General features: G+C 48.6%; 2 protein-coding genes across 4 annotated transcripts in view; both read right to left on the reverse strand.

Moving 5' to 3' along the window:
- Positions 1 to 5, reverse strand: part of LOC137519505 (piggyBac transposable element-derived protein 4-like) — a 1,713-nt gene extending 1,708 nt beyond the window's left edge. Inside the window, exon 1 of the mRNA XM_068238461.1 lies at positions 1 to 5. This exon is cut by the window's left edge and continues 1,708 nt beyond it. Within this exon, the coding sequence (XP_068094562.1) occupies positions 1 to 5 (5 nt within the window).
- Positions 6 to 11,237: 11,232 nt separating this feature from the next.
- LOC137519290 (phospholipase A2 inhibitor NAI-like) lies at positions 11,238 to 108,889 on the reverse strand. Of its 3 annotated transcripts, XM_068238233.1 has the most exons (6): positions 108,737 to 108,889; positions 102,865 to 102,984; positions 63,441 to 63,470; positions 44,384 to 44,524; positions 14,221 to 14,367; positions 11,238 to 11,500 (listed from the first exon to the last, which is right to left on the reverse strand). In XM_068238233.1, the coding sequence occupies exons 1-6, from the start codon at positions 108,798 to 108,800 to the stop codon at positions 11,331 to 11,333; spliced, it is 672 nt and encodes a 223-aa protein (XP_068094334.1). In that variant the 5' UTR covers positions 108,801 to 108,889; the 3' UTR covers positions 11,238 to 11,330. The 3 variants fall into 3 exon arrangements, with proteins under 3 accessions (XP_068094334.1, XP_068094335.1, XP_068094336.1); XM_068238234.1 differs by lacking the exon at positions 14,221 to 14,367; XM_068238235.1 differs by lacking the exons at positions 102,865 to 102,984; positions 108,737 to 108,889 and adding an exon at positions 63,571 to 63,641.
- Positions 108,890 to 144,179: the final 35,290 nt, after the last annotated feature.

Here is a 144,179-nt window from a genome sequence, read left to right on the forward strand (position 1 = left end):
GCCATGGACGCAGATCAATGAAGCAGAGAGAATCAAATCAAATCTCTGAAATCTCTCTGAGGTAAGTTTGTAACAAGTGTAGCTTGTATGTAACTTTATTTATGTGTACATTGTTTTTTTTTGTGTGTGTGTGGTCATTTTTTTTTTTTTTTGTATTGAAAGTATGTAGCTTTATTTGTGTGTGTGTGTGTGTGTGTGTGTGTGTGTTACTTTATTTTATATATGTGTGTGTATGTGGGTGGGGGGTGGGGTGGGGGGGGTGTTTATTTTATTTACATTTACATTTTATTTTATTTACATTTACATTTTTTCATATAACTTTTTTTTTTTCTTTATTGATTTTTTTTTTGTTTGTTACAAGTGCCGATCAGGCACTGATGACGTCATCACGCCGATGACGTCAATGCGCGGCGGGGCAGGGGCACACGATCGGAGGGAGGAGCGGAAATCAGACCGGGGGAGACCGGCCAGCAGATGGGGAGAGGAGGGGAAGCAGCCGCTGATGTCTCCTGCGGGAGAGGGGAGCGCCGATCGCCGATCACTGCCAGCCAGGGAGGTGAGCGCATTGCTACCCCAGCCAGGGAGGTGAGCGCATTGCTACCCCATGCAGGGGGGGCCCAGAAAACGGGGACATAACGGGGAGAGGACGGACGGGAAGCTGCCAGAGCTGCAGCTGATGTCTCCTGCGGGAGATTGAGCCAGCGGGGGGAGCGCCGATCACTGCTGGGCAGAGAGAGGTGAGCCACATGGCTACCCCGTGCTACACACGGGGTTACCATTATTTGCTGTGGCTTTCCACCCCGTCTCTGAGACGGGGTTACCGCCAGGGGGGTTAAACAAATGAATATGATTTTGTACTTTATTATATCTGATTCTCCGTTGCCAAACCTTGCTTGCCTTAGGATTCCGTATCAGTCTCTTGTCTCTGTATCTGATCTGTCTGTCTGTTGCCGACCTGGCTTGTACGACCTTGTGCGACCTCGAGACTACTCAAACAAAGTGAGTCTGAATCTCCAGTCCAAGAACATGAGGGAGGTCTGGAAAAGCCTCAGGGCAGTCACCAGTTTCAAGCCCCCTCCTCAATACACGGTTCCTAACATCGCACTAGCAGAAGAACTCAACAAATTCTATTGCTGGTTTGAGCACCAATCCACCCACTCCGCAGACCTCACCCAGGGAGCTTCTCCCCACACCGTCTCCCCACGCTGTCACTGCCCCTCTAGTACGGGAAGCTGACATACTACGGCACCTCCGGAAAACTCAACACCAGGAAGGCTCCAGGCCCAGATGGCATATCCCCATCCTGCCTAAAGATCTGTGCTAGCCAGCTAGCCCCCATCCTCACCTCCATCTTCAGCGAATCCCTGATACTGGGCAAAGTTCCCTCATGCTTCAAAAAAGCCAACATCATCCCAGTCCCCAAGAAGCCAGGAGTCACAGACCTAAACAACTACAGACCTGTTGCCTTAACCCCAATCATCATGAAAACGTTCGAAAAACTGGTTCTCTCCTATCTGAAGGGTCACACCACCACTTCAATGGATCCCCTGCAATTTGCGTACAGGGCCAACCGGTCCGTAGAGGACGCTATTAATATCAGCCTAGCGCATATCGCAGAACATCTGGATAAACCCAACACCTACACAAGGATCCTCCTCCTGGACTTCAGTTCTGCCTTCAACACCATCTGCCTGACCATCCTGCATGACAACCTGGTACGACTCGGTGTTGACCTCACTCTGTGCAACTGGATCAAGGACTTCTTAACCAACAGATCTCAGCGAGTGAGGATGGGCGGATGCTCCTCCAGTAGTAGAATCACCAACACAGGTGCCCCACAAGGGTGTGTGCTCTCACCAATCCTATTTTCCCTGTACACGAACAGCTGTACCTCAACTGCCAACTCTGTCAAAGTCATCAAGTTTGCGGATGACACCACCATACTAGGGCTCATTGACGAAAAAGGGGAGAATGAATACCGTAAGGAAATTGAGCAGATCCACAGGTGGTGCAAGGAAAACAAACTCGTACTAAATACGGCAAAAACTGTGGAACTGATTGTGTACTTTAGAAGGAATGCTCAGCCTCACAGACCGGTCTTCATTGATGGCACTGAGGTCTCCAGGGTACACAGCGCTCGGTTCCTAGGTACCACCATCACTGACAACTTGAAGTGGGATGTGAACACCTCCGTAACACAAAAGAAAGCCCAGCAGAGACTGTTCTTCCTGAGGCAGCTGAGGAAGTTTGGAATGCCGCGGGAACTAATGACTAACTTCTACACTGCCATCATTGAGTCTGTCCTCTGCTCCTCCATCATCGTCTGGTACTCCGGGGCAAATGCAAAAGACAAGCACAAACTCCAGAGAGTAATCAGTGCAGCCGAGAGGATCATCGGGTCTCCCCTGCCCCCCTGGACCTCCTCCATACATCTAGAATCACCTCCAGGGCAAACAGGATTATGCGAGACCCCTCCCACCCTGGCAGTCGTTTCTTCGACCCCCTTCCCTTAGGCCGCCGCTTCAGGTCCATTATCACCAAAACAACCAGGCATAGAAACACGTTCTTCCCCCAAGCAGTCCTCCTACTCAACTCAAGCTCTCTCTAAACTGACACCTGCAAATTTCCCTAAGCCGCCTCTGCGGACGAGAGTACGCAGCCCCCGGGATGTCCGCGGTTGGTTGCACTGCTCCACATGCTACCGTACCATGTCTGGCTTGATAAATTGTCTTGCCTAAACTCACCAAGAGTGTTATTTGTTGCATTACTGCTATTATTGTTTTTCATGTTTGTCATTATTGCACCATTGTAAATTGCCATTGCCATGTGTCCACAAATAATTCCGGGTGCGGCGCCTGCCGTACTTGGCGAATAAAGTTGATTCTGATTCTGATTCGAGAACTATCTCCTCTGTTTAGAGATAGTTCACAGATCTGTCAGTGACACTCCACCATTGGTGTCACTCACACTCTGGTCCTTCCCACTCTCAGCCTGACTCCTCCTCTTGGGGAACCTCAGGCCATTGGAGGGAGCCTGTTCTTTGGGCATAAGAGGTGGGGATATATCCAAGAACCTTCTCAAGTGAGAGGCTAGATGGATATATCAACTTAATACCATGTCCCCATTTGGTATAAACGAGGAAATTGATTGGTCAGGATTCTTGGGCTAATAACAATATGTTGAATAGACCTGTGATGAGTACTGTACTAGTGGTTCCTTGGTAAGGGTCATGATAGGCTGTATTATTCATGAATATGTTCCTTACTTATACTATATTTCTTTTTCTCTTTATATGTAGAGGTTATTGTTTGGGGAAAAACACCTTGATGGATTTGGTTTACACCGAGAAATATAACGTGGAGCAATGTGCAGTATCCCTGATGGACTCTGCCCCATGTAAAAATGACCATGGACCTTATTCTGAACTCTTGGATGGAGTTTCAGACCATGGACTTTGCATATATTCATGGACTTGGACATTCTTAAGGATTGGGGCAATTCTTGGAGTGGACTCCTTTGCCTGGCTATATATATGTAATGATCTGCTCTGCTGTCTGCACAGGCAGACAGCTTTTTGACCATTTTTTAGGTCTGAGTGCTGCAGGTCCCTGGAAAAGAGACCTGTCTTCACTCTGCAACTTACAGAGTTGCTGTTCTGGTGAGGAATTTGCATCCACTTGGCATGCAAATTGCTTAGCTTCTTCCTTGATGGCTTGCAGTATAAATACCATTTTCTCCCAGAATTCCCTGCTGGTCATGATGTTCCTGCTAACTTACCTGGAGTCTCAGCCCTTTGCAAATTGTTTGCTAATATTATCTGTATTGCCTAGTTCTGTCCATCTGTCTGTCTGTTTGGATCGCATTCGCCCTAGCGGTAGAGGTGGTGGTTCCTTCTGTATTCTGCCTTAGGAGTGTAGCCAGAGCAGTGGTTGCTACTGGCTGCTCCATCTGTCTGTCTGTCTGGAACAAACGCTTGCTGTCGTCTCGGTGAGGTAACCGTTTAGCAAGCATTCGCGTTCTCTTTTGTTTTCATTCTTCTTTGGTTAGTCAGGGTTGGTACGCTTTGTCGCTATTGTGCTTCTCGTGTGGCGACCGTGCCGTGCACGCGCTTTGTTGCTATTGCGCCTAATGTGTGGTGACCGCGTGTAGTTAGTCCTCTCTGCTCCTGTGTGTTGGATTACAGTTTGTTATCAGTTCTGTCTTTATTCTGTTCCTTTGCTCTGTCTTACTCAGTCTGGTGTCGCTATTAGGAATCGCCATTCTTGCGATTACGTTCCCACTTGGTTTTCGCTGTTGTGTGTTCACCGTCGCTGGGTGGCGACTAGATTGGGGGACACACATACATTCTGTCCCTGTGCTCACTCTCTCTCTCCAAGGGCTATCTTGCCCTGTATTGCTTCACCTCGTACAATTCCCATCTGGCATCTGTGGCAATGCAGAGGGTTTATTCCTCTGCACTCCACAGCTCCATCTGCCGGTGGGAATTCCCCTCTACAGGTGCATTGCACCTAAGCTGGGTTCTGTTATTTTATACGCTTGTGGAGGATTTCCGCAGTGTCAGCGCACATCTTGTGCGCTGACCACAGAAATAATTCCTCAATCGTTACAATATATAAAATAAGTTCTCTCTCCCTAATAAGGGAACCAGGCAGTTCTGCACATGCTCCAATAATGACTCGGGACTTTTTCATTTCAAGCTGGTGTTCCCCTTTAAGAGATGTTGCAATGTATTGTATGCGTATAATGCAAGGTTATGAATTTAATGAATGTACATATTTGATGCTGGTACTGCCTATTAGGACAGCATTGTGGGTGGTATACCATGTAGATATTTGATATTTGATTTCTTTTATCTGTCCTGTGTTCTTTCCTTTCTAGTAGCAATATATATTTACCTTCCGTGCGTTGCAGAGAAGCACTGAGTTCAGGCAGACTAGCACTTCCTTCTCCCTGTCCGTGACATCACTTCCGGTGATGTCACGGGTTACGTGCACACCTTCCGTGTCTCATTTAAACGCCGGCTTGCGGCGAAATAACACGGTTCCTCCTCTCCTTGACAAAGCGGGGTTGCGCCCGCGTAACTAGTGGGGTAGCTAGAGGGGATCTTCCGTCTCTCCTGCTGTACGCTTGCCTATCTACTCATCACCCGGCTAAGTATTAATACTATATACACCTTCCTATGCTTTTTATCTGTGGGCTGCTGCACTGTCGTGACTTTACCAGAGAGCATTTGTTGCACATGATGTTTACTTATGTTTGTTCCAGGAATGTTTTGCACTACTTAGCACTTTGTCCACAATAGTGACCATTATGGTTTGTTGGTATCAATATTGATTATTATATTGTATTTAGTAGGAGTTCTCAGTTTGTCAATTTTTTACTTTTTCTTAAAGCTATAGCACTGCACTTATATACTGAACCCGGGTTCAAACAGGCGGCAGGTTCTATTGAGAACCTGCAGCACTGCATATATACTGTGTTTATATACAGTGGAGGAAATTATTATTTGACCCCTCACTGATTTTGTAAGTTTGTCCAATGACAAAGAAATGAAAAGTCTCAGAACAGTATCAATTCAATGGTAGGTTTATTTTAACAGTGGCAGATAGCACATCAAAAGGAAAATCGAAAAAATAACCTTAAATAAAAGATAGCAACTGATTTGCATTTCATTGAGTGAAATAAGCATTTGAACCCTCTAACAATAAAAGACTTAATACTTAGTGGAAAAACCCTTGTTTGCAAGCACAGAGGTCAAACGTTTCTTGTAATTGATGACCAAGTTTGCACACATTTTAGGAGGAATGTTGGTCCACTCCTCTTTGCAGATCATCTCTAAATCCCTAAGGTTTCAGGGCTGTCTCTGTGCAACTCTGAGCTTGAGCTCCCTCCAGATTATGCGAGACCCCTCCCACCCTGGCAGTCGTTTCTTCGACCCCCTTCCCTTAGGCCGCCGCTTCAGGTCCATTATCACCAAAACAACCAGGCATAGAAACACGTTCTTCCCCCAAGCAGTCCTCCTACTCAACTCAAGCTCTCTCTAAACTGACACCTGCAAATTTCCCTAAGCCGCCTCTGCGGACGAGAGTACGCAGCCCCCGGGATGTCCGCGGTTGGTTGCACTGCTCCACATGCTACCGTACCATGTCTGGCTTGATAAATTGTCTTGCCTAAACTCACCAAGAGTGTTATTTGTTGCATTACTGCTATTATTGTTTTTCATGTTTGTCATTATTGCACCATTGTAAATTGCCATTGCCATGTGTCCACAAATAATTCCGGGTGCGGCGCCTGCCGTACTTGGCGAATAAAGTTGATTCTGATTCTGATTCGAGAACTATCTCCTCTGTTTAGAGATAGTTCACAGATCTGTCAGTGACACTCCACCATTGGTGTCACTCACACTCTGGTCCTTCCCACTCTCAGCCTGACTCCTCCTCTTGGGGAACCTCAGGCCATTGGAGGGAGCCTGTTCTTTGGGCATAAGAGGTGGGGATATATCCAAGAACCTTCTCAAGTGAGAGGCTAGATGGATATATCAACTTAATACCATGTCCCCATTTGGTATAAACGAGGAAATTGATTGGTCAGGATTCTTGGGCTAATAACAATATGTTGAATAGACCTGTGATGAGTACTGTACTAGTGGTTCCTTGGTAAGGGTCATGATAGGCTGTATTATTCATGAATATGTTCCTTACTTATACTATATTTCTTTTTCTCTTTATATGTAGAGGTTATTGTTTGGGGAAAAACACCTTGATGGATTTGGTTTACACCGAGAAATATAACGTGGAGCAATGTGCAGTATCCCTGATGGACTCTGCCCCATGTAAAAATGACCATGGACCTTATTCTGAACTCTTGGATGGAGTTTCAGACCATGGACTTTGCATATATTCATGGACTTGGACATTCTTAAGGATTGGGGCAATTCTTGGAGTGGACTCCTTTGCCTGGCTATATATATGTAATGATCTGCTCTGCTGTCTGCACAGGCAGACAGCTTTTTGACCATTTTTTAGGTCTGAGTGCTGCAGGTCCCTGGAAAAGAGACCTGTCTTCACTCTGCAACTTACAGAGTTGCTGTTCTGGTGAGGAATTTGCATCCACTTGGCATGCAAATTGCTTAGCTTCTTCCTTGATGGCTTGCAGTATAAATACCATTTTCTCCCAGAATTCCCTGCTGGTCATGATGTTCCTGCTAACTTACCTGGAGTCTCAGCCCTTTGCAAATTGTTTGCTAATATTATCTGTATTGCCTAGTTCTGTCCATCTGTCTGTCTGTTTGGATCGCATTCGCCCTAGCGGTAGAGGTGGTGGTTCCTTCTGTATTCTGCCTTAGGAGTGTAGCCAGAGCAGTGGTTGCTACTGGCTGCTCCATCTGTCTGTCTGTCTGGAACAAACGCTTGCTGTCGTCTCGGTGAGGTAACCGTTTAGCAAGCATTCGCGTTCTCTTTTGTTTTCATTCTTCTTTGGTTAGTCAGGGTTGGTACGCTTTGTCGCTATTGTGCTTCTCGTGTGGCGACCGTGCCGTGCACGCGCTTTGTTGCTATTGCGCCTAATGTGTGGTGACCGCGTGTAGTTAGTCCTCTCTGCTCCTGTGTGTTGGATTACAGTTTGTTATCAGTTCTGTCTTTATTCTGTTCCTTTGCTCTGTCTTACTCAGTCTGGTGTCGCTATTAGGAATCGCCATTCTTGCGATTACGTTCCCACTTGGTTTTCGCTGTTGTGTGTTCACCGTCGCTGGGTGGCGACTAGATTGGGGGACACACATACATTCTGTCCCTGTGCTCACTCTCTCTCTCCAAGGGCTATCTTGCCCTGTATTGCTTCACCTCGTACAATTCCCATCTGGCATCTGTGGCAATGCAGAGGGTTTATTCCTCTGCACTCCACAGCTCCATCTGCCGGTGGGAATTCCCCTCTACAGGTGCATTGCACCTAAGCTGGGTTCTGTTATTTTATACGCTTGTGGAGGATTTCCGCAGTGTCAGCGCACATCTTGTGCGCTGACCACAGAAATAATTCCTCAATCGTTACAATATATAAAATAAGTTCTCTCTCCCTAATAAGGGAACCAGGCAGTTCTGCACATGCTCCAATAATGACTCGGGACTTTTTCATTTCAAGCTGGTGTTCCCCTTTAAGAGATGTTGCAATGTATTGTATGCGTATAATGCAAGGTTATGAATTTAATGAATGTACATATTTGATGCTGGTACTGCCTATTAGGACAGCATTGTGGGTGGTATACCATGTAGATATTTGATATTTGATTTCTTTTATCTGTCCTGTGTTCTTTCCTTTCTAGTAGCAATATATATTTACCTTCCGTGCGTTGCAGAGAAGCACTGAGTTCAGGCAGACTAGCACTTCCTTCTCCCTGTCCGTGACATCACTTCCGGTGATGTCACGGGTTACGTGCACACCTTCCGTGTCTCATTTAAACGCCGGCTTGCGGCGAAATAACACGGTTCCTCCTCTCCTTGACAAAGCGGGGTTGCGCCCGCGTAACTAGTGGGGTAGCTAGAGGGGATCTTCCGTCTCTCCTGCTGTACGCTTGCCTATCTACTCATCACCCGGCTAAGTATTAATACTATATACACCTTCCTATGCTTTTTATCTGTGGGCTGCTGCACTGTCGTGACTTTACCAGAGAGCATTTGTTGCACATGATGTTTACTTATGTTTGTTCCAGGAATGTTTTGCACTACTTAGCACTTTGTCCACAATAGTGACCATTATGGTTTGTTGGTATCAATATTGATTATTATATTGTATTTAGTAGGAGTTCTCAGTTTGTCAATTTTTTACTTTTTCTTAAAGCTATAGCACTGCACTTATATACTGAACCCGGGTTCAAACAGGCGGCAGGTTCTATTGAGAACCTGCAGCACTGCATATATACTGTGTTTATATACAGTGGAGGAAATTATTATTTGACCCCTCACTGATTTTGTAAGTTTGTCCAATGACAAAGAAATGAAAAGTCTCAGAACAGTATCAATTCAATGGTAGGTTTATTTTAACAGTGGCAGATAGCACATCAAAAGGAAAATCGAAAAAATAACCTTAAATAAAAGATAGCAACTGATTTGCATTTCATTGAGTGAAATAAGCATTTGAACCCTCTAACAATAAAAGACTTAATACTTAGTGGAAAAACCCTTGTTTGCAAGCACAGAGGTCAAACGTTTCTTGTAATTGATGACCAAGTTTGCACACATTTTAGGAGGAATGTTGGTCCACTCCTCTTTGCAGATCATCTCTAAATCCCTAAGGTTTCAGGGCTGTCTCTGTGCAACTCTGAGCTTGAGCTCCCTCCATAGGTTTTCTATTGGATTAAGGTCCAGAGACTGACTAGGCCACTCTATGACCTTAATGTGCTTCTTCTTGAGCCACTCCTTTGTTGCCTTTGCTGTATGTTTTGGGTCATTGTCGTGCTGGAACACCCATCCACGACCCATTTTCAGTTTCCTGGCAGTGGGAAGGAGGTTGTCGTTCAGGATTTCACGATACATGGCTCCGTCCATTTTCCCGTTATTGCGATTAAGTTGTCCTGTGCCCTTAGCAGAAAAACACCCCCAAAGCAAAATGTTTCCACCCCCATGCTTGACGGTGGGGACGGTGTTTTGGGGGTCATAGGCAGCATTTTTCTTCCTCCAAACACAGCGAGTTGAGTTAATGCCAAAGAGCTCTATTTTGGTCTCATCAGACCCCACAGCACCTTCTCCCAGTCACTCACAGAATCATTCAGGTGTTCATTAGCAAACTTCAGACGGGCCTGCACATGTGCCTTCTTGAGCAGGGGGACCTTGCGAGCCCTGCAGGATTTTAATCCATTGCGGTGTAATGTGTTTCCAATGGTTTTCTTGGTGACTGTGGTCCCTGCTAATTTGAGGTCATTCCCTAACTTCTCCCGTGTAGTTCTAGGATGCTTTTTCACCTTTCTCAGAACCATTGACACCCCACGAGGTGAGATCTTGCGTGGAGCCCCAGAGTGAGGTCGATTGATGGTCATTTTGTGCTCCTTCCATTTACGAACAATCGCACCAACAGTTGTCACCTTCTCTCCCAGCTTCTTGCTAATGGTTTTGTAGCCCATTCCAGCCTTGTGCAGGTCTACAATTTTGTCTCTGACATCCTTGGGCAGCTCTTTGGTCTTTCCCATGTTGGAGAGTTTGGAGTCTGCTTGATTGATTGATTCTGTGGACAGGTGTCTTTTATACAGGTGACTAGTTAAGACAGGTGTCCTTAATGAGGGTGACTAATTGAGTAGAAGTGTCTAACCACTCTGTGGGAGCCAGAACTCTTAATAGTTGGTAGGGGTTCAAAAACTTATTTCACTCAATGAAATGCAAATCAGTTGCTATCTTTTATTCAAGGTTATTTTTTCGATTTTCTTTTTGATGTGCTATCTGCCACTGTTAAAATAAACCTACCATTGAAATGATACTGTTCTGAGACTTTTCATTTCTTTGTCATTGGACAAACTTACAAAATCAGTGAGGGGTCAAATAATTATTTCCTCCACTGTATATATATATATACTAGGTGGCCTAATCCCGTTTAAAAATGGGCTCTAGGTCTGTGTGGAATCCCCCTCCCCTCCCACCTCCCCTCCCCTTTCCTCTCCTCCCCTCCCCTTTCCTCTCCTCCCCTTTCCTCTCCTCCCCTTCCACCTCCTCTCCTGCAACCTCCCACCTCTCCTCCACTCCCCTTCCACTCTCCGCCGCAGTATCACAGCGGGCGCATGCGCCCACCCGACGCCCGCCCGCTGCGCGCAAAGCCCGCCGCGCGCACATCACCCGCCCGCCGCAGACCCGCCGCACACTCGTCTCCCTGGTCCCACGCTATCCCTGTGTAGCGTTGTCCGTGCGGTGCACATGCGCACATCGGTTCAGCGCGGACAACGCTACACAGGGACAGCGCACGGACACTTAGGTTTTATTATAGAGGATTTGAGCAAGAATCATTTTTCAGCATGGAGATGTTTTATGGGATGTTTTAATCATGTTTTTATATCATTTGTTGGGAGTGAATCCCTGCTGTATATTTTGCCATTAGATAGATCGTGTGTAATAAAGATATTTTGTAGTTTGTTTAATGGTGGTGTTGAGTGGTGCTTGTTCTGGGGTTTCTTTTTCTTGGTGCATACAGATAAGCAGGCAGCAGGTTGGTCCATGTGTACAAGGCTTTAGAATGACATCAGACCAGTCTTTTTAGGTGTCCAACAAATGCTTTGATATGTTTAATGGTTTAGAGTAGACATTTAATCTTACATTTCCTACCACTTTAATATTGAGTCAGCTAATACGCTGGGACATTCAGAGACTGATACTGAGGAGGGCAGCTATGACAAGCAAGACTGGAAGAACCGGAAGGACAGAACTTGAATTTGGTGGACTTTCTCCATAACATTCGGTCTTTGCGTTGTCACTTCCGAGGTACAGATTGCAGGCAGATCTTGTAGCACATCCGGCCATGGTCACTGAACCTGAGGAGATAAATAAAGGCAAATCATATTATCCAGTTGCTAGAATCACCAACAAGGGGGCAAAACAGCTCTTTTTCTATCGCTCTAGTGTCAGATAAAATGCGTGCACTGCAGAATCAGTTGTACGGCTGTAATGATGTTCCATCGCTGGGCAAATGTCCACCATGGCAGTCAGCTGTGTGTCCAGTCATTTATTTATTATTTATTTATTGTATTTATAAAGCGCCAACATATTACGCATGATGTAGGTTGGGACTCAACAAGGAACCATGTCTGGGGCTTCTTAAAGGGGACTTTAAGAGGTACTAAGAGAGAGTCTGAAACCATAATAAAAATGGCTTTTTACCTTATATTCAGCGGGGGCATGTTTGCCCTGCTAAAACGCTGCTGTCCTGCGGCATAACGAGGGTCCTTTACCCCTCAAATCCCCCCTGCAAAATCCATGACTTTCTTGGTCGTGGATTTTGCTGCCCCTGTGCCCCTGTGCGCTTCCGTGTGAGGCGGGGCTATGAGCTGCAGCCCTGCCTCTCAGCGCGTCTATCAGCGGCAGATCTCAGAGAAGGAAAACTGAGAGGGGCGGGGCAGAGGCGGAGATCCGCCTCTGATAGACACGTGTGAGGCAGGGCTGCAGCTCATAGCCCTGCCTCTCAGCGCGTCTATCAGCGGCAGATCTCCGCCTCTCCCCCGCCCTTCTCAGAGAAGGAAGACCGAGAGGGGCGGGGCAGAGGCGGAGATCCGCCTCTGATAGACACGTATGAGGCAGGGCTGCAGCTCATAGCCCTGCCTCACACGGAAGCGCTCCCCGGAGGTAGCAGGGGGGATTTGAGGGGTAAAGACCCTCGTTATGCCGCGGGATAGCGGCGTTTAGCAGGGGCAATCATGCAATATCGCTAATGCAGATGGGAACGTGAAGAAGGAGACGCATGGCCAGGCCTGCGCAGCCGTAGTGAGCCTGTCGGCCAAAAACAAAACTAGCTGGCGGCGGAGGACAGGAGGATCTGATGGTGACTGCGAGGGGACGGACTGCTGCAGGGGCCTGGTACAAGTCCCAGGTGACTAAAACTGATGTTTGTTGTTAGGCTTAAAGAGACACTGAAGCGAAAAAATATATATGATATAGTGAATTGGTTGTGTACTATGAATAATTACTAGAAGATTAGCAGCAAAGAAAATATTCTCATACTTTTATTTTCAGGTATATAGTGTTTTTTCTAACATTGCATCATTCTATAATATGTGCAGATTACACAACACTCTGCATTCAAAATGATTCTTTCAGAGCAGTCTGTGAAGTAATGACCTCTCCTCTGGCAGAGAAAAAGTAAATAGTTCAATAACAGTTGAGATAATAAAAGTCAGAAAACAGCCCTCTCCACGACTTTGAAAGTCGTAGAGATAATGGCTTTTTTGTATAGAGATAACAACTGGAGTTTCTTAACTCTTCCTGTACTGGAAACAATTAGACTGATGTATCTGATCTTAAAGCGGAATATAACCCTGCATTTCAACTTTGCTCTAAAACATTATTTACAGTATATTATATGCAACCAGCATTTTTTTTACTAGACCAGCATTGGAAGGGTTACACAGAGCTTTAAAGTTCCTGGAGATTTCTGCAGACGCATCCGAAGCTGAAATAGATACATTTATGTAAACAAAATGTATCTAAGTGTTGAATGTTACACACTTTGGCTGTCCTCCAGCTCAGTCAGAGAGAGTGAGTCACATTCAACACTTAGATACATTTATGTAAACAAAATGTATCTATTTCAGCTTCGGATGCGTCTGCAGAAATCTCCAGGAACTTTAAAACTCTGTGTAACCCTTCCAATGCTGGTCTAGTAAAAAAAAAATGCTGGTTGCATATAATATACTGTAAATAATGTTTTAGAGCAAAGTTGAAATGCAGGGTTTTATTCCGCTTTAATTAATGTTTTATTTCTTAGCTGTACTACACATACAAATCATAATATCATAGTTTTTTTTTCGCTTCAGTGTCTCTTTAAGGATCCCTTTAAAGGGGACTCCCAGATGCCATCATGAAAGGGCGTCGTCAGCCCCCACCTCTTCCTGGGGCGCCGAAAGTGGGGAAGAGCCCATTGTCCATGGGTTGGACAAGATATCTGGGGGAGAGGGGGAGGATTGGCCACCCCTCTTTCCCCGAGCCCCCCTTACCATGGACCATACGGGCTGGTATAGCTCAGGGTGCGAAGCCCCACGTACCCAGGGATCCCCATTCTGACTATCCCAGCCTGCATGGGGGACAAGGGGTTACAGAGGCTCGGGAGGGGGGACCCCACAGCATTTTTTAAAATAAATTTATATATATATATGTTTTTTTTAAATATTTCCCAAATTCTGAACATATATAAATAAAAAATAAAAATAAATACATTTATATACATGTTAATATATTATCTGTCATTTTACCTCTAAATTTAACATTTCGATTTTCCCTTCCCGAACACACTCAGCCCTTCCCCCAAAACTCCCCCCTCCCCCCAACACTCACCCCTCCCCCCCAACACACTCAGTCCTTCCCCCAACACTCACCTATTCCCCCAACACTCACCCCTCCCCCAACACTCCCCCCAACACTCCCCCCTCCCCCCAACACTCACCCCTCCCACCAACACTCACCTCTCCCCCCCAACACACTCAGCCCTTCCCCCAACACTCCCCCCTCCCCTCAACACACTCCCCCCTCCCCCAACACTCACCTCGCTCATCCAGCTGAGGGCTGTAGTAGGTGAAGCACTGGTTCTCACTGCCGCGGCACTGCACATTCCTGTACTCCTTACATGTCACATTAAGACATCCCTGACAGACAAGTCCATTAGGAGAAGCTCCACCCACCACTGACCAATCTGCACAGAGAGAAGGAGAGCAAATTCAGGACAGCGATCTCAGTGCCAGACACCTCACAGGGCCCACAATCCCAGCAGCAGACACCTCACAGGGGCCACAATCCCAGCAGCAGACACCTCACAGGGGCCACAATCCCAGCAGCAGACACCTCACAGGGGCCACAATCTCAGCAGCAGACACCTCACAGGGGCCACAATCCCAGCAGCAGACACCTCACAGGGGCCACAATCTCAGCAGCAGACACCTCACAGGGACCACAATCTCAGCAGCAGACACCTCACAGGGGCCACAATCCCAGCAGCAAACATCTCACAGGGGCCAAAATCCCAGCAGCAGAAACCTCACAGGGGCCACAATCCAAGCAGCAGACACCTCACAGTGGCCACAATCCCAGCAGCAGACACCTCACAGGGGCCACAATCTCAGCAGCAGACACCTCACAGGGGCCACAATCCCAGCAGCAGATACCTCACAGGGGCCATAATCCCAGCAGCAGACACCTCACAGGGGCCACAATCCCAGCAACAGACACCTCACAGGGGCCACAATCCCAGTTGCAGACACCTCACAGGGGCCACAATCTCAGCAGCAGACACCTAACAGGGGCCATAATCTCAGCAGCAGACACCTCCCAGGGGCCACAATCCCAGCAGCAGAGACCTCACAGGGGCCACAATCCCAGCAGCAGACACCTCACAGGGGCCACAATCTCATCAGCAGACACCTCACAGGGGGCACAATCTCAGCAGAAGACACCTCACAGGGACCACAATCTCAGCAGCAGACACCTCACAGGGGCCACAATCTCAGCAGCAGTGACCTCACAGGGGCCACAATCCCAGCAGCAAACACCTCACAGGGGTCACAATCCCAGCAGCAGAAACCTCACAGGGGCCACAATCTCAGCAGCACACACCTCACAGGGGCCACAATCTCAGCAGCACATACCTCACAGGGGCCACAATCTCAGCAGAACACACCTCACAGGGGTCACAATCTCAGCAACAAACATCTCACAGGGGTCACAATCCCAGCAGCAAAAACCTCACAGGGGCCACAATCTCAGCAGCAGACACCTCACAGGGACCACAATCTCAGCAGCAAACACCTCACAGGGGTCACAATCCCAGCAGCAAAAACCTCACAGGGGCCACAATCTAAGCAGCAGACACCTCACAGGGACCACAATCTCAGCAGCAAACACCTCACAGGGGTCACAATCCCAGCAGCAGAAACATCACAGGGGCCACAATCTCAGCAGCAGAAACCTCACAGGGACCACAATCCCAGCAGCAAACACTTCACAGGGGTCACAATCCCAGCAGCAGAAACATCACAGGGGCCACAATCTCAGCAGCAGAAACCTCACAGAGTCCACAATCCCAGCAGCAGAAACCTCACAGGGGTCACAATTTCAGCAGCAGACAACTCACAGGGGCCACAATCCCAGCAGCAGACAACTCACAGGGGCCACAATCTCAGCAGCAGATACCTCACGGGGCCACAATCTTACCACCAGACAGCTCACAGGGGTCACAATCTTAGCAGCAGACAACTCACAGGGGCCACAATCTCAGCAGCAGACACCTCACAGGGACCACAATCCCAGCAGCAGACACCTCACAGGGACCACAGCCTCAGCAGCAGACACCTCACAGGGGCCACAATCTCAGCAGCAGACAGCTCACAGGGGCCACAATCCCAGCAGCAGACACCTCACAGGGGTCACAATCCCAGCAGCAGAAACCTCACAGGGGTCACAATCTCAGCAGCAGAAACCTCACAGGGACCACAATCCCAGCAGCAAACACTTCACAGGGGTCACAATCCCAGCAGCAGAAACCTCACAGGGTCCACAATCCCAGCAGCAGAAACCTCACAGGGGTCACAATTTCAGCAGCAGACAACTCACAGGGGCCACAATCCCAGCAGCAGACAACTCACGGGCCACAATCTCAGCAGCAGATACCTCACGGGGCCACAATCTTACCACCAGACAACTCACAGGGGCCACAATCCCAGCAGCAGACACCTCACAGGGACCACAATCCCAGCAGCAGACACCTCACAGGGACCACAATCTCAGCAGCAGACACCTCACAGGGGCCACAATCTCAGCAGCAGACAGCTCACAGGGGCCACAATCCCAGCAGCAGACACCTCACAGGGACCACAATCTCAGCAGCAGACACCTCACAGGGGCCACAATCTCAGCAGCAGACAGCTCACAGGGGCCACAATCCCAGCAGCAGACACCTCACAGGGGCCAAAATCTCAGCAGCAGACACCTCACAGGGGCCACAATCTCAGCAGCAGACACCTCACAGGGGCCACAATCTCAGCAGCAGACACCTCACAGGGGCCACAATCTCAGCAGCAGACACCTCACAGGGGCCACAATCTCAGCAGCAGACACCTCACAGGGACCATAATCTCAGCAGCAGACACCTCACAGAGGCCACAATCTCAGCAGCAGACACCTCACAGGGACCACAATCCCAGCAGCAGAAACCTCACAGGGGCCACAATCCCAGCAGCAGACACCTCACAGGGGCCACAATCTCAGCAGCTGACACCTCACAGGGACCACAATCTCAGCAGCAGACACCTCACAGGGACCATAATCTCAGCAGCAGACACCTCACAGGGGCCACAATCTCAGCAGCAGACACCTCACAGAGGCCACAATCTCAGCAGCAGACACCTCACAGGGACCATAATCTCAGCAGCAGACACCTCACAGGGGCCACAATCTCAGCAGCAGACACCTCACAGAGGCCACAATCTCAGCAGCAGACACCTCACAGGGACCATAATCTCAGCAGCAGACACCTCACAGAGGCCACAATCTCAGCAGCAGACACCTCACAGGGACCATAATCTCAGCAGCAGACACCTCACAGGGGCCACAATCTCAGCAGCAGACACCTCACAGAGGCCACAATCTCAGCAGCAGACACCTCACAGAGGCCACAATCTCAGCAGCAGACACCTCACAGGGGCCACAATCTCAGCAGCAGTGACCTCACAGGGGCCACAATCCCAGCAGCAGTGACCTCACAGGGGCCACAATCCCAGCAGCAGTGACCTCACAGAGGCCACAATCTCAGCAACAGACACCTCACAGGGGCCACAATCCCAGCAGCAGAAACCTCACAGAGGCCACAATCTCAGCAGCAGACACCTCACAGGGGCCACAATCTCAGCAGCAGACACCTCACAGGGGCCACAATCTCAGCAGCAGACACCTCAATCTCAGCAGCAGATACCTCACAGAGGCCACAATCTCAGCAGCAGACACCTCACAGGGGCCACAATCTCAGCAGCAGACACCTCACAGGGGTCACAATCTCAGCAACAGACACCTCACAGGGGCCACAATCCCAGCAGCAGACACCTCACAGGGGCCACAATCTCAGCAGCAGATACCTCACAGGGGCCACAATCTCAGCAGCAGACACCTCACAGGGGCCACAATCTCAGCAGCAGACACCTCACAGAGGCCACAATCTCAGCAGCAGACACCTCACAGGGGTCACAATCTCAGCAACAGACACCTCACAGGGGCCACAATCCCAGCAGCAGACACCTCACAGGGGCCACAATCTCAGCAGCAGATACCTCACAGGGGCCACAATCTCAGCAACAGACACCTCACAGGGGCCACAATCCCAGCAGCAGACACCTCACAGGGACCACAATCTCAGCAGCAGACACCTCACAGGGACCACAATCTCAGCAGCAGACACCTCACAGGGACCACAATCCCAGCAGCAGACACCTCACAGGGGCCACAAGCAGCAGATACCTCACAGGGGCCACAATCTCAGCAGCAGAGACCTCACAGGGGTCACAATCTCAGCAAAAGACACCTCACAGGGGCCACAATCCCAGCAGCAGACACCTCACAGGGGCCACAATCTCAGCAGCAGACACCTCACAGGGGCCACAATCCCAGTAGCAGACACCTCACAGGGGTCACAATCCCAGCAGCAGACACCTCACAGGGGCCACAATCCCAGCAGCAGACACCTCACAGGGGCCACAATCTCAGCAGCAGACACCTCACAGGGGCCACAATCCCAGCAGCAGAAACCTCACAGGGACCATAATCCCAGCAGCAGACACCTCACAGGGACCACAATCTCAGCAGCAGACACCTCACAGGGGCCACAATCTGAGCAGCAGACACCTCACAGGGGCCACAATCTCAGCAGCAGACACCTCACAAAGGCCACAATCTCAGCAGCAGACACCTCACAGGGGCCACAATCTCAGCAGCAGACACCTCAAAGGGGCCACAATCCCAGCAGCAGACACCTCACAGGGGCCACAATCTCAGCAGCAGACACCTCACAGGGACCACAAGCTCAGCAGCAGACACCTCACAGGGGTCACAATCCCAGCAGCAGACACCTCACAGGGGCCACAATCCCAGCAGAAGACACCTCACAGGGGCCACAATCCCAGCAGCAGTAACCTCACAGGGACCACAATCTCAGCAGCAGTGACCTCACAGGGGCCACAATCCCAGCAGCAGATACCTCACAGGGGTCACAATCTCAGCAGCAGATACCTCACAGGGGTCACAATCTCAGCAGCAGACACCTCACAGGGGCCACAATCCCAGCAGCAGACACCTCACAGGGGCCACAATCCCAGCAAACACCTCACAGGGGCCACAATCTCAGCAGCAGACACCTCACAGGGACCACAATCTCAGCAGCAGAAACCTCACAGGGACCACAATCTCAGCAGCAGACACCTCACAGAGGCCACAATCTCAGCAGCAGACACCTCACAGGGGCCACAATCCCAGCAGCAGACACCTCACAGGGGCCACAATCCCAGCAGCAGACACCTCACAGGGGGCACAATCCCAGCAGCAGACACCTCACAGGGGCCACAATCCCAGCAGAAGACACCTCACAGGGGCCACAATCCCAGCAGCAGTAACCTCACAGGGGTCACAATCTCAGCAGCAGACACCTCACAGGGGCCACAATCCCAGCAGCAGACAACTCACAGGGGCCACAATCTCAGCAGCAGATACCTCACGGGGCCACAATCTTACCACCAGACAGCTCACAGGGGTCACAATCTTAGCAGCAGACAACTCACAGGGGCCACAATCTCAGCAGCAGACACCTCACAGGGACCACAATCCCAGCAGCAGACACCTCACAGGGACCACAGCCTCAGCAGCAGACACCTCACAGGGGCCACAATCTCAGCAGCAGACAGCTCACAGGGGCCACAATCCCAGCAGCAGACACCTCACAGGGGTCACAATCCCAGCAGCAGAAACCTCACAGGGGTCACAATCTCAGCAGCAGAAACCTCACAGGGACCACAATCCCAGCAGCAAACACTTCACAGGGGTCACAATCCCAGCAGCAGAAACCTCACAGGGTCCACAATCCCAGCAGCAGAAACCTCACAGGGGTCACAATTTCAGCAGCAGACAACTCACAGGGGCCACAATCCCAGCAGCAGACAACTCACGGGCCACAATCTCAGCAGCAGATACCTCACGGGGCCACAATCTTACCACCAGACAACTCACAGGGGCCACAATCCCAGCAGCAGACACCTCACAGGGACCACAATCCCAGCAGCAGACACCTCACAGGGACCACAATCTCAGCAGCAGACACCTCACAGGGGCCACAATCTCAGCAGCAGACAGCTCACAGGGGCCACAATCCCAGCAGCAGACACCTCACAGGGACCACAATCTCAGCAGCAGACACCTCACAGGGGCCACAATCTCAGCAGCAGACAGCTCACAGGGGCCACAATCCCAGCAGCAGACACCTCACAGGGGCCAAAATCTCAGCAGCAGACACCTCACAGGGGCCACAATCTCAGCAGCAGACACCTCACAGGGGCCACAATCTCAGCAGCAGACACCTCACAGGGGCCACAATCTCAGCAGCAGACACCTCACAGGGGCCACAATCTCAGCAGCAGACACCTCACAGGGACCATAATCTCAGCAGCAGACACCTCACAGAGGCCACAATCTCAGCAGCAGACACCTCACAGGGACCACAATCCCAGCAGCAGAAACCTCACAGGGGCCACAATCCCAGCAGCAGACACCTCACAGGGGCCACAATCTCAGCAGCTGACACCTCACAGGGACCACAATCTCAGCAGCAGACACCTCACAGGGACCATAATCTCAGCAGCAGACACCTCACAGGGGCCACAATCTCAGCAGCAGACACCTCACAGAGGCCACAATCTCAGCAGCAGACACCTCACAGGGACCATAATCTCAGCAGCAGACACCTCACAGGGGCCACAATCTCAGCAGCAGACACCTCACAGAGGCCACAATCTCAGCAGCAGACACCTCACAGGGACCATAATCTCAGCAGCAGACACCTCACAGAGGCCACAATCTCAGCAGCAGACACCTCACAGGGACCATAATCTCAGCAGCAGACACCTCACAGGGGCCACAATCTCAGCAGCAGACACCTCACAGAGGCCACAATCTCAGCAGCAGACACCTCACAGAGGCCACAATCTCAGCAGCAGACACCTCACAGGGGCCACAATCTCAGCAGCAGTGACCTCACAGGGGCCACAATCCCAGCAGCAGTGACCTCACAGGGGCCACAATCCCAGCAGCAGTGACCTCACAGAGGCCACAATCTCAGCAACAGACACCTCACAGGGGCCACAATCCCAGCAGCAGAAACCTCACAGAGGCCACAATCTCAGCAGCAGACACCTCACAGGGGCCACAATCTCAGCAGCAGACACCTCACAGGGGCCACAATCTCAGCAGCAGACACCTCAATCTCAGCAGCAGATACCTCACAGAGGCCACAATCTCAGCAGCAGACACCTCACAGGGGCCACAATCTCAGCAGCAGACACCTCACAGGGGTCACAATCTCAGCAACAGACACCTCACAGGGGCCACAATCCCAGCAGCAGACACCTCACAGGGGCCACAATCTCAGCAGCAGATACCTCACAGGGGCCACAATCTCAGCAGCAGACACCTCACAGGGGCCACAATCTCAGCAGCAGACACCTCACAGAGGCCACAATCTCAGCAGCAGACACCTCACAGGGGTCACAATCTCAGCAACAGACACCTCACAGGGGCCACAATCCCAGCAGCAGACACCTCACAGGGGCCACAATCTCAGCAGCAGATACCTCACAGGGGCCACAATCTCAGCAACAGACACCTCACAGGGGCCACAATCCCAGCAGCAGACACCTCACAGGGACCACAATCTCAGCAGCAGACACCTCACAGGGACCACAATCTCAGCAGCAGACACCTCACAGGGACCACAATCCCAGCAGCAGACACCTCACAGGGGCCACAAGCAGCAGATACCTCACAGGGGCCACAATCTCAGCAGCAGAGACCTCACAGGGGTCACAATCTCAGCAAAAGACACCTCACAGGGGCCACAATCCCAGCAGCAGACACCTCACAGGGGCCACAATCTCAGCAGCAGACACCTCACAGGGGCCACAATCCCAGTAGCAGACACCTCACAGGGGTCACAATCCCAGCAGCAGACACCTCACAGGGGCCACAATCCCAGCAGCAGACACCTCACAGGGGCCACAATCTCAGCAGCAGACACCTCACAGGGGCCACAATCCCAGCAGCAGAAACCTCACAGGGACCATAATCCCAGCAGCAGACACCTCACAGGGACCACAATCTCAGCAGCAGACACCTCACAGGGGCCACAATCTGAGCAGCAGACACCTCACAGGGGCCACAATCTCAGCAGCAGACACCTCACAAAGGCCACAATCTCAGCAGCAGACACCTCACAGGGGCCACAATCTCAGCAGCAGACACCTCAAAGGGGCCACAATCCCAGCAGCAGACACCTCACAGGGGCCACAATCTCAGCAGCAGACACCTCACAGGGACCACAAGCTCAGCAGCAGACACCTCACAGGGGTCACAATCCCAGCAGCAGACACCTCACAGGGGCCACAATCCCAGCAGAAGACACCTCACAGGGGCCACAATCCCAGCAGCAGTAACCTCACAGGGACCACAATCTCAGCAGCAGTGACCTCACAGGGGCCACAATCCCAGCAGCAGATACCTCACAGGGGTCACAATCTCAGCAGCAGATACCTCACAGGGGTCACAATCTCAGCAGCAGACACCTCACAGGGGCCACAATCCCAGCAGCAGACACCTCACAGGGGCCACAATCCCAGCAAACACCTCACAGGGGCCACAATCTCAGCAGCAGACACCTCACAGGGACCACAATCTCAGCAGCAGAAACCTCACAGGGACCACAATCTCAGCAGCAGACACCTCACAGAGGCCACAATCTCAGCAGCAGACACCTCACAGGGGCCACAATCCCAGCAGCAGACACCTCACAGGGGCCACAATCCCAGCAGCAGACACCTCACAGGGGGCACAATCCCAGCAGCAGACACCTCACAGGGGCCACAATCCCAGCAGAAGACACCTCACAGGGGCCACAATCCCAGCAGCAGTAACCTCACAGGGGTCACAATCTCAGCAGCAGACACCTCACAGGGGCCACAATCCCAGCAGCAGACACCTCACAGGGGCCACAATCCCAGTAGCAGACACCTCACAGGGGTCACAATCCCAGCAGCAGACACCTCACAGGGGCCACAATCCCAGCAGAAGACAACTCACAGGGGCCACAATCTCAGCAGCAGGCAGATCACAGGGGCCACAATCCCATCAGTAGACAGCTCACAGGTCCACAATCTCAGCAACACACACCTCACAGGGGCCACAATCCCAGCAGCAGACACCTCACAGGGGCCACAATCCCAGCAGCAGACACCTCACAGGGGCCACAATCTCAGCAGCAGACACCTCACAGGGGCCACAATCCCAGCAGCAGAAACCTCACAGGGGCCACAATCTGAGCAGCAGACACCTCACAGGGGCCACAATCCCAGCAGCAGACACCTCACAGGGGCCACAATCTCAGCAGCAGACACCTCACAGGGACCACAATCTCAGCAGCAGACACCTCACAGGGGCCACAATCTGAGCAGCAGACACCTCACAGGGGCCACAATCTCAGCAGCAGACACCTCACAGAGGCCACAATCTCAGCAGCAGACACCTCACAGGGGCCACAATCTCAGCAGCAGACACCTCACAGGGGCCACAATCCCAGCAGCAGACACCTCACAGGGGCCACAATCTCAGCAGCAGACACCTCACAGGGACCACAAGCTCAGCAGCAGACACCTCACAGGGGTCACAATCCCAGCAGCAGACACCTCACAGGGGCCACAATCCCAGCAGAAGACACCTCACAGGGGCCACAATCCCAGCAGCAGTAACCTCACAGGGACCACAATCTCAGCAGCAGACACCTCACAGGGGCCACAATCTCAGCAGCAGACACCTCACAGGGGCCACAATCCCAGCAGCAAACACCTCACAGGGGCCACAATCTCAGCAGCAGACACCTCACAGGGACCACAATCTCACCACCAGACAGCTCACAGTGGCCACAATCTCACCACCAGACAGCTCACAGGGGCCACAATCCCAGCAGCAGACACCTCACAGGGGCCACAATCTCAGTAGCAGACACCTCACAGGGGCCACAATCCCAGCAGCAGACACCTCACAGGGGCCACAATCTGAGCAGCAGACACCTCACAGGGGCCACAATCTCAGCAGCAGACACCTCACAGGGGGCACAATCCCAGCAGCAGACACCTCACAGGGGCCACAATCTGAGCAGCAGACACCTCACAGGGGCCACAATCTCAGCAGCAGACACCTCACAGGGGCCACAATCCCAGCAGAAGACACCTCACAGGGGCCACAATCCCAGCAGCAGTAACCTCACAGGGGTCACAATCTCAGCAGCAGACACCTCACAGGGGCCACAATCCCAGCAGCAGACACCTCACAGGGGCCACAATCCCAGTAGCAGACACCTCACAGGGATCACAATCCCAGCAGCAGACACCTCACAGGGGCCACAATCCCAGCAGAAGACAACTCACAGGGGCCACAATCTCAGCAGCAGGCAGATCACAGTGGCCACAATCCCAGCAGCAGACAGCTCACAGGGGCCACAATCCCAGCAGCAGACACCTCACAGGGGCCACAATCTCAGCAGCAGACACCTCACAGGGGCCACAATCTCAGCAGCAGACACCTCACAGGGGCTACAATCTCAGCAGCAGACACCTCACAGGGGCCACAATCTCAGCAGCAGACAACTGTGTAATACATAATACTAGCGGACCCGCGGTGTAGCATACGCCACATAAGAGGGTAGCGGGAAGGAAGGGGGTATTGGGCACAGCGCCGTGGAAAGGGGGGTCAGACCCCTCCTCCCTCACCTGGGTCCCCCATCTGCGCTCCCCCTCCAGCTTAAGCTCACCAGCAGCAGCCGCCACTATTAGTAAGAGGCAGTGGGCGGGGATGACTCACTTCCACTGTCGTCACTTTCTGCAATGCCGCCCGCTATATTGTAAGTGGACGGCATTGCAGGAAGTGACGACAGTGGAACGCACGCTGGAACGTGGAAGAGGTGAGTTATCCCCGCCCGCTGCCTCTTACTAATAGCGGCTGCTGCTGCTGAACTTAAGCTAGAGGGGGAGCGCAGATGGGTGACCCAGGTGAGGAAGGGGGGGTCCGACCCCCCTCCCTGCTGCTGTGCCCAATACCCCCTTCCTGCCCGTTACCCCATCCAGCTCGGCGGCAAGTGTAGGACCGCCCCTGAGGGCACTACTTCTTCTTGCTTGGACCCAGTGGCAGACCTAGGGCATCTGACACCCGGTGCTGGGTATTATAAGACCCCCCCCCCCCCAAAAAAAATAGGAAAGGAGCGAGTGTGGCATACTAAGCGTGCCACGGCAGGTAATGTATAGGTAATATAGTTGCCCCAGTATACATAATAAAGTTGCCCCCAGTATAGGTAGTATAGCTGCTGCCCCAGTGTGGGTGGTATAGCTTCTGCCCCCAGTATAGTGGCCCCCAGTATAGCTGCCCCCAGTGCAGGTAATATAGTGGCCCCCAGTATAGCTAGTACAATGGCCCCCTGTATAGCTAGTATAGTGGCCCCAGTGTAAGTAATATAGTGGCCCCCAGGAGGAGGGCTACTGGGCTAGGAGGAGATTAACTCTCCTCACTTCCTCATTCCAGCCGTTGGAACGCTGCATCGCCGCCATGTGCCACCTCTCAGCCTTTAATGCCGGTCACTGTGCTTCCGCTCATAAGGAATAATGCTTCCGGCCATAAGGAATAATGCTTCCGGCCATAAGGAATAATGCTTCCGGCCATAAGGAATAATGCTTCCCCTCATAAGGAATAATGCTTCCGCTCATAAGGAATAATGCTTCCCCTCATAAGGAATAATGCTTCCGCTCATAAGGAATAATGCTTCCCCTCATAAGGAATAATGCTTCCGCTCATAAGGAATAATGCTTCCGCTCATAAGGAATAATGCTTCCGGCCATAAGGAATAATGCTTCCGGCCATAAGGAATAATGCTTCCGCCCATAAGGAATAATGCTTCCCCTCATAAGGAATAATGCTTCCCCTCATAAGGAATAATGCTTCCGCTCATAAGGAATAATGCTTCCGCTCATAAGGAATAATGCTTCCGCTCATAAGGAATAATGCTTCCGGCCATAAGGAATAATGCTTCCCCTCATAAGGAATAATGCTTCCCCTCATAAGGAATAATGCTTCCGCTCATAAGGAATAATGCTTCCGCTCATAAGGAATAATGCTTCCGCTCATAAGGAATAATGCTTCCGGCCATAAGGAATAATGCTTCCCCTCATAAGGAATAATGCTTCCCCTCATAAGGAATAATGCTTCCGCTCATAAGGAATAATGCTTCCCCTCATAAGGAATAATGCTTCCGCTCATAAGGAATAATGCTTCCGCTCATAAGGAATAATGCTTCCGCTCATAAGGAGTAATGCTTCCGCTCATAAGGAATAATGCTTCCGGCCATAAGGAATAATGCTTCCGCTCATAAGGAATAATGCTTCCGCTCATAAGGAATAATGCTTCCCCTCATAAGGAGTAATGCTTCCGCTCATAAGGAATAATGCTTTCGGCCATAAGGAATAATGCTTCCGCTCATAAGGAATAATGCTTCCGCTCATAAGGAATAATGCTTCCGCTCATAAGGAATAATGCTTCCGCTCATAAGGAATAATGCTTCCGCTCATAAGGAATAATGCTTCCGCTCATAAGGAATAATGCTTCCCCTCATAAGGAATAATGCTTCCGCTCATAAGAAATAATGCTTCCCCTCATAAGGAATAATGCTTCCGCTCATAAGGAATAATGCTTCCGCTCATAAGGAATAATGCTTCCGCTCATAAGGAATAATGCTTCCCCTCATAAGGAATAATGCTTCCGCTCATAAGGAATAATGCTTCCCCTCATAAGGAATAATGCTTCCCCTCATAAGGAATAATGCTTCCGCTCATAAGGAATAATGCTTCCGCTCATAAGGAATAATGCTTCCGCTCATAAGGAATAATGCTTCCGCTCATAAGGAATAATGCTTCCCCTCATAAGGAATAATGCTTCCCCTCATAAGGAATAATGCTTCCCCTCATAAGGAATAATGCTTCCGCTCATAAGGAATAATGCTTCCCCTCATAAGGAATAATGCTTCCCCTCATAAGGAATAATGCTTCCGCTCATAAGGAATAATGCTTCCGCTCATAAGGAATAATGCTTCCGCTCATAAGGAATAATGCTTCCGCTCATAAGGAATAATGCTTCCGCTCATAAGGAATAATGCTTCCCCTCATAAGGAATAATGCTTCCGCTCATAAGGAATAATGCTTCCGCTCATAAGGAATAATGCTTCCGCTCATAAGGAATAATGCTTTCCCTCATAAGGAATAATGCTTTCCCTCATAAGGAATAATGCTTCCGCTCATAAGGAATAATGCTTCCCCTCATAAGGAATAATGCTTCCGCTCATAAGGAATAATGCTTCCCCTCATAAGGAATAATGCTTTCCCTCATAAGGAATAATGCTTCCCCTCATAAGGAATAATGCTTCCCCTCATAAGGAATAATGCTTTCCCTCATAAGGAATAATGCTTCCCCTCATAAGGAATAATGCTTTCCCTCATAAGGAATAATGCTTCCCCTCATAAGGAATAATGCTTCCCCTCATAAGGAATAATGCTTCCGCTCATAAGGAATAATGCTTCCGCTCATAAGGAATAATGCTTCCCCTCATAAGGAATAATGCTTCCCCTCATAAGGAATAATGCTTCCGCTCATAAGGAATAATGCTTCCCCTCATAAGGAATAATGCTTCCGCTCATAAGGAATAATGCTTCCCCTCATAAGGAATAATGCTTCCGCCCATAAGGAATAATGCTTCCGCTCATAAGGAATAATGCTTCCGCTCATAAGGAATAATGCTTCCCCTCATAAGGAATAATGCTTCCCCTCATAAGGAATAATGCTTCCGCTCATAAGGAATAATGCTTCCCCTCATAAGGAATAATGCTTCCGCTCATAAGGAATAATGCTTCCCCTCATAAGGAATAATGCTTCCGCGCATAAGGAATAATGCTTCCGCTCATAAGGAATAATGCTTCCGCTCATAAGGAATAATGCTTCCGCTTATAAGGAATAATGCTTCCGCCCATAAGGAATAATGCTTCCCCTCATAAGGAATAATGCTTCCGCTCATAAGGAATAATGCTTCCGCTCATAAGGAATAATGCTTCCCCTCATAAGGAATAATGCTTCCCCTCATAAGGAATAATGCTTCCGCTCATAAGGAATAATGCTTCCCCTCATAAGGAATAATGCTTCCGCTCATAAGGAATAATGCTTCCGCTCATAAGGAATAATGCTTCCCCTCATAAGGAATAATGCTTCCGCTCATAAGGAATAATGCTTCCGCTCATAAGGAATAATGCTTCCGCTCATAAGGAATAATGCTTCCCCTCATAAGGAATAATGCTTCCGCTCATAAGGAATAATGCTTCCGCTCATAAGGAATAATGCTTCCGCTCATATGGAATAATGCTTCCGCTCATAAGGAATAATGCTTCCGCTCATAAGGAATAATGCTTCCGCTCATAAGGAATAATGCTTTCCCTCATAAGGAATAATGCTTCCGCTCATAAGGAATAATGCTTCCGCTCATAAGGAATAATGCTTCCGCTCATAAGGAATAATGCTTCCGGCCATAAGGAATAATGCTTCCCCTCATAAGGAATAATGCTTCCCCTCATAAGGAATAATGCTTCCGCTCATAAGGAATAATGCTTCCGCTCATAAGGAATAATGCTTCCGCTCATAAGGAATAATGCTTCCGCTCATAAGGAATAATGCTTCCGCTCATAAGGAATAATGCTTCCGCTCATAAGGAATAATGCTTCCGCTCATAAGGAATAATGCTTCCCCTCATAAGGAATAATGCTTCCGCTCATAAGGAATAATGCTTCCCCTCATAAGGAATAATGCTTCCCCTCATAAGGAATAATGCTTCCCCTCATAAGGAATAATGCTTCCCCTCATAAGGAATAATGCTTCCCCTCATAAGGAATAATGCTTCCGCTCATAAGGAATAATGCTTCCCCTCATAAGGAATAATGCTTCCGCTCATAAGGAATAATGCTTCCCCTCATAAGGAATAATGCTTCCCCTCATAAGGAATAATGCTTCCGCTCATAAGGAATAATGCTTCCCCTCATAAGGAATAATGCTTCCGCTCATAAGGAATAATGCTTCCGCTCATAAGGAATAATGCTTCCGCTCATAAGGAATAATGCTTCCCCTCATAAGGAATAATGCTTCCGCTCATAAGGAATAATGCTTCCGCTCATAAGGAATAATGCTTCCGCTCATATGGAATAATGCTTCCGCTCATAAGGAATAATGCTTCCGCTCATAAGGAATAATGCTTCCGCTCATAAGGAATAATGCTTTCCCTCATAAGGAATAATGCTTCCGCTCATAAGGAATAATGCTTCCGCTCATAAGGAATAATGCTTCCGCTCATAAGGAATAATGCTTCCGGCCATAAGGAATAATGCTTCCCCTCATAAGGAATAATGCTTCCCCTCATAAGGAATAATGCTTCCGCTCATAAGGAATAATGCTTCCCCTCATAAGGAATAATGCTTCCGCTCATAAGGAATAATGCTTCCCCTCATAAGGAATAATGCTTCCCCTCATAAGGAATAATGCTTCCGCTCATAAGGAATAATGCTTTCCCTCATAAGGAATAATGCTTCCGCTCATAAGGAATAATGCTTCCCCTCATAAGGAATAATGCTTCCCCTCATAAGGAATAATGCTTCCCCTCATAAGGAATAATGCTTCCGCTCATAAGGAATAATGCTTCCCCTCATAAGGAATAATGCTTCCGCTCATAAGGAATAATGCTTCCCCTCATAAGGAATAATGCTTCCCCTCATAAGGAATAATGCTTCCGCTCATAAGGAATAATGCTTCCCCTCATAAGGAATAATGCTTCCGCTCATAAGGAATAATGCTTCCGCTCATAAGGAATAATGCTTCCGCTCATAAGGAATAATGCTTCCCCTCATAAGGAATAATGCTTCCGCTCATAAGGAATAATGCTTCCGCTCATAAGGAATAATGCTTCCGCTCATATGGAATAATGCTTCCGCTCATAAGGAATAATGCTTCCGCTCATAAGGAATAATGCTTCCGCTCATAAGGAATAATGCTTTCCCTCATAAGGAATAATGCTTCCGCTCATAAGGAATAATGCTTCCGCTCATAAGGAATAATGCTTCCGCTCATAAGGAATAATGCTTCCCCTCATAAGGAATAATGCTTCCGCTCATAAGGAATAATGCTTCCCCTCATAAGGAATAATGCTTCCGCTCATAAGGAATAATGCTTCCCCTCATAAGGAATAATGCTTCCCCTCATAAGGAATAATGCTTCCGCTCATAAGGAATAATGCTTCCCCTCATAAGGAATAATGCTTCCCCTCATAAGGAATAATGCTTCCCCTCATAAGGAATAATGCTTCCGCTCATAAGGAATAATGCTTCCGCTCATAAGGAATAATGCTTCCCCTCATAAGGAATAATGCTTCCGCTCATAAGGAATAATGCTTCCCCTCATAAGGAATAATGCTTCCGCTCATAAGGAATAATGCTTCCCCTCATAAGGAATAATGCTTCCCCTCATAAGGAATAATGCTTCCGCTCATAAGGAATAATGCTTCCCCTCATAAGGAATAATGCTTCCCCTCATAAGGAATAATGCTTCCCCTCATAAGGAATAATGCTTCCCCTCATAAGCAATAATGCTTCCGCTCATAAGGAATAATGCTTCCGCTCATAAGGAATAATGCTTCCGCTCATAAGGAATAATGCTTCCGCTCATAAGGAATAATGCTTCCGCTCATAAGGAATAATGCTTCCGCTCATAAGGAATAATGCTTCCGCTCATAAGGAATAATGCTTCCGCTCATAAGGAAGGAAGCACAGTGACCGGCATTGAAGATGTAGAAGTAGCACGTGACGGTGACGCAGCGTTCCAATGGCTGTAACGCGGAAGTGAGGTGAGTTATTCTCCTCCTAGCCCTGCCTGCCCTGCCTGCCTGTGTGCCGCATTTTGGAGGTAGAGAGCGCTGAAGGAGAGGACCCAGGTGAGGAGGGGGGGGTATTTTTCCCCCCTCCCCGCCACTGCCCCCGCTGCCCCTCCTTATAGCGCTACTTTACCTCCTGCTCTGCCTACCACGGGGGTCGTGGCGACTACCCCCTGGCTGTCCATCACCCGGTGCGCCACGCCCCCCTGCACCCAATGGTGGGAACGCCACTGCTTGGACCAGCCCTGGGGGCAGAGCGCTACTTCTTCTTCTTGCTTGAAGGTTGAGGCATGTAGCCTATTATATATATAGATATAACCCAGTGGTGTTACCACCCATGACAATCAACCAATCCCACCATTATAACAAGCCCTGAAAAAATCATTAACCAGTGATGAACCTGCAATCTAATATCATTTCATTCTATATAAGGACCAGATGCATCTTTTAGTGCAGCCTTGTCAGCCAACAACCCTCCTGTGTCAACCTCCATGTGCCAGCGGCACGCTCTGGTCATGCCACCCATCACTGTCAAGCCCGCACTTGCCGGTTGCCAGCGTGAGGTAGGGGGCGGAGCCATATTCCCCCTTTCAAACTGATTGGGGAACGGTTCTCGCCAACTCTTCCGTGGCCGTTAGATGCACTCCTCAGGGCTAGTTGAGGGCGGGCACGTCCGTGGCCATTAGATCCACTCCTCGGAGCTGGTTAAGGGCGGGGCGCTCCTCTCACGATGTCTGTAAGAACTATACATTGGTTGCTTTTGGCAACAACACTACACCTTCCTTCAGCACCATATCACAGGATGTGTGATAACTTGACTCTCATCACAGCAAACAGCATAGGAGATAGGACTTCATAGATGTCGTCAAAGTTCAAGAGTTTATTTGTAAAACAAATTGTAATAGATAGCGGAGATACCACCGCAGAGACAAGCGGCATGTGGCTATCTCCGCGTATCAGCCAGCGGCCTCTGCTGTGCGGTTACATGCTGAGACTTTGCCTGGTCCTTCTATTGCTCACAGGTTATGGGCTAGGCGCGCTAGGTGACAGGACCTTTATGCATCTAGGAGGGGAGTCAGTTGACGCGCGGTCAGCTGATTCCAGCTAGCGTCCGGATTGGCTGAGTGACTGGGGCGGCACTGTGGAGCATGGTTGGGTATATATAGGACAGGCCTGTCAGTAGCTCCGCGTCTGCTGTTGCAAATGCTAACGTGTTAGTGCTCAGAACCTAGTCAGATCCCAAAGTGTGCTAGAACTGGCCGGAGCCGGGGATCCACACTTAGCCAGATTCTATTGATAGCTTAAAGTACTAATTGCATTGTTTATTTGTTATGACTTTCTGCTTCCTCTGACTATCCTCCTGTTTGTCGATTCTGTACCTCAACCATCTGATTCACGTTGCCGACCCTGCTTGTTATTGACGCTGAATCAGTCTTCTGCTTCTGTACTGTACCTGTCCTCTCGTTGCCTACTCTGCCTGTCTGACCTCGCTACCCTCACCAGTGGGCCTAGCCACTGGTGAGGGAAGTTACTGTCTGTATCATCTACTCCTAGGCTGCAGTACTGTCTGTATCACCTACTCCTGTCTGTATTGCCAACACTACTAGGCTTCTGTACTACCTGAATCACCTGCTCCACAGGTGATCAGTTGTTCAGCTCTGGTTGTATTATCTTCTACTTGCGTTTGTGCTTCCAACACTCTCGGCTGCAGCACGGTCTGACTCACCTGCCCAATAGTGAACACTGGCTGCAGTACTGTCTGGGTCACCCACTCCTCGGGTGAACCCGCTCATCCTTATTACTGTTACACCAAACACTATACTACATTAGCTACCTTGTGCTTTGCTATACTTGTATTATTGGTGATTCTGCAGATCACCATATAATCAGGTATAGTATCTGTATTATTGGTGATACTGCAGATCACCAATAATCAGAAAATCTGTTCAGCTGACACCTATCGTTACACAAATATACAGATGTGTTCAGTAGCAATATCTAACCCCGGCAAAGCAAACCGTCTGTAGAATCTTTGCGTTCCTTGCATACTTGATCTATCCCTAATAGCTAGATCAGGCCTATCTTAGTTACATTTATGCATCTATGCTAGGCATATATACAGCATACAAATCATGTACAATGAAAGCAGGAAAAAGAGTGAATAAAGTTCTCAGAAGTCAGAAGTAGCCCCCTCGGAAGCCCATGTTGACTCTTATACTGATATCTAAAGAGTTAAATGTGACATCATCTGAGCAGGGACGGATCAATAACTCATCGCCTGCTATTGGCTGATAAGAACCTGTGATATCCTGACAAGCACAGTCTTTACTGCGCATGCACTGGAAAATTCCATTTTCCAATGACCTGTCCCCATGTTCTGAGGAGAACATTGTTTAATGTACTTGTGAGAATATTTTCATAACAATGGCTCATGTTTATGTTGTTTGTTGCCAATAAGTTGTCAGGATCCGCACCGTCTAAAATCTTCTTTTATTTAAGCTTTTTAAAATTCCATAGTAGGCATAAAATATGTGTAACACACCGTCATGACGCACAGCGTTTCAGAATAGCTCTTTCTTCAGATAGCTTCAGACACACACTCAATGAACAGACAAAAAAGCCTCTCTTATATAGTCCCAAGGTGGACCTGATGGAAGACTTCTCATTAGCATAAATGCAAATTCACTCTTTCACCCAACCAATAGGAATACTTCCCATACACCTCCATAGAGACTGCTAGATATAGTTTTAAGATTTAACTATTTTCTGTTTGGTGACACATTCTACATGCAGCGTAGGGGTACGGCGATGGGCTCGAACGTGGCCCCGTCCTATGCAAATTTATTTTTAGGCCTCTATGAGGATGCTTTTGTTTATTCTAATTTTCATTTTTGTAAACATGTTTTGCTTTGGCGTCGATATATTGACGATATTTTCTGTTTGTGGGCGAGGCCACGTTCGAGCCTAGAGCAATTTGTGGAACAGCTGCATGTGGCGTGTCCTGCCATCAGGTTAACACTTACAAGTAGTGTGGATAGGGGGAGTTTCTTGGACACATGGGTCATTAAGCAGAATGGAAAGTTAATTACAGATTTAATAGACATACAATTTATATGGCGCTGGTAAGTAACGCTACACAAGCTGCATGTTGCAGAGGGATACCTTCAACCCTCTCTCAATGTAATACCACAAAATATAATGTAATCACAACTCGCGCTAATTCTGTATTCTATAGAATAAATTTTATTAAAATATAATGTATAAAATTCCGAAATTCCACAATCCACACTCCACACTCATACACACCACAACCACTCAATATTGTTATAGGGCCCTTTAAATCAGCAGTGCTCTAATTGCCAACTAACTATAATAAGTTCGATAGGAATCACTTATCAATGCACAGAAGGGATCCAATTTGTGCTTAAACTTGTGAATAACCTTATAAGGTTAATTTGATTTACTATTAAGATCAGTTAAGGGCAAGGATCTGGCTGACCTACAGCGTGCAGCAGCCGTTCTGAATAACAAAGATCCAATACCCTGCAGTGGTGATGTCACCTAACTAGCGCACACCGGTACCAGCTGGGCGAAAGTAGTACAGCGAGGGGACTCTGTGGACTCTGTGGACAACCAGAGCGGCCCCGCCTGAACACCGCCGACAGTGGAAGGCAGCGCGGAGATCGTAGAGGATAAGCACTTGCATCAGAGCGGTTTTCAGAAAAGAATCCGTGGTGAGTGCAGCTGGCTATGAGAGACTGACATATAAGAATTAAACATACAAGGAATCGTTGTACTGGATACTAAGTGATTAATTACAGATTTGTTTATAAAACCAACAGATAGAAACTCCATTTTGCATTTTGATAGTTTTCATGTTCCCCGTGTCAAAAGTAACATACCCAAAGGGCAGTACAAAAGATTAGAGCGGATAGTGAATAATCCAGAGGTGGGAAAAATTAGGTTAGAAGAGATGAAATATAAATTCCTGGCTAGAAATTATCCCTTAAGATGTTTGGATTATGACGGCAAGGTGAGGAGAAGTATAGGTGGGAGGAAAGAGAGAGTGGGAAGGAAAGGACAGAAGGGCAGTTTGAACTACAGAATCCTATGTGTCACCACGTACAATGTGTTATCTGAGAAAATTGAAGGAGTTACTAATACATTTTGGCCCATGCTAGGGTTACCATATGTGCGTGAATTCCATGAATTTCCTTTGATGTCTTACAAAAGGGCACCATCTCTAAGAGACATAATTGTCAAGGGAGATGTGGGTTCAGAGAAAAAGAATCTTATAACACGGAATGGAACTTATCCTTGTTTACAGTGTCATTTATGTAGTTACATTGTAAAGGGTGACACATTTACCCACCCCCTGCAGGGGCACAAAGTTCAAGATTAGGGGTCACTTTAGTTGTGACTCTAGATTTGTTATTTACATGTTGAAGTTCCCCTGCGGAATTGGGTATGTGGGAAAAACAACTCAAGCTTTAGAGATAGGATCTCATCTCATAAATCAAATATTAGAAATAAAAATTTGGAATTGTCAGTTTCACAGCATTTTACCGAATGTAATCACAGATTATCGCAGTTAAGGGTGCAGGTGTTGGAAGGGGTCCCGATCCCGAGAAGGGGGGGGGGGGGTGATAGACACATGTAACTAGCTAAGAGAGAACATTTTTGGATTAAGAAACTGGATACCTTAGAACCCAAAGGGGTAAATGGAGCTTATGATATAGCTAGCATTTTGTTCTAATGGGCCTTATGTGGGTTTTAATGATGTTGTTGATTTTTAATGTTAATATACAATAGGACTATTGAGATATCTGCATGGCTGGGGCTGATATTGTTGCCCACCTAGTTGAGTATTTGTGGATTTTTGCTGAAAGACTGCAAATCTATGTGTTCATGCGTACGTTCCGCATGGAATGTACGCATTGAAGTCTTTGAGCGGACGTTGTTGCCGCGTAGAAGATTGGATATTGATGCATATTGGCCGCATTAGATATAATGAAGTCTTTAGGCGGACGTTGTCGCTTTTGAAGCTGATTGGTCGCTAATGCGTACTGGTCGCATTAGATATACGCAACGAAGTCTTTAGGCGGACGTTGTCGCTTTTGAAGCTGATGGTCGCTAATGCGTACCGGTCGCATCAAAAGATATGCATGCAGTCTTGAGGCGGACGCTGTCAGGAACCGGCCCGCGGCACGCCTGCGTATACGGTTCCCGACTGCGGGTTTGACCAGATCAAGCGGGGAACAGCCTTATTTAAGCTACAAACAAGGCTGTGACCCCCCAGAACACTTCTCACTGCCACCACTAGCGGTTCGCTAGACACTTCCACTCTGCTGTCGAGTCCTCAGCGCGCAATCGGCATTTTCGTATTCGGGTCTGCTTTGCGCTTAGGCCGAATACGGGAACGCCACCCACACACATGCACAGTTGCAATCTTACACTGTAGTGAAGCAAAACCACTAACAGTCGTTCCGAATGATACTGTTAGCCACTCTGCTGTTGAGCTACTCGCACCGGCGTTTTCGTACGTTGGGTCAGCTGCGCGCTTTAGGCCAACGTATGACAAACGCCCCACACACAATGCAATTACAATTTCATACGGTAGTGTTGCTCAAGCATACGATTAGGCATGGATTTATGCACAGTTGCATTTCAATCTCTTCTAGGCTATGAGTGTTAGTTTAGTATAGCAGAAGTCAAGCTTATTAAATAATAATTTAATATTCCAGGGAAAAAAGTGGAACAATGCAGAACAGAATATATACAAAAGATTACAAAAACAAAGTAAAAAGTTACAAAGATAAAAGTTACAAAAATACACACACGGATATTTGCGTAAAAATAAACGGGGGAAAAAGAACGTTACCAGCTTAGGTTAGAAGGTTGTTTGACGGGAGGACGCTGTTTCGACCAGGAGTCGTGATCATCCCTAGCTAAAGCGCTACCTCCAAGAGAAGATTCTTTCTAGGCATCTGGCTCTGCTTTTTATACTGTGAGATACACCTGGAGGCTGCAACTTCCTTGGGGAGGGGAGGAACTATTTTTAATTAAATCTCAGACATAATTCCATTTCCAGGTAAAAGTCTATACATCAAAGATTGTGAAGTGAGGCTTTCCAATTCCAGGTGAAAACTTGATTAAGGCTTTTTCCTGTCTCCGTTTTTAAAGTCTGCAGAGATTTCCAGAGATCTAACATCCACAGGTGAAAAGTGTACTATAGCACACACACAACAAAAGACTTCCCTAGTCCAAGTTACAGGTAAAAGTCTATACATCAAAAGATTGTGAAGTGAGACTTTTCAACTCCATTGTTGACCGTATTTCCTAGCTGATCAAAGATAAGGATATAGTATCACACCTCCACCAATAATTTAATTTATTCACAACGAAATAGGGTTTAACACACAGGAGGCTCTTCCTGGCTAGTCCAGAGTTCTTGACAATGCTTTAGCAGCCTTCCTCAACAGAAGTGTAAACGTTTCAAGTGTCAATGACTTCAACACTTTACTTCTGCCATTGTCTGATTACCCCAGCTCTATTCACTGAAGTCCTCTTTATATGCAAATGTAGTACAGCCAGATGACTATCGCTTCAAAGCAGAATACACATGTGAGATATAGCAGACAGAAAAATGACAGAAATATGTTCCTGTATTCCCTAATATCATCAGTACCTCAATATATCACCACAGACGCTGTCGGCGTTTTTAGAGACACGCTTTATAATACGCAATACAGCTTGATCCGTACGCATATGATTGGTGGGCTGCGATGTCAGTCTTAGAATTTAAGCTGCAGCCTTGCAGACGATTGGCTTGAGACATCTTTATGCTAATATGGATGTGATCAGCTATTATAAGCTTAGCTGACCCCATAATGCTGAGGAATGGTTACAGTGAATGACACTGGCTCTGCACATCGGAGTGTGGTATTTGTGTCTGAGTAACTAATAAAGATTCCTGTGAAGCTTTAGCTATTTTGTGTCTCTAGCCTGACAACATATTAACCTCTATGGAGGTGTATGGAAAGTATTGCTATTGGTTGGGTGAAGGAGTGAATTTGCATTTATGCTAATGAGAAGTCTTCCATCAGGTCCACCTTGGGACTATATAAGAGAGGCTTTTTTGTCTGTTAATTGAGTGTGTGTCTGACGCTATCTGAAGAAAGAGCTATTCTGAAACGCTGTGCGTCATGACGGTGTGTTACACATATTTTATGCCTACTATGGAATTTTAAAAAGCTTAAATAAAAGAAGATTTTAGACGGTGCGGATCCTGACAACTTATTTGCTTGGACATCCTGTTCACTGCAGGGGCGATTACTGCACGTCGACATTATCCATTGGTGCTGATCCACCTTATACATTCATTATGTTGTTTGTTGCCAGCTGGTCTGGCCTTTGCACTGGATACCTCTGATACAGCCTTGGGAGTCCCATGTAATGATTGTGGAATCGTCTCCGTGGTCTCCAGACGTGCGCTGACGCGGCGGATTTCCTCCACAAGCGTATAATTGAGGACACCCAGGCTAGCTGCTATGCACCCGCAGAGGGCAATTCCCACCGGCAGATGGCGCTGTGGAGTGCAGGCGAACACAGCCGCTGCACAGCCACAGATGCCAAATGGGAATTGTACAGATCCAGGACAAGGTACAATCAGGCAGGGCTGGATAGCCCACATGGAACAGAGCAAAGGGACAGAACCAATGTGTGCGCACCAAACCAGTCGCCACCCAGCGACGGCGAACACACAACGGCGGAAACGAAGTAGGAAACGCAATCGCAAGAATGGCGATTGCCAATAGCGACACAAGACTGAGCAGGACAGAGCACCAGGGTAGCAAAGACACAGTAAATCATACAAAGAGAAAGATAACGAAAATAACAAATGCTAGCTGAACGCGAACACCGCACTCATTCGCAACAGTGCATGCGTTCGTGCGCGGTCTCCGCGTGTTACGCACAACAGAGACAAGCACGCCTAACTAACCAAAGACAGACAAACACGAAACAGAGAACGCGAGCACTTGCTTAACGGTTACCTCACCGAGCCTACAGCAAGCGTTCGTATCAGACAAGACAGACAAACGTGAAACAGGAACTAGGCAGAAAGGATCCACCGCTCTTCCGTCAGAGCAAGTGTGATCCAAGCAGAAACACAGATCAGAAAGATCCACAGCCGCTACCGCTAGCGGTTAGTGCGATACAGGAAGACAGATCAGAAGGATCCACAGCACTAGCGCAAGGCGAGTGCGATCCAGGTAGACAGAACAGAAGGATCCACAGCACTGGCGCAAGGCGAGTGCGATCCAGGAGACAGAACAGAGTAGCAGAACAGAAGGATCCACAGCACTAGCGGAAGGTGGCTAGCGCGATCCAAGGAGACAGAACAGAAGGATCCACAGCACTAGCGCAAGATGCCAGCGCGATCCAAGTGAGACAGATCAGAAGAGATAGCTGGTAGCAACCGCTGCACCAGCTATACTCCAAGAACAGAGATCAGAACCATTGCCTGTCGACCACCGCTGGGACAGGACAATAGCAACAGAACAAACAAACAGATAAGCAATCCTAACTGCACTAAGGAAACCTGCCTAGTGCAGTTTTCCAGGAATTACTCTAAGATAACTTCAACAAGAAGTAGCATGGCTGACACTCACTAGGAGTGTTTACTACAAACCCTGAAGGAATGACCAGCAAAGGACTGTGGGTAATCCCAACCTTTATACTGCCAGTCATCACAGGAGGCAGGTAGGGGATTTGCATAATGAATGTATGCAAATTCCTCAGCAGCAAGCTGCAATACTGACAGAAAGTCTCTCTTAAAGAGACCTGCAGAATGCAGACCTGAACAGTGGTCAAAAAGCTGCCTGTCTGCACAGGCAGCTGAGCAGATTCTCACATTCCAGTACAATGTTCTACTGAAAATCAGAACTGTCTTTATCTCTAAGAGAAATTCTCCTTAATCAGAACCAATTTATTTATTTTCGCCAAGTAAGTTTGCACCTATAATTTTGTCTTGGCAGTTGCTTAACAAACACAAACAAAAACAATACAAGGACAGACAGTGTGAATATTACAAGTTAAGGACATTATAAGTATAGTGGCAGTAAGCAATGTGAGAATTGTTCATTTACAGTTCTGTGCTGATTACTATCAAGTCCTAGCAGCTCTAACGTGGTTCAGCATTTAGTATGGCTACCGCTTGAGGAAAAAAGCTTTTCCTGTGTCTGGAGGTTTTGGTAGCGATTGACCGGAATCTTACTCCTGAAGGCATGCGCTGGAAGATGGAGTGAGCAGGGTGGGAGGGGTCAGAGGCAGTCTTGGGAAGATGGAGTGAGCTGGGTGGGAGGGGTCAGAGGCAATCTTGGGAAGAGGGAGTGAGCAGGGTGGGAGGGGTCAGAGGCAATCTTGGGAAGATGGAGTGAGCAGGGTGGGAGGGGTCAGAGGCAGTCTTGGGAAGATGGGGTGAGCTGGGTGGGAGGGGTCAGAGGCAGTCTTGGGAAGATGGAGTGAGCAGGGTGGGAGGGGTCAGAGGCAATCTTGGGAAGATGGGGTGAGCAGGGTGGGAGGGGTCAGAGGCAGTCTTGGGAAGATGGGGTGAGCAGGGTGAGAGGGGTCAGAGGCAATCTTGGGAAGATGGAGTGAACTGGGTGAGAGGGGTCAGAGGCAATCTTGGGAAGATGGAGTGAGCTGGGTGAGAGGGGTCAGAGGCAGTCTTGGGAAGATGGAGTGAGCTGGGTGGGAGGGGTCAGAGGCAGTCTTGGGAAGATGGAGTGAGCAGGGGGAGGGGTCAGAGGCAGTCTTGGGAAGATGGGGTGAGCAGGGTTAGAGGGGTCAGAGGCAATCTTGGGAAGATGGAGTGAGCAGGGGAGGGGTCAGAGGCAGTCTTGGGAAGATGGAGTGAGCAGGGGAGGGGTCAGAGGCAGTCTTGGGAAGATGGAGTGAGCTGGGTGGGAGGGGTCAGAGGCAATCTTGGGAAGATGGAGTGAGTGGGGTGGGAGGGGTCAGAGGCAATCTGGGGAAGATGGAGTGAGCTGGGTGGGAGGGGTCAGAGGCAGTCTTGGGAAGATGGGGTGAGCAGGGTGGGAGGGGTCAGAGGCAGTCTTGGGAAGATGGAGTGAGCTGGGTGGGAGGGGTCAGAGGCAGTCTTGGCAAGATGGAGTGAGCTGGGTGAGAGGGGTCAGAGGCAGTCTTGGGAAGATGGAGAGAGCAGGGGGAGGGGTCAGAGGCAATTTTGGTTGCTCTCTTTCTGCACCTGCTAGTGTAAAGATCCTGCAGGGAAGGTAAGCTACAGCCAATTATCCTTTCCGCTGATCGGATGATGCGCTGCAGCCTCCCCTTTTCTAATGCTGAGCAGGAGCTGAACCATACAGTCATAGATGATGTTATGGTGGATTTGATGATTGCAGTGTAGAACTGCACCATTAGATTTTGAGGTAGGCCAAACTTTTTCAGCTGCCGTAGATGGTACAGCCTCTGCTCCGCTTTCTTGACAATAGTGGCAGTGTTGTTGTCCCATTTTAGGTTGTGTGAGATTGTGGAACCAAGAAACTTGAATGACTCTACTTGGGTTATTGTGGATCCATTTATGGTTAAGGGGAGGTGCTGGGGGGGGGGGGGGGAGATCTCCTAAAGTCTATTATCATCTCCATAGTTTTGAGAGCATTTAGTTCCAAGTTGTTGCTGCTGCACCAGGAGGAAAGCTGTCCCACCACATGCCTGTATGCAGACTCATCCCCGTTTTCTATGAGACCAACAACTGTTGTGTCGTCTGCAAACTTCAGAACCTTAACAGATGGATCTGTGGAGATGCAGTCATTGGTGTACAGTGAGTAGAGCAGTGGGGAAAGCACACAGCCCTGGGGTGCACCAGTACTGACTGTCAGAGAGCTTGATGTGTGTTTCCCAAGTCTAACATGCTGTCTCCTGTCGGTTAGGAAATCGGTTATCCATTTGCAGATGGATTCAGGTATGTGTAGCTGGGAGAGCTTGCTGTGTAGCAGAGATGGCATTATGGTAATATTGCAGAGCTGAAATCTATAAATAAAATCCTGGTGTAGGTTCCTGGGTTATCTAAATGCTGTAGTACATAATGCATACACATGTTCACGGCATCATCTGCGGATCTATTAGGCCTGTAGGCAAATTGCAGAGAGTCCAGCAGGGGATCTGTGATGGATTTCAGATAAGTCATTATCAGTTTTTCTAATGCTTTCATGACCAGTGATGTCAGGGCAACAGGCCTGTAATCATTTAAACATGTAGGTTTTAAATTTTTGGAATTGGTACAATAGTTGAGCTTTTAAAATAGGCCGGAACAATTGAGAGTTAGAGAGAGGCTTTGAATATGTCTGTGAATACAGGCCCTAATGGATTGGCACAGAGATTCAAGCATTTCGCAGAGACAGCGTCTGGCCCCATTGCTTTCCTAGTGTTTTGTCTTTTGAAGAGTTTATTTACATCTGATTGGCATATTGTTAGAGCATGCACATCTGGGGACAGGTTAGCAGATTGTGTCTGGTCTGCTGTGTTGTGTAGTTGCTGAGGCACCGCAGGGGGTGGAAACGTTGGCTGGCAGGAGGAATGTTCAGTTTGCCTGCTGCAGAGATGGAAATTATGCGAATTGACTTGGTGTGTTTGACTATTGTTGCTAGTGTCAAACCTGCAATAAAAAGTATTCAGTTCATTTGCAAGCTGCAGGTTGTGTAGTGAGGGCGGAGTTTTTTTGCTGTGAGGCTCTGCAAATCAAGTCCTTTGACTAAACTCAGTTAAAGTAACTGAGGCCTACGAATTCAAGCATATAATAGTTACATTCTAACAATGTCATCCGACGTCACTTTCGGTACACTTTAAATATAGACTTTTTTCTTGTAAATTTGACATGGATTTTCTCAACAACTAAAAGGTCTTTTTGAAAAAAAAAATCTCTCTTGTTCCCACTGTCAGGGCAGTTTCTTGGGCGTGGGCAGGAAGATCACCAGAGCGATCACCTTCCTTGACTCCTCCTGGGCTGCCTGCATCAGACATCAAGTCATCATCCCGTCACCACCGCGTGATGACACCTGATGTCCTGTAGCGGTACTGCAGGCTGTCACCACCGCGTGATGACACCTGATGTCCTGTAGCGGTACTGCAGGCTGTCACCACCGCGTGATGACACCTGATGTCCTGTAGCGGTACTGCAGGCTGTCACCACCGCGTGATGACACCTGGTGTCCTGTAGCGGTACTGCAGGCTGTCACCACCGCGTGATGACACCTGGTGTCCTGTAGTGGTACTGCAGGCTGTCACCACCGCGTGATGACACCTGATGTCCTGTAGTGGTACTGCAGGCTGTCACCACCGCGTGATGACCCCTGATGTCCTGTAGTGGTACTGCAGGCTGTCACCACCGCGTGATGACCCCTGATGTCCTGTAGTGGTACTGCAGGCTGTCACCACCGTGTGATGACACCTGATGTCCTGTAGCATTACTGCAGGCTGTCACCTCCGCGTGATGACGCCTGATGTCCTGTAGCAGTACTGCAGTCTGTCACCTCCGTGTGATGACGCCTGATGTCCTGTAGCGGTACTGCAGGCTGTCACCTCAGCGTGATGACACCTGATGTGCTGTAGCGGTATTGCAGGCTGTCACCGCCGTGTGATGACACCTGATGTCCTGTAGCGGTACTGCAGGCTGTCACCACCGCATGATGACACCTGGTGTCCTGTAGCGGTACTGTAGGCTGTCAGTGGGCGGCGCTCATGGGAAGAGGTGGCTTTCTGGACTCTCTTCACCTGTGTGATTACCTGGTCTCTGCTTCCTCCTGGATGAGCGGCTGGTCACTAGTAAGTAGGCAGATCTACTTGTGACCTGTGGCTGTGTGACTGTCCCTAAAGAGTAATGGTTCTCGGGGGTGGGGGGGAAGGGGGTGAAATTTATACACCCTCACCCTGGTTGCAATTTAGCCTAGAAACTTCCATTCCCACTGTCCTCCTGAACATACACTGCAAATTTGGTGTTTCTGCGCATACATGCTGTTAACTGCTGAAGTTGGTGGCCATTAAAATTTAAAAAGAACTATAAAAAAGCGTTTGCACAAACATGTATTTTTGGCGACTATTTTGCCCCCTCCGCCATGCCACTGTCTTGGTTTTGGTCCAATTTTTACACCATTTAAAAAAAAAATGTGGCTGCAGAAATGCCCTGAAAGTTTGCTGCATATGAAAGTCTACAGAGCCCACCGCGAACGGTCGCTTTGCGAATGCTTGCTGAAAATTCGCAAATGTGTTTGCGAATGCAGAAATTTGATGTCTGTCCATCACTAATGTTGTGACATTTAGTTGTGTGTTTAGTGAGAGTATTAGCTGAACTCCTGTGACAGGGAGAGAATTATGCACAGTGAGCATTACCCATCCTCACCTGTAGGGGGCTGCGGTGAGCAATTGCCACCTGAGCAGCACTTGTTGCTGGTCACCATTCTGATGTACGGAGTCCTCAGCACTGTGAGATCGGAACATTGCTCGGAATTCCCGCAGCTCCTCATAAATACCCGAGTCGGGACTGCAAAACACAAAGAAACGTGAAGAGCCAGAGGATACACATGACAGAGGAAAGCAAATACAAAGGCTAAGCACCTCCCACACATGCCAACAGCAGCGCACAGCCTCCTGATCCAGCCAGAGGATACACATGACAGAGGAAAGCAAATACAAAGGCTAAGCACCTCCCACACATGCCAACAGCAGCGCACAGCCTCCTGATCAAGCCAGAGGATACACATGACTGAAGAAATCAAATACAAAGGCTAAGCACCTCCCACACATGCCAACAGCAGCACACAGCCTCCTGATCCAGCCAGAGGATACACATGACTGAAGAAAGCAAATACAAAGGCTAAGCACCTCCCACACATGCCAACAGCAGCGCACAGCCTCCTGATCAAGCCAGAGGATACACATGACAGAGGAAAGCAAATACCAAAGCTAAGCACCTCCCACACATGCCAACAGCAGCACACAGCCTCCTGATCCAGCCAGAGGATACACATGACTGAAGAAAGCAAATACAAAGGCTAAGCACCTCCCACACATGCCAACAGCATCGTACAGCCTCCTGGTCCAGCCAGAGGATACACATGACTGAAGAAAGCAAATACAAAGGCTAAGCACCTCCCACACATGCCAACAGCAGCGCACAGCCTCCTGATCCAGCCAGAGGATACACATGACTGAAGAAAGCAAATACAAAGGCTAAGCACCTCCCACACATGCCAACAGCAGCGCACAGCCTCCTGATCAAGCCAGAGGATACACATGACAGAGGAAAGCAAATACCAAAGCTAAGCACCTCCCACACATGCCAACAGCAGCACACAGCCTCCTGATCCAGCCAGAGGATACACATGACTGAAGAAAGCAAATACAAAGGCTAAGCACCTCCCACACATGCCAACAGCATCGTACAGCCTCCTGGTCCAGCCAGAGGATACACATGACTGAAGAAAGCAAATACAAAGGCTAAGCACCTCCCACACATGCCAACAGCAGCGCACAGCCTCCTGATCCAGCCAGAGGATACACATGACTGAGGAAAGCAAATACCAAGGCTAAGCACCTCCCACACATGCCAACAGCAGCGCACAGCCTCCTGATCAAGCCAGAGGATACACATGACAGAGGAAAGCAAATACCAAAGCTAAGCACCTCCCACACATGCCAACAGCAGCACACAGCCTCCTGATCCAGCCAGAGGATACACATGACTGAAGAAAGCAAATACAAAGGCTAAGCACCTCCCACACATGCCAACAGCATCGTACAGCCTCCTGGTCCAGCCAGAGGATACACATGACAGAGGAAAGCAAATACAAAGGCTAAGCACCTCCCACACATGCCAACAGCTGCGCACAGCCTCCTGATCAAGCCAGAGGATACACATGACAGAGGAAAGCAAATACCAAGGCTAAGCACCTCCCACACATGCCAACAGCAGCGCACAGCCTCCTGATCCAGCCAGAGGATACACATGACAGAGGAAAGCAAATACAAAGGCTAAGCACCTCCCACACATGCCAACAGCAGCGCACAGCCTCCTGATCAAGCCAGAGGATACACATGACAGAGGAAAGCAAATACAAAGGCTAAGCACCTCCCACACATGCCAACAGCAGCGCACAGCCTCCTGATCAAGCCAGAGGATACACATGACAGAAGAACGCAAATACAAAGGCTAAGCACCTCCCACACATGCCAACAGCAGCGCACAGCCTCCTGATCAAGCCAGAGGATACACATGACAGAAGAACGCAAATACAAAGGCTAAGCACCTCCCACACATGCCAACAGCAGCGCACAGCCTCCTGATCAAGCCAGAGGATACACATGACAGAGGAAAGCAAATACAAAGGCTAAGCACCTCCCACACATACCAACAGCAGCACACTGCCTCCTGATCCAGCCAGAGGATACACATGACAGAGGAAAGCAAATACAAAGGCTAAGCACCTCCCACACATGCCAACAGCAGCGCACAGCCTCCTGATCAAGCCAGAGGATACACATGACAGAGGAAAGCAAATACAAAGGCTATGCACCTCCCACACATGTCAACAGCAGCGCACAGCCTCCTGATCCAGCCAGAGGATACACATGACTGAAGAAAGCAAATACAAAGGCAAAGCACCTCCCACACATGCCAACAGCAGCGCACAGCCTCCTGATCCAGCCAGAGGATACACATGACTGAAGAAAGCAAATACAAAGGCTAAGCACCTCCCACACATGCCAACAGCAGCGCACAGCCTCCTGATCCAGCCAGAGGATACACATGACTGAGGAAAGCAAATACAAAGGCTAAGCACCTCCCACACATGCCAACAGCAGCGCACTGCCTCCTGATCCAGCCAGAGGATACACATGACAGAGAAAAAGCAAATACAAAGGCTAAGCACCTCCCACACATGCCAACAGCAGCGCACAGCCTCCTGATCAAGCCAGAGGATACACATGACAGAGGAAAGCAAATACAAATGCTAAGCACCTCCCACACATGCCAACAGCAGCGCACAGCCTCCTGGTCCAGCCAGAGGATACACATGACAGAGGAAAGCAAATACAAAAACACTAAGCACCTCCCAGACATGTATCCCACTTTTCCTGTTCTGGAATGGGTGCACCAGTACAGGTAGCCAGATATGTCCCCAGTATAGGTAGCCAGGTATAGGTGCCCCCAGTATAGGTGCAGCCAGTATAGGTAGCCATGTATAGGTGCCCCCAGTATAGGTAGCCAGATATAGGTGCCCCCAGTATAGGTAGCCAGATATAGGTGCCCCCAGTATAGGTAGCCAGGTATAGGTGCCCCCAGTATAGGTGCAGCCAGTATAGGTAGCCATGTATAGGTGCCCCCAGTATAGGTAGCCAGATATAGGTGCCCCCAGTATAGGTAGCCAGATATAGGTGCCCCCAGTATAGGTAGCCAGGTATAGGTGCCCCCAGTATAGGTAGCCAGATATAGGTGCCCCCAGTATAGGTAGCCATGTATAGGTGCCCCCAGTATAGGTAGCCAGATATAGGGGCCCCCAGTATAGGTAGCCATGTATAGGTGCCCCCAGTATAGGTAGCCAGGTATAGGTGCAGCCAGTATAGGTAGCCAGATATAGGTGCCCCCAGTATAGGTAGCCAGATATAGGTGCCCCCAGTATAGGTAGCCAGGTATAGGTGCCCCCAGTATAGGTAGCCAGATATAGGTGCCCCCAGTATAGGTAGCCAGATATAGGTGCCCCCAGCATAGGTAGCCAGGTATAGGTGCAGCCAGTATAGGTATCCCAGAGCTCCCAACTGTCCCTCTTTCCTCCTCATTTGTCCCTCTTTCAGGACTTTGTCCCTCTTTCTATGTAAATATATATATTTCTCTACTAAAAATGTGTGTATTTGACTCTACACTTTATTCCCATCCTGTAAATTGATATATTACTGATTGTAAAATGTTACTATGAAGGAAAATGAACCAGGACAGAAAGGACCAGTGTGGATTGAATTATAAAACAACAAATTTTTCATATGAAATCTTTATGGTATGCATGACTAGGGGTGTGACGGGGCGTGGTCAGGGGTGTGGCAGGGGCGTGGCTTAAGTGTCCCTCTTTCTCATCTCAAAAAGTTGGGAGCTTTGTAGGTATCCAGATATAGGTGCAGCCAGTTCATGTAACCAGATATAGATGCCCCAAATATAGGTAGCCAGATATAGGTGCCCCCAGTATAGACAAATATAGATGCCCCCAGTACAGGTAGCCAGATATAGATGCCCCCAGTATAGGTAGACAAATATAGATGCCCCCAGTACAGGTAGCCAGATATAGATGCCCCCAGTATAGGTAGACAAATATAGATGCCCCCAGTACAGGTTGCCAGATATAGATGCCCCCAGTACAGGTAGCCAGATATAGGTGCCCCCAGTATAGGGAGTCAGGTATAGGTGCCCCAGTAAAGGTAGCCAGGTATAGGTGCCCCCCAGTATAGGGAGCCAGGTATAGGTGCCCCCAGTATAGGTAGCCAGATATAGGTGCCCCCAGTATAGGTAGCCAGGTATAGGTGCCCCCAGTATAGGTAGCCAGATATAGATGCCCCCAGTACAGGTAGCCAGATATAGATGCCCCCAGTACAGGTAGCAAGGTATAGGGGCCCCCAGTATAGGTAGACAAATATAGATGCCCCCAGTACAGGTAACCAGATATAGACGCCCCCAGTATAGGTAGACAAATATAGATGCCCCCAGTACAGGTAGCCAGATATAGATGCCCCCAGTATAGGTAGACAAATATAGATGCCCCCAGTACAGGTAGCAAGGTATAGGGGCCCCCAGTATAGGTAGCCAGATATAGATGCCCCCAGTATAGGTAGCCAGATATAGGTGCCCCCAGTATAGGTAGACAAATATAGATGCCCCCAGTACAGGTAGCCAGATATAGATGCCCCCAGTATAGGTAGCCTGGAATAGGTGCAGCCAGTATAGGTAGCCTGGAATAGGTGCACCAGTAGAGGTAACCAGTTATAGGTGCAGCCAGCACAGGTAGCCATGTATAGGTGCAGCCAGTATAGGTGCCGCCAGCACAGGTAGCCAGATATAGGTGCAGCCAGTATAGGTAGCCAGGTATAGCTGCAGCCAGTATAGGTAGCCAGATATAGGTGCAGCCAGTATAGGTAGCCAGATATAGGTGCAGCCAGATATAGGTGCAGCCAGTATAGGTAGCCTGGAATAGGGGCAGCCAGTACAGGTAGCCTGGAATAAGTGCACCAATACAGATAGCCAGATATAGGTGCAGCCAGTATAGGTAGCCAGATATAGGTGCAGCCAGTATAGGTGCAGGCAGTATAGGTGCAGCCAGTATAGGTAGCCTGGAATAGGTGCAGCCAGTACAGGTAGCCTGGAATAAGTGCACCAATACAGGTAGCCAGATATAGGTGCAGCCAGTATAGGTAGCCAGATATAGGTGCAGACAGGATAGGTAGCCAGATATAGGTGCAGCCAGTATAGGTAGCCAGGTATAGCTGCAGCCAGTATAGGTAGCCAGATATAGGTGCAGCCAGTATAGGTAGCCAGGTATAGCTACAGTCAGTATAGGTAGCCAGATATAGGTGCAGCCAGTATAGGTAGCCAGATATAGGTGCAGCCAGTATAGGTGCAGCCAGTATAGGTAGCCAGATATAGGTGCAGCCAGTATAGGTGCAGCCAGTATAGGTAGCCTGGAATCGGGGCAGCAGTAGAGGTAGCCAGGTATAGCTGCAGCCAGTATAGGTAGCCAGATATAGGTGCAGCCAGTATAGGTGCAGCCAGTATAGGTAGCCAGATATAGGTGCAGCCAGTATAGGTAGCCTGGAATCGGGGCAGCAGTAGAGGTAGCCAGGTATAGCTGCAGCCAGTATAGGTAGCCATATATAGGTGCAGCCAGTATAGGTAGCCAGGTATAGCTGCAGAAAGTATAGGTAGCCAGATATAGGTGCAGCCAGTATAGGTAGCCTGGAATTGGGGCAGCAGTAGAGGTAGCCAGGTATAGCTGCAGCCCGTATAGGTAGCCATATATAGGTGCAGCCAGTATAGGTAGCCAGGTATAGCTGCAGCCAGTATAGGTAGCCAGATATAGGTGCAGCCAGTATAGGTAGCCAGATATAGGTGAAGCCAGTATAGGTGCAGCCAGTATAGGTAGCCAGATATAGGTGCAGCCAGTATAGGTAGCCTGGAATCGGGGCAGCAGTAGAGGTAGCCAGGTATAGCCGCAGCCAGTATAGGTAGCCATATATAGGTGCAGCCAGTATATGTAGCCAGGTATAGCTGCAGCCAGTATAGGTAGCGAGATATAGGTGCAGCCAGTATAGGTAGCCAGTTATAGGTGAAGCCAGTATAAGTAGCCAGATATAGGTGCAGCCAGTATAGGTGCAGCCAGTACAGGTAGCCTGGAATAGGTGCAGCCAGTATAGGTAGCCTGGAATAGGGGCAGCTGTAGAGGTAGCCAGATATAGGTGCAGCCAGTATAGGTGCAGCCAGTATAGGTAGCCTGGAATAGGGGCGGCAGTAGAGGTAGCCTGGAATAAGTGCACCAATACAGGTAGCCAGATATAGGTGCAGCCAGTACAGGTAGCCAGATATAGGTGCAGCCAGTATAGGTAGCCAGATATAGCTGCAGCAGTATAGGTAGCCAGATATAGGTGCAGCCAGTATAGGTAGCCTGGAATAGGGGCAGCCAGTATAGGTAGCCAGGTTTAGCTGCAGCCAGTATAGGTAGCCAGATATAGGTGCAGCCAGTATAGGTAGCCTGGAATCGGGGCAGCCAGTATAGGTAGCCTGGAATCGGGGCAGCAGTAGAGGTAGCCAGGTATAGCTGCAGCCAGTATAGGTAGCCAGGTATAGCTGCAGCCAGTATAGGTAGCCAGATATAGGTGCAGCCAGTATAGGTAGCCTGGTATAGGTGCAGCCAGTATAGGTAGCTTGGAATCGGGGCAGCAGTAGAGGTAGCCAGGTATAGCTGCAGCCAGTATAGGTAGCCATATATAGGTGCAGCCAGTATAGGTAGTCAGGTATAGCTGCAGCCAGTATAGGTAGACAGATATAGGTGCAGCCAGTATAGGTAGCCAGATATAGGTGCAGCCAGTATAGGTAGCCAGGAATAGGTGCAGCCAGTATAGGTAGCCTGGAATCGGGGCAGCAGTAGAGGTAGCCAGGTATAGCTGCAGCCAGTATAGGTAGCCATATATAGGTGCAGCCAGTATAGGTAGCCAGATATAGGTGCAGCCAGTATAGGTAGCCTGGAATCGGGGCAGCAGTAGAGGTAGCCAGGTATAGCTGCAGCCAGTATAGGTAGCCATATATAGGTGCCCCCAGTATAGGTGCAGCCAGTATAGGTAGCCAGGAATAGGTGCCCCAAGTACAGGTAGCCAGGTATAGGTGCAGCCAGTATAGGTAGCCTGGTATAGGTGCAGCCAGTATAGGTAGCCATATATAGGTGCAGCCAGTATAGGTAGCCAGATATAGGTGCAGCCAGTATAGGTAGCCAGATATAGGTGCAGCCAGTATAGGTAGCCATATATTGGTGCAGCCAGTATAGGTAGCCAGGTATAGCTGCAGCCAGTATAGGTAGCCAGATATAGGTGCAGCCAGTATAGGTAGCCAGATATAGGTGCAGCCAGTATAGGTAGCCAAATATAGGTGCAGCCAGTACAGGTAGCCTGGAATAAGTGCACCAATACAGGTAGCCAGATATAGGTGCAGCCAGTATAGGTAGCCAGATATAGGTGCAGACAGGATAGGTAGCCAGATATAGGTGCAGCCAGTATAGGTAGCCAGGTATAGCTGCAGCCAGTATAGGTAGCCAGATATAGGTGCAGCCAGTATAGGTAGCCAGGTATAGCTGCAGTCAGTATAGGTAGCCAGATATAGGTGCAGCCAGTATAGGTAGCCAGATATAGGTGCAGCCAGTATAGGTGCAGCCAGTATAGGTAGCCAGATATAGGTGCAGCCAGTATAGGTAGCCTGGAATCGGGGCAGCAGTAGAGGTAGCCAGGTATAGCTGCAGCCAGTATAGGTAGCCAGATATAGGTGCAGCCAGTATAGGTGCAGCCAGTATAGGTAGCCAGATATAGGTGCAGCCAGTATAGGTAGCCTGGAATCGGGGCAGCAGTAGAGGTAGCCAGGTATAGCTGCAGCCAGTATAGGTAGCCATATATAGGTGCAGCCAGTATAGGTAGCCAGGTATAGCTGCAGCCAGTATAGGTAGCCAGATATAGGTGCAGCCAGTATAGGTAGCCTGGAATTGGGGCAGCAGTAGAGGTAGCCAGGTATAGCTGCAGCCCGTATAGGTAGCCATATATAGGTGCAGCCAGTATAGGTAGCCAGGTATAGCTGCAGCCAGTATAGGTAGCCAGATATAGGTGCAGCCAGTATAGGTAGCCAGATATAGGTGAAGCCAGTATAGGTGCAGCCAGTATAGGTAGCCAGATATAGGTGCAGCCAGTATAGGTAGCCTGGAATCGGGGCAGCAGTAGAGGTAGCCAGGTATAGCCGCAGCCAGTATAGGTAGCCATATATAGGTGCAGCCAGTATATGTAGCCAGGTATAGCTGCAGCCAGTATAGGTAGCGAGATATAGGTGCATCCAGTATAGGTAGCCAGTTATAGGTGAAGCCAGTATAAGTAGCCAGATATAGGTGCAGCCAGTATAGGTGCAGCCAGTACAGGTAGCCTGGAATAGGTGCAGCCAGTATAGGTAGCCTGGAATAGGGGCAGCTGTAGAGGTAGCCAGATATAGGTGCAGCCAGTATAGGTGCAGCCAGTATAGGTAGCCTGGAATAGGGGCGGCAGTAGAGGTAGCCTGGAATAAGTGCACCAATACAGGTAGCCAGATATAGGTGCAGCCAGTACAGGTAGCCAGATATAGGTGCAGCCAGTATAGGTAGCCAGATATAGCTGCAGCAGTATAGGTAGCCAGATATAGGTGCAGCCAGTATAGGTAGCCTGGAATAGGGGCAGCCAGTATAGGTAGCCAGGTTTAGCTGCAGCCAGTATAGGTAGCCAGATATAGGTGCAGCCAGTATAGGTAGCCTGGAATCGGGGCAGCAGTAGAGGTAGCCAGGTATAGCTGCAGCCAGTATAGGTAGCCATATATAGGTGCAGCCAGTATAGGTAGTCAGGTATAGCTGCAGCCAGTATAGGTAGCCAGATATAGGTGCAGCCAGTATAGGTAGCCAGATATAGGGGCAGCCAGTATAGGTAGCCAGGAATAGGTGCAGCCAGTATAGGTAGCCTGGAATCGGGGCAGCAGTAGAGGTAGCCAGGTATAGCTGCAGCCAGTATAGGTAGCCAGGTATAGCTGCAGCCAGTATAGGTAGCCAGATATAGGTGCAGCCAGTATAGGTAGCCTGGTATAGGTGCAGCCAGTATAGGTAGCTTGGAATCGGGGCAGCAGTAGAGGTAGCCAGGTATAGCTGCAGCCAGTATAGGTAGCCATATATAGGTGCAGCCAGTATAGGTAGTCAGGTATAGCTGCAGCCAGTATAGGTAGACAGATATAGGTGCAGCCAGTATAGGTAGCCAGATATAGGTGCAGCCAGTATAGGTAGCCAGGAATAGGTGCAGCCAGTATAGGTAGCCTGGAATCGGGGCAGCAGTAGAGGTAGCCAGGTATAGCTGCAGCCAGTATAGGTAGCCATATATAGGTGCAGCCAGTATAGGTAGCCAGATATAGGTGCAGCCAGTATAGGTAGCCTGGAATCGGGGCAGCAGTAGAGGTAGCCAGGTATAGCTGCAGCCAGTATAGGTAGCCATATATAGGTGCCCCCAGTATAGGTGCAGCCAGTATAGGTAGCCAGGAATAGGTGCCCCAAGTACAGGTAGCCAGGTATAGGTGCAGCCAGTATAGGTAGCCTGGTATAGGTGCAGCCAGTATAGGTAGCCATATATAGGTGCAGCCAGTATAGGTAGCCAGATATAGGTGCAGCCAGTATAGGTAGCCAGATATAGCTGCAGCCAGTATAGGTAGCCATATATAGGTGCAGCCAGTATAGGTAGTCAGGTATAGCTGCAGCCAGTATAGGTAGACAGATATAGGTGCAGCCAGTATAGGTAGCCAGATATAGGTGCAGCCAGTATAGGTAGCCAGGAATAGGTGCAGCCAGTATAGGTAGCCTGGAATCGGGGCAGCAGTAGAGGTAGCCAGGTATAGCTGCAGCCAGTATAGGTAGCCATATATAGGTGCAGCCAGTATAGGTAGCCAGATATAGGTGCAGCCAGTATAGGTAGCCTGGAATCGGGGCAGCAGTAGAGGTAGCCAGGTATAGCTGCAGCCAGTATAGGTAGCCATATATAGGTGCCCCCAGTATAGGTGCAGCCAGTATAGGTAGCCAGGAATAGGTGCCCCAAGTACAGGTAGCCAGGTATAGGTGCAGCCAGTATAGGTAGCCTGGTATAGGTGCAGCCAGTATAGGTAGCCATATATAGGTGCAGCCAGTATAGGTAGCCAGATATAGGTGCAGCCAGTATAGGTAGCCAGATATAGGTGCAGCCAGTATAGGTAGCCATATATTGGTGCAGCCAGTATAGGTAGCCAGGTATAGCTGCAGCCAGTATAGGTAGCCAGATATAGGTGCAGCCAGTATAGGTAGCCAGATATAGGTGCAGCCAGTATAGGTGCAGCCAGTATAGGTAGCCTGGAATAGGGGCGGCAGTAGAGGTAGCCAGATATAGGTGCAGCCAGTATAGGTAGCCAGATATAGGTGCAGCCAGTATAGGTAGCCTGGAATAGGGGGGCAGTAGAGGTAGCCAGATATAGGTGCAGCCAGTATAGGTAGCCTGGAATAGGGGCGGCAGTAGAGGTAGCCAGATATAGGTGCAGCCAGTATAGGTAGCCAGATATAGGTGCAGCCAGTATAGGTAGCCTGGAATAGGGGTGGCAGTAGAGGTAGCCAGATATAGGTGCAGCCAGTATAGGTAGCCTGGAATAGGGGCGGCAGTAGAGGTAGCCAGATATAGGTGCAGCCAGTATAGGTAGCCAGGAATAGGTGCAGCCAGTATAGGTAGCCAGATATAGGTGCAGCCAGTATAGGTAGCCTGGAATAGGGGCGGCAGCCGGCAGTAGAGGTAGCCAGATATAGCTGCAGCCAGTATAGGTAGCCTGGTATAGCTGCAGCAGTATAGGTAGCCTGGTATAGCTGCAGCAGTATAGGTAGCCAGATATTTCCTTTAATCTTTTGTGGAAATGGGTAAGGGGTACTTTGTAGTACCCCTATACTCATTTCTCCTGGGAGGGGGCGGGCATTAGAGATAGCCCGAACCACCGATTTTCGGTTCGCGAACCCCGTTCGCGAACTTTCGCGGAAGGTCCGGATTGCGCGAACTTTCGCGAATCGCAATAAACTTCAATGGGGAGGCGAAATTAAAGATTTAGAAAAATATCTGCTCACTGGAAAAATGATAGAAAAGATGTTTCAAAGGGTCTAATACCTGGAGGAAGACATGGTTGAATGAAATACACATCAAAAGTCTCAGAAAAAAATCTGCATTTGACACAAAGCAGTGTTTTAAGGTCAGAAATCTCATTGAATGTTCAATTGCAGGCCTACACTGCTTTACAACATCAGACAGTGTATCTCTACCTCAATCCCTCTGCCCGGAGGTAGGAGGGTCTTCTCTTCCAGGAAATTGTAGGATTTCAAAAGCCAGCTTACATACCTTGGCCAGGAATTGAACCCAGGTCTGAGTGTGTGGTAGGTAGCTCACTTTACCACTATACCACCACCAACACTGCATGCTGAAGCCAGTCTAGCATGTACCATTATGATATATCCAAGAGAAAAATGAGCTTGCTTAAGGATTTGTAGTATGCCAAAAGCGAACTCACATTGGCCGGGAATAGAACCCAGGCCTACCGCTCTGTAGGCTGCTATCTGTAACGATTGTGGAATTCTCTCCGTGATCAGCGAACAGGACGTGCGCTGACACTGCGGAAATCCTCCACAAGCGTATAATTTGAGGGAACCCAGCGAATATTCCTGTCGGCAGGTGGAGCTGTGGAGTGCAGAGGAACAGCTCCTCTGCCCTGCCACACACACCAGACAGGAATTGTTCGAAGGGAAGAAATGCAGGGCAAGATAGCCCTGAGAGAGAGAGATCAAAGCGACAGAGGGTATGTGTGTCCACCAATCTAGTCGCCACCCTGCGATGATGAACACACAACCATGAAGATCAGGTGAGAAGGCAATCGCCAGAGATGGTGATTGCTAACAGCGACACAAGACCGAATAAGCACAGATGAGGAATGTATGTATGTCCACCAATCTAGCCACCAACCTGCGACGGCGGACACACAACAAAGGAAACCAAGTGAGAGCGCAATCGCAAAAGAAGCGATTGCGAAAGAGAATGAGCACAGAGACAGAATGTATGTATGTGCCCCAATCTAGTCGCCAACCCGCGACGGTGCATACACAACAGAAGAAACGACGTAGGAACGCAATCGCGAGAGAGGCGATTGCCAGAGGTGACACAAGGCTTAAGCAAGACAGGGCATGAGAGTAGCAAAGGCACAGCAAATCATACAATGAGGAGATAAGGAAAATAACAAACGCTAACTAAACGCGAACACCGCACTCATTCGCAACAGCGAACGCGTTTCCTGCGCGGTCTCCGCGTGTTAAGCACAACAGAGACAAGCACGCCTAACTAACCACCGACAGACAAACATGAAACGGAGGACGCGAGCGCTTGCTTAACGGTTACCTCACCGAGCCTCCAGCAAGCGTTCGTAGCAGACAAGACAGATAAACGAAAACAGGAATAAGTGAGAGATACGATCCACCGCTCTTCCGCCAGAGCGAGTGCGATCTAAATAGGAAAATGGAGTTAGCAGGATCCACTGCTCTTTCCGCCAGAGCGAGTGTGATCCAAGTATAGAACCAGAGCGAGCTGGATCCACTGCTCTTTCCGCCAGAGCAGGTGCGATCCAAGTACAGCAAGAGAGTTGCAGACCAGAAGGATCCACAGCCGCTACTGCTAGAGGCTAGTGTGATCGAAGCACGACAGACAGACAGAACAGGCAATACAAATAATACAATCCTGACTGCTCTAGCAAGGATGCCTAATGCAGTCCCAGGAATTACTCTAAGCTAATCTTCAAACGATAAGCATGGCTGACACTCCAGGAGTGTTTCACAGGACAAACCCTTATGACCAGCGAAGGTCTGTGATATCACATGGTATTTATCCACTTCACCTCCCTTGCTACGCTTATCTACTCCCCACAAAACTTTACTTGAAGCTCAGGGGAGTAGATAGGCGTACTTGTGGTAAACAGTGTGCTGTATGCCCAATAAGCTATCTGATTATGTATATAGGGTATCATTTTAACCGTGACAAGTGAGAGAATAGATTTTGTGTTGTTTGACAACTGAGGGATAAGTCATGTGATTTTTTTTACCGGAAAACTGAATGAAAAGCAATAAAACTGTTATTTTCATGTACTCTATACCCCTAAATAAATACTTGTAAAAAAAAAACAAAAGTGACAGCATTGAAAAGAGAATACATAGTTACCCTAGGGACTTAGCTTTTAAAATATGTATGCCATGAGAGTGTATTACTGTTAATCATGAAGATAAGGGCTTTTAATTACTGATAGAGTACAATGAGAAAACAAAAACACAAACCAGAAACTAATATATTATCGCCATACATTGTACTAGGAACATTATTTAAATGTTGAGATAACCAGGACAAATTAGCAAATACAATGTGTGGGTTTTACCTATGGTAACATTGTTTATTTGAAAACTATAGTGCATGGAAATGGATAAATAGTGTATTTTTTCTTTTTTTTTTTCTCATTTTTCCCTTTAAAATGCACAGATAATAGCATAATTACTAAAAGCAAATATCACCCTCACAAAGCATAATTTGTGGCAAAAAAAACAAGATATAGATCATTTACATCTGATGAGTAGCAATAAAGTTATTGGTGAATGAATGGGAGGAGCGCTGAAATGTGAAAATTGCTCTGGTTTTTAAGCAAAAAACCCTGTGGTGCTGAAGTGGTTAAAGTACAAGCCTCCAGAGGATGTGGCTAGGAGATTTGCATGACAAACGTATGCAAATTCCCCAGCAGCAGCAAGCTGCAAAACTGACAAAAGGTCTCTTTTCCAGAGACCTGCAGAATGCAGACCTGAACAGTGGTCAAAAAGCTGCCTGCCTGCACAGGCAGCTGAGCGGATCATTACAGTATCCTAACCATTACACCACCAATACAACACACTACAATGCTACATGCTGAAGCCAGCCTAGCAAGTACCATTGTGATATATCCAAGAGAAAAATGAGATTGCTTAAAGGGAAGGTTCAGGGAGGGTGGGTAAAAAATAAAAATCAATTTCCACTTACCTGGGGCTTCCTCCAGCCCGTGGCAGGCAGGAGGTGCCCTCGCCGCCGCTCCGCAGGCTCCCGGTGGTCTCCGGTGGCCGACCCGACCTGGCCAGGCCGGCTGCCAGGTCGGGCTCTTCTGCGCTCCAAGGCCCGGAACTTCTGCGTCCCACGCCGGCGCGCTGACGTCATCGGACGTCCTCCGGGCTCTACTGCGCATGCGCAGAACTCCTGCCTGCCACGGGCTGGAGGAAGCCCCAGGTAAGTGGAAATTGATTTTTATTTTTTACCCACCCTCCCTGAACCTTCCCTTTAAGGATTTGTAGGATTTCAAAAGCCAACTCACATACATTGGCCATGAATCAAACCCAGGCCTACCGCTCTGTAGGCTGCTATCCTAACCATTATACCACCAACACTACATGCTGAAACTTCTTGGAGCAGACTTACTTCCTCCCTCCAAAAGACACACATACATCCCCATAAAATCATTCAACAGTTTTTGTGGTACACAGTCTCTGTGGCACAATCGGTTAGCGTGTTTGGCTGTTAAAGAGAGTCTGAAGCGAGAATAGATCTCGCTTCAGACCTCATAGCTAGCAGGGGCATGCGTGCCCCTGCTAAAACGCCGCTATAGCGCGGCTTAACGGGGGTCCCTGTCCCCCCAAACCCCCTCCGAGCAGCGGGGGAGCGCTTCCTGGTTGGGGCAGGGCTAACCGCCGCAGCCCTGCCCCATGCGCGTCTGTCAGACGCGTACCTCCGCCTCTCCCCCGCCCCTCTCAGTCTTCCTTCACTGAGAGGGGCGGGGGAGAGGCGGCGATGCGCGTCTGATAGACGCGACTGGAGGCAGGGCTGCAGCCGTTAGCCCTGCCTCCAGGAAGATCAGCTCCAGCGACCTTTTTCCGACCCAGGTTTGCGGGGGGTGGGTTGGGGGTGAAGGGACCCCCGTTAAGCCGCGGGATAGCGGCGTTTTAGCAGGGGCACACGTGCCCCTGCTATATATAAGACCTGAAGCGAGATTTAGTCTCGCTTCAGTGTCTCTTTAACTGCAAGGTTGGTGGTTCAAGCCCACCCAGGCATGGCCTTGCCTTTTGTGTTCAACAGTTGTCCAAAGAGAACCCCAGATAGCCAGGTAGATTCATCTCTCTCTCTCTCTCTCTCTCCCTCTCTAGTAGGGATGGTCACCGCTTTCCGCGGAATTGTATTTTCCACAATTTTGAGCAGAAATTGGTCATTCCGTTCCATTTGGTCAGAATGGAATTGCTTTTTCAATCCGGCGGAATTTCGAAATTGCCTGTGAAATTCTGCTGGTATCCGTAGATGGTTTTCAGCTGAAAATTCAGTTCAATGGCATCAACTCCTAGAGAGAGAGAGAGATAATTTTTCTCTTGGGTATATTACAATGGTACATGCTAGGCTGGCTTCAGCATAGAGCATTGTAGTGTGTTGTGTTGGTGGTATAATGGTTAGGATAGCAGCCTACCAAGCGGTAGACCTGGGTTCTATTCCTGGCCAATGTGAGTTGGCTTTTGGCATCCTACAAATCCTTAAGCAAGCTAATTTTTCTCTTGGATATATCATAATGGTACATGCTAGGCTGGCTTCAGCATGTAGTGTTGGTGGTGGTATAATGGTTAGGATAGCAGCCTACCAAGCACTCAGACCTGGGTTCAATTCCCGGCCAAGCTGTGTAAGCCGGCTTTTGAAATCCTACAATTCCCTGGAAGACAAGACACTCTGGGAGGAGGGAGAGAGGGAGTGATATAAGGAATAACAATCAGCTAGGAACAAGCTAACAAGCCTACAAGAGCCTAACTAAGCTCTCCCTAGCAGAGTCTGTCAGCAGCTGTCCCTTAACTAATTACTGTAGGCAGACGAGTGAGTAAAACGACAGGAGAACCTTGCCTTTTATAAGGGGGGGTGGGGCTCCAGGAGTGAGTGTAGTTAGATTGGCGACAATGTGCCTGCTCACTGTGATGTGGAGGGTCAAAGTTGTGCTCAATGGAGCATTATGGAGGCAAATCGAACTTCCGCAAAAGTTTGCCTTCACCGGTGAACGCGAACCACCCAAAGTTCGCCTGGAACCGTTCGCAGGTGAACCGTTCGGGCCATCTCTAGTGGGCATCTGGGTTCCCCTTCTTAAAGGGGACTCCAAGATGCCACCATGAACCCCCCCAGGGAGTCATTGCCCCACCTCCTCCTGGGGCTTGACTGCCCCTCCCCCCCAGAGCCCCCCCATACCATGGACCATGCAGCCTGGTATAGCTCGGGGTACGAAGCCCCAGTCAGCTGGGGTTCACATTCTGGCTATCCCAGCCTGCATGGGGGACAAGGGGTTACAGAGGCTCGGGTGGGGGGGAAGGGGAAGGCTTGGCTGCCCCTCCCCCCCAGAGCCCCCCCATACCATGGACCATGCAGCCTGGTATAGCTCGGGGTACGAAGCCCCAGTCAGCTGGGGCTCCGCATTCTGGCTATCCCAGCCTGCATGGGGGACAAGGGGTTACAGAGGCTCGGGAGGGGGAACCCCACATTCTGGTTATCCCAGCCTGCACGGGGGACAAGGGGTTACAGAGGCTCGGGAGGGGGGAAGGGTAAGGCTTGGCTGCCCCTCCCCCCCAGAGCCCCCCATACCATGGACCATGCGGGCTGGTATAGCTCAGGGTACGAAGCCCCAGTGGGCCGGGGCTCCACATTCTGGCTATCCCAGCCTGCATGGGGGACAAGGGGTTACAGAGGCTCAGGAGGGGGGACCCCACATTCTGGCTATCCCAGCCTGCATGGGGGACAAGGGGTTACACAGGCTCGGGAGGGGGGACCCCACATCATTTTTTTTTATATATATATTTCCCACAATCTGAACATAAAAAAGTAAAAACAAAAAATAGGTAAAGTTGCCAGGGATCTTTATCCAGCCATAGTGCGACTGTACAGCGATCCCTGGCCAAAGCATTGCGGCTCTGGAGGGGTTTCCAGGGGGGCGGTACGCACTGCATACGGACCCCCTGGAAACCCCATCAGGAAATTCATTGCTTTTTCTTTTGATGTATGTAAATGTACACTGCCGCTAGTTTTGCTACATTATCTGTCATTTACCGCATTTAAATGTATTCCTTTTTCCTTTGAAACTTTAAAATCTATTTTCTCAAAAAATTCTGTAGTCACTGACACTGTCCCTCTCCACATACCCTGCAAATGTTGTGTTTCTGGCACGTAAGAGGGCTCAGCTATTAGCCACTAAAGTCGGTGGCCATTCGCCTGCCATTAAAGTCTATGGCGGTTCGCCGGTCCACGGACTTTTGTGGAAGTTCGCGTCCACGGTCCCAAAATAAAAATGAGGTTTGAGCCATCTCTACAGGTAAGTAGATTTTTTTTTATTCCTCGGATGTGTCCTTTAAAGAGACTTAACACTGTAAAGTAAACATTCCATGCATCCTCATTTCAGATGAAGTTATAATCACCAGCCAGGTCTGTGTCCTCCTACACTTTCCTCCTCCCCCTCTCTAGTGGGTAGCCCCGCCCCTTTGCAGCAACACCATGGCATTGTCTCTAATCAAAATACAGAAAGCATCATCACATTTCTCTGCAAAGGGGCGTGGCTAGACACTGTATGCGGTTGGACACGAGACTCGGGGAGGGTGTCAGAGGAAGGAGACCCAGTAAGGGATTAAAATCTGAGAAAAAGATCCATAGAATAAATATTTTACACTAATAATATATTTTACACTTTTATTTTACTCTATTCAAATTCATCTTCTAATTATGCCCCTTATGATATTCTTCATAGTTCTAGGGTGACTGTTTTATTACAAAGGCAATTTCCATCTTCTCTCATTAGAAAGTTTGATTACACGATCTATTGTTAGGAATTCAAATAGGTTTAAAGGGAAGGTTCAGGGAGGGAGGTAAAAAAATAAAAATCAATATCCACTTACCTGGGGCTTCCTCCAGCCCGTGGCAGGCAGGAGGTGCCCTCGCCGCCGCTCCGCAGGCTCCCGGTGGTCTCCGGTGGCCGACCCGACCTGGCCAGGCCCGGCTGCCAGGTCAGGCTCTGCTGCACTCCAAGGCCTGGCACTTCTGCGTCCCACGCGGGCGCGCTGATGTCATCGGACGTCCGCCGGGCTGTACTGCGCCACGAGGGCACCTCCTGCCTGCCACGGGCTGGAGGAAGCCCCAGGTAAGTGGATATTGATTTTTATTTTTTTACCTCCCTCCCTAAACCTTCCCTTTAACCTCCTTGGCGGTTAATTGTTTCTGCAAAAATTGCAGAAATCCAATTTTAAAAAAAAAAAAAAATTATGTTTCATGTAAAGCTACCAGAGTGGGAGCTACATGAAACTCCGCTAGAGGGCGCATGTGTCCCTCTAGTGCGATTGTCGCCGGCACTTATAGCAAACAGGGGAGCGCGAATATAACGCGTTCCCCTGTTTGGCTTCTCCTGTCGCCATGGCGACGTTCGGGATGACGTCATGGACGTCAGCCGACGTCCTGACGTCAGGCACACCCGATCCAGCCCATAGCGCTGCCCGGAACTCATTGGTCCGGGCAGCGCAGGGTTCTGGCGGGGGCCCTCTTGCGCCGCTGCGTGCGGGCGATCGCCGCAGAGCGGCGGCGATCAAGCTGTACGCGCGGCTAGCAAAGTGCTAGCTGCGCGTACAGCACTTTACAGTATCAAAATTGCCCCACCAGGGGCTGAGATCTCCCCCTGCGCGGCATAGCCTGAGCTCAGCTCGGGCTTACCGCCAGGGAGGTTAAAGCTTTTATCTGTAACCACTTCAGCCTTCAGCGTTTTTTCACCTTATGCATCAGAGAAACTCTCACCGCCCATTCATTCTCCAATAACTTTATCACTGCTTATCACAATGAATTGATCTATATCTTGTTTTTTATGACACTATTTAGGTTTTCTTTTTTTCAGGCATCCTGTAAGCGTACGATGAGGGAATCCATTGTTATTCCTCGTTCCTGTGCTCTGTTTCTCATTAAATGTATTTATGATGTATTGTAAATTAACCGTAACTTCAGGATATTTCCTTGTACCTTCAATGTTGCATAATATAATACTGAGGAGCATCTGTGGTACTTACAGTTACTGACGCCTCCTGGATATGATGAGTCTGTTAAAGGGAAAGACATTCATGAGGCAAAATTTCACAGCAAATGATTTTTCCATAATGCAAATATCCAAAATCCAGAACATGACCCAGCAGGGCTAACCTCTGGGAACTCCGGCCTCCTCCCACATCCCAAAACCATACAGATACGTTCATTTTCTTCCTCAATTGGCCCTAAAATACAGTAGGATTAGATTGTGAGCTCCTCTGAGGACAGTCAGTGACATGACTATGTACTCTGTAAAGTGCTGCAGGAGATGTCAGTGCTATATAAATACATAATAATAACATGGTAGGACATTAGACTATGACTATGGTAGGATTAGAGTGTGAGCTCCTCTGAGGACAGTCATTGACATGACTATGTACTCTGTAATGTGCTGCAGAAGATGTCAGCGCTATATAAATACATAATAATAATATGGTAGGACATTAGACTATGACTATGGTAGGATTAGAGTGTGAGCTCCTCTGAGGACAGTCAGTGACATGACTATGTACTCTGTAATGTGCTGAAGAAGATGTCAGTGCTATATAAATACAAAATAATAATAATATGTGAGGACATTAGACTATGACTATGGTAGGATTAGATTGTGAGCTCCTCTGAGGACAGTCAGTGACATGACTATGTACTCTGTAATGTGCTGCAGAAGATGTCAGTGCTATATAAATACATAATATTAATACGGTAGGACATCAGACTATGACTATGGTAGGATTAGATTGTGAGCTCCTCTGAGGACAGTTAGTGACATGACTATGTACTCTGTAATGTGCTGCAGAAGATGTCAGTGCTATATAAATACATAATAATAATATGGTAGGACATCAGACTATGAATATGGTAGGATTAGATTGTGAACTCCTCTGAGGACAGTCAGTGACATGACTATGTACTCTGTAATGTGCTGCAGAAGATGTCAGTGCTATAGAAATACATAATAATAATATGGTAGGACATTACACTAGGGCTATGGTAGGATTAGAGTGTGAGCTCCTCTGAGGACAGTCAGTGACATGACTATGTACTCTGTAATGTGCTGAAGAAGATGTCAGTGCTATATAAATACATAATAATAATATGGTAGGACATCAGACTATGACTATGGTAGGGATTAGATTGTGAGCTCCTCTGAGGACAGTCAGTGACATGACTATGTACTCTGTAATGTGCTGCAGAAGATGTCAGCGCTATATAAATACATAATAATAATATGGCAGGAGATTAGACTATGACTATGGTAGGATTAGAGTGTGAGCTCCTCTGAGGACAGTGAGTGACATGACTATGTACTCTGTAATGTGCTGCAGGAGATGTCAGTGCAATATAAATACATAATAATAATATGGTAGGACATTACACTATGACTATGGTAGGATTCGAGTGTGAGCTCCTCTGAGGACAGTCAGTGACATGACTATGTACTCTGTACAGTGCTACAGGAGATTTCAGTGCTATATAAATACATAATAATAATATGATAGGACATCAGACTATGACTATGGTAGGGATTAGATTGTGAGCTCCTCTGAGGACAGTCAGTGACATGACTATGTACTCTGTAATGTGCTGCAGAAGATGTCAGCGCTATATAAATACATAATAATAATATGGCAGGAGATTAGACTATGACTATGGTAGGATTAGAGTGTGAGCTCCTCTGAGGACAGTCAGTGACATGACTATGTACTCTGTAATGTGCTGCAGAAGATGTCAGTGCTATAGAAATACATAATAATAATATGGTAGGACATTGCACTATGACTATGGTAGGATTATATTGTGAGCTCCTCTGAGGACAGTCAGTGACATGACTATGTACTCTGTACAGTGCTACATGAGATTTCAGTGCTATATAAATACATAATAATAATATGATAGGACATTACACTATGACTACGGTAGGATTAGATTGTGAGCTCCTCTGAGGACAGTCAGTGACATGACTATGTACTCTGTAATGTGCTGCAGAAGATGTCAGTGCTATATAAATACATAATAATAATATTGTAGGACATTAGACTATGACTATGGTAGGATTATATTGTGAGCTCCTCTGAGGACAGTGAGTGACATGACTATGTACTCTGTAATGTGCTGCAGGAGATGTCAGTGCTATATAAATACATAATAATAATATGGTAGGACATTAGACTATGACTATGGTAGGATTAGAGTGTGAGCTCCTCTGAGGATAGTCAGTGACATGACTATGTACTCTGTAATGTGCTGCAGAAGATGTCAGTGCTATATAAATACATAATAATAATATGGTAGGACATTACACTATAACTATGGTAGGATTAGAGTGTGAGCTCCTCTGGGGACAGTCAGTGACATGACTATATACTCTGTAATGTGCTGCAGGAGATGTCAGTGCTATATAAATACATAATAATAATATGGTAGGACATTAGGCTATGACTATGGTAGGATTAGATTGTGAGCTCCTCTGAGGACAGTCAGTGACATGACTATGTACTCTGTAATGTGCTGCAGGAGATGTCAGAGCTATAAAAATACATAATAATAATATGGAAGGACATTACACTATGACTATGGTAGGATTAGAGTGTGAGCTCCTCTGAGGACAGTCAGTGACATTACTATGTACTCTGTAATGTGCTGCAGAAGATGTCAGTGCTATATAAATACATAATAATAATATGAAAGGACATTAGACTATGACTATGGTAGGATTAGACTGTGAGCTCCTCTGAGGACAGTCAGTGATATGACTATGTACTCTGTAATGTGCTGCAGAAGATGTCGGTTCTATATAAATATATAATAATAATATGGTAGGACATTAGACTATGACTATGGTAGGATTATATTGTGAGCTCCTCCGAGGACAGTGAGTGACATGACTATGTACTCTGTAATGTGCTGCAGGAGATGTCAGTGCTATATAAATACATAATAATAATATGGTAGGACATTAGACTATGACTATGGTAGGATTAGATTGTGAGCTCCTCTGAGGACAGTCAGTGACATGACTATGTACTCTGTAATGTGCTGCAGAAGATGTCAGTGCTATATAAATACATAATAATATGGTAGGACATTAGGCTATGATTATGGTAGAATTAGAGTGTGAGCTCCTCTGAAGACAGTCAGTGACATGACTCTGTACTCTGTACTGTGCTGCAGAAGATGTCAGTGCTATATAAATACATAATAATAATATGGTAGGACATTAGACTATGACTATGGTAGGATCAGAGTGTGAGCTCCTCTGAGGACAGTCAGTGACATGACTATGTACTCTGTAATGTTCTGCAGAAGATGTCAGTGCTATATAAATACATAATAATAATATGGCAGGACATTACACCATGACTATGGTAGGATTACATTATGAGCTCCTCTGAGGACAGTCAGTGACATGACTATGTACTCTATAATGTGCTGCAGCAGATGTCAGTGCTATATAAATACATAATAATATGATAGGACATTAGGCTATTACTATGGTAGGATTAGATTGTGTGAGCTCCTCTGAGGACAGTCAGTGACATGACTATGTACTCTGTACAGTGCTGCAGAAGATGTCAGTGCTATATAAATACATAATAATAATAATAATAATATTAATAATATGGGAGGACATTAGACTATGACTATGGTAGGATTAGAGTGTGAGCTCCTCTGAGGACAGCCAGTGACATGACTATGTACTCTGTAATGTGCTGCAGGAGATGTCAAAGCTATATAAATACATAATAATAATATGGTAGGACATTACACTATGACTATGGTAGGATTAGAGTGTGAGCTCCTCTGAGGACAGTCAGTGACATGACTATGTACTCTGTAATGTGCTGCAGAAGATGTCAGTGCTATATAAATACATAATAATAATATGGTAGGACATTAGACTATGACTATGGTAGGATTAGACTGTGAGCTCCTCTGAGGACAGTCAGTGATATGACTATGTACTCTGTAATGTGCTGCAGAAGATGTCAGTTCTATATAAATATATAATAATAATATGGTAGGACATTAGACTATGACTATGGTAGGATTATATTGTGAGCTCCTCTGAGGACAGTGAGTGACATGACTATGTATTCTGTAATGTGCTGCAGGAGATGTCAGTGCTATATAAATACATAATAATAATATGGTAGGACATTAGACTATGACTATGGTAGGATTAGAGTGTGAGCTCCTCTGAGGATAGTCAGTGACATGACTATGTACTCTGTAATGTGCTGCAGAAGATGTCAGTGCTATATAAATACATAATAATAATATGGTAGGACATTACACTATAACTATGGTAGGATTAGAGTGTGAGCTCCTCTGGGGACAGTCAGTGACATGACTATATACTCTGTAATGTGCTGCAGGAGATGTCAGTGCTATATAAATACATAATAATAATATGGTAGGACATTAGGCTATGACTATGGTAGGATTAGATTGTGAGCTCCTCTGAGGACAGTCAGTGACATGACTATGTACTCTGTAATGTGCTGCAGGAGATGTCAGAGCTATAAAAATACATAATAATAATATGGAAGGACATTACACTATGACTATGGTAGGATTAGAGTGTGAGCTCCTCTGAGGACAGTCAGTGACATTACTATGTACTCTGTAATGTGCTGCAGAAGATGTCAGTGCTATATAAATACATAATAATAATATGAAAGGACATTAGACTATGACTATGGTAGGATTAGACTGTGAGCTCCTCTGAGGACAGTCAGTGATATGACTATGTACTCTGTAATGTGCTGCAGAAGATGTCGGTTCTATATAAATATATAATAATAATATGGTAGGACATTAGACTATGACTATGGTAGGATTATATTGTGAGCTCCTCCGAGGACAGTGAGTGACATGACTATGTACTCTGTACAGTGCTGCAGGAGATGTCAGTGCTATATAAATACATAATAATAATATGGTAGGACATTAGACTATGACTATGGTAGGATTAGATTGTGAGCTCCTCTGAGGACAGTCAGTGACATGACTATGTACTCTGTAATGTGCTGCAGGAGATGTCAGTGCTATATAAATACATAATAATAATATGGTAGGACATTAGACTATGACTATGGTAGGATTAGATTGTGAGCTCCTCTGAGGACAGTCAGTGACATGACTATGTACTCTGTAATGTGCTGCAGAAGATGTCAGTGCTATATAAATACATAATAATATGGTAGGACATTAGGCTATGATTATGGTAGAATTAGAGTGTGAGCTCCTCTGAAGACAGTCAGTGACATGACTCTGTACTCTGTACTGTGCTGCAGAAGATGTCAGTGCTATATAAATACATAATAATAATATGGTAGGACATTAGACTATGACTATGGTAGGATCAGAGTGTGAGCTCCTCTGAGGACAGTCAGTGACATGACTATGTACTCTGTAATGTTCTGCAGAATATGTCAGTGCTATATAAATACATAATAATAATATGGCAGGACATTACACCATGACTATGGTAGGATTACATTATGAGCTCCTCTGAGGACAGTCAGTGACATGACTATGTACTCTATAATGTGCTGCAGCAGATGTCAGTGCTATATAAATACATAATAATATGATAGGACATTAGGCTATTACTATGGTAGGATTAGATTGTGTGAGCTCCTCTGAGGACAGTCAGTGACATGACTATGTACTCTGTACAGTGCTGCAGAAGATGTCAGTGCTATATAAATACATAATAATAATAATAATAATATTAATAATATGGGAGGACATTAGACTATGACTATGGTAGGATTAGAGTGTGAGCTTCTCTGAGGACAGCCAGTGACATGACTATGTACTCTGTAATGTGCTGCAGGAGATGTCAAAGCTATATAAATACATAATAATAATATGGTAGGACATTACACTATGACTATGGTAGGATTAGAGTGTGAGCTCCTCTGAGGACAGTCAGTGACATGACTATGTACTCTGTAATGTGCTGCAGAAGATGTCAGTGCTATATAAATACATAATAATAATATGGTAGGACATTAGACTATGACTATGGTAGGATTAGACTGTGAGCTCCTCTGAGGACAGTCAGTGATATGACTATGTACTCTGTAATGTGCTGCAGAAGATGTCAGTTCTATATAAATATATAATAATAATATGGTAGGACATTAGACTATGACTATGGTAGGATTATATTGTGAGCTCCTCTGAGGACAGTGAGTGACATGACTATGTATTCTGTAATGTGCTGCAGGAGATGTCAGTGCTATATAAATACATAATAATAATATGGTAGGACATTAGACTATGACTATAGTAGTATTAGATTGTGAGCTCCTCTGAGGACAGTCAGTGACATGACTATGTACTCTGTACTGTGCTGCAGAAGATGTCAGTGCTATATAAATACTTAATAATATGGTAGGACATTAGGCTATGATTATGGTAGGATTAGAGTGTGAGCTCCTCTGAGGACAGTCAGTGACATGACTCTGTACTCTGTACTGTGCTGCAGAAGATGTCAGTGCTATATAAATACTTAATAATATGGTAGGACATTAGGCTATGATTATGGTAGGATTAGAGTGTGAGCTCCTCTGAGGACAGTCAGTGACATGACTCTGTACTCTGTACTGTGCTGCAGAAGATGTCAGTGCTATATAAATACATAATAATAATATGGTAGGACATTAGGCTATGACAATGGTAGGATTAGATTGTCAGCTCCTCTGAGAACAGGCAGTGACATGACTATATACTTTGTAATGTGCTGCAGAAGATGTCAGTGGTATATAAATACATAATAATAATATGGTAGGACATTAGACTATGACTATGGTAGGATTAGAGTGTGAGCTCCTCTGAGGACAGTCAGTGACATGACTATGTACTCTGTACAGTGCTGCAGAAGATGTCAGTGCTATATAAATACATAATAATAATATGGGAGGACATTAGACTATGACTATGGTAGGATTAGAGTGTGAGCTTCTCTGAGGACAGTCACTGACATGACTATGTACTCTGTAATGTGCTGCAGGAGATGTCAAAGCTATGTAAATACGTAATAATAATATGGTAGGACATTACACTATGACTATGGTAGGATTAGAGTGTGAGCTCCTCTGAGGACAGTCAGTGACATGACTATGTACTCTGTAATGTGCTGTAGAAGATGTCAGTGCTATATAAATACATAATAATAATATGGTAGGACATTAGACTATGACTATGGTAGGATTAGACTGTGAGCTCCTCTGAGGACAGTCAGTGATATGACTATGTACTCTGTAATGTGCTGCAGAAGATGTCAGTGCTATATAAATACATAATAATAATATGGTAGGACAGTAGACTATGACTATGGTAGGATTAGAGTGTGAGCTCCTCTGAGGACAGTGAGTGACATGACTATGTACTCTGTAATGTGCTGCAGGAGATGTCAGTGCTATATAAATACATAATAATAATATGGTAGGACATTAGGCTATGACTATGGTAGGATTAGATTGTGAGCTTCTCTGAGGACAGTCAGTGACATGACTATGTACTCTGTAATGTGCTGCAGGAGATGTCAGTGCTATATAAATACATAATAATAATATGGTAGGACATTAGACTATGACTATGGTAGGATTAGACTGTGAGCTCCTCTGAGGACAGTCAGTGACATGACTATGTACTCTGTACAGTGCTGCAGAAGATGTCAGTGCTATATAAATACATAATAATAATATGGGAGGACATTACACTATGACTATGGTAGGATTAGAGTGTGAGCTCCCATGAGGACAGTCAGTGACATGACTATGTACTCTGTACAGTGCTGCAAGAGATGCCAGTGCTATATAAATACATAATATTAATATGGTAGGACATTAGACTATAACTATGGTAGAATTAGAGTGTGAGCTCCTCTGAGGACAGTCAGTGACATGACTATGTACTCTGTAATGTGCTGCAGAAGATGACAGAGCTATATAAATACATAATAATAATATGGTAGGACATTAGACTATGACTATGGTAGGATTAGATTGTGAGCTCCTCTGAGGACAGTCAGTGACATGAGTATGTACTCTGTAATGTGCTGCAGGAGATGTCAGTGCTATATAAATACATAATAATAATATGGTAGGACATTAAACTATGACTATGGTAGGATTAGAGTGTGAGCTCCTCTGAGGACAGTCAGTGACATGACTATGTACTCTGTAATGTGCTGCAGAAGATGACAGAGCTATATAAATACATAATAATATTATGGTAGGACATTAGGCTATGACTATGGTAGGATTAGAGTGTGAGCTCCTCTGAGGACAGTCAGTGACATGACTATGTACTCTGTAATGTGCTGCAGAAGATGTCAGTGCTATATAAATACACAATAATAATATGGTAGGACATTAGACTATGACTATGGCAGGATTAGATTGTGAGCTCCTCTGAGGACAGTCAGTGACATGACTATGTACTCTGTAATGTGCTGCAGAAGATGTCAGTGCTATATAAATACATAATAATAATATGGTAGGACATTAGACTATGACTATGGTAGGATTAGAGTGTGAGCTCCTCTGAGGACAGTCAGTGACATGACTATGTACTCTGTAATGTGCTGCAGAAGATGTCAGTGCTATATAAATACACAATAATAATATGGTAGGACATTAGACTATGACTATGGCAGGATTAGATTGTGAGCTCCTCTGAGGACAGTCAGTGACATGACTATGTACTCTGTAATGTGCTGCAGAAGATGTCAGTGCTATATAAATACATAATAATATGGTAGGACTTTAGGCTATGATTATGGTAGAATTAGAGTGTGAGCTCCTCTGAAGACAGTCAGTGACATGACTCTGTACTCTGTACTGTGCTGCAGAAGATGTCAGTGCTATATAAATACATAATAATAATATGGTAGAACATTACACTATGACTATGGTAGGATTACATTGTGAGCTCTTCTGAGGACAGTCAGTGACATGACTATGTACTCTGTAATGTTCTGCAGAAGATGTCAGTGCTATATAAATACATAATAATAATATGGCAGGACATTACACCATGACTATGGTAGGATTACATTGTGAGCTCCTCTGAGGACAGTCAGTGACATGACTATGTACTCTATAATGTGCTGCAGCAGATGTCAGTGCTATATAAATACATAATAATATGATAGGACATTAGACTATGACTATGGTAGGATTAGAGTGTGAGCTCCTCTGAGGACTGTCAGTGACATGACTATGTACTCTGTAATGTGCTGCAGAAGATGTCAGTGCTATATAAATACATAATAATAATATGGTAGGACATTAGACTATGACTATGGTAGGATTAGAGTGTGAGCTCCTCTGTGGACAGTCAGTGACATGACTATGTACTCTGTACAGTGCTGCAGGAGATGTCACTGCTATATAAATACATAATAATAATAATAATAATATGGTAGAACATTACACTATGACTATGGTAGGATTAGATTGTGAGCTCCTCTGAGGACAGTCAGTGACATGACTATGTACTCTGTAATGTGCTGCAGAAGATGTCAGTGCTATATAAATACATAATAATAATATGGTAGGACATTAGACTATGACTATGGTAGGATTAGAGTGTGAGCTCCTCTGTGGACAGTCAGTGACATGACTATGAACTCTGTACAGTGCTGCAGAAGATGTCAGTGCTATATAAATACATAATAATAATATGGGAGGACATTAGACTATGACTATGGTAGGATTGGAGTGTGAGCTCCTCTGAGGACAGTCAGTGACATGACTATGTACTCTGTAATGTGCTGCAGAAGATGTCAGTGCTATATAAATATATAATAATAATATGGTAGGACATTAGACTATGACTATGGTAGGATTAGAGTGTGAGCTTCTCTGAGGACAGTCAGTGACATGACTATGTACTCTGTAATGTGCTGCAGAAGATGTCAGTGCTATATAAATACATAATAATAATATGGTAGGACATTAGACTATGACTATGGTAGGATTAGAGTGTGAATTTTTATTAAAGTAAATCGAAGCATACACAAATAATAAATAAGGTTAAAAGGTATGCCATGATAAGGCTGAAAGGATAACTCCAATGCACATAATATAAAAAATAAGGTATGCAATAAAACACAACAAATCAAGGACAAGCTTTATCCCATGTATATTCCATGTATATATATAGAAAGGAAACAGAACAACACTTGCACTGTACCATAAGCAATAAAAGAAAACAACACAATGTACCGTATTAGGGGAGACACCATTCACTACCATCCATACTAACATAACCAACATAACCACAAAAAATACAACATATCCCACTCCAAAAAAGTGAAAGACAGCACCAACAAAACACCATACACACCTCACACATACCATGGGACTTTTACGCCCAAGAATACCCAGCAACATAAGACTGAGGACAAGACACAGGACAAGACAGAAACTAAAATAATACCTAAAGACAAGACAACACCTCACCTACACATAAAGAGAAACACAAAGGGATGCTCCCTGTGTGCCTGCGGCCAATACTTCAAAAATCAAGAAAAATCAAAATCTAGGGTGAAAAAAGAGAAAGAGACAGTAAGCTGCACCCAGGAGAGATTTCCACCAAGTCAAGGAGGCTTGATATTCTGCCACGCCAGAATCCAAGCCCCTCTCCCCAGCTTCTTCCTCTCCAAGTACCGAATGGTTCCCACCTCACCAAGAATAGTGCTCACCACCACCTGGACGGGCAAGTCTTTCTTCCTAATAGCTAAATCACACCGTGCTAACCATAAGTGTCTCCTGACCACTAGACTAACTATATACAAAGTGCACAAATCATAACCCTGGCGCTGATTAAAAGCTCCATAGGCCCACTCGGCATAACCAAGATGCGCCAGAAACGGGATATTCAGAACCCTCCCCACCTGATTATAAACTTCTACATTAAAGGGACATGACATCAAGAAATGGTCCATGGTCTCCTCAACAGCACACCCCTGCCGAGGACAACCACGTTCCTCCACATCCCGATACTTCATGAGCCCTCTAACGTAAAGCTTGCCCTGGAAGGTAAGCCAGGCGATGTCCCACAATTTGTTCGGAATCCGCGGCGAGTTCAACAAACGCAATCCCTCCTCCAAAATTGTGCCTGGGCAATCCCTCAAGGCCAGTGAGTCAGGAAAGTAGGAGTCCACCACCCATGCCGACAGGGCTTTCCTGTCGACCGATTTGATGTCCTCCACTGTCAATCCCCACTGCAACAGTTTCTTCAAACACGGCAAGACATAGGCCGGGAGGTAGCCATGACGCCTCCTCAGATTTTTCACTGGGCCACCGCTCTTCCATTCCCCAAGGTAAGGCTCACACCAAATCTGAAAGATCCCTACCCAACCAGGCGGGTTCTCCATTAACATACTACCAATATTGTACTTAATAAAAATTAAGGAGAAGAAAACAATCGGGTTGACCATGCCTAGGCCACCCTCCCGTCTAGTTTTATAGGTAATATTTCTACGCACATGGTTTAGCTTGTTTCCCCATAACATCTGGAAAAACAAGCCATTGACCCTGGTATACAGGGATGCTGGCAAAATCGTGACGTAACTGACATACAACAATATTGGTATCAGGTAAGTCTTGATCAGGTCAATCCTTTCTCTATAGGTCAAACTCCAACCTTTCCAGCGAACCACTTTCCTGTCGACATCTGATAGTTTGCTAACCCAATTTCGCAGGCCATAATCGCCTGGGCCAAATTTGATGCCGAGAATCTTGATTTCATCCTGAGGCACGGGAAAGGATCCGGGAAGACTAAAGGACTCTCCATCTTTGCCCATCCAGAGAGTTTCACACTTATCCGGATTAATCTTGGAACCAGATGCCAATGAGTACCGGGTGATCTCTTCAGCAACCACCAGCGCCTCCTCTGCATCCGAGACCACCACAGTGACATCATCAGCATATGCCACCACCTTCAAAGATGAGTTCCCAGAGATGCCCACCGGAACCCCACCAAGCATGCTGCCCTCTAGCCTTCTCACGAAGGGGTCGATGGCGAACACGTACAGCAGGGAACTCAGCGGACAACCCTGGCGGACCCCCGAGCTCACCTCAAAAGGCTGGCCTATCCATCCATTGATCAGCATAAAACTCTCAGCCTCCTTGTATAAAGTTCGCAACCAATCTACAAACCTCCCCTGCAAACCATACACAGTAAGTAGCCGCCACAGATACTTGTGATTGACCCGATCAAAAGCTTTGGACTGATCCAACGTCAGCAGGTACTTTCCCCAACCCTCAGCTCTGCATCGCTCCAGGACCTCCCGGACAGCTAACAGTGCTGAGAGCGTGCTCCTTCCCACAACAGAGCAGTGCTGATGGCAGGAAAGCACATCTGTCACCTGGGACAACCGCCAGAACAAAATTTTCGCCAGGATCTTCCTGTCGACGTTGAGAAGGCTGATGGGACGCCAGTTCTCAATCATCTCCGGATCACGACCTTTTGACAGCAGGATTACCGCAGATTGCCTCATGGAGGGTGGTAACCGACCCTCAGCAAGGCAATCATTAAGAGCTCCAGCCAATTGAGGAGCCAGAATGGACACAAAAGCCTTGTAAAACTCAGCCGTCAGTCCATCTGGACCCGGGGTCTTTTTAGGCGCAAGGCCACCAATGGCTCTTGCTACTTCATCTGCAGTAATCTCCGCTGTCAAGTCTATGGCAGAAATATCAATATCTCCCAGACCCGGTGTGGAATCCAAGAAGTCTTCCATCCTTGTCTGGTCAAGTGGCTTCTCCCCAAGCAGATCAGCATAAAACTCTCTAGCGATGGCTAGGATCTCCGACCTGGACTTTGCCAGAGACCCCGAACCATCCCTGAGACCGATGACCGTCTTAAGCGCTGAACTTTGTTTAAAACTCTGGTAAGGGTCAGGCGAGTGGTACTTACCATGATCCCTCTCCAAAGCCAAAGAAGCCAGCCGGTCGTATTGCTGCTGCTTAAGGCGAAGTTTGACCTCAGAGATCTCCCCCGGATCTCCGCCCTCAGAGACAAGGATAGTCAATCTCTCCCTTAGAGCCTGGTAAGCCAAGTTTCTATCAACACCTCTACGGGTAGCTAGACCCTTGAAAAATCTGACAACACGTTTTTTGACCTCCTCCCACCACTCAGACCTATTGTCAAAGCAGTCCAGGATGGAAACTTGTGCTTGAAAAAACTCCTCAAAGGATTGTCTCACCTCATCTTCCAGCAACAGGGACGAATTCATTCTCCAGATACCCCGACCCCTGGGAGGAGCATCCGAAGCATTTAAGCCCACCGACAGAATAAGGTGATCCGAGAACTCCACCGCCAACAACTTAGGAGTTGAAGTGATGAGGCCCTCTGAAACAAAAAATCTATCTATCCTGGACCTACTACTACCTCTCTGAAAGGTGAAACCTGTGAGACCTGGGGAGTGACGAACGTGCACATCCACCAGGTCGGACTCAGTAACTATCTTCACTAAAAACCTGCTATCTACACCTATCCGGACCTGGGCCCTTGCCCTGTCCATGGCCCTAGTGATGGTGTTAAAATCACCACCCAGGATCACTGGATAGGCTGAAAAAAGGTATGGCCTGACCTGTGTAAGAAGGCGCTTTCTCTCCCCCTTAAATCTGGGGCTGGCATAGATGTTAATAAGCCTGAGATCCTGCCCCCTCACACAGACGTCTAGGACCAGACACCTACCCATCTCCACCTCAATTACCCGCCGGCAAGTTACCATGTCGGCCCTAAAGAGGACCGCCACACCACTACCAGGCTCTCCCGCAAGGGACCAAAAACTCGGACCGGACACCCAATCCCTCTCAGCCAACCAGAGGTCGGCTGCAGAGGTGAGTCTGGTCTCCTGCAGGAAAAACACATCAGCCTCATGGGCAGCCAAAATCGAAAAAGCCAATTTTCGAGCTCTGGTCATTTTGATACCGGCAACATTGATTGTAGCCAATATAAGTGGTGGGGGAACCGCCATCAGGGTGATTAAAGTTTCCCTTTATCCTTCTTTAGACGAAGACAAAAACCAAAGCAAAAAGACAACGTCTACAAAAATAAACAGAACACAAATCACAATGCCGCCCCTACGGAAACAGGACTTTCCACCACCATCTCCTCCTCTTCGGAAGCAAGAGGAGAAGTGGCTAATAACTCATACCTGTTGGTCAGGTTAATCTCCTTGTCCCTTTGTCTCCTTAGGTAGGCAGCTGTCCTGCTTGCCTCTCTCGGATCCTCAGGGAGACCCCTACACAGGGGTTTAACACCCCTTTTCTTTTTGGTTTTAAATCGCTCCTCAAGGTAGAACTTATCTTCCTGCGAGAGGTGTTCCCTTTTCCAAGGGGCAAGGGCCGCATCTGTAGGACAAGGGGCCGAAAAGGCATATCCAGAAGGAACAGGGCCAGCCATAGTAAATCCACTACTAATGGCTGACACGGAGGGGCGGGTGGGGGGGGGGGGGAGTGAACGAGACAACAACAGGAGGGGCGGGGGGGTCCGGGGCAGTTGGAATGACAGGACTAGGAGGGAGGGGGGACACTGCAGGAACCAAGGGGGCAGGAGAAGGAAGGGGCTCTGCAGAAACTGGAGGGGCAGGAACTGAAGGGGCAGGAGTGGAAGGGGGCAAAGTAGAGCCACCAACAGGAGGAGCGGTGGCAGGGGGAGCCCTTGTCTTCCGAGAGAGAGACTTAGGCGTTAGAGAGCGACCCTGAGGAGCAGCAATGAGGGGCCGAAGGCCACCATCTCTCCTACTCCTTGTGGGTTTGAGTCGCTGCTCCTTGGGAGGAGGGTGACCTCCGCTTTTTGGAACAGCACCCCGGGCGGGAGCCGATGACTCAGGCCCAGGCTGCCTATCAGAAGCCATGTCAACTGAAAGAGGACCAAGGGAAGGGACTACAGAGGACGGATTCACACTAGACGTAGACACGGTAGGAGCTGGGATAGACTCAACACACACACTAGGATCAGCCACTGAGACATCTTGGTCCTCTACCATAGTAGTCAACATGGCGACTTTCAGATCCGAGGGCATCGTCGCCCAGGAGGTCGGGCACTCTGTGTAGGGATGACCGAATTCAAAGCAAAAATTGCATTTAATTCTCTTGCAAGACGACGCAGAGTGCCCGAACTCCTGGCAGCGACTGCACCTCGGATCCGGGCAGCCACTGGCCAAATGTCCCCTCTTGCCGCACCTGTTGCAGGTCCTGGGTTGGCCCGGGTAATAGGTTATAACTTTGTCCCGCCCTATGAGGGCGGAACGGGGAATATGGGTGACGACCCCCTCCTTTGTACGGAGCCGGATCGCCACCTCATACTCCCCCCACCAGATCCCGAGCTCATCCAGGACCCTGTGCGGCGGGGACATTATGTCCGAGTAATGTTGGACCCAAGTCATCAGGTCCCGCACCGGAATGCTTTCGTTCTGCACCACGATGTGTGCCTTTCTTTCCAGCGTTTGCCTGGATAAGGGAATGACTTTAAAGCCATGCCATTCATTACCATCTGAATGCCTTAAACGCTCCTCGAGAAAGGCTTCCATGCCATGCTGGGAAAGAAAGGACACATCGTAGTAAGGCGGAGGGTCCCCTGGAGCCAGGATCGCAAAGAGGTCTGCCGGCCTTATCCCCAGATCAAGGAGGTACTTTACGAACTGTTTTTTGTTCGGGATAGGAGTATGCGTATGGTCCCACTTGAGGCGGATCACGTTCCTCCGACCTGGGGTGCCATCTTCCAATCCTGTCTCCAGGGGAGCCAACACCCTCCTACCAGGAGCAGCGCTCCTAACCACTCTTGAATAAGACACCGGCCGAGCCGCTGAAGTACCCTGGGCCGAGGCTGCCAGAGGAGCAAGCGCCCCAGGATTCTGGGCAGGACCCAACTCAGGGAACCCAACTCTTATCACACTTTCCAACTCTGGCAGCCCCGGTCCAGCCACAACATCCCTCCCAACATCCACCACAACATCATCACCAGTGTCAATACGCACATCCGCATTAACACCTTCCCTGCCAGCATCAACTGTGGCTGTAGGGGTTTCAACACCTGTCTGGCTTAAGCTGGCTGCAGTGGAGACGGGGGGAGGGGGGGACCTATACCTGGGGGCATTCGGCCCGAGCCCGAATATGGCCTCCATCCACTCCATCTCCCCTGAGAAGGAAAACCTCGTAATCGTATCATTACGGACCGTAAATTTCTTTCCATCTGCTCGAAACTCGAGCTGGAGGCCACATTGGGGGTCGCCCGAGCCTACCAGGTGCAGGCCCCCATAGTAACCCCCCGGCTCCACCGCCATAACAACAGCCTCACCAGAGTGTTCGTTCACGACTATTAATCTGGTTTTCTCTAACCGGTATGTCATGTCAGTGGTTTTAAATTCTGTGACAACATCGCCACTTACAACAGGGGGGGGTTCTGGGTATCTATCTGTCTTTTGCTTCTTTTTCCCTCCTTTTTTACTACTCTCAGATATTAGGTCTGAGAGGAGGTTTCTCTCAAAAAGGGAATCAAGATCCCTATATCCATCACCTCTCTTCCCGGAGACACTTCCCCCTTTTTTCTGCACCATTAGAATCTCCCCACCCTCATTCTCCTGCACAAAGGCGGGGGGACCCTCTTCACCCTGAGCACCTTCTCCGCCTTGAGAACCCTGAGAAGATATATCAGTCTCCTCCACCACTGACACTTTCCCACTTTTCCCCCTCCTCCCACCAACATCAATGCGTAATTTCTTAACTTTGCTTACTCTATTTTTCCCTTTTTTCTTAATCTTTTTCTTAGGCAGTTTATCAGGTAAAGAGGATTTCATCTCACCTATCCGGTGCTCAGTGTCCTCGTCCCCACTCTGCGCTTCAGAAAAGCTGGAGTTGCCCTCCTCAGCAGAGGTCTGGAAGAATTCCTGAGCTAGCTGATCAGCGTCGCTCTCAATTATTCCAGCAGGCTCAAGCTGCTCTGATCTGTCATTCTGAAGAACATCCTCGTCCATAAACTCCTCCACGGTCAGGTCCATTTCCAGACTTGGTTGCATGGCCATACACAAGACTTCTCTGTTTTGCTCTTTGCTGAGGGATGAGTTTATCAGACCTAGGAAAGCTGTCCCGCTCTCGTCCAGGTCCTCCCGCAGCATTGTGGTCGTGGTTGCCAGTGCAGCTCCAGGTTGTCCTCTCTGGGCTCTAATACCATCCTCCTCCTCATTTGCATCATCGCCGCCCACAGCAGCCGTCTCAGCTTGCACTTCACCGCTTGGCAATTGACTTCCTGCATCCCCTGCCTCCAACAGTGGTGTAGATGCATCCCCTGCATCCCTTTGCTGCATTCCGCCTTCTTCCTCATTCATCCCTATGGAGATTCCGTCATCACGGCAGTTTCCGCATCCATCTCCATCCACAGTGCTGGTGATTCCGTTTCTATGCGGACTCCCGGCTGCGTCAACCGCATTGGCCTTACTGATGATTCCACCTTCATGCGGCTTCTCGGTCGCGTCAACCGCATTGACATTGCTGACAATTTCGCCTCCATGCGGCTTCTCAGTCGCGTCAACCGCCATACAAACTTCGCCTTGACGCGGAAATACCGCCGCGTCAACGCATACAAACTTTCCGCGTTCCTCTTCATTGCTTTCAATGGTGGTTCCGTATTCAGACAGAACGGCAGCCGCTGACGTCACATCCGCCCCGCCGACCGGAAGCTGGCTCGGCGTGGACGGGGCACCTCGCGGCGAGCCGGCGCCATCTTGCTTGAATGTAATGCCAGGTGGGGAGCTTTCCCACTGACCCTGGGCGCACAGCCCCGCTCCCAGCTTTACCCCAGACCCTACACCGGCCACCATAGGTGACCCTGATGCAAGGACCAGGGGTCCACCAGGAGCAGAGACCATGCGAGCACCCAGGGAGGCCCCTGCAGCTGTAGCCACACCACCACCTCCAGGTAAGTTAGAGGGGGGCATGCCAGCCACAGCCACAGCGGGGACAGCACCGGCACCGCCACCCACTACCCCACCGAGGGCCCCAGCAGCACCCATGCTACCAGGACCCCCAGCAGCAGGGGTAGCGGCACCAGCACCATCAGCACTCACCTGGGCACTCGCCACAGAGCCCGGTACCGGCATCCCTTGCACCTCACTCGCACAGCTGCCCTCCATGGGGTCTTCATCACATACCCTCTGCCCGGGTGGGATGGGAGACTGGGACACTTCCTCCTTCACCCAAAGTGGTCTCTCCGGGGGGGTGCATTCCTCCTCTACAATCACGCACTCATCATCCGTGTCGCTGTCATCGACATACTGCTCAGGTAACAACATTTTTTTAAATCGCTTCCTGTATCCCAATTGCTCGGCAAAGGGACCGCCAACTTTTTCAAGTTCTACCAACCTTGATTTCTGCTGTTTTATCTGTTTCCTCAGCTCTAACATCTCTTCGTCCTGCCACAGCATTTCAGGTTTCCACTTGATGCCATAACGGAATCTCGCCCTTGCAAAGTTATACCTCAGCTGGCTCAGGGTCTCTTCGCAGGTCTTCGCGGCTTTGACCCAGGCTATAGCGTTGTTGGCGATATCCCCTCCTGAGGAAACCTCATCATCCCCTAGGTAAGTTGATGAAGCCGTAGGGGGGGAATGAGCTGGCCGCTCCATGGCTGGAGCGGCCAGTTAGCTTAGGGTAAGCCCCTGCCCGGCAAGGCCCGGAGCAGGGACTTCAGGTGAAAGCTGTGCCCAGAAAAGATGCTCCAAGGCTGGATCCGGCTCTACAGGCAAAAAGACCTCCCCTGGAAGTCCAGGAGCTCTCTCAACACACGTCCTCCTCCTCCTATGCTAGGATTAGAGTGTGAGCTCCTCTGAGGACAGTCAGTGACATGACTATGTACTCTGTAATGTGCTGCAGAAGATGACAGAGCTATATAAATACATAATAATAATATGGTAGGACATTAGACTATGACTATGGTAGGATTAGATTGTGAGCTCCTCTGAGGACAGTCAGTGACATGACTATGTACTCTGTACAGTGCTGCAGAAGATGTCAGTGCTATATAAATACATAATAATAATATGGGAGGACATTACACTATGACTATGGTAGGATTAGAGTGTGAGCTCCCATGAGGACAGTCAGTGACATGACTATGTACTCTGTACAGTGCTGCAAGAGATGCCAGTGCTATATAAATACATAATAATAATATGGTAGGACATTAGACTATAACTATGGTAGGATTAGAGTGTGAGCTCCTCTGAGGACAGTCAGTGACATGACTATGTACTCTGTAATGTGCTGCAGAAGATGACAGAGCTATATAAATACATAATAATAATATGGTAGGACATTAGACTATGACTATGGTAGGATTAGATTGTGAGCTCCTCTGAGGACAGTCAGTGACATGAGTATGTACTCTGTAATGTGCTGCAGGAGATGTCAGTGCTATATAAATACATAATAATAATATGGTAGGACATTAGACTATGACTATGGTAGGATTAGAGTGTGAGCTCCTCTGAGGACAGTCAGTGACATGACTATGTACTCTGTAATGTGCTGCAGAAGATGTCAGTGCTATATAAATACATAATAATAATATGGTAGGACATTAGACTATGACTATGGTAGTATTAGATTGTGAGCTCCTCTGAGGACAGTCAGTGACATGAGTATGTACTCTGTAATGTGCTGCAGGAGATGTCAGTGCTATATAAATACATAATAATAATATGGTAGGACATTAGACTATGACTATGGTAGGATTAGAGTGTGAGCTCCTCTGAGGACAGTCAGTGACATGACTATGTACTCTGTAATGTGCTGCAGAAGATGACAGAGCTATATAAATACATAATAATAATATGGTAGGACATTAGGCTATGACTATGGTAGGATTAGAGTGTGAGCTCCTCTGAGGACAGTCAGTGACATGACTATGTACTCTGTAATGTGCTGCAGAAGATGTCAGTGCTATATAAATACACAATAATAATATGGTAGGACATTAGACTATGACTATGGCAGGATTAGATTGTGAGCTCCTCTGAGGACAGTCAGTGACATGACTATGTACTCTGTAATGTGCTGCAGAAGATGTCAGTGCTATATAAATACATAATAATAATATGGTAGGACATTAGACTATGACTATGGCAGGATTAGATTGTGAGCTCCTCTGAGGACAGTCAGTGACATGACTATGTACTCTGTAATGTGCTGCAGGAGATGTCAGTGCTATATAAATACATAATAATAATATGGTAGGACATTACGCTATGACTATGGTAGGATTAGAGTGTGAGCTCCTCTGAGGACAGTCAGTGACATGACTATGTACTCTGTACAGTGCTGCAGAAGATGTCAGTGCTATATAAATACATAATAATAATATGGTAGGACATTAGACTATGACTATGGTAGGACTAGAGTGTGAGCTCCTCTGAGGACAGTCCGTGACATGACTATGTACTCTGTAATGTGCTGCAGGAGATGTCAGTGCTATATAAATACATAATAATAATATGGTAGGACATTAGACTATGACTATGGTAGGATTAGAGTGTGAGCTCCTCTGAGGACAGTCAGTGACATGACTATGTACTCTGTACAGTGCTGCAGAAGATGTCAGTGCTATATAAATACATAATAATAATATGGTAGGACATTACACAATGACTTTGGTAGGATTAGAGTGTGAGCTCCTCTGAGGACAGTCAGTGACATGACTATGTACTCTGTAATGTGCTGCAGGAGATGTCAGTGCTATATAAATACATAATAATAATATGGTAGGACATTAGACTATGACTATGGTAGGATTAGATTGTGAGCTTCTCTGAGGACAGTCAGTGGCATGACTATGTACTCTGTAATGTGCTGCAGGAGATGTCAGTGCTATATAAATACATAATAATATGGTAGGACATTACACTATGACTATGGTAGGATTAGAGTGTGAGCTCCTCTGAGGACAGTCAGTGACATGACTATGTACTCTGTAATGTGCTGCAGAAGATGTCAGTGCTATATAAATACATAATAATAATATGGTAGGACATTAGACTATGACTATGGTAGGATTAGAGTGTGAGCTCCTCTGAGGACAGTCAGTGACATGACTATGTACTCTGTACAGTGCTGCAGAAGATGTCAGTGCTATATAAATACATAATAATAATATGGTAGGGCATTACACTATGACTATGGTAGGATTAGAGTGTGAGCTCCTCTGAGGACAGTCAGTGACATGACTATGTACTCTGTATTGTGCTGCAGAAGATGTCAGTGCTATATAAATACATAATAATAATATGGTAGGACATTAGACTATGACTATGGTAGGATTAGACTGTGAGCTCCTCTGAGGACAGTCAGTGACATCACTATGTGCTCTGTAAAGCACTGCGGTTGATGTCAGTGCTATATAAATACATAATAATAATATGGTAGGACATTAGACTATGACTATGGTAGGATTAGAGTGTGAGCTCCTCTGAGGACAGTCAGTGACATGACTATGTACTCTGTAATATGCTGCAGAAGATGTCAGTGCTATATCAATACATAATAATAATATGGTAGGACATTAGACTATGACTATGGTAGGATTAGAGTGTGAGCTCCTCTGTGGACAGTCAGTGACATGACTATGTACTCTGTACAGTGCTGCAGGAGATGCCACTGCTATATAAATACATAATAATAATAATAATATGGTAGGACATTACACTATGACTATGGTAGGATTAGATTGTGAGCTCCTCTGAGGACAGTCAGTGACATGACTATGTACTCTGTAATGTGCTGCAGAAGATGTCAGTGCTATATAAATACATAATAATAATATGGTAGGACATTAGACTATGACTATGGTAGGATTAGAGTGTGAGCTCCTCTGTGGACAGTCAGTGACATGACTATGTACTCTGTAATGTGCTGCAGAAGATGTCAGTGCTATATAAATACATAATAATAATATGGTAGGACATTAGACTATGACTATGGTAGGATTAGAGTGTGAGCTCCTCTGTGGACAGTCAGTGACATGACTATGTACTCTGTAATGTGCTGCAGAAGATGTCAGTGCTATATAAATATATAATAATAATATGGTAGGACATTAGACTATGACTATGGTAGGATTAGAGTGTGAGCTCCTCTGAGGACAGTCAGTGACATGACTATGTACTCTGTACAGTGCTGCAAGAGATGCCAGTGCTATATAAATACATAATAATAATATGGTAGGACATTAGACTATAACTATGGTAGGATTAGAGTGTGAGCTCCTCTGAGGACAGTCAGTGACATGACTATGTACTCTGTAATGTGCTGCAGAAGATGACAGAGCTATATAAATACATAATAATAATATGGTAGGACATTAGACTATGACTATGGTAGGATTAGATTGTGAGCTCCTCTGAGGACAGTCAGTGACATGAGTATGTACTCTGTAATGTGCTGCAGAAGATGTCAGTGCTATATAAATACATAATAATATGGTAGGACATTAGGCTATGATTATGGTAGAATTAGAGTGTGAGCTCCTCTGAAGACAGTCAGTGACATGACTCTGTACTCTGTACTGTGCTGCAGAAGATGTCAGTGCTATATAAAAACATAATAATAATGTGGTAGAACATTACACTATGACTATGGTAGGATTACATTGTGAGCTCTTCTGAGGACAGTCAGTGACATGACTATGTACTCTGTAATGTGCTGCAGAAGATGTCAGTGCTATATAAATACATATTAATAATATGGTAGGACATTAGACTATGACTATGGTAGGATCAGAGTGTGAGCTCCTCTGAGGACAGTCAGTGACATGACTATGTACTCTGTAATGTTCTGCAGAAGATGTCAGTGCTATATAAATACATAATAATAATATGGCAGGACATTACACCATGACTATGGTAGGATTACATTGTGAGCTCCTCTGAGGACAGTCAGTGACATGACTATGTACTCTATAATGTGCTGCAGCAGATGTCAGTGCTATATAAATACATAATAATATGATAGGACATTAGACTATGACTATGGTAGGAATAGAGTGTGAGCTCCTCTGAGGATAGTCAGTGACATGACTATGTACTCTGTAATGTGCTGCAGAAGATGTCAGTGCTATATAAATACATAATAATAATATGGTAGGACATTAGACTATGACTATGGTAGGATTAGAGTGTGAGCTCCTCTGTGGACAGTCAGTGACATGACTATGTACTCTGTACAGTGCTGCAGAAGATGTCAGTGCTATATAAATACATAATAATAATATGGGAGGACATTAGACTATGACTATGGTAGGATTAGAGTGTGAGCTCCTCTGAGGACAGTCAGTGACATGACTATGTACTCTGTAATGTGCTGCAGAAGATGTCAGTGCTATATAAATACATAATAATAATATGGTAGGACATTAGACTATGACTATGGTAGGATTAGAGTGTGAGCTCCTCTGAGGACAGTCAGTGACATGACTATGTACTCTGTAATGTGCTGCAGAAGATGACAGAGCTATATAAATACATAATAATAATATGGTAGGACATTAGACTATGACTATGGTAGGATTAGATTGTGAGCTCCTCTGAGGACAGTCAGTGACATGACTATGTACTCTGTACAGTGCTGCAGAAGATGTCAGTGCTATATAAATACATAATAATAATATGGGAGGACATTACACTATGACTATGGTAGGATTAGAGTGTGAGCTCCCATTAGGACAGTCAGTGACATGACTATGTACTCTGTACAGTGCTGCAAGAGATGCCAGTGCTATATAAATACATAATAATAATATGGTAGGACATTAGACTATAACTATGGTAGGATTAGAGTGTGAGCTCCTCTGAGGACAGTCAGTGACATGACTATGTACTCTGTAATGTGCTGCAGAAGATGACAGAGCTATATAAATACATAATAATAATATGGTAGGACATTAGACTATGACTATGGTAGGATTAGATTGTGAGCTCCTCTGAGGACAGTCAGTGACATGAGTATGTACTCTGTAATGTGCTGCAGGAGATGTCAGTGCTATATAAATACATAATAATAATATGGTAGGACATTAGACTATGACTATGGTAGGATTAGAGTGTGAGCTCCTCTGAGGACAGTCAGTGACATGACTATGTACTCTGTAATGTGCTGCAGAAGATGTCAGTGCTATATAAATACACAATAATAATATGGTAGGACATTAGACTATGACTATGGCAGGATTAGATTGTGAGCTCCTCTGAGGACAGTCAGTGACATGACTATGTACTCTGTAATGTGCTGCAGAAGATGTCAGTGCTATATAAATACATAATAATAATATGGTAGGACATTAGACTATGACTATGGCAGGATTAGATTGTGAGCTCCTCTGAGGACAGTCAGTGACATGACTATGTACTCTGTAATGTGCTGCATGAGATGTCAGTGCTATATAAATACATAATAATAATATGGTAGGACATTACGCTATGACTATGGTAGGATTAGAGTGTGAGCTCCTCTGAGGACAGTCAGTGACATGACTATGTACTCTGTACAGTGCTGCAGAAGATGTCAGTGCTATATAAATACATAATAATAATATGGTAGGACATTAGACTATGACTATGGTAGGATTAGAGTGTGAGCTCCTCTGAGGACAGTCAGTGACATGACTATATAATCTGTAATGTGCTGCAGAAGATGTCAGTGCTATATAAATACATAATAATAATATGGTAGGACATTAGACTATGACTATGGTAGGATTAGAGTGTGAGCTCCTCTGAGGACAGTCCGTGACATGACTATGTACTCTGTAATGTGCTGCAGGAGATGTCAGTGCTATATAAATACATAATAATAATATGGCAGGAGATTAGACTATGACTATGGTAGGATTAGAGTGTGAGCTCCTCTGAGGACAGTCAGTGACATGACTATGTACTCTGTAATGTGCTGCAGAAGATGTCAGTGCTATAGAAATACATAATAATAATATGGTAGGACATTGCACTATGACTATGGTAGGATTATATTGTGAGCTCCTCTGAGGACAGTCAGTGACATGACTATGTACTCTGTACAGTGCTACATGAGATTTCAGTGCTATATAAATACATAATAATAATATGATAGGACATTACACTATGACTACGGTAGGATTAGATTGTGAGCTCCTCTGAGGACAGTCAGTGACATGACTATGTACTCTGTAATGTGCTGCAGGAGATGTCAGTGCTATATAAATACATAATAATAATATGGTAGGACATTAGACTATGACTATGGTAGGATTAGAGTGTGAGCTCCTCTGAGGACAGTGAGTGACATGACTATGTACTCTGTAATGTGCTGCAGAAGATGTCAGTGCTATATAAATACATAATAATAATATGGTAGGACATTAGACTATGACTATGGTAGGATTAGAGTGTGAGCTCCTCTGAGGACAGTCTGTGACATGACTATGTACTCTGTAATGTGCTGCAGGAGATGTCAGTGCTATATAAATACATAATAATAATATGGTAGGACATTACACTATGACTATGGTAGGATTAGAGTGTTAGCTGCTCTGAGGACAGTCAGTGACATGACTATGTACTCTGTAATGTGCTGCAGAAGATGGCAGTACTATATAAATACATTATATTGATATAGTGGACATTAAACTATGGTAGGATTAGATTGTGAGGTCCTCTTAAGAACAATCAATGGCATGACTTTGCAAAGGGCTACTAGATAAGATGACAACACTATATTACGTGTCAGAGTGAGACGTCTGCACCTGCGCGGAAGCAGGAAAACGGTCAGGCTCAGCTTTTTCTGCTGGTGCTACTGGTTTTGCTACTTCGCAGACGCACTTCGAGGGTCTCAGCACTATATCGGCCTGGCCCTGGAGGACAAGGAAAGCTATCCAGAGGCTTCCACCTCCTGATGTATCCACATGTGCCCCTCGCTAGCCTCATAGCTTTGTGCTAAATGGTTTAGAAAGAGAAAGAGGGGAAGATAGAAGTGGTGAGAGATAAGGAGAGAACAAATATTGGAGAAATGGAGGGGAAGGGCAATATAGGGGAGCAGAGAGATCACAAGAAGGGAGAGTACAAGAGAGGGGACAATTATGGCAAATCAGAGGGCAGCTAGGGGAAAGTGAGAGTGAGAAAGAAGAAGAATGACACAGAGTAGAGGAAAGGAGAGACAGTGGTAGATAGGAGGGGGGGGGGGGGGTTGGTAGAGAGGAGAGGAGATATCAGGGCAGTTTCTTAGCTGTTGCTGTGCGTTTCCTGCTCCCCAAACACAAAATTGGGAGGAAAGGTGAGACAGGAAGGAAGGGAAGCAAAACGGAAGGAAAAAGAGATATAGAGAGAACAACAGGATCAAAAAAGAGAGGGAGAGAAGAAAAGTGGAGGAAAAAGGGAGCCTCTTCTCATGCAGATAGAATAAATCAGCCAGGCTGAGACTAAGCATTCGCAGTGCCTCCCAACCGCCCCGTTTTCGGCGGGATGGTCCCGATTTTAGGGGGCCGTCCCACTGTCCCGCGCTGCCCCCTCTTAGTCCCGGCCGCTGGGGGGAGAGGGGGGAAAAACGATCGAGGCACCAGCCCGGGATGCGTATGCGGCATCGATGGCCACCGCCATTAAACTTCTCCCTTCCTCCTAATATGCCCCCCAGTGTCCCCTTCCCCCTCGCAGAGTAAACAAATGGGCAGCGGAGCGGGCTGTAACTCCTACCAGTGCCTCTCCGCACCGTCCGAGATCTCATGTTGTCTTCTCGGCTTCCTGTGACGTCACAAGAAGCTGGAAGCCGAGAAGACAACATGAGATCCCGGTACGGAGAGGCACTGGTAGGAGTTACAGCCCGCTCCGCTGCCCATTTGTTTACTCTGCGAGGGGGAAGGGGACACTGGGGGGCATATTAGGAGGAAGGGAGAAGTTTAATGGCGGCGGCCATCGATGCCGCATACGCATCCCGGGCTGGTGCCTCGATCGTTTTTCCCCCCTCTCTGCCCACCCACTCTCACCCTCCTCCCCACCCACTGGCACCCTCACACGCCTCCCCTTTCGGGAGAAATTAATAAAATTATTAATGAAAAATATTTGAAACACTTTTTGGGGGGCGTGTCTAGGGGGTTGGGGATGTGGCCATGGGTGTGGCCTAAGTATCCCGTTTTATAAGTTAAAGTTAAGTTATAAGTTAAATGTTGGGAGGTATGCATTCAGCTGCAGCTGCCAAGTCAGCTACGGACAGTATATTGCATCTGTTTGTTTATTTGCTTGTCCCAGCCAGGCCATCCAAAGTGCAAAACCTCTGTCCCCCTAACTTCCCAGACACTGATCCGAGGCCGCCCATGACCTCATCAATCTTGTTAATAGCTTACCAGCAGTAATTGCTGATGAGCTGCGTGCGCTGCCTGAGACTGACCCCCGTGCACAGTACCCTCAGCCCCTGCTGCCGGTGTAGTGACAGAATAGGCACCCCCGCACATTGGGCAGCTCTGTTGGTTCTGCACATGCAGATGTAGTATGTGTGTGCTGCGTCATCCCCTCTCGCTGCAGCGTGAAGGAACTTAGGTAAAGAGTATCATTTTAGTGCTGCTCTGCTCCGCCACTCGCCGCCGAATTGAAAGAGTTGGTTGAGCACAGCAACGCCACATCCCTCCTCCCACCATCCTCTATCAGGCAATACAAGGATATAAGACACAATCAGCGCCACATCCCTCCTCCCACCATCCTCTATCAGGCAATACAAGGATATAAGACACAATCAGCGCCACATCCCTCCTCCCACCATCCTCTATCAGGCAATACAAGGATATAACACAATCAGCACCTCTCTAATGTAATGCAGAAAAATTATGCGGAGGATATCAGGGAGGGCAGTAGGAGGATATTATGCTGATGACAGCGCTGGTGGGGGGCGGAGGCAGCAGCAGCAGAAACACGGGCTTGCGCTTTAAATTGTCACGTTCTGATGACGTGTAGCCTGATGCTCTAGTACGTGATGACGTTTCTGTAACGATTGGTGTCAGCACGCAGAGAGAATCTGATTATTGGTGATCTGCAGTATCACCAAGAATGCAGATATATACCTGATTATTGATGATCTGCAGAATCACCGATAATACAGATATATTGCTAACCTCTGGACACCTATAGGTATTTGAGTGTTTGGTGTAACAGTAGTACTTTGAGTAATGCACCTGCTGGGCAGATAATAATAGACAGTAAAGAGACACTGCTCTGAGAGCACAGGAACCTTCCAGCAGCCTGAGACTCTCCAAGGGGTGGAGTCAGGCTGAAGATAGGGAAGGCCAGAGAGTGAGTGACACCTGAAGGTGGATGTCACTATCTGATCTGGAGACTATCTCTTAATAGGAGAGCTAGCTCTCGAGGTCGGGCACGCCGGGTCGGCAACACACTGACAGATAAAGTACAAAGACAGAAGGCTTATTCGGTATCCAAGTCAAGCAGGGTCTGGCAACGGAGTATCAGATATGCGAGGTACCGAATCAGAAGACAGAGGAGTAGTCAGAAAAGCTATGTCATAACATAAATCAACAATGCCTATTCTGGGTGCGAGGTCCTTGGTCTCAGCACCCCGGAACTAGTCTGAAGAATACACAGATGATAATACAGTTTCCCTAGACTAGGTGCCAGGTTTGTAGTCTCAGCACCCTGGAACTAGTCTGAAAGATAACACAGATGGTAGTACAGTTCCCTAAGCTGGGTGTGAGGTCCTTGGTCTCTACACCCTGGAACTAGCTTAAGCATAAACAGAATACAATTCAAATAATCTGGCTCAGTGTGAATTCCCAGGTCCACCTGGTTCAAACACACTGTAGGATCTGACTAAGGTCTGAGTGCTTCCACGTAGTGATCGCAACGGCAGACAACTTGCAACTGACCAGCAGTAACTATATATGGAGTAGTGCTCTCCAGCACCACCCCTAATTGCTCAACCAATAGTATCCTCCTCTGGAGTCAGCTGATCGGCGTGATCAGCTGATCTCTCCTTGCCCAGTATAAGAATTCTGCCTCTCAGCGCGCGCGCGTATTCCTAAGCCTATGTGCACTAACAGACTCAGCCACACCAGACACACGCTGCCGCATGCAAACCGCTGCGCTGGACGCAGAACCAGACGCCTTACTGTTGTTGCATGCGGCGGCTTTTCCGCGTTCTGCCCTGCTACTAAACACACGCTTCCGCGTGCAAACCGCCGCGCTGGACACGGAATCAGTGGACTCCGGACATCTCCTGCCCGGCTTCTCAGGATGCAAGTTATGAAACTCCCTTTTCAACTCCTCTGCATGCATGCGACATTCTGTCACCCAAGTTCTCTCCTCAATGCCATATCCCTTCCAATGCACTAAATACTGCACGGAGTTCTGCACAAGCCGGGAGTCTAGAATCTTCTCAATTTCATATTCAGGTTGGTCATCAATCAACACGGGGGGGGGGGGGGGGGAGGGAGCGGAATCCACGTGCACCGCCGGCTTGAGCAAGGACATATGGAATGATCTCACACCTCGCATGCTGGTGGGGAGATCAATGGCATAAGTGACATCATTGATTTTCCTGGTCACTGGAAATGGACCCTCAAATCTGGGACCTAACTTGGGAGACAGTTGCTTCAGAGCCAAATGTCGTGTGGACACCCAGACCAAGTCACCTGGAAGAAACTCCCACTCTATGGAACGTCTTTTATCAGCCTGTTTCTTCTGACTCTGAAAAGCCCTCCTCAAGTTTCTTTCTACCATTCCCCATGTCTGCTTCAAGGACCTCTGCCAATCCTCCAGGGCTGTAAACGGAGTAGAAGCCACTGGCAATGGGGTGAACTTAGGTGACCTTCCTGTTACCACCTGGAATGGAGAAAAACCTGAGGAGGAGCTCTTCAAGTTGTTGTGTGCAAATTCTGCAAATGGCAGGAATTTGACCCAGTCAGTTTGAACATCTGCCACATAACATCTCAAAAACTGTTCCAGAGACTGATTGGTTCTCTCGGTCTGGCCATTGGTCTGTAGGTGGTAGCCTGATGAAAAAGATAGCTCCATGTCTAACTGATGGCAGAATGCCCTCCAAAACTTAGAAATAAATTGGACTCCCCGATCTGACACTATAATTTCCGGAATGCCATGCAGCCGGAAAATATGCTGGATGCTGGATGAAGAGATCGGCCAATTCCTGGGCAGAGGGGAGTCCTTTCAGGGGGACAAAATGGGCCATCTTGCTGAAACGATCGACTACCACCCAAATGACTGTCATGCCTTCAGACCTGGGGAGTTCGCCCTCAAAATCCATGGACAGATGGGTCCATGGTTCCCTCGGGACTGGCAGTGGTTGTAATGTCCCAACAGGTGCCTGACGGGAGGGTTTGCTTCTAGCACACACTGCACATTCTCTTACATACTCTTTGCAGTCAGTTGCCAATGAAGGCCACCATGCACACCTAGCAACAAGGTCCTGTGTTCTGGTGGCCCCAGGATGCCCAGCATTCTTGTGAGAATGAAACAACTGCAGTATTTGTAGACGAAAAGGCCATGGTACAAACATGACCCCTTCAGGCTTTCCCTCAGGTACATCCTGTTGGAACGGGCTTAACGTCTTAGTCCAGTCCCTCCAGGTCCCAGTGGCGGCCAGAACCACTTTCTGCGGCAAAATGGTTTCTGGGTCTGAGGGCTGTGCTGTCTCGGGCTCAAAGCATCTGGACAAAGCATCAGCTTTGATGTCTTTACTACCAGGGGTATACGTGATTACAAATCTGAATCTCGAGAAGAACAATGACCACCGAGCCTGTTGGGAACTAAGTCTCTTAGCGCCCTCAATGTACTCCAAATTCTTGTGGTCAGTATAGACAGTAATGGTATGTTCTGCACCCTCTAGCCAATGTCGCCATTCCTCAAAGGCCAACTTAATGGCTAGAAGTTCCCTATTGCCTATATCGTAGTTCTTCTCTGCGGGTGAAAACCTACGTGAAAAATAGGCACAGGGGTGTAATTTTCCCTGCAACCCAGAACGCTGAGACAGCACAGCCTCTACCCCTACCTCAGAGGCACGATAAAGGGGAAGGTGGTGTCGACATGTCTCAAAATGGGTGCAGTACAGAACAATTTCTTTAGAGTGGAGAAAGTAGCATGGGCCTCAGGGGACCAGTGGTGAGTACCTGCCCCTTTCTTTGTGAGACTGGTGAGAGGTGAGATCACCGTAGAGTGCCCCTTTATGAACCTTCTGTAGTAGTTGGCGAACCCCAGGAACCTCTGGACAGCCTTCAGTCCCACAGGTTGGGGCCAATCTAACACAGCTGAAACTTTCCCAGGGTCCATAGAGAGGCCAGAGGTTGAAATTATGTACCCTAGAAAGGCGACAGAGGTCACTTCAAATATGCATTTCTCCAGCTTAGCGTACAGCATATTTTGTCTCAACTTCCGTAACAAAAACTTAACATGATCTCTGTGCTCTGAGAGGTTGGACGAGAAAATTAGTATGTCGTCTAAGTATACCAAGACAAATTTGCCCAATACCTCTCTAAAGACCTCATTGAAGTGAGACCATCAGTTCTTGAAAGACAGCCGGGGCATTACACAACCCGAAAGGCATCACTAGGTACTCGTAATGCCCGTCGGGTGTGTTAAAGGCCGTCTTCCATTCATCACCGTCCCTGATCCGCACAAGGTTGTAAGCACCCCTCAGATCCAATTTCGAAAAAATCTTAGCATTGGTGACTTGAGTAAACAAATCGTCTATTAACGGCAAAGGATAGCGATTTTTTTACTGTGATTTTATTTAAGCCCCGATAATCAATGCAGGGCCGGAGGCCACCATCCTTCTTTTTCACAAAAAAGAACCCTGCCCCGGCCGGAGATCGAGAAGGGCGAATAAAACCTTTAGCTAAGTTCTCTCGGATGTATTCCTGCATGGCCAATTTCTCTGGCCCAGATAAATTATAGAGATGACCTCTAGGGGGCATACAACCAGACCTAAGATCAATGGGGCAATCAAAGGGACGGTGTGGAGGAAGTTTATCTGCTGACTTGGGACAGAACACGTCTGCAAATTCTGAATAGTGATCTGGCAATCCCTCCATGTGAATCTTGGTTTTACCAAAGGTTACTTTCGCAAGGCAATGATGATAGCAATGGGCAGACCAGCTCGTTAGCTGACCTGTAGCCCAATTAATCTGAGGCGAGTGAATTTGTAACCATGGCATGCTAAGAATGATCATGGAGGTTGCCATTCGTAATACAAAAAATGATAAACTTTCTTTATGCAAGACCCCTATTGTGACCCCCAAGTCCGGGGTCTGGGAAAGAGGGTGATTACTCTGCAGAAGGGAATTGTCCACTGCAGTGACCCGAATCTGTTGTTTTAAAGGGGAGATCGGGATCCCCAATTTCTTAGCACATTTGTAATCCATAAAATTAGCTGCTGAGCCAGAGTCTATGAAGGCCTCAGTGGTCTCTGTCTTATCTTGCCAAGATATAGTGCAAGGGGGAAGAAAATGTTTGTCATCGAGAGGTAAAGACTGCGCGCCTAGGGTATTACCTCCAACTACACCTAGGCGGCAGCGTTTCCCAACTTCTTGGGACAATTCTGCACTTTATGACCCCCCTCTGCACAGTAAAGACAGAGCTGCTCTGTTTCCCTACGTCTCCGTTCCACCTGAGACAATCTCGACCGACAAATCTGCATTGGTTCCGGTGGAGGTGAATCAGGTGGAGATGGAGCAGAAGGAGACGCTGCGTAGGACAAGTACCTCACATTGTTCCTACCCCGGGTCTGTCTTTGGTATCGTAAACGACGATCAATTCTGATGGCCGATAAAATGGCCTCATCAATGGATTTGGGCTCAGGATGACCCAACATTAGATCAGAAACTGCGTCTGACAACCCTGATAAGAAACAGTCTAAAAGAGCAAATGAGTCCCATCGAGCTGATACTGCCCACTTTCTAAACTCCGCAGCATAGTTCTCTACCGGACCTTTACCCTGCCGCAGCAACTTGAGTTTCCGCTCAGCGGTCAAGGCAATGTCCGGGTCATCGTAAATTATAGCCATAGCTTTAAAAAATTCCTCTACTGAGGTCAGGGCCTTATCCCTCGTGGGAAGACTATACGCCGAAGTCTGGGAATCCCCTGACAATAGAGTCTTAATGAAGGTTACTCTCTGTGCCATGGTTCCTGAGGAACTAGGTCTTAACTCAAAGTATGATAACACTCTGTTTCTAAAATTCCGGAATTCAGATCTGTGACCAGAAAACCTTTCAGGTACAGGCATACGTATGTCTGTGCTAGGAGGAGATCACACGGTATCCACAGCCGTCTGATAAACTTGTACAGTCCCAGACAAAGCGTTGAGTTGAGTCTGGTGACTGTCCAGTACTCGGGTATAATTTTCCACCGTAGTGGTGAGTACATCGAGACGGCTGCGGAGTGCGTCCATTTGGGTTTGGTCTGCCATTCTGTAACGATCGTGTGTCAGCAGGCAGAGAGAATCTGATTATTGGTGATCTGCAGTATCACCAAGAATGCAGATATATACCTGATTATTGATGATTTGCAGAATCACCGATAATACAGATATATTGCTAACCTCTGGACACCTTTTGGTATGTGAGTGTTTTTTGCAACAGTAGTACTTTGAGTTATGCACCTGCTGAGCAGGTGATAATAGACAGTAGAGAGACACTGCTCTGGGAGCACAGGAACCTTCCAGCAGCCTGAGGCTCTCCAAGGGGAGGAGTCAGGCTGGAGGTAGGAAGCGCCAGAGAATGAGTGACACCTAAAGGTGGATGTCACTATCTGATCTGGAGACTATCTCTTAAGGGGAGAGATAGCTCTCGAGGTCGGGCACGCCGGGTCGGCAACACACTGACAGATAAAGTACAAAGACAGAAGGCTGATTCGGTATCCAAGTCAAGCAGGGTCTGGCAACGGAATGTCAGATATACGAGGTACCGAATCAGAAGACAGAGGAGTAGTCAGAAAAGCAATAAGTCATAACATATATCAAACAATGCCTATTCTGGGTGCGAGGTCCTTGGTCTCAGCACCCCGGAACTAGTCTGAAGTATACACAGAAGATAATACAGTTCCCTAGACTGGGTGCCAGGTCTGTAGTCTCAGCACCCTGGAACTAGTCTGAAAGATAACACAGATGGTAGTACAGTTCCCTAAGCTGGGTGTGAGGTCCTTGGTCTCTACACCCTGGAACTATCTTAAGCATAAACAGAATACAATTCAAATAATCTGGCTAAGTGTGAATTCCCAGGTCCACCTGGTTCAAACACACTGAAGGATCTGACTAGGTCTGAGTGCTTTCACGTAGTGTTCGCAACGGCAGACAACTTGCAAGTGACCAGCAGGAACTATATATGGAGTAGTGCTCTCCAGCACCACCCCTAATTGCTCAACCAATAGTATCCTGCTCTGGAGTCAGCTGATCGGCGTGGTCAGCTGACTCTTCCTGCTTAGTATAAGAATTCTGCCTCTCAGCGCGCGCGCGTGTATTCCTAAGCCTGTGTGCACTAACAGACCCAGCCACACCAGACACACGCTGCCGCGTGCAAACCGCCGCGCTGGTCACGGAACCAGCCGCCTTACTGTTGTTGCATGCGGCGGCTTTTCTGCGCTCTGCCCTGCTACCAGACACACGCTTCCGTATGCAAACCACCGCATTGGAAGCGCAATCAGCCGCCTCCTCAGCAGCACACGCGGCGGCTTTTCCGCGATCTCTCACAGTTTCTCTTCAGCATGCTGGGCTGTTCTCGGGCTGCCCATTCTGATATTACACCGGCCGAGATCTTTCATCTTCGTCCATACACATAGAAAACAGTTCTTGTAAGGGCGGACTCGGTCAGCTGGCAGCCTCTCTCTAATTGGCTGGAGAGCGGCACCAGCAAAAAAAAAAAAGAGACCTCCTAATGGGAGGGAAGGGAGAAAAAGAAGCTCCTGATTGGAGGGCGGGAGGGAAGGGAGATAAAAGAAGCTCCTGATTGGAGGGAGGGAGGCAAAGAAGCTCCTGATTGGAGGGCGGCCATGGGAGGGAAGGGAGATAAAAGAAGCTCCTGATTGGAGGGCGGGAGGCAAAGAAGCTCCTGATTGGAGGGCGGCCATGGGAGGGAAGGGAGATAAAAGAAGCTCCTGACTGAAGGGCGGGAGGCAAAGAAGCTCCTGATTGGAGAGCAGCCATGGGAGGGAAGGGGAAAAAAGATGCCTAAAGCTTCTTGCAGCACGGCCACCAGCACCTAGGGACCTGGATTCCTATAACCGCGGTACGCTCATGCGCACAGAAGAAGGCGGCAATAAGTACTTGTTTTAACGGATGCATGTCCTAAAAGTACGGGCAGTATGGACAGGGGAAATGTAATGTTATATAGACGGACTGCCCGTACTTTGACGGACGGTTGGCAACACTGGACAGGACACATTTTTCAGATGACAAACTCATCTCTTGTGTTTCTGGGCTGAATACAAAGGCACAGGGCGAGTCTCAAAATGCCCGAGGGACAATGCATTCACATGTACATTTAAAGTGTGCATGAGCCCTCACATCCAAATCCAGCACAGCCAATGTGTACATACCGTATAGAGCACACAAAATGCAAACACACATACTCCTAGGCATACATCACACTCAGCCAGTACCACACTCACCGTCTCCCTATCTTGCCAAATTCATCTCTGAACTCCATTATCAGCTTGTCACAGAGCTCTATACAAGGACAGCAGAGAGAAGCAGACCAGGATTTCTCTGCTTTCCTTTAGTTGCCCAGTGGAAGCCGCTATATTGCGGAAAGCGGCGAATCGTGACGGCAGGTTGGTATGCCATGGTAGTTCATCTCCACACTAAGATCCTCTGGTAAGCGTTTAGCTCTTTCCTCAGCGCTAGTCGCTGTCTTTTTCTCTTGTGCACGCAGCACTTTTATGGCTAATTGCACCTTATTTACAGCGTTGTTACGCTGATTATATGCACTGTATCACTTTCAATTTATCTGGTTGGTACTGGTCTTTCGTCTTCAAGCACTATGGTCACTTTTTAGCATGTTTTTCACTGTCCTTGTTGCTGGATCACTTTTTTGCTTAGCAGGGTAGATTTTTACATCAGTATTTTTACTTTATATGTATTCAGGGGCATTACTGTTTGTTGATACTCTTGTGGAGATTTATTTATACATTAATCATGGACTGTTATCTTATTATTATTACATGGCTGCTCACATTGGTTTTTAGTGTTTTTATGTTTGTTGAATAAAGATGATGAATTGATTACAATTGATGGAGTGGTGCGGTATTTAAAGGGGACTACTGTTCTTTGTTAGCCTTGCTCTCCTTTAGTTGTCGGGTTACATACCTCTGCTAAAAGTCAGAACACTGCATGTGGGGAGGAGACGTGACTGAAGTGAATACGGATGAGGAGATGCACTCACATAATATGGGGGTCTAGAGAGGTTCATGTGAGAGTCAGCTACTATTGAATGACATTCCGAATCTATATTACACCAGCAAGCATCCCCTCAGAACTGGCAGCTCTGGTTAAGTGTCTGATAAGTGCCTTCGTGTGCTTCATGGTAAAGCCACCCTGGCCCGGGCCCCATGATCCCTGGGGCCACAAACAACTATCACCTTCATGATGTCCTATCGGTGGCTCTGGTTGGGAGCACACATATACAGGGACATTGTAGTGTCTGCTCTTTGATTGACAACAATAGGTTCATTAGGACTATCCTCTTGAGAAAATCCTTTGGGCAGGATAGGGACTTGTGTTCAAGGATTGATGCTTATATTTTTCCGGCTGATATACATGACATTGGACATTTCTAGGATTCCCGGGCTAAGTGGAAGCTGGATTTTTTGGAATCCAGTTGCACCCGCCTGGTGTCCTTGGATAATGTGAAGCCAGTGAGGACTAGGAGTCCGGATTTTTATCCACCAACAGCCCAAACACCTTGAGTGAAGAGTTCACAAGACACATTGGAGATGGAACTGGTGAAGCTTCCTAGTGGTCCTTCGAGTGCCCTGGTATCCAATCTCACCCTGTCCAACCCTTAAGAGTCTGTAGGCTAATGACAATACTTTGTAATGCAGACAAGGAAGGGGTGATTTTGGACAATAAAAGCTTCAGAGCTGAGGCACTAAGACAATTATAGACAACAAAACTTACATTAGTCTGTCTGGTGATCCCACTAGGGAATATCAGAAATAACTTTTAGACCTACTGGCTTATGGTGTTAATTTGGGTGTTCTAGACCATTGTTCACCAACCCTGTTCTCAAGGCCCACCAACAGTGCATGTTTTGTAGAACTCCACAGAGGTAATCAGGTGACCAAGATTTACAACCTTTTCTCTGTGGTGGTGTCAGGTTCGCCAGTAGATGTGCGCCAACTCTCGGTCGTATTTTTTCAATGCGTCTTTTCAACTCTGGATTGCAGCCTACTACGTGGCTAACCTCAGTAGGTTCTTTCAAATGTCCACCTGCAGATATTGTCCAGTCCATTTAAAAACTCAGAACATTCATGCTGTCTACAAAAACCATCCGACTGTGACTCCCGAGTTAACTCCTCAGTTTATGAAACCACCGACTCCAACTCCAATTCCGACTCCAGGTACCCAAAATTGCTCCGACTCCTCCACTCTGACACCACAGCCCTGCTAAGAATGTAATATATTCAATAGTTTGTAACAAGTGTTCTCTTCAGTACGCAGGATGTATTACAAGACCTTACGAGACCTTTGAGAGCCAGAATAGCCGAGCATTATTTGGCAGCCGGATGGCTTACCACCTATATATCTCTCAGAATATATGGGGGTGGCAATGCCGGTTTCTCTTTTCAAGGAGTTGAAAACATCTGTCAGTCTAGGAGAGTGGAGGATTTACAGGGAGGATACCGAATCCAAATCCAAGAAAGAAGCCCTGTGGATCTTGCGTTTGGGAACTAGAACTCTTCAGTGTCTGAAGGACAGACGGGATTTGGCTTTAGTGACTTAAAGTGAACCAGAGACGAAGCACCCTCATGTATTTTACCATATATATCAGTGGGAACATTAGAGAAAACACCTACCCTGCTCTCCGTTTCATCCTTCACTGCTAAAAGTGTCTGTTATCACCTGTGATAAGAATCCCGGACTGAGCATTCAGTCTGGCTTTGCTGGGAATGATTATAGCTGAATCATTATAGCAGAGCCACAAGGGGGCAGGCTTGGGCTTGAAAAGACACCAGAGAAGACAGACTCAGCTATAATCATTCCGTAGCAAAGCTAGACTGAGTGCTCAGTCGGGGATTCTTATCAGAGGTGATAACAGTCAGATTAAACAGAGAACAATGAAACAAAGAGCAGATTAGGGGCTTGATTCACAAAGCGGTGCTAACCTACTTAGCACGTCTAAAGTCTTTAGGCGCACTAACTAGGGTGCTAAGTAGGTTAGAACCGGATTTCTCAATCAGATCGCGCGCTAAAGTTTTATGCGCGCTAAGTCCCATAGGCTTTAATGGGCACTTCGTGCGGTGCGCCCTGCGCTCTGTGCAGTGTGTGCGTAAAGTTTTACGCGCGGAAAGTTTTGCGCACATAAAGTTTTATGCGCGAAAAGCTCATTTAGACGTGCTAAGGAGGTTTTCACAGACGTGCTAACAGTTAGCACCGCTTTGTGAATCAAGCCCTAGGTGTTTACTGTCATGTTCCCACTGATTTATAAGGTAAAATACATGAAGGTGCTTCATCTCTGGTTCTCTTTAAAGACATTCCTTTTTCCCCTCCCCCCCCCCCCCCCCCATCTCTCCCATTCAGATATGCTGCTTTCCTCACATTTTGTTCTCTCCTTTTTATATAACATTTGCTCTTTTATTGTATGCGTCTTTTCATGTTTACGCTGTTTGCTATATTTTATAACATGTATAAGTGCATGTAGAGGAAGTGGCAATTGGATTAGATCATTTCCCTTAATATAGGCCTCTCCCCATTTTCTGACCCCCCCCTCCCCTCCCCTCCCCCCCCCCCCCCCCCCCTTTGGGCCACATTGGACCTCTTTCTTTCACTTCCAGTTTAAGTCAGATGATTGGTCTGTGTAAAGCAGCTGTGGTAGAGGATCAGTTACGTCATAAACATGTCAGCCACGTGTGTATCGCCGCTGTGATCAGATGCGTCTGTTAATAAATGGTGAACCTCGGCATTGTGCGGATCTCCAATACTTTTCTCTCCAGTCACCTCTCTGCCGCTAGAGCAGCTGCAGCCACAGAGGTGTTGGCAGAAAATCTGTGCTTTTCTGTCTGATGTTCACATGTCTATAAGACTCTTTGGGGTGGATTCACAAAATGACATTTACATTACAGGACATTTTCTATGAAAGCAGGAAGTTTGGAATCACGGTAATACCATTTAAAAAACTGTAGGGGGTGGAGAGTGGACTCACCTATCTGGTACTGGACGAGGCTGGACATACAGACATCGTATCCATACTGGCAGATGACTGAATTCCCTGTGCAATCCTTTCCAGAAGTGTTAGTGCAGGAAATACATTGCAACGTGTCACCTTAAAAAAGGAAAACCCAAATCAAAATCTCAGTTCCTCATTTGGATTTACTACAGTTCTCCAAACCAACATTTTATTTACAGAATATTACATCTTAGTCCACAGTCACATGCCCAGAAACTGTCACCAATGTGCTATATGCTGTGTATGATATATGCCATATGTAATGTATCCCATGTATATGAAATGCAGAAAATATGAACCCACATATGGAATGCAGCAGTCATTACCCCACATCTGATAGCAACAGTCATTCCCCCAAACACAGCTTGGAACAGTCTTCCAACCTAAACAACTTACGTCTGTAACTTAGCCTAATAGTGGCCCCTATTCTGGGCCTCTAAAGGCCCGTACTCACGGGCTGCAAAAATCGCCTGTCGCCAGCACACGTGAGCGTGCTAGCGACAGGCCGGCGACAGCTTCTCTCCAGGTCCCTCCGCGTACACACGCGGAAGAGGGACCAGCGGCGAGACGGAAGCTGTCGCCGACGTTCCTCCTCCCCCCGCCGGAAGCTTTATTCACCTCTATGGAGGTTGCTGTCGCTAGTCCGCGTACTCACGCGGACTAGCGACAGTTGCGGGGGAGGTGCGGCGGCGACTGTCGCCATGCGATTGAAAGTTTCAATCGCATGGCGACATGAGCGGCGGGCGACAGTTCGGGGTGCGCGCGCGTGCGGCGGCCCATACTCACGAGCGACCTGTCGCCGCAACACGCGCGCGCCGTGTGTTGAGGCGACAAAAGTCCCTCGTGAGTATGGGCCATTACAGTTTTCTCTGGTGCTCTAGCAGTCCTCCTCCCCTTTCTAGTATTCCCTGCTAGTCTAGTGGTCCCCAACCCCATGTAGCTAGCCTGGTGGTGTAGTGCCCAACAATCTATTGTTATATAGATTCCCTGGTGGTCTCACCATTCCCTCACCCTCAATTAGTTTCCCCCATGGTGTAGCAGCCATCCCATTCCCATGTAGCTTCCCTGATGGTCTAGTTGTTCCGTCTAGCTACCCCTCACATAGCTTATTTTGTGGTTTAATGGTCCCCACCTCCATTTAACTTTCGTAGTGGTATATGCCCCAAATCTAAAGCCCTAATGACTCATTTTTCAAAGGCCCAAGACAGCTTCCAACTGTATTGCAAGTGACTCCTGGTGGGTTTTAACCATAGATCAAAACAGATGCCAATGAGCTTCAGGTGTGATGGCCTACCTCTGAAGTACTGCTTGTTTCACTTACACACATGCGTGGTCTATGGAGGAGGACAGATGCCATACAGGGTGGTACTCACCCCCAGCGACCAGCAGCACCAGGAGGACACACATCAGAGGGAACACACATGAGTGGTCTATGGAGGAGGACAGATGCCATACAGGGTGGTACTCACCTCCAGTGACCAGCAGCACCAGGAGGACACACATCAGAGGTAACACACGAGTGGTCTATGGAGGAGGACAGTTGTCATACAGGGTGGTACTCACCTCCAGTGACCAGCAGCACCAGGAGGACACACATCAGAGGTAACACACATGAGTGGACTATGGAGGAGGACAGTGGTCATACAGGGTGGTACTCACCTCCAGTGACCAGCAGCACCAGGAGGACACACATCAGAGGGAACACACATGAGTGGTCTATGGAGGTGGACAGTTGTCATACAGGGTGGTACTCACCTCCAGTGACCAGCAGCACCAGGAGGACACACATCAGAGGTAACACACGAGTGGTCTATGGAGGAGGACAGTTGTCATACAGGGTGGCACTCACCTCCAGTGACCAGCAGCACCAGGAGGACACACATCAGAGGTAACACACATGAGTGGTGTATGGAGGAGGACAGTTGCCATACAGGGTGGTACTCACCTCCAGTGACCAGCAGCACCAGGAGGACACACATCAGAGGTAACACACATGAGTGGTCTATGTAGGACGACAGTTGTCATACAGGGTGGTACTCACCTCCAGTGACCAGCAGCACCAGGAGGACACACATCAGAGGGAACACACATGAGTGGTCTATAGAGGAGGACAGTTGCCATACGGGGTGGTACTCACCTCCAGTGACAAGCAGCACCAGGAGGACACACATCAGAGGTAACACACATGAGTGGTCTATGTAGGACGACAGTTGTCATACAGGGTGGCACTCACCTCCAGTGACCAGCAGCACCAGGAGGACACACATCAGAGGTAACACACATGAGTGGTCTATAGAGGAGGACAGTTGCCATACGGGGTGGTACTCACCTCCAGTGACAAGCAGCACCAGGAGGACACACATCAGAGGTAACACATTAGTGGTCTATGGAGGAGGACAGTTGTCATACAGGGTGGCACTCACCTCCAGTGACCAGCAGCACCAGGAGGACACACATCAGAGGTAACACACATGAGTGGACTATGGAGGAGGACAGTTGTCATACAGGGTGGTACTCACCTCCAGTGACCAGCAGCACCAGGAGGACACACATCAGAGGGAACACACATGAGTGGTCTATGGAGGAGGACAGTGGTCATACAGGGTGGTACTCACCTCCAGTGACCAGCAGCACCAGGAGGACACACATCAGAGGGAACACACATGAGTGGTCTATGGAGGTGGACAGTTGTCATACAGGGTGGTACTCACCTCCAGTGACCAGCAGCACCAGGAGGACACACATCAGAGGTAACACACGAGTGGTCTATGGAGGAGGACAGTTGTCATACAGGGTGGCACTCACCTCCAGTGACCAGCAGCACCAGGAGGACACACATCAGAGGTAACACACATGAGTGGTGTATGGAGGAGGACAGTTGCCATACAGGGTGGTACTCACCTCCAGTGACCAGCAGCACCAGGAGGACACACATCAGAGGTAACACACATGAGTGGTCTATGTAGGACGACAGTTGTCATACAGGGTGGTACTCACCTCCAGTGACCAGCAGCACCAGGAGGACACACATCAGAGGGAACACACATGAGTGGTCTATAGAGGAGGACAGTTGCCATACGGGGTGGTACTCACCTCCAGTGACAAGCAGCACCAGGAGGACACACATCAGAGGTAACACACATGAGTGGTCTATGTAGGACGACAGTTGTCATACAGGGTGGCACTCACCTCCAGTGACCAGCAGCACCAGGAGGACACACATCAGAGGTAACACACATGAGTGGTCTATAGAGGAGGACAGTTGCCATACGGGGTGGTACTCACCTCCAGTGACAAGCAGCACCAGGAGGACACACATCAGAGGTAACACATTAGTGGTCTATGGAGGAGGACAGTTGTCATACAGGGTGGCACTCACCTCCAGTGACCAGCAGCACCAGGAGGACACACATCAGAGGTAACACACATGAGTGGTCTATGGAGGACGACAGTTGTCATACAGGGTGGTACTCACCTCCAGTGACCAGCAGCGCCAGGAGGACACCCATCAGAGGTAACACACATGAGTGGTCTATGGAGGAGGACAGTTGCCATATGGGGTGGTACTCACCTCCAGTGACCAGCAGCGCCAGGAGGACACACATCAGAGGTAACACATTAGTGGTCTATGGAGGAGGACAGATGCCATATGGGGTGGTACTCACCTCCAGTGACCAGCAGCACCAGGAGGACACACATCAGATGTAACACACATGAGTGGTCTATAGAGGAGGACAGTTGCCATATGGGGTGGTACTCCCCTCCAGTGACAAGCAGCACCAGGAGGACACACATCAGAGGTAACACACGAGTGGTCTATGGAGGAGGACAGTTGTCATACAGGGTGGCACTCACCTCCAGTGACCAGCAGCACCAGGAGGACACACATCAGAGGGAACACACATGAGTGGTCTATGGAGGAGGACAGTTGCCATATGGGGTGGTACTCACCTCCAGTGACCAGCAGCACCAGGAGGACACACATCAGAGGTAACACACGAGTGGTCTATGGAGGAGGACAGTTGTCATACAGGGTGGCACTCACCTCCAGTGACCAGCAGCACCAGGAGGACACACATCAGAGGGAACACACATGAGTGGTCTATGGAGGAGGACAGTTGCCATATGGGGTGGTACTCACCTCCAGTAACCAGCAGCACCAGGAGGACACACATCAGAGGGAACACACATGAGTGGTCTATGGAGGAGGACAGTTGTCATACAGGGTGGTACTCACCTCCAGTGACCAGCAGCGCCAGGAGGACACACATCAGCCATGTAACACACATGAGTGGTCTATAGAGGATGACAATTGCCGTATGGGGTGGTACTCACCTCCAGTGACCAGCAGCACCAGGGGGACACACATCAGAGGGAACACACATGAGTGGTCTATTGCCATATGGGGTGGTACTCACCTTCAGTGACCAGCAGCACCAGGAGGACACACATCAGAGGGAACACACATGAGTGGTTTATTGCCATATGGGGTGGTACTCACCTTCAGTGACCAGCAGCACCAGGAGGACACACATCAGAGGGAACACACATGAGTGGTCTATGGAGGAGGACAGTTGTCATACAGGGTGGTACTCACCTCCAGTGACCAGCAGCGCCAGGAGGACACACATCAACCAGGTAACACACATGAGTGGTCTATGGAGAGGGACAGTTGCCATATGGGGGGTGGTACTCACCTCCAGTGACCAGCAGCACCAGGAGGACACACATCAGCCATGTAACACACATGAGTGGTCTATAGAGGATGGCAGCTGTCGTATGGGGTGGTACTCACCTCCAGTGACCAGCAGCACCAGGAGGACACACATCAGCCAGGTAACACACATGAGTGGTCTATGGAGAGGGACAGTTGCCATATGGGGGGTGGTACTCACCTCCAGTGACCAGCAGCGCCAGGAGGACACACATCAGCCAGGTAACACACATAAGTGGTCTATGGAGGAGGACAGTTGTCATACGGGGTGGTACTCACCTCCAGTGACCAGCAGCACCAGGAGGACACACATCAGAGGTAACACACATGCGTGGTCTATGGAGGAGGACAGATGCCATACAGGGTGGTACTTACCTCCAGTGACCAGCAGCACCAGGGGGACACACATCAGAGGTAACACACATGAGTGGTCTATTGCCATATGGGGTGGTACTCACCTTCAGTGACCAGCAGCACCAGGAGGACACACATCAGAGGGAACACACATGAGTGGTCTATGGAGGAGGACAGTGGTCATACAGGGTGGTACTCACCTCCAGTGACCAGCAGCACCAGGAGGACACACATCAGCCAGGTAACACAAATAAGTGGTCTATGGAGGAGGACAGTTGCCATATGGGGTGGTACTCACCTTCAGTGACCAGCAGCACCAGGAGGACACACATCAGAGGGAACACACATGAGTGGTCTTTGGAGGAGGACAGTTGTCATACAGGGTGGCACTCACCTCCAGTGACCAGCAGCGCCAGGAGGACACACATCAGCCATGTAACACACATGAGTGGTCTATAGAGGAGGACAGTTGCCATACGGGGTGGTACTCACCTCCAGTGACAAGCAGCACCAGGAGGACACACATCAGAGGTAACACACGAGTGGTCTATGGAGGAGGACAGTTGTCATACAGGGTGGCACTCACCTCCAGTGACCAGCAGCACCAGGAGGACACACATCAGAGGGAACACACATGAGTGGTCTTTGGAGGAGGACAGTTGCCATATGGGGTGGCACTCACCTCCAGTGACCAGCAGCGCCAGGAGGACACACATCAGCCAGGTAACACACATGAGTGGTCTATGGAGGAGGACAGTTGTCATACAGGGTGGCACTCACCTCCAGTGACCAGCAGCGCCAGGAGGACACACATCAGCCAGGTAACACGCAGCGATGGCCCCATACTTCAGGAAGGCAGAAATCTCCGACTGTCTGAATTCATTCCTGACTGCAGTGTGTTCGGAGAGTCACAGATACACAATGGTGTCAGTAATCCCGACGTGATGTGACAAGTTAATAATAGTTAAACCCGCTCAGTCATTGGGGGTGTGATGCATTTTGTGACAATTGTTCTAGAATTACGTGTTCGGCTATCAGGAAGTTTCACCGCTTCGGAAATACCTGAGCGATGAGTGCTGGGATCATGAAAAAAGACTAATATATTCAGAAATGAGTGTAATAATAAACTACATATTTTCACAAATCATGTGTTTTAACGATAAATGTTTATCTAGTTATAAACCATAAAAATTTAAAGTAAAGAAACAAACAAAAACAAAAACGGTAAAAACTGGACATGGTCAAATCCTGAAGAGGATGGTAACATTCTAACAGATGTAGAAAGTGAAGAATTTAAATAATTAGAATTAAAAAAAAAAGAATCATTACAATTAATACTGTAATTAAATTTTCACACACTAGTGGAGATGGCTCGAACCTCATATTTTTGGTTCGCGAACCACGAACGCGAACTTCAGCAAAAGTTTGAGAACCGGCGAACCGCAATACACTTCAATGGGCAGGCGAACTTGAAAAACTACAAACACTGTTTCTGGCTACAAAAGTGATGGAAAAGATGCTTCAAGGGGTCTAACACCTGGAGGGGGGCATGGCGGAGTGGGATACACGCCAAAAGTCCCGGGGAAATTATGGATTTGACACACAGCAGAGTTTTTTTTTTTTAAAGATTCTTTTATTTTTCAAGAAATAAGAACAAATGATAAATACATGAACAGAAAACATAGGTGTCATATATGTCGTATCATTGCTTCATAGAAAGAAAACAAACATGTGACCAACTGAGGAGGGTCTAATAATTATATAGTGTGAGCGTTCATACAAGACCGTCAGCCGGAGTGGCTCCATAGACTTAAAAACATGCATGTTTGAAGCAGAAGGAGGGGGTTGCCTGATTAACAATTCACCTTTATAAAAGGCTAACTATCGGTTTAGTGTAGCAGACCTGTAAGGAATTTCTGAAAGGTTGGTTATCCTGGGCCCATAGGGAACATACACCAGGAAGCCCATAATTGCTAACTTAGTACAGACCTCTGCCACACAAGCAGGCTTTCCCCCTCCACAACGAGTGATTATATGACAAAGACAGACATGAAAAAGAAAAAGAAAGGAAGTAAGAATTCTCAGGTTGCGGTCGGACATGTCGGGAGCCCAGGGCAGGCCAAGAGGGGCACCAGCACATGAGCAAGCAGTCTCCCAACGCCAGGGGAACAGGCAAAAGCTGAGGGGACACAGCAGAGTTTTAAGGGCAGAAATCACGTTGCATTCCTAAATTGGAGGCATGAAGTGCTTGAAAACATCTTGCATGGGTATACATCAATCAGGGAGTGTAATTAGTGTACTGCTGCACTCTGACACACCAAACTCACTGTGTAACGCACCGCAAGCAGCTGTTTGTGTAGTGACGGCCGTGATGGACTACTGCGCAACATGGCCAGAGTGCAGGTGATGGCTGTTTTCAAGCCCATATGGTTGCCGGGCTGAGGTAGCTCAATGACAGAACAGTGACTGTCCAGCTGATCGAATTTGGTCTGTCCACAATGAAGCAACGACCTTATTATCTTGGGTGTGCCCTCCCCCCCCCCCCACATACACACACACTCATATAGCCGGCGGTCATTGCTTCATTGTGATACGCAAGCCCCTTCACCACGGCAAGGTAATGATCACGAAGGGGAATTGACACATGTACATGCCTTTTGCGTTGTTGTTGCAGCCGCAGTGCAGCCATAAAAAATTAGGCAGGCATGTACACACACCAGAAAAAATTATTGTTGTTAGCGGCCGGCCGCTGCTATTCAGGAATCCACCTAGAGTCCAGGACCCTGTTGATAGTAATGGAGAACAGGGTCGGACTAGGACACTAAGGGCCCACCAGAAAAGCTTTAGCCTGCCCCATCTCCCCCCCCCCCCCCCCGCATGATCCCCTATCCTCCTCTCCCATTTTGGGCTCACATATGCATGTACTTTTTTTCCCAGACCATATGGTGGAGCCCCCCCCCTCCAAAGAAAAAAAAAGCTGGCAGCAGTTTCCCCACAAAATGCAATCAGATTGGCAGCAGATTCCTCACAAAATTCAATCAGATTGGCAGTATATTTCCACACAAAATGCAATCAGATTGACAGCAGATTTCCCCACACAATACAATCAGATTGGCAGCAGATTTCCCCACAAAATACAATCAGATTGGCAGCGAATTTCCCCACAAAATGCAATCAGATTGGCAGCATATTTCCACACAAAATGCAATCAGATTGGCAGCAGATTTCCCCACAAAATACAATCAGATTGGCAGCGGATTTCCCCACACAATGCAATCAGATTGGCAGCATATTTCCCCACAAAATACAATCAGATTGGCAGCGGATTTCCCCACAAAATGCAATTAGATTGGCAGCATATTTCCACACAAAATGCAATCAGATTGGCAGCAGATTTCCCCACAAAATACAATCAGATTGGCAGCGGATTTACCCACAAAATGCAATCAGATTGGCAGCATATTTCCACACAAAATGCAATCAGATTGGCAGCAGATTTCCCCACAAAATGCAATCAGATTGGCAGCAGATTTCCCCAAACAATGCAATCAATTTGGCAGCAGATTTCCCCACAAAATTCAATCAGATTGGCAGCAAATTTCCCCACAAAATGCAATCAGATTGACAGCAGATTGGCAGCAGATTTCCCCACAAAATGCAATCAGATTGGCAGCAGATTCTCCCAAAAAAAAGAGAGGGCCTGGCAGGCAGGTCTATCTAGTTATAAACCATAAAAATGTAAAGTAAAGAAACAAACAAACAAAACAAAACAAAATTGAACATGGTCAAAATCTGAAGTGGATGGTAACAGTGTAACAGATGTAGAAAGTGAAGAATTTAAATAATTAGAATTAAAAAAAAATCATTACAATTAATAATTGAATTTTCACACACTAGTGGAGGAGATGGCTCGAACCTCAGATTTTTGGTTCGTGAACCACGAACGCAAACTTCCGCAAAAGTTTGCGAACCGGCGAACCGCAATACACTTGAATGGGGAGGCGAACTGAAAAACTACAAACACTGTTTCTGGCTACAAAAGTGATGGGAAAGATGCTTCAAGGGGTCTAACACCTGGAGAGGGGCATGGCGGAGTGGTATACATGCCCAAAGTCCCGGGGAAATTATGGATGTGACGCAAAGCAGCGGTTTAAGGGCAGAAATCACATTGAATGCTAAATTGCAGGCCTAAAGTGCTTTCAAACATCTTGCATGTGTATACATCAATCAGGGAGTGTAATTAGAGTTCTGCTTCACACTGACACACCAAACTCACTGTGTAACGCACCGCAAACAGCTGTTTGTGTAGTGACGGCCGTGCTGGACTGGTGTGCACCGTGGCCAGAATGTAGGCGAAGGCGGGTCTCCAGCCCATATGGTCGCCTGGCTGAGGTAGCTCAGTGATAGAACAACAGTGACTGTCCAGCTGATCAAATTAGGTCTGTCCACAATGAAGCAACGACCTTATTATCTTGGGTGTGCCCTTCCCCCCCCCCCCACATACACACACACTCATCTAGCCACTGGTCATTGCTTCATTGTGATACACAAGCCCCTTCACCGCGGCAAGGTAATGATCACAAAGAGGGATGGGCACATGCACATGCCTTTTGTGTTGTTGTTGCAGCCGCCCGCAGTGCAGCCAGAAAAATTAGGCAGGCATGTACACGCACCAGAAAAAAATATTGTTGTCGTTAGTGGCCGCTGCTAGCAGTGGCCTTAAAAATTCAGGAATCCACCTGGAGTCCTGGACCCTGTTAGTGGTGGCGGAGAACAGGGTCGGACTGGGACACTAAGGCCCGGTTCACATTAGCGGTCGCCGTCCGAAATCGCCGTGCAGGAGCCGGACCGCATGCGGAATGGACGGAACGGACGCACGGCATAGCAATGAAAGTCTATGCGTCCGTTCACATGCGTCCGGACCGGATCCGGACTCCGGCATAAGATCCAACATGCGCTATTTTTTGGTCCGGCTCCTCCGGCAGATGTATCCGGAGCGGAGCCGGACTGTTGCATCCGGCCAATACAAACCAATGAGAACCGGAGAGCGCACAACACACTGGCTATAAAAACCGGACGTTCTACCCCACTTCCTATGCTTTTTCTAGTGGCCATTTGGGATGGGGACCACATGGGCCCAGCGTTCACAGAGTGGAGCAGCAGGGATTTCATGCTGGAGCTCTTTGGCAGCAACATGTCTGATGATATGTCTGATAACGAGGAGGTGAGGCCTTCTCCCCACATAGTAGTAGGTGAACAACAGGAAGGAGAGAATTCCCAGGTACGAGTAAAAAATTACTGGATCCATGGTCCCAACTGCAGTCTCTGTATCCACGGATGGTCTCCACACGTCCACCTGTCTCCAACAATGACCCCAGAGCTTCTGCTGACCTCCCAGACCCCAGGTATTTACAGGTTGTTATCTCTTTAAGAAACCGGATCCGGACCGCAACCGTGTTCATACCGCACGGAAAACGGATGCAAACGGACCGGATCCGGACCTGATCCGGATAGGAACCGTACGGATTAGGTCCGGATCCGGTGCGGTCCGGACATCCGTTCCGGTTTTTACAAAACCGCAAGTGTGAACGGGGCCTAAGGGCCCACCAGAAAAGCTTTAGCCTGCCCCCCCATGATCCCCTCTCACCCCCTCCCCATTTTGGGCTCTTATACGCATGTACTCTAGAAACTTTGCACTACATATATACATAGCACATCGCGCCGCAGCAAAAATAAATGGGTGTCACCACGCACTGGAACATGCTCCCCCCTCCAGGCTAGAATGTGCAGCGGCAACAAGCGGGCAATCTTTCTACTTACTACTTCCTGCATCCTGCTCTGCGTGCCACTGCTCTGGTCTTCTCTGCTGTGCTGTCCAATCACGCTCTCACAGGAAGCACAGTGAGATTGGACAGTACAACAGAGAAGAGCAGACCAGAGCAGTGGCATGCAGAGCGGGAATCAGGTAGTAGTAAGTTGATCGGTTCCCTGCTCGCTACCGCTCTGGTCAGCGGCTGCACATTCTAGCTTGGAGGGGGAAAGACTGCCACCCCTCCCCACTGCTCTGTGCCCACTGCTGCTCCTCCTTCCTGCACTGTGCCCCCTCCTACAGTGCTCAGGTCCCCCGGAGGCAACTAAAAGGGAGGCCTGCCAGGCAAAATCCCGAACTCCTTCTGGCCCTGTATGAGCCTGGCAGAGAAGGCAGTCAAGCGGCCGGCAGGCAGAGATGCTGTGTGGGGACTGACTTAGTCTTGAGGCAGGCAGTCACACGGCCTGCAGGCAGAAGTGCTGTGTGGGGACTGACTTAGTCTTGGGGCGGGCAGTCACACGGCGTGCAGGCAGAGATGCTGTGTGTGGGGACTGACTTAGTCTTCGGGCAGGCAGTCACACGGCGTGCAGGCAGAGATGCTGTGTGTGGGGACTGACTTAGTCTTCGGGCAGGCAGCAGTGGCCAGCAGGCAGAGATGCTGTGTGTGGGGACTGACTTAGTCTTCGGGCAGGCAGTCACACGGCGTGCAGGCAGAGATGCTGTGTGGGGACTGACTTAGTCTTCGGGCAGGCAGCAGTGGCGTGCAGGCAGAGATGCTGTGTGTGGGGACTGACTTAGTCTTTGGGCAGGCAGTCACACGGCGTGCAGGCAGAGATGCTGTGTGGGGACTGACTTAGTCTTCGGGCAGGCAGCAGTGGCCGGCAGGCAGAGATGCTGTGTGTGGGGACTGACTTAGTCTTGGGGCAGGCAGTCACACGGCGTGCAGGCAGAGATGCTGTGTGTGGGGACTGACTTAGTCTTGGGGCAGGCAGCCACACGGCATTGCAGGCAGAGATGCTGTGTGTGGGGACTGACTTAGTCTTGGGGCAGGCAGTCACACGGCATGCAGGCAGCAGAGATGCTGTGTGGGGACTGACTTAGTCTTCGGGCAGGCAGTAGCCCTCCGGGATCCATACCTCATTCATTTTGATAAATGTAAGGTACTGAACACTTTTTTGACCTAGGCAACTTCTCTTCTCACTGATAATGCCTCGAGCTGCTCTGAAGGTCCTTCCTGATGAGACACTTGAGGCGGGGCAAGCCAGAAGTTGGATGGCAAATTGTGACAGCTCTGGCCACAGGTCAAGCCTGCGCAACCAGTAGTGCAGGGGTTCATCGCTGCTCAGAGTGTCTATATCCGCACTTAAAGCCAGGTAGGCAGCTACCTGCCAGTCGAGGCGTTGGTGGAGGGTGGATCCGGAAGGGCTAAGGCGAGGCTTTGGACTAAAGAATGTCCGCATGTCAGACATCACCATGAGATTGCTAGAGCTAGGCAGTTGTCCCTACGCGGGTCTTGGTCTTTCCACGACTCAATTTTTGGTGGCAGAGAGTACAGATGGCATCACTCTCATCTGAGGCAGACACATAAAAAATGTCCACACCACTGAGCCCTGGGGTTATTGCATTGTGGTGGTGGCGGCAGCAGCTGACCTTGAAGGGCATGTTGGCTGGCTGTCCATAGATGGCGATACATGCTGATCCCCCTGCTTCTTTCAGCAACTCGTCTCCTCCTACTCCTCTCTGACTCCCCCTCTGAACTGTCCCCCTGGTCATCTTGTCTATTGGGAATCCATGTGACATCCATGGCAGGATCATCATCATCATCATCCTCCACAGCTTCGCTTGTATTAGACACCTCCTAAACTGCACCAACAGCAGGTACTTCATCATCCTCACACCTTATGTTCATAGTGACGCCTTTATGGTGGCCATACACGGTACAATAAAAATGTTCGATTATCGATCTAAATGATCGAATCGAATGAAAAACAAAATTCTATCAAGAAATTTGAACGATTATCCCGTTTTTTCGAGAAAAATCAGATCGGACATGCTGGAAAAATGTTTATATTCGATCTAACGATCTAACGATCTAACGGAATAATCAAACTAAATTATCTAATCAAAACAGTGGGATGCGAAAGTTTGGGCAACAATGTTAATCGTCATGATTTTCTTGTATAAGTCATTGGTTAGGATAAAAAAATGTCAGTTAAATCTATATATATAAAATCGGATGTATGTATGTATGTGTGTATGTGCCGCGATTACGCGAAAACGGCTTTACCGATTTGAACGAAACTTGGTACACAGATCCCTTACTACCTGGGATGATATGTTCTGGGGGTCTCGCGGCCCCCCTGCACAAACAGCCAATCAGATTCCACCCATTCATGTCAATGGAAAAAGTGTAAAAGGCTGCCATTCTGCCAGTAATCAAGCCAGAGTCCCCACACTTGGCACAGTTGGTCACTTGGTGACTGAGGTTACAAATCCAGGAAAAGTGGGCAGAGCATAAAACAGCCAATCAAATTTCAGCCACTAAAGGGGCGGAGCCACAAAAAGCCAATCAGATTTCTTTGCTGGTTAAACTGCTTTCATTCACACATTTTTGATGCCAGGAACCCGAAGGCTCATAAATGTTGTCATTGAGTGACTGTGTGTCCAGGTTACAAAAAGTGGGCGGAGCCAAAAACAGATTTCACTGGGAAAATATAAACTGCAGCCATTCTTACACTGTTATTGGCAGGGTTCTCAAACTTTGCACAGTTGGTCACTGAGTGACTGGGATTAATATTCAAGAAAGTGGGTGGAGCCTACAACAGCCAATCAAAATTCACCTATTGATTTTCAAGGGGAATATTTACATTGCTGCCATTCCTATACTCTTAATGGCAGAAGCCTCAAACCTGCTACAGTTGGTCATTGGGTGACTGAGGTTCAAATTCTGGAAAGGGGGCGGAGCCACAAACAGTAAATCAGATTTGTTTAATTTCTATGGGAATATTCAAATTGATACCAAGAACCCCAAAGCTCATAAACTTGGTCATTGAGTGGCTGCATGCAGGGCCGGGCCGAGGCATAGGCTGGAGAGGCTCCAGCCTCAGGGCGCAGTGTAGGAGGGGGCGCACAATTCATTCAGCTGTCTTTCCTAATTGTGTATGAAGCAGAAAGAAATAAGAAAAGGGGATACATAGCAGTGACTGCAAGCCAGATAACTAGAGATTAAGGTGCTGGGGAGGTTGTGGGCCCTGTGGCCCTCTTAGTCTAACAGCAATCAGTGAGTGACAGCTGGGGTGGGAGGGGTGGAGGGGCGCACTTTGGTGTCTCAGCCTTGGGTGCTGGAGGACCTTGTCCCTGCTCTGGCTGCATGTCAAGGTCAGAAATAATGGGCGGAGCCAATAACTAAACTTTTTACATGGGAAAATATAAATTGCAGCTATTCTTACACTGTTAATGGCAGAGTTCTCAAACTTGACACAGTTAGTCACTGGGTGACTGGAATTAATATTCAGGAAAGTGGGTGGAGCCTACAACAGCCAATCAAAATTCAACTATTGATTTTCATTTGGAATATTTACATTGCTGCCATTCTTGCGCTGTTAAAGTATACAATCGGTGTCAGCACACAGAGAGAATCTGATTATTGGTGATCTGCAGTATCACCAAGAATACAGATATATACCCGATTATTCAACACACACAAGCAATAGAACACAGCAGTTCATGCATCCAGCCAGGGCCAAGCCTGGGCGGGTGCTGCAGGTGCAAGGCACCCAGGCGCCTGCCTCTGAGAGGCGCCGCCCGGCCGCTGCTCTCCCCCTGTGGCCGAAGCTTGCTCACTCCCTCTAGCCGCCGGCGCCGCCGCGTCAGACCTCGATCAGGCGGGCGGGCGCTAGGACCTAGCACGCCGCACTGATATGCGGAAGTGACATCACTTCCGCATATAGAGCGGGTGCGTCCAGCGCCCTCTCACTGGTCGGGTCGCCCGCTGATTGAGGTCTGAAGCTGCGGAAAGATGAGGGGGGAGCTGCGGCGGCGGTGGTGGCGGCTAGAGGGGAGCGGAGCGGAGCGCTCCTGTCACTAACTACCTAAACGGGGACCCTATACCCCCTGGCTACCTAGACTGGGCACATATACCCCCCTGGCTACCTAGACTGGGCAAATGGCTACCTAGACTGGGCACATATACCCCCCTGGCTACCTAGACTGGGCACATGGCTACCTAGACTGGGCACATATACCCCCCTGGCTACCTAGACTGGGCACATGGCTACCTAGACTGGGCACATATACCCCCCTGGCTACCTAGACTGGGCACATGGCTACTTAGACTGGGCACATATACCCCCCTGGCTACCTAGACTGGGCACATGGCTACCTAGACTGGGCACATATACCCCGCTGGCTACCTAGACTGGGCACATGGCTACCTAGACTGGGCACATATACCCCCCTGGCTACCTAGACTGGGCACATGGCTACCTAGACTGGGCACATATACCCCGCTGGCTACCTAGACTGGGCACATATACCCCCCTGGCTACCTAGACTGGGCACATATACCCCCCTGGCTACCTAGACTGGGCACATATACCCCCTGGCTACCTAGACTGGGCACATATACCCCCTGGCTACCTAGACTGGGCACATATACCCCCTGGCTACCTAGACTGGGCACATATACTCCCTGGCTACCTAGACTGGGCACATATACCCCCTGGCTACCTAGACTGGGCACATATACCCCCTGGCTACCTAGACTGGGCACATATACCCCCTGGCTACCTAGACTGGGCACATATACTCCCTGGCTACCTAGACTGGGCACATATACCCCCTGGCTACCTAGACTGGGCACATATACCCCCTGGCTACATATGCTGGGCACATATACCCCCTGGCTACATATGCTGGGCACATATACCCCCTGGCTACATATGCTGGGCACATATACCCCCTGGCTACCTAGACTGGGCACATATACCCCCTGGCTACCTAGACTGGCTACCTAGACTGGGCACATATACCCCCTGGCTACCTAGACTGGGCACATATACCCCCTGGCTACATATGCTGGGCACATATACCCCCTGGCTATATATGCTGGGCACATATACCCCCTGGCTACATATGCTGGGCACATATACCCCCTGGCTACATATGCTGGGCACATATACCCCCTGGCTACATATGCTGGGCACATATACCCCCTGCCTTCATATGCTGGGACATATACCCCTGCCTACATATACTGGGGACATATACCCCTGCCTACATATACTGGGGACATACATCCCTGGCTATATATTCTGGGGACACTGGCTGTTTGTCATTATGTGCATTTACTGGTGAAAATCTGTCTCTTATTATGTGCATTTGCTGGTGAAAAGCTGTCTCTTCTGTGCATTTGCTGGTGAAAAGCTGTGTCTTCTGTGCATTTGCTGGTGAAAAGCTGTGTCTTCTGTGCATTTGCTGGTGAAAAGCGGTCTCTTGTTATGTGCACTTACTGGTGAAAAGCGGTCTCTTGTTATGTGTATTTACTGGTGAAAAGCGGTCTCTTGTTATGTGCATTTACATGGGGAAAAGCGGTCTCTTGTTATGTGCACTTACTGGTGAAAAGCGGTCTCTTGTTATGTGCATTTACTGGTGAAAAGCGGTCTCTTGTTATGTGCATTTACATGGGGAAAAGCTGTCTCTTATGTGCATTTAGTGGGGGAATTTTGTCAGTAAAAATAATCTTTTGTCAGTAAATTTTTAGGTATTTGTCAGTAAAAATAACGTGAAAGGTTGGCAACACTGGCAGGCTGTGTGGCGCAACGGGAAAGATACAGGCAGCCCACCTCACGCTTGGGCTTGGCGGGGGGAGGAGCCGACGACAGCGAGCGAGAGTAGGGTGGCCGCAGGCAGCCATAAATACGCAGTGTGTGACTGTGTCGCACTCGCAGAGCCTCTCAGCCTGAGTCAGTCCAGAGACTAGGAGACTCGCAGAAAGCCAAAGCCAGCCAGGAGCAAGCCCATGGAAGAGGGGTAGGAATGGGGTATCACATGCATGCGTAAAGAGGTGGAAGGTGTGGGTGTGATTAGGCAGGACATGGGTGTGGTTATGTGGTTGGGCGCGGTTAATTTAACTACTCCCATAGGCGCCAAAGGAAATCTTGCACCCAGGTGCCAGGCACCCCAGGCTCACCCCTGCATCCAGCTACATTTAAGTGGTCAGCAGGTGCTCGTCAGCCAATCAGGATGCACTATCATACACCCTTTACCTGTCATACCACATCTAGCAGCCATTAGCATTCATGTGGGAGGCTTCGGTTGGACGCCATCACAAGATTGCGTCGCTAGCAGGACCGCCCCGTGCAGGCATACCTCCCACAGGGGTCCCTCCCTAACCGCTCACCTGTCCGCCATGTCCTAGAGCTGAAAGAAAACGTTTAAAAACACACGATTGGTTCGCACGATGGCCAGGGGCCCCGGACCTCTCTCACTGGCCGGGGCCCCAAGGCCAACACGTGATACCTGGAGGGGAGTGCAGGTGGGCCTGGACCTCTCACACCCAGGCTCTGGACCTCTCACATCCAGAAAACCCACCAACACTGCCTCCATACTGAATGCTAAATTCGACACACACAAGCAATAGAACACAGCAATACATGCATCCAGCTACATTTAAGTCGTCAGCAGGTGCTCGTCAGCCAATCAGGATGCACTGTCATACACCCTTTACCTGCCATACCACATCTAGCAGCCACTTCCGGTGGGCGCTCGTGAGGGCTGCCCCGGCACAGAGCTCCTGCTTTTCCCTGCTTTTCTCTTCGCTTCTCACGATTTAGCATAGCATAGCTTAGTATACTAGTTTAGTTTAGTAGTAGTATAGTAGTAGTATAGTTGCCGCTTATTCTTCCGGCAAGCCACTCCAGCTATCCGGGCACTCAGCTGTCCCACGTGGAGACCACGTGGGCTAACGTGGACACCGATCCGGAGGCCTCCGCCTTCTGCGCCGCGTCCCCTGTTGCCACCGCTCGTGGTCGGATGATCTGAGCACACGGCCCCTGCAACCCCATCAGAGGAGCCGACTAGCCAACAGGAGACAGGGAGTGAATCGGACGCCTGCCGCCTGACAATACCCCGGCCCCTTGGAGGAGCCGACTCATCAGCTGCAGAGAGCCGCCTGCCCACTGCTCCCGTGGAGGAACCGACTCACCAGCCGTCAGACGACCCGTCCCACCGGCCCCTGTGGAGGAGCCGACTCGACAGTCTGCAGAGAGCCAGCCGCTGTACTCCGGCCTTCTTGTGTGAGTCGTTCTTGATTCGCCCCCTGATCGATTCCTGGGCCACCCGGAGGGAGATGATCCCCGACACACATCAGTGCAGCCCGCCACGTGGAGGAGCCGACTCAACGTCCCGCTCCCCTGGCCCAGCAGGCTCCCGGTCTGTGGCTGCCCGCCGAGGGGGTAACCACTACCAGGTCCCACCGCTACAGTAAAGCCCATCCCAGCGCACCGCCTGCTGCAGATTACAGCCATCAATCAAGGGTAAGCCCTGTCTGTCTGCTGCCCCCACTGCTGGCCTGTTCTCTGTGATCCCTCCAGCAGTACTGGACTTCTGGGTACTATAACCTTGCCGCATGTATGCCTCCCAATCTTTTGTACACTCTCAGCTTTACCTGGCTGTGCACTGCTGACTGCTTCCCACTACCTGCTTGGCTCTGCACCTCTGATTCTCACTACCTGCTGGGCTGTGCACTTCTGACTGTCGCTCAGGGCTGCTTGCCTGGGGCTGAACTCTGTATGAAATGTGCACCACTAATCTGCCTCTAGCCTCCTGTCTGACCAAGTTGCGTGCGGAACCTTTAGCACCAGTATGCCATGCTCCATCACCCCACCAGTATGCCATGCTCCATCACCCCACGCTGGCATCCATCCACCCCTCACACCGGTAGTCGGCCCCCCCACCACCGCACGCACGACCTTCACCAGAGAGCAACTTCTAGCGTGGGTGCCACACGGCCCCTCGCCCCCTGAAGCCAAGCTCCTTTCCAACCAGGTCTGGAACCACATCCGGGAAGTCCTGGATCCAGCACTGAGACTACACACAGGCCGACGGCGGAGAGGATGCCGTGCAGGGGCCCGCGCGAGGCTAAGAAATAAGGGCCTTCGTTCAGCCATCCCCTCAGTCCTCCTCCTCTGCGACAGGAAGGACCTCAGCAGAAACACTCTAGCCCTCTGCTTCACAGAAACATGGTTACATGAGGACATCCCAGAGAGCGCCCTCCTTCTGCCAGGCTACAGCCTCATCCGAGCAGACCGGGACCCTGTCCTCTCTAGGAAGAAAAGAGGGGGGGGGCATCTGCTTCTACATCAGCTCCTCATGGTGCCCCACCCTGTCTGTACTCGACAAGAAGTGCTCCTCAGATCTGGAACTCCTACTAATTAACTGTAGGCCACCATACTCGCCGCGCGAGTTTTCCTCGTATGTCCTTGCTGGAGTATACATCCCCCCAGATGCTGATGTCAGATCTGCCCTGCTGGTCCTCAACGAGACCATCTCGCAGTGGGAGACATCCCTCCCAGACTCACTGTTCATCATCATTGGGGACTTCAACAGGGCCAACCTCCGACAGGAGATGCCACGCTATTACCAACATGTAGCCTGCCCTACCAGAGGCCAGAACACTCTTGACCACTGTTACACAGCACTGAAGGATGCTTACAAGGCGGTCCCATGGGCAGCTCTCGGTTCCTCGGACCACTGCCTCGTCCATCTTATTCCTACCTACAAGAGACGCCTGGAATCAGCTAAACCGACACTCAAGTCCGTCAAAGTGTGGTCTGACGAGGCCAAGCTGAAACTGCAAGCCTGTTTTGAGTGCACTGACTGGAAGTCCTTAGAAGCGCCAGACCTGGATGAATGGGCAGATAACGTCGCTTCATACATCAGTTTCTGCGAGGACTCCTGCGTACCGACAAAATCCTTCAAGGTGTATCCGAACAACAAGCCATGGTTCACTAATAAGCTTCGGCGACTGCGGAGAAGCAAGGAAGCTGCACACAAGTCCGGCAACCAGGAGGACTACAGGAGAGCGAGAAACGACCTCAATCGAGAGCTGAGGGTAGCCAAAAAGGAGTACGCTGCAAGAATGGAACAACACCTGCGATCTATGGACACTAGGGCTGTATGGAAGGGGCTGAAGGCCGTCACTAACTACAAGCCCCAACCTACACATGCAGCACCCAGCCTCAAACTCGCCGAGGAACTTAGCAGATTCTACTGCAGGTTTGAGAACTCAGAACGGGAGGGTTGTCTGGTATCGACCACCTCCGCTCCAGGCCCTGCGAGCAACATCCCGAATCAGCCCACTCCTTTGGCGGTGAGCGAGGCCGACGTTCTGCGCCTCCTATCAACGCTAAGCACCAGGAAAGCCTCCGGCCCCGACGGCGTATCTCCAGCCTGCCTGAAAACTTGCTGTCAACAACTTGCTCCAATCCTCTGCGACATCTTCACCAAGTCACTGCAGGAAAGCAAGGTTCCCACCTGCTTTAAGATGTCATCCATCATACCTGCTCCAAAAAAGCAGGGGGTCGCGGACCTTAACAACTTCAGGCCTGTGGCCCTGACGTCTGTCATTATGAAAACCCTGGAGCGTGCGGTCCTAGCCTACCTCAAGCTCTCCACTTCGCCCCTACTGGACCCCTACCAGTTTGCCTACAGAGCAAACAGGTCCACCGATGACGCAATTAATATCTGCATGGAGCTCTTCAATGACCACCTCGACAGGCCAAACACTTATGTCAGAATACTTCTCCTTGACTTTAGCTCTGCTTTCAACACCATCTGTCCGCGCATACTTCAAGAAGACCTAGCTGCACTTGGTGTTCACTCAAGCCTACGCCTGTGGATCACAGACTTTCTCACCAACAGGTCCCAAGTCGTAAGGCTAAACAACATTTGCTCCCAAGCAGTGACAACGAACACAGGGGCACCTCAAGGCTGCGTGCTGTCTCCGCTACTGTTCTCCCTCTACACGAACAATTGCAGATCGGAGGCAGACTCAGTCAAGGTCATCAAGTTCGCCGATGACACCACCATTGTGGGCCTTGTCACTAAGGATAACGTCCAGGAGTACTGTCAGCAGGTGGAGAGAATTTGCAACTGGTGCAAGGAGAACAGGCTGGTATTTAACACAGCAAAGACTGTCGAGCTAATCGTGGACTTCAGGAGGTCTGCTCCCACCCCACCTCCAATCTATATTGATGGCACCGAGGTGGCCAGAGTGCCCTGCGCCCACCTTCTGGGCACTACTATCTCCAGCGATCTCAGCTGGAATCCCAATATCACGGCCATCCAACGGAAAGCACAGCAGAGACTTTACTTCCTCCGGCAGCTAAGGAAGGTCGGCATGACCCAAGAAATTATGACCAGCTTCTACTCCGCCACCACTGAGTCAATCCTCTGCTCTTCCATCTTGGTCTGGTATGCTGGAGCCACCGCCAGTGACAAGTCCAAACTACAGAGGGTCATCAGGTCGGCGGAGAGGGTTATCGGGCGCCCCCTCCCCTCACTTGCACTACTGCACAACAAGAGACTGAAATCCAGGGCATTGAGGATCGCCAATGACCCATCGCACCCAGGCCACCGTTACTTCAGTTTGCTCCCTCTGGGCAGGAGACTTCGAGCCATCCCCACAAAGACCGCGAGACACAGGAACTCCTTCTTCCCATCGGCTGTCAGCCACTTCAATTCCCTCCATATACTTCCATCAAAGCAAGCCCAAACAAGCTGGGGGGCAGGCTGCGCCACGCCCGATCAGTCAACTGAAGCAACCACCTCACAAGGCTAACTGCTGGCCATCTCTAGGCCACTAAATGAACTTTGATGTATGTATGATGTAAAACGCACAATGTAATGTAATCTATCTCTGTCGCTACGCATTCTTCTGTCTTCTTCCTGAGCTATATGTATGTGCCAAAAATAATTCCGGGCATGATCGCTCATGCTTGGCGAAATAAATAAATGATTCTGATTCTGATTCTGATTGATTCTGATTCATTAGCATTCAGGTGGGAGGATGCATGTATGTACTACCTCAGATTTTGGGTCCACGGACCACGGACGCGAATTTTCGCAAAAGTCTGAGTTTGCGCGAACTCAGTGAACCGCAATAGACTTGGGCAGGTGAACTTTAAAAACTACAAACACTGTTTCTGGCCACTAAAGTGATAGAAAAGATGTTTCAAGGGGTCTAACACCTGGAGGGGGGCATGGCGTCATCTGACGTCCTCCGGGCTGTACTGCGCAAGTGCAGTAGTTCTGCGCCTGCGCAGTACAGCCCGGAGCACATTGGAGCGCACAAGAGCCCAACCTGGAAGCCGGCCTGGCCAGGTCGGGTGCGCCACCGGAGAAAATCGGGAGCCTCTGGAGCGGCGGCATAGCCCCAGGTAAGTGGATTCGGTTTTTTTTTTTCCTCAACCGTGGATCTTCCCTTTAAGGGCAGAAATCACATTGCATTGCTAAATTGGAGGCATAAAGTGCTTGAAAACATCTTACGTATGTATAAATGGATCAGCAGGTAGTGTAAGTAATGTTAAACAGAGAAATAGTCATGCCAGTAGTCCATACACGATCAATCCAGATTGTAAAGACCTTTACAAATAGAAAGACAACAGAAGGGATCTTCTCATAGTGAGTATTGCCTCAGTACAGTACACCGTTGTGCTTAGCCTTACACACACAAGGAGGTGAGGATTTCTGCTTTCACCGTGGTGGGTGAATGGAGGCCGATACACAGGACAAAGGAGGCAGGTTATACACAGCATTAGTGTTGGGCGAACATCTAGATGTTCGGGTTCGGGCCGAACAGGCCGAACATGGCCGCGATGTTCGGGTGTTCGACCCGAACTCCGAACATAATGGAAGTCAATGGGGACCCGAACTTTTGTGCTTTGTAAAGCCTCCTTATATGCTACATACCCCAAATTTACAGGGTATGTGCACCTTGGGAGTGGGTACAAGAGGAAAAAAAATTTAGCAAAAAGAGCTTATAGTTTTTGAGAAAATCGATTTTAAAGTTTCAAAGGGAAAACTGTCTTTTAAATGCGGGAAATGTCTGTTTTCTTTGCACAGGTAACATGCTTTTTGTCGGCATGCAGTCATAAATGTAATACATATAAGAGGTTCCAGGAAAAGGGACCGGTAATGCTAACCCAGCAGCAGCACACGTGATGGAACAGGAGGAGGGTGGCGCAGGAGGAGAAGGCCACGCTTTGAGACACAACAACCCAGGCCTTGCATGAGGACAAGAAGCGTGCGGATAGCATGCTTTGTACCACCATGCAGTCATAAATGTAATAAAGATAAGTGGTTCAATAAACAGGGACCACGCGGCAACGCTAACCCAGCAGCAGCACACGTGATGGAACAGGAGGAGGCGCAGGAGGAGAAGGCCACGCTTTGTGAGACACAACAACCCAGGCCTTGCATGAGGACAAAAAGCGTGCGGATAGCATGCTTTGTACCGCCATGTAGTCATAAATGTAATAAAGATAAGAGGTTCAATAAACAGGGACCACGCGGCAACGCTAACCCAGCAGCAGCAGCAGCAGCAGCACACGTGATGGAACAGGAGGAGGCGCAGGAGGAGAAGGCCACGCTTTGTGAGACACAACAACCCAGGCCTTGCATGAGGACAAAAAGCGTGCGGATAGCATGCTTTGTACCGCCATGTAGTCATAAATGTAATAAAGATAAGAGGTTCAATAAACAGTGACCACGCGGCAACGGTAACCCAGCAGCAGCAGCAGCACACGTGATGGAACAGGAGGAGGCGCAGGAGGAGAAGGCCACGCTTTGTGAGACACAACAACCCAGGCCTTGCATGAGGACAAAAAGCGTGCGGATAGCATGCTTTGTACCGCCATGTAGTCATAAATGTAATAAAGATAAGAGGTTCAATAAACAGGGACCACGCGGCAACGGTAACCCAGCAGCAGCAGCAGCAGCAGCAGCACACGTGATGGAACAGGAGGAGGCGCAGGAGGAGAAGGCCACGCTTTGTGAGACACAACAACCCAGGCCTTGCATGAGGACAAAAAGCGTGCGGATAGCATGCTTTGTACCGCCATGTAGTCATAAATGTAATAAAGATAAGAGGTTCAATAAACAGGGACCACGCGGCAACGCTAACCCAGCAGCAGCAGCAGCAGCAGCACACGTGATGGAACAGGAGGAGGCGCAGGAGGAGAAGGCCACGCTTTGTGAGACACAACAACCCAGGCCTTGCATGAGGACAAAAAGCGTGCGGATAGCATGCTTTGTACCGCCATGTAGTCATAAATGTAATAAAGATAAGAGGTTCAATAAACAGGGACCACGCGGCAACGGTAACCCAGCAGCAGCAGCAGCACACGTGATGGAACAGGAGGAGGCGCAGGAGGAGAAGGCCACGCTTTGTGAGACACAACAACCCAGGCCTTGCATGAGGACAAAAAGCGTGCGGATATAGCAGCAATGCTTTTTGCCGCCATGCAGTCATAAATGTAATACAGATGAGAGGTTCAATAAACAGGGACCGGAAACGCTAAACCATCCCAGATGTTCATCGGTCATGTTACTTGGTTGGGGTCCAGGAGTGTTGCGTAGTCGTTTCCAATCCAGGATTGATTCATTTTAATTTGAGTCAGACGGTCTGCATTTTCTGTGGAGAGGCGGATACGCCGATCTGTGATGATGCCTCCGGCAGCACTGAAACAGCGTTCCGACATAACGCTGGCTGCCGGGCAAGCCAGCACCTCTATTGCGTACATTGCCAGTTCGTGCCAGGTGTCTAGCTTCATGCCCGGTTTCAGGTCCAGCGGTGCCAGCCACAAATCCGTCTGTTCCTTTATTCCCCTCCAAATTTCCTCCCCTGTGTGCTGCTTATCCCCAAGGCAGATCAGCTTCAGCAACGCTTGCTGACGCATGCCAACAGCTGTGCTGCACTGCTTCCACGATCCTACTGCTGCTGGTGCTGGGTTAGCATTTCCGGATGAGGTACAGCTTTGAGATGCGTTGGAGGAGAAGGAGTCAGAGAGGTAGGTGCTGCTGTTGTTATCCAGCTGTTTGCGGCGTGGGCAACACCCGCGCCGTAGCAGGTGAGGAATCGCTGCCAGGCTCCACAAGGTTCACCCAGTGCGCGGTAAGGGAGATGTATCGACCCTGGCCGAACGCACTCGTCCAGGTGTCAGTGGTGAGGTGAACCTTGCAGGCAACGGCATTCTTCAAGCTTCGGGTTATTTAGCTGACCACGTGCTCATGCAACTCAGGCACTGCAGAGCGCGCAAAGTGGTAGCGGCTGGGAACCACGTAACGTGGGATGGCCACTGACATCATGCCCTTGAAGCTGTTTGTCTCCACCACTCGATATGGCAGCATTTCGCAGGCCAGAAGCTTGGCTATGCTGGCTGGCTGTTACTGCCACGGCCCGGGGGTCATTTGCTGGCAATTTCCTCTTGTGCTCAAACATCTCAGAAACAGACAACTCAACCGTAGCGCTGCACACCGAAGGGCTGTTGGTTGTTGTGTTTGATGAACACTGGGAGACCTCAAGAGCACTAGTCCGGAAAGTGACAGTGTCAGCATCGTCTGATGTTTGTGAATGTTGTGAACCACGCAATGGCTGGGCTACTGCTGCTGCTGAGGCGGGTCTGGTGGTGAGTCTGGTGAACCCAAGGGAGGCAGTGTTGCTGGTGGTACCCTGTCCTGCCGCGTTTGCCCACAGAGTGGGATGTTTGGATAGAATGTGGCGGCTCATGCTGGTGGTGGAGAGGTTGTTAATACTTTTCCCCCTGCTCAGGCGGGTCTTGCACACCTTGCAAATCGCCATGGTAACATCCTCAGTGCAGTCTTCAAAGAAAGCCCAGACTTTAACTGGCTGAGGACTCGGACCTCGTGCGTGATGTGCTGGTGCTGCTTAACCCACTGCTGGACGCTTGAGAGGTCATCCAAGTAATTATCTGGTCCTGTTCTTTTGGATCTGTGAGGGTTGTTGTCCTGGACAACATGGGCAGTATTGAGTGGGTTTTCTTGGGTGCTCCCCTGTGGCCTGTACGTGAACCGTCAGGGGAAACACCTCTTCCCTTGCCCCTCCCTCTTTCACCGGATTTCTTCCTCATTTCACTTATCCTTAAAGTACACGCTGACTGGCAGCAGTACAGTGGCAGTACAGAAATGCTATACAGTGGTGGGTGAGCGGTGTACCACTATTGTCAGCAGTGACACAGAGCACAATGCTATACAGTGGCGGGTGAGCGGTGTACTACTGTTCCCAGCAGACACAGAGTGGAAGTAAACACAATGCTATATAGTGTGGCTGAGCCGTGTACACAGAGTGGCATTAAACACAATGCTATATAGTCTGCTATATAGTCACCCCGAACAGGGTGATGTTCTGCAGAACCCGAACAGTGGCAAACACTGTTCGCCCAACACTACTGGGAGGGAACGCAGATTTTAGTACCTAAACACACGATACAACATGTTTTCCGGGGTCGGACTCTGAGGCACATACAGATGGTCCCGATCATCATCCTCATCATACAACTCTTCTCCTGAGTCTGACCCACCCACCACCTCTGCCACCCCAACATCCCCAGACACAGACCCCTCATCGTCCTCAACATTAACTTGGGATGCTGGCCTGAGCCAGACCTCCTCCTCCACATCAGGCCCCATCATCTCCTCAATGGCAGCCCTCATTAATCGCTCTGGCGACGGACTGATGGACACAACGTTCTCCTCCGGGGAGGGCTGCTGCTGACCACTGGCTGCTGGGGTGGATGTTATAGCTTGCGTGGGGCGTTGGCTGTTGCTGTTGTTGGGAGTGCTGCTCACAGCGGAGGTCTCTGGGGAACTCATGTTGAGCTCATATAGTGGTTGACGGTGAGTGGAGTATTACTGATCCCAGCAATATACACACTGACTGGCAGAGTACGCAATGCTATATAGTGTGGCTGAGCGGTGTACACAGAGTGGCAGTAAACACAATGCTATATAGTCTGGCTGAGCGAGCGGTGTACTACTGTTCCCAGCAGAATCAGAGTGGCAGTAAACAATGGTATATAGTCTGGCTGAGCGGTGTACATAGAGTGTCAGTAAACAATGGTATATAGTCTGGCTGAGCGAGCGGTGTACTACTGTTCCCAGCAGAATCAGAGTGGCAGTAAACAATGGTATATAGTCTGGCTGAGCGGTGTACATAGAGTGTCAGTAAACAATGGTATATAGTCTGGCTGAGCGAGCGGTGTACTACTGTTCCCAGCAGAATCAGAGTGGCAGTAAACAATGGTATATAGTCTGGCTGAGCGGTGTACACAGAGTGTCAGTAAACAATGGTATATAGTCTGGCTGAGCGGTGTACACACAATGCTATATAGTCTGCTATATAGTGTCAGTAAACAATGGTATATAGTCTGGCTGAGCGGTGTACACAGAGTGTCAGTAAACAATGGTATATAGTCTGGCTGAGCGAGCGGTGTACTACTGTTCCCAGCAGAATCAGAGTGGCAGTAAACAATGGTATATAGTCTGGCTGAGCGGTGTACACAGAGTGTCAGTAAACAATGGTATATAGTCTGGCTGAGCGGTGTACACACAATGCTATATAGTCTGCTATATAGTGTCAGTAAACAATGGTATATAGTCTGGCTGAGCGAGCGGTGTACTACTGTTCCCAGCAGAATCAGAGTGGCAGTAAACAATGGTATATAGTCTGGCTGAGCGGTGTACACAGAGTGTCAGTAAACAATGGTATATAGTGTGGCTGAGTGGTGTACACAGAGTGTCAGTAAACAATGGTATATAGTCTGGCTGAGCGGTGTACACAGAGTGTCAGTAAACAATGGTATATAGTCTGGCTGAGCGAGCGGTGTACTACTGTTCCCAGCAGAATCAGAGTGGCAGTAAACAATGGTATATAGTCTGGCTGAGCGGTGTACACAGAGTGTCAGTAAACAATGGTATATAGTGTGGCTGAGTGGTGTACACAGAGTGTCAGTAAACAATGGTATATAGTCTGGCTGAGCGGTGTACACAGAGTGGCAGTAAACACAATGCTATATACTCTGGCTGAGCGAGCGGTGTACTACTGTTCCCAGCAGACACAGAACAGTAAACAGAATGCTATATAGTGTGGCTGAGCGAGCGGTGTACCACTATTCCCAGCAGACACAGAACAGTGAACAGAATGCTATATAGTGTGGCTGAGCGAGCGGTGTACCACTATTCCCAGCAGACACAGAACAGTAAACAGAATGCTATATAGTGTGGCTGAGCGAGCGGTGTACCACTATTCCAAGCAGACACAGAACAGTGAACAGAATGCTATATAGTGTGGCTGAGCGAGCGGTGTACCACTATTCCCAGCAGACACAGAGTGGCAGTAAACAGAATGCTATATAGTGTGGCTGAGCGAGGTACACAGAGTGGCAGTAAACAGAATGCTATATAGTGTGGCTGAGCGAGCGGTGTACCACTATTCCCAGCAGACACAGAACAGTGAACAGAATGCTATATAGTGTGGCTGAGCGAGCGGTGTACCACTATTCCCAGCAGACACAGAACAGTGAACAGAATGCTATATAGTGTGGATGAGCGAGCGGTGTACCACTATTCCCAGCAGACACAGAACAGTAAACAGAATGCTATATAGTGTGGCTGAGCGAGCGGTGTACCACTATTCCCAGCAGACACAGAACAGTGAACAGAATGCTATATAGTGTGGCTGAGCGAGCGGTGTACCACTATTCCCAGCAGACACAGAACAGTGAACAGAATGCTATATAGTGTGGCTGAGCGAGCGGTGTACTACTGTTCCCAGCAGACACAGAACAGTACACAGAATGCTATATAGTGTGGCTGAACGAGCGGTGTACTACTGTTCCCAGCAGACACAGAACAGTACACAGAATGCTATATAGTGTGGCTGAACGAGCGGTGTACCACTATTCCAAGCAGACACAGAACAGTGAACAGAATGCTATATAGTGTGGCTGAGCGAGCGGTGTACCACTATTCCCAGCAGACACAGAGTGGCAGTAAACAGAATGCTATATAGTGTGGCTGAGCGAGGTACACAGAGTGGCAGTAAACAGAATGCTATATAGTGTGGCTGTGCAAGCGGTGTACTACTATTCCCAGCAGACACAGAGTGGCAGTAAACAGAATGCTATATAGTGTGGCTGAGCGAGGTACACAGAGTGGCAGTAAACAGAATGCTGAGCGAGCGGTGTACTACTATTCCCAGCAGCGACACACAATGACTGGGGGGGACCCTGGCTAGCGTGGCTGGAGCGCGAACTACCCTGCCTGCCTACCCAAAGCTAAACCCACAGACAAATGGCGGAGATATGACGTGGTTCGGGTATTTATTTACCCGAACCACGTGACAGTTCGGCCAATCAGAGCGCGTTCGGGTCCGAACCACGTGACCCGTTCGGCCAATCACAGCGCTAGCCGAACGTTCGGGGAACGTTCGGCCATGCGCTCTTAGTTCGGCCATATGGCCGAACGGTTTGGCCGAGCACCGTCAGGTGTTCGGCCGAACTCGAACATCACCCGAACAGGGTGATGTTCTGCAGAACCCGAACAGTGGCGAACACTGTTCGCCCAACACTACACAGCATGTGCTTACACACACAAGGAGGTGAGGAGTCCTGCTCTCACCGTGGTGGGTGAATGGAGGCCGATACACAGGAGAAAGGAGGCAGGTTATACACAGCATGTGCTTACACACACAAGGAGGTGAGGAGTCCTGCTCTCACCGTGGTGGGTGAATGGAGGCCGATACACAGGAGAAAGGAGGCAGGTTATACACAGCATGTGCTTACACACACAAGGAGGTGAGGAGTCCTGCTCTCACCGTGGTGGGTGAATGGAGGCCGATACACAGGAGAAAGGAGGCAGGTTATACACAGCATGTGCTTACACACACAAGGAGGTGAGGAGTCCTGCTCTCACCGTGGTGGGTGAATGGAGGCCGATACACAGGAGAAAGGAGGCAGGTTATACACAGCATGTGCTTACACACACAAGGAGGTGAGGAGTCCTGCTCTCACCGTGGTGGGTGAATGGAGGCCGATACACAGGAGAAAGGAGGCAGGTTATACACAGCATGTGCTTACACACACAAGGAGGTGAGGAGTCCTGCTCTCACCGTGGTGGGTGAATGGAGGCCGATACACAGGAGAAAGGAGGCAGGTTATACACAGCACGTGCTTACACACACAAGGAGGTGAGGAGTCCTGCTCTCGCCATGGTGGGTGAATGGAGGCCGATACACAGGAGAAAGGAGGCAGGTTATACACAGCATGTGCTTACACACACAAGGAGGTGAGGAGTCCTGCTCTCACCGTGGTGGGTGAATGGAGGCCGATACACAGGAGAAAGGAGGCAGGTTATACACAGCATGTGCTTACACACACAAGGAGGTGAGGAGTCCTGCTCTCGCCATGGTGGGTGAATGGAGGCCGATACACAGGAGAAAGGAGGCAGGTTATACACAGCATGTGCTTACACACACAAGGAGGTGAGGAGTCCTGCTCTCGCCGTGGTGGGTGAATGGAGGCCGATACACAGGAGAAAGGAGGCAGGTTATACACAGCATGTGCTTACACACACAAGGAGGTGAGGAGTCCTGCTCTCACCATGGTGGGTGAATGGAGGCCGATACACAGGAGAAAGGAGGCAGGTTATACACAGCATGTGCTTACACACACAAGGAGGTGAGGAGTCCTGCTCTCACCGTGGTGGGTGAATGGAGGCCGATACACAGGACAAAGGAGGCAGGTTATACACAGCATGTGCTTACACACACAAGGAGGTGAGGAGTCCTGCTCTCGCCATGGTGGGTGAATGGAGGCCGATACACAGGAGAAAGGAGGCAGGTTATACACAGCATGTGCTTACACACACAAGGAGGTGAGGAGTCCTGCTCTCACCGTGGTGGGTGAATGGAGGCCGATACACAGGAGAAAGGAGGCAGGTTATACGCAGCATGTGCTTACACACACAAGGAGGTGAGGAGTCCTGCTCTCACCATGGTGGGTGAATGGAGGCCGATACACAGGACAAAGGAGGCAGGTTATACACAGCATGTGCTTACACACACAAGGAGGTGAGGAGTCCTGCTCTCGCCATGGTGGGTGAATGGAGGCCGATACACAGGAGAAAGGAGGCAGGTTATACACAGCATGTGCTTACACACACAAGGAGGTGAGGAGTCCTGCTCTCGCCGTGGTGGGTGAATGGAGGCCGATACACAGGAGAAAGGAGGCAGGTTATACACAGCATGTGCTTACACACACAAGGAGGTGAGGAGTCCTGCTCTCACCATGGTGGGTGAATGGAGGCCGATACACAGGAGAAAGGAGGCAGGTTATACACAGCATGTGCTTACACACACAAGGAGGTGAGGAGTCCTGCTCTCACCGTGGTGGGTGAATGGAGGCCGATACACAGGACAAAGGAGGCAGGTTATACACAGCATGTGCTTACACACACAAGGAGGTGAGGAGTCCTGCTCTCGCCATGGTGGGTGAATGGAGGCCGATACACAGGAGAAAGGAGGCAGGTTATACACAGCATGTGCTTACACACACAAGGAGGTGAGGAGTCCTGCTCTCACCGTGGTGGGTGAATGGAGGCCGATACACAGGAGAAAGGAGGCAGGTTATACGCAGCATGTGCTTACACACACAAGGAGGTGAGGAGTCCTGCTCTCACCATGGTGGGTGAATGGAGGCCGATACACAGGACAAAGGAGGCAGGTTATACACAGCATGTGCTTACACACACAAGGAGGTGAGGAGTCCTGCTCTCGCCATGGTGGGTGAATGGAGGCCGATACACAGGAGAAAGGAGGCAGGTTATATACAGCATGTGCTTACACACACAAGGAGGTGAGGAGTCCTGCTCTCACCGTGGTGGGTGAATGGAGGCCGATACACAGGAGAAAGGAGGCAGGTTATAAGCAGCACGTGCTTACACACACAAGGAGGTGAGGAGTCCCGCTCTCACCGTGGTGGGTGAATGGAGGCCGATACACAGGAGAAAGGAGGCAGGTTATACACAGCATGTGCTTACACACACAAGGAGGTGAGGAGTCCTGCTCTCACCGTGGTGGGTGAATGGAGGCCGATACACAGGAGAAAGGAGGCAGGTTATACACAGCATGTGCTTACACACACAAGGAGGTGAGGAGTCCTGCTCTCGCCATGGTGGGTGAATGGAGGCCGATACACAGGACAAAGGAGGCAGGTTATACACAGCATGTGCTTACACACACAAGGAGGTGAGGAGTCCTGCTCTCACCATGGTGGGTGAATGGAGGCCGATACACAGGAGAAAGGAGGCAGGTTATACACAGCATGTGCTTACACACACAAGGAGGTGAGGAGTCCTGCTCTCACCGTGGTGGGTGAATGGAGGCCGATACACAGGAGAAAGGAGGCAGGTTATACACAGCATGTGCTTACACACACAAGGAGGTGAGGAGTCCTGCTCTCGCCATGGTGGGTGAATGGAGGCCGATACACAGGAGAAAGGAGGCAGGTTATACACAGCATGTGCTTACACACACAAGGAGGTGAGGAGTCCTGCTCTCACCGTGGTGGGTGAATGGAGGCCGATACACAGGACAAAGGAGGCAGGTTATACACAGCATGTGCTTACACACACAAGGAGGTGAGGAGTCCTGCTCTCACCGTGGTGGGTGAATGGAGGCCGATACACAGGACAAAGGAGGCAGGTTATACACAGCATGTGCTTACACACACAAGGAGGTGAGGAGTCCTGCTCTCACCGTGGTGGGTGAATGGAGGCCGATACACAGGAGAAAGGAGGCAGGTTATATACAGCATGTGCTTACACACACAAGGAGGTGAGGAGTCCTGCTCTCGCCATGGTGGGTGAATGGAGGCCGATACACAGGAGAAAGGAGGAAGGTTATACACAGCATGTGCTTACACTCACAAGGAGGTGAGGAGTCCTGCTCTCGCCATGGTGGGTGAATGGAGGCCGATACACAGGAGAAAGGAGGCAGGTTATACACAGCATGTGCTTACACACACAAGGAGGTGAGGAGTCCTGCTCTCACCGTGGTGGGTGAATGGAGGCCGATACACAGGAGAAAGGAGGCAGGTTATACACAGCATGTGCTTACACACACAAGGAGGTGAGGAGTCCTGCTCTCACCGTGGTGGGTGAATGGAGGCCGATACACAGGAGAAAGGAGGCAGGTTATACACAGCATGTGCTTACACACACAAGGAGGTGAGGAGTCCTGCTCTCACCGTGGTGGGTGAATGGAGGCCGGTACACAGGAGAAAGGAGGCAGGTTATACACAGCATGTGCTTACACACACAAGGAGGTGAGGAGTCCTGCTCTCACCGTGGTGGGTGAATGGAGGCCGATACACAGGACAAAGGAGGCAGGTTATACACAGCATGTGCTTACACACACAAGGAGGTGAGGAGTCCTGCTCTCGCCATGGTGGGTGAATGGAGGCCGATACACAGGAGAAAGGAGGCAGGTTATACACAGCATGTGCTTACACACACAAGGAGGTGAGGAGTCCTGCTCTCGCCATGGTGGGTGAATGGAGGCCGATACACAGGAGAAAGGAGGCAGGTTATACACAGCATGTGCTTACACACACAAGGAGGTGAGGAGTCCTGCTCTCGCCATGGTGGGTGAATGGAGGCCGATACACAGGACAAAGGAGGCAGGTTATACACAGCATGTGCTTACACACACAAGGAGGTGAGGAGTCCTGCTCTCACCATGGTGGGTGAATGGAGGCCGATACACAGGACAAAGGAGGCAGGTTATACACAGCATGTGCTTACACACACAAGGAGGTGAGGAGTCCTGCTCTCACCGTGGTGGGTGAATGGAGGCCGATACACAGGAGAAAGGAGGCAGGTTATACACAGCATGTGCTTACACACACAAGGAGGTGAGGAGTCCTGCTCTCACCGTGGTGGGTGAATGGAGGCCGATACACAGGACAAAGGAGGCAGGTTATACACAGCATGTGCTTACACACACAAGGAGGTGAGGAGTCCTGCTCTCGCCATGGTGGGTGAATGGAGGCCGATACACAGGACAAAGGAGGCAGGTTATACACAGCATGTGCTTACACACACAAGGAGGTGAGGAGTCCTGCTCTCACCTTGGTGGGTGAATGGAGGCCGATACACAGGAGAAAGGAGGCAGGTTATACACAGCATGTGCTTACACACACAAGGAGGTGAGGAGTCCTGCTCTCACCATGGTGGGTGAATGGAGGCCGATACACAGGACAAAGGAGGCAGGTTATACACAGCATGTGCTTACACACACAAGGAGGTGAGGAGTCCTGCTCTCACCGTGGTGGGTGAATGGAGGCCGGTACACAGGAGAAAGGAGGCAGGTTATACACAGCATGTGCTTACACACACAAGGAGGTGAGGAGTCCTGCTCTCACCGTGGTGGGTGAATGGAGGCCGATACACAGGAGAAAGGAGGCAGGTTATACACAGCATGTGCTTACACACACAAGGAGGTGAGGAGTCCTGCTCTCGCCATGGTGGGTGAATGGAGGCCGATACACAGGAGAAAGGAGGCAGGTTATACACAGCATGTGCTTACACACACAAGGAGGTGAGGAGTCCTGCTCTCACCATGGTGGGTGAATGGAGGCCGATACACAGGAGAAAGGAGGCAGGTTATACACAGCATGTGCTTACACACACAAGGAGGTGAGGAGTCCTGCTCTCACCATGGTGGGTGAATGGAGGCCGATACACAGGACAAAGGAGGCAGGTTATACACAGCATGTGCTTACACACACAAGGAGGTGAGGAGTCCTGCTCTCACCGTGGTGGGTGAATGGAGGCCGATACACAGGAGAAAGGAGGCAGGTTATACACAGCACGTGCTTACACACACAAGGAGGTGAGGAGTCCTGCTCTCGCCATGGTGGGTGAATGGAGGCCGATACACAGGAGAAAGGAGGCAGGTTATACACAGCATGTGCTTACACACACAAGGAGGTGAGGAGTCCTGCTCTCGCCATGGTGGGTGAATGGAGGCCGATACACAGGAGAAAGGAGGCAGGTTATACACAGCATGTGCTTACACACACAAGGAGGTGAGGAGTCCTGCTCTCACCGTGGTGGGTGAATGGAGGCCGATACACAGGAGAAAGGAGGCAGGTTATACACAGCATGTGCTTACACACACAAGGAGGTGAGGAGTCCTGCTCTCACCGTGGTGGGTGAATGGAGGCCGATACACAGGAGAAAGGAGGCAGGTTATACACAGCATGTGCTTACACACACAAGGAGGTGAGGAGTTCTGCTCTCACCGTGGTGGGTGAATGGAGGCCGATACACAGGAGAAAGGAGGCAGGTTATATACAGCATGTGCTTACACACACAAGGAGGTGAGGAGTCCTGCTCTCACCATGGTGGGTGAATGGAGGCCGATACACAGGACAAAGGAGGCAGGTTATACACAGCATGTGCTTACACACACAAGGAGGTGAGGAGTCCTGCTCTCGCCATGGTGGGTGAATGGAGGCCGATACACAGGAGAAAGGAGGCAGGTTATACACAGCATGTGCTTACACACACAAGGAGGTGAGGAGTCCTGCTCTCGCCATGGTGGGTGAATGGAGGCCGATACACAGGACAAAGGAGGCAGGTTATACACAGCATGTGCTTACACACACAAGGAGGTGAGGAGTCCTGCTCTCACCGTGGTGGGTGAATGGAGGCCGATACACAGGAGAAAGGAGGCAGGTTATACACAGCATGTGCTTACACACACAAGGAGGTGAGGAGTCCTGCTCTCGCCATGGTGGGTGAATGGAGGCCGATACACAGGAGAAAGGAGGCAGGTTATACACAGCATGTGCTTACACACACAAGGAGGTGAGGAGTCCTGCTCTCGCCATGGTGGGTGAATGGAGGCCGATACACAGGAGAAAGGAGGCAGGTTATACACAGCATGTGCTTACACACACAAGGAGGTGAGGAGTTCTGCTCTCACCGTGGTGGGTGAATGGAGGCCGATACACAGGAGAAAGGAGGCAGGTTATATACAGCATGTGCTTACACACACAAGGAGGTGAGGAGTCCTGCTCTCACCATGGTGGGTGAATGGAGGCCGATACACAGGACAAAGGAGGCAGGTTATACACAGCATGTGCTTACACACACAAGGAGGTGAGGAGTCCTGCTCTCGCCATGGTGGGTGAATGGAGGCCGATACACAGGAGAAAGGAGGCAGGTTATACACAGCATGTGCTTACACACACAAGGAGGTGAGGAGTCCTGCTCTCGCCATGGTGGGTGAATGGAGGCCGATACACAGGAGAAAGGAGGCAGGTTATACACAGCATGTGCTTACACACACAAGGAGGTGAGGAGTCCTGCTCTCACCGTGGTGGGTGAATGGAGGCCGATACACAGGAGAAAGGAGGCAGGTTATAAGCAGCACGTGCTTACACACACAAGGAGGTGAGGAGTCCTGCTCTCGCCATGGTGGGTGAATGGAGGCCGATACACAGGACAAAGGAGGCAGGTTATACACAGCATGTGCTTACACACACAAGGAGGTGAGGAGTCCTGCTCTCACCATGGTGGGTGAATGGAGGCCGATACACAGGAGAAAGGAGGCAGGTTATACACAGCATGTGCTTACACACACAAGGAGGTGAGGAGTCCTGCTCTCGCCATGGTGGGTGAATGGAGGCCGATACACAGGAGAAAGGAGGCAGGTTATACACAGCATGTGCTTACACACACAAGGAGGTGAGGAGTCCTGCTCTCACCGTGGTGGGTGAATGGAGGCCGATACACAGGAGAAAGGAGGCAGGTTATACACAGCATGTGCTTACACACACAAGGAGGTGAGGAGTCCTGCTCTCACCATGGTGGGTGAATGGAGGCCGATACACAGGAGAAAGGAGGCAGGTTATACACAGCATGTGCTTACACACACAAGGAGGTGAGGAGTCCTGCTCTCACCATGGTGGGTGAATGGAGGCCGATACACAGGACAAAGGAGGCAGGTTATACACAGCATGTGCTTACACACACAAGGAGGTGAGGAGTCCTGCTCTCACCGTGGTGGGTGAATGGAGGCCGATACACAGGAGAAAGGAGGCAGGTTATACACAGCATGTGCTTACACACACAAGGAGGTGAGGAGTCCTGCTCTCGCCATGGTGGGTGAATGGAGGCCGATACACAGGACAAAGGAGGCAGGTTATACACAGCATGTGCTTACACACACAAGGAGGTGAGGAGTCCTGCTCTCACCGTGGTGGGTGAATGGAGGCCGATACACAGGAGAAAGGAGGCAGGTTATACACAGCATGTGCTTACACACACAAGGAGGTGAGGAGTCCTGCTCTCACCGTGGTGGGTGAATGGAGGCCGATACACAGGACAAAGGAGGCAGGTTATACACAGCATGTGCTTACACACACAAGGAGGTGAGGAGTCCTGCTCTCGCCATGGTGGGTGAATGGAGGCCGATACACAGGACAAAGGAGGCAGGTTATACACAGCATGTGCTTACACACACAAGGAGGTGAGGAGTCCTGCTCTCACCGTGGTGGGTGAATGGAGGCCGATACACAGGACAAAGGAGGCAGGTTATACACAGCACGTGCTTACACACACAAGGAGGTGAGGAGTTCTGCTCTCACCGTGGTGGGTGAATGGAGGCCGATACACAGGACAAAGGAGGCAGGTTATACACAGCATGTGCTTACACACACAAGGAGGTGAGGAGTCCTGCTCTCGCCATGGTGGGTGAATGGAGGCCGATACACAGGACAAAGGAGGCAGGTTATACACAGCATGTGCTTACACACACAAGGAGGTGAGGAGTCCTGCTCTCACCATGGTGGGTGAATGGAGGCCGATACACAGGACAAAGGAGGCAGGTTATACACAGCATGTGCTTACACACACAAGGAGGTGAGGAGTCCTGCTCTCACCATGGTGGGTGAATGGAGGCCGATACACAGGAGAAAGGAGGCAGGTTATATACAGCATGTGCTTACACACACAAGGAGGTGAGGAGTTCTGCTCTCACCGTGGTGGGTGAATGGAGGCCGATACACAGGAGAAAGGAGGCAGGTTATACACAGCATGTGCTTACACACACAAGGAGGTGAGGAGTCCTGCTCTCGCCATGGTGGGTGAATGGAGGCCGATACACAGGAGAAAGGAGGCAGGTTATACACAGCATGTGCTTAAACACACAAGGAGGTGAGGAGTCCTGCTCTCACCGTGGTGGGTGAATGGAGGCCGATACACAGGAGAAAGGAGGCAGGTTATACACAGCACGTGCTTACACACACAAGGAGGTGAGGAGTCCTGCTCTCGCCATGGTGGGTGAATGGAGGCCGATACACAGGAGAAAGGAGGCAGGTTATACACAGCACGTGCTTACACACACAAGGAGGTGAGGAGTCCTGCTCTCGCCATGGTGGGTTAATGGAGGCCGATACACCGGAGAAAGGAGGCAGGTTATACACAGCATGTGCTTACACACACAAGGAGGTGAGGAGTCCTGCTCTCACCGTGGTGGGTGAATGGAGGCCGATACACAGGACAAAGGAGGCAGGTTATACACAGCATGTGCTTACACACACAAGGAGGTGAGGAGTCCTGCTCTCACCGTGGTGGGTGAATGGAGGCCGATACACAGGAGAAAGGAGGCAGGTTATACACAGCATGTGCTTACACACACAAGGAGGTGAGGAGTCCTGCTCTCACCGTGGTGGGTGAATGGAGGCCGATACACAGGAGAAAGGAGGCAGGTTATACACAGCATGTGCTTACACACACAAGGAGGTGAGGAGTTCTGCTCTCACCGTGGTGGGTGAATGGAGGCCGATACACAGGAGAAAGGAGGCAGGTTATACACAGCATGTGCTTACACACACAAGGAGGTGAGGAGTCCTGCTCTCGCCATGGTGGGTGAATGGAGGCCGATACACAGGACAAAGGAGGCAGGTTATACACAGCATGTGCTTACACACACAAGGAGGTGAGGAGTCCTGCTCTCGCCATGGTGGGTGAATGGAGGCCGATACACAGGAGAAAGGAGGCAGGTTATACACAGCATGTGCTTACACACACAAGGAGGTGAGGAGTCCTGCTCTCGCCATGGTGGGTGAATGGAGGCCGATACACAGGAGAAAGGAGGCAGGTTATACACAGCATGTGCTTACACACACAAGGAGGTGAGGAGTCCTGCTCTCACCGTGGTGGGTGAATGGAGGCCGATACACAGGAGAAAGGAGGCAGGTTATACACAGCATGTGCTTACACACACAAGGAGGTGAGGAGTCCTGCTCTCACCGTGGTGGGTGAATGGAGGCCGATACACAGGACAAAGGAGGCAGGTTATACACAGCATGTGCTTACACACACAAGGAGGTGAGGAGTCCTGCTCTCGCCATGGTGGGTGAATGGAGGCCGATACACAGGAGAAAGGAGGCAGGTTATACACAGCATGTGCTTACACACACAAGGAGGTGAGGAGTCCTGCTCTCGCCATGGTGGGTGAATGGAGGCCGATACACAGGAGAAAGGAGGCAGGTTATACACAGCACGGATTTATTGATATGCAGAAGTGAAAGAAGCTATCTGGTGAGCAGCGGCATAAATGGGGTGTGTGATGCCCTGTCCTATGGTGATATAGTCTCTTTTCTCCTCACACAGTGTGTGTAAGCACAAGGGTGTACTGTACTGAGGCAATATTGAAATACGATAACAGAGGCGCCAAGCAGAATAAAATTAGTTAAAATTGTTAAAAAGGGGGAAGTGGGTGGACTCACCTCCCTTCTGAAAAGAAGGGCCGGACAATGGACAGGTTACTTACAGTCTAAAGTAACATTTATTAGTAACTCCAAAAGTGCAACGCGTTTCACGGGTAACAGTCCCGCTTCTTCAGGCAAACGATTATTTGAAGGGTGCAAAATCAGGTCATGAACCAGGTAGAGGCGCTCTACCTGGTTCATTACTAATAAATGTTACTTTAGACTGTAAGTAACCTGTCCATTGTCCCTTTTTTTCAGAAGGGAGGTGAGTCCACCCACTTCCCCCTTTTTAACAATTTTAACTAATTTTATTCTGCTTGGCGCCTCTGTTATCGTATTTCAATATTATCTAGTCCCTAGGTTCTCAACGTGTGGTACGCGTACCCCAGGGGGTACTTCTGATGGTTCCAGGGGGTACTTAGGCTTGATATACTCAACCAAGAACAACAAATTGAGAGTTTTAGGAAATGATAATGTAAGGCTTGGTGGTGTATTCTCCACAGTCAGCATGCAACGCATGAGCTGGCGTGGAGGAGGTACACACACTAGCACAAGGAAACAGGCTATCCCCAGTATAGTGGAGGGGAGGACTGACTCCAAAAGGAGATTGTGGCGCACAGAGCCGGTGCAGATCCGACAGCCACAAACAATGCTTTCGCTATAACGTCTCAGCGCAAAGTAGCGCTGAGCGCATAAACCAGAACTGAGGAAATCAGGACAGGTAGACAGAATGAACGCTTGCTAGCTAGCCGCTACTTAGTGACAGCAAGCGTCCACAACAAGACAGACTGGAATGAGGCAGCCAATGCGTTGCAGCGATGGCGTGCCTCACAAAGACAGGACAGGATAGTCAGAAAATAGCAGGATTAAGATACATGAACGTAACACAGACAAATATACAATAAGTATGTTTTCCTAGCGTATTACAATTACAGCTATCAATGAAACTATTTGTAACGTCTGACTAACATATGTATATATCGGCAATGAACCGATATATGACATAAGCAGGAACGCTGACTAGGACTGGAGTAATACAGGGAACAGGACTCAGAAGGATTTGCTATCCCTTCGCAGAGATGAACGCAATCCACAAACGGTAACAGGACAGGATTCAGAAGGATTCGTTATCTCCTCGCAGAGATGAACGCAATCCACAAACAGGACCAGGAACAGGATAACTAGCTCAGCACGGGTTATCAACGTGCTAGAACTGACTAACTGAACACAGGATATAAACAGTTCGTGTACGTATATATCAGCGTCACTGATGTATCAACGTAACACAAATACAAGGAAAATAATAAACGTGCTGGTATGCATATATATGGGCAATGAACCAATATATGATGCAAAACCAGCAAAGTATCTTTAGAACAAGAAACACGATCGGGGGCTGAAGCGACAGCAAGACAGGCTTAAACTGAAGCTATGAAAACCCAAAGAGTCCTGCAGGAAGCAGATCTTTATACTGAGGTCATCCAATGGTAGCAGACATGCAGATTCCCACACAGGTGAATGATAATCAGTCACAAGCTGACAGCAGGGAAAGGCA

Source organism: Hyperolius riggenbachi, chromosome 5 (genome assembly GCF_040937935.1).
Source record: "Hyperolius riggenbachi isolate aHypRig1 chromosome 5, aHypRig1.pri, whole genome shotgun sequence".
Lineage (NCBI taxonomy): Eukaryota > Metazoa > Chordata > Amphibia > Anura > Hyperoliidae > Hyperolius > Hyperolius riggenbachi.

Bases quoted from the DNA above. Each gene is read 5' to 3' on its own strand.
- LOC137519290 (XM_068238233.1), bottom strand. From the start codon at position 108,800: ATGGGGCCATCGCTGCGTGTTACCTGGCTGATGTGTGTCCTCCTGGCG. The intron at 14,368-44,383 runs GTGAGGATGGGT...CTCTCTGTGCAG, and splicing joins CTCACCGCAGCCCCCTACAG to ATTGGTCAGTGGTGGGTGGA. The intron at 11,501-14,220 runs GTGAGTGTTGGG...TTATCTCCTCAG, and splicing joins CCCTCAGCTGGATGAGCGAG to GTTCAGTGACCATGGCCGGA.